The sequence below is a fragment of the Xenopus laevis genome, chromosome 7S, assembly GCF_017654675.1.
Source record: "Xenopus laevis strain J_2021 chromosome 7S, Xenopus_laevis_v10.1, whole genome shotgun sequence".
Taxonomy (NCBI): Eukaryota; Metazoa; Chordata; class Amphibia; order Anura; family Pipidae; genus Xenopus; species Xenopus laevis.
Window position 1 is genome coordinate 74,192,130 of NC_054384.1, and position 144,179 is coordinate 74,336,308.

Genomic DNA, 144,179 nt, shown 5'->3' on the forward strand with positions numbered 1-144,179 from the left:
CTTTGTTGCAAAAAGTGAAAACTTGAATTTATTAGGTTAAACAACCAGGCAACATTTTATCAGGCTTGAAAAAAGGCAAGAGTAAGCCCGAAACATTGCCTGGTTGTTTGACATAATAAATGTAAGTTTTCACTTTTTGCAACAAAGAGGTGCTTCAGCTGTATTTTTTCTTGTATGATAATGTATAGTATCAGGCATGATTGCAGATGTTTTCCATGGTCAGAACTCAGTTTTGACCAATAAAAATAACAGCTTCTCTGAGTAAAACTGCTGCCTTCAGGTGTCCAGAGCTGCAGGCACATGTACCAAGGGTTCCAATCACATTTAGGTCAAGCCAACAAAAATCCTGGGATTCAGCCAGATCTTGAACGTGAATAATGGAAATGGTGCATCCCCATAAATATCATAGAAAGCCAGAAGCAGCCACACTTCATAAAGCAAGGTGTTCAGTCAAATCAATATCTGTATTAAAGAACCATCATTATCTGACATATGCATTAAGTGGAAATATATCCTCTCTAGATGTTCGTTTATCTTCCATTTATTTGCCATTAAACAGAAAGTAGAGGTAAAGGGCAAGGTTTATTGTGTGAATAGAATGTTCCTTCCCTGTATATTCACATAGATATATATGAAGGAAGCGACCAAATTACTTACTACGTCAGAAGAAAGGCTAACAAAACCTTACAGCAACACCACTTAATCTGTATATTATTTATGTTTTTTTTTTTCATCTGTATATGAAGAGTATTATAGGCTGATCAACCAACTGGAAGCTCTGATCAAGAGCCTTTTTTTTTCTTAAATCATATTTGGATCAAAAGACGTCATGTGATTGGTGTTAGTACATTTCTGAAGATAAGGGCTATAATCTAAAAATGTTAATTTGGAGAAAAAAGGATGCCCATGGTAAAAGGGACCCAATTTTTAAAAATGTCCTTTAGTAAGAAAATCATATGTAAGCCTCTCCTTATTTATAGGACAATGCAAAATGACTTGTAAATGCTAAAACAATTATTAAAGGGGTAGTTCACCTTTAAATTAACTTTTAGTATGTTTTAGAATGCCTAATTCTAAGCAACTTTTTAAATTAGCCTTCATGCATTTCTTCTGACTCTTTCCATCCTTCAAATGGAGGGGCACTGACCCCGTCTAAAAACAAATACTTTGCAAGGCTACTTTTTATGATTCATCATTCTGTTCAGGCCCTCCCCTATTTCCAGTCTCTTACTAAAATCAATGAATGGTTGCTTTGGACCCTAACAACTAGATTACTGAAATTTTCACTTAATCCTTAGTGCACCAGATATATATGTAATTGCCCCAGGTGTTAATTCCTTTGGGATGCATCTTATCCTTTCCACTTTTACTTGCATCTGGGGTTATTAGGGATATTCTGGATACAACCTATACTGCAGCAAATAAAAATTACAAATTAACTGAATTTACAGTTGTAGTAAGTGTCTGTTACACATGAAAAAAAGAACATTTTATAGTTGTATACGTTACAATCTACATTAACCAAGAAAAACTACAAAAAAAATAAAATGTATCTCATCCCAAATTAAGTCACAGGGGACAATGGGAGTTGTAGTGAAAAAGGAAGGATGTGTTTTTACTGCTCTGATAATAATGTTTTATTATATTCTGGATGCCTGTAATATAGAAGGAAGATAAAGCTAGATAAATATTTCAGTGTTGCAAAGCATTGGTTTAAGAATGCCATACTTGTATAAATGTTTGGGTTTGAGTAGAGCTCTTAAAACTGTAGCTTTTAGAGCTGTTAGGCTACTTTTCCCAGGATTCCCTCATAGACAGAATAACTGCTGGAAAGCAGTAACTGCTGGTATAAAGTGGCAGTGCAAAACATCAGTAACTGAAGGAACAGTTGCTATAAATAAAGAGCAGGTGGTGTTAAATGATGCTGTGGAATGATCAAGTACAGGTGTATAGAACAATAAGTACAAGTATAAGAAATGTATAGGAGAAGTGAATGAACTCCTAAATAATTAGCAAAAACAGCAAATTATTAAAAAAACTGGTTAAAGAAAATACTGTCATTTAGTCATTTAAAACACGAATGTAGGATCAGTGTGAAAAACAGCATTTTTGTAATAGATTACCTATCTACACCACACATTACACAACAGCTACATTCTACAACTGATTCTCCCCTGTTACTAGCTACTTCATGTGGCTACTTACTCTCTCCCAACTTTGGCCTCTGTCACTCCTTTCAGTGGCTCCCTTTTTCCCTTCCCCTGGCCTCAGTCTATTGTCTTGCTGGCCTCTCTCTATTCTTCTTGCCTCACAGAAAGCACAGTGGAAGAAACCAAGAGAGGGAGTGTGTGTGTGTGGGGGGGGGGGTTTAGAGCAGAAAAAGGGAAATTACCCGCAAAAAAGCAGAAAAAAAGAAAGGTCTAGAGTAGATGGAGGGAGTACCAAACTGAGTAAATATTTTGGAAGAAAACCTGGAGAAGAGTGGGTATACAGTAGCAGAGTACAGAAGAAACATTAGTGGGAACCATAAACAATTATGCTGTTCATTAGCCATAAAGCAAATGGGCAAGTGAAAGACGTCAACTTCTTTTATGGACATAAGGGCTTAGCAAATTGAGGCCCGGGATTATAAAGAAAATGTTAAGGCTATGGCACAAGGGGATATTTGTCATCCGCTGGAAATTGTGCTACCCGCCAATGAAAAATATCCCAAAAATGAACACTTTATATATGGCAATCTGGCATAATAGCTGAAAAATGTACAAGAAGGGAGATTTGTGGCCTGCAGTAGTGCAGATTTCTCGTGGGCAACAAATCTCCTTGAGTGCCTCTGCCCTTAGAGTGGAAAATAAGAAGTTGGGACCCTTAGCAACATCAGAAAATTCACGGATCCACACACACACTATATATCTGCAGTCGGGGACGTGGTCCCTCTTTTTATTAATATTTCACCACAAAGAAACAATGTTTCAGGGCCCATGGCACACAGGAGGACCTCACCTCAATAATGACCAGGGACGCAAGCAGGTTCGGACTGAGAATTAAAATAGGCCCTGGCATTTCAGGTACCCAGAGGCCCAATCAGCCCACACAGAGGCCCACCCAGCCCCCACCAGCCCACTAAATACTGACTTTCTATGGCACCTTATAGCAGCCCATCTGGCATCTGCCAGAACCCACAGCTTGCCAGTCCAGGCCTGTACGCAAGGGCCTGCTGGGATTTCTCCCAATTATGGGACAGCCCAGTCTGACCCTGAATAGAAATATGTATAAATAATATCATGGAGGTTCAGAATACATAACACTTACTTAACAGGATCAAGGGGAAAAAAAGAATAAAAGGGAAAAGGGCAAAGGAATAGAAAAGACAATAGGGAAAGGCAAGCTAAGAACTGCCTAGTCTAGCTCTAGCCTTAGAAAATTCAGCTTTTAAAAATCAACTAAAACAATTGGGCAGAGTGATGTGATTGATTCAACTTTCTCTCTCTGTATAATGCTTCATGAAAATGACTATGAATAGGGCATCCAAGTTTGCCAGCTTTAGATACCATCACTTTCTGCACTGCTGGAAGGGCCAATCTCTGGCAATGACAAGGACACTGATGCATGGAGTACAGGAAAGAGAAGAGTCAAAGATTAACATTGGACAGTATGCAGCTTCATTTTAAAAAGAATTATAAATGATGTTTGGATAGGCAGAGCTATAGTTAGAGCAAGGATATCCAGGTGGAAAAGGAAGAGGAAATAAGTGATTCTGAGACCAGGGAGGTCAGCAGGGGGCTTCATGTATTTTCTAAAACACTTTCGTTTCCTATAGGCTGTCACAAATACATCCAGGGTACATGTATTAATATATAATTTCCTACTGTACCTTGACATGAGCAAGAACCTCCATAGCAAAGTAATTCATAACAGAAGTGTTTAAAGGAACAGTTCAGTGTAAAGATAAAAACAGGGTAAATAGATAGGCTTGGCAAAAAATATAGTTAGCCAAAAATGTAATCTATAAAGGCTGGAGTAACTGCATGTTTAACAGAACAGAACAGAATACAACTTCCTGCTTTGCAGCTCTTTAACTTTGAGTTAGTCACCGACTTTAAGGGGCGTCACATAGAACACAACTGTTCAGTGAGTTTGCAATTGATCCTTAGCATGCGGCCCTGCTGTTTGGTAACCAATCAGTGGAAACCAAGAGAGCTGCAAAGCAGGAAGTAGGGTTCTGTTCTGTTAGACCTCTGGAAACTCCAGCCTGTATAGCTTATATTTATGGCTAACTAACTATATAAATAGAAATATTTTTTAATTTGCACAGCCTATTTACCTAGTTTGTATTACTTTCTGACAAATAACAGTCCTAGCCCAAGCCCAGGCCATCTTATAGAAAGGATTCTAGAAAAAAACATAGAATTACCAAAACTATTTATCAGGATAGTGTAGACCGCTGGTTACACTGTCTTTATTAAAAGGGCATATTCATTTAAGACTGTTATTAGAGGGCTTTGTTGTCTTGATTGTTGGAGGAAAAAGAGCTCTGGCTGTGAAAGAACAAACAAAACACTGAATTTTTAAAATATAAAAAGGAATACCGAACCTCATGAGTGGAAACACAGTTACAGCTAAAAAAAATCAGCTCTGATGGCAATATCCCTTAAGAATTTGTGGATTGATCACTTCTGCTTGTTTAAACATTTTTGCAGTGCGTACTTTATAATTACTTTTCACTAAATTCAGGGTATCTGCTATAATTAAGAGATTATTTTTAGGTTGATTAAAAATAACAGTTTTCTGCTACTGTTCTTAAACAAGTTCTAAGAGTGTATAGGGTTCTATATATCTCATCTAAAGTTCTGAATGGTAGAAAGCCTATCAACCTAGGCTGCTAAATTCCATGATATAACTTAATGCTAAACTGTTACCCAACAGCTCCATATTGAATATAAAGTGTTAAAGATGTAGTTGATATAAGATGCTATAATGTACTGTAGGCTTAACATACCTGGTGGTCTAGGGGGCTGGCGGGATGCCTGCCTCGTGCTTCCTCCTCCGTTGGTTCCTAGGGCTCGCAAGGCGCACACTTCCGTGTTTTACACACCATGCGCGTGACGTCATCACGTCCGTGGTGCGAAATTTAAACTATTTAAAGGGGCTTTGGGCTTGTGATCGTTGCTCGCTGTAAGGTCTAATCTGATTCGTTTCCTGTGTGCGATTTTGTCTGTGAATATCCCGGTTTTGATCCCTGCCTGTCTGACTATCCTGAATTCAGCTAATTCTGACCCTTGCCTGCCTATTCTGAACTCTGCCGATATTGATCCTTGCCTTCCTGACCATTCTTGAATGCTGCCTGTACTGACCCTGGCCTGTCTGACCTTGCTTGAACTCCGCCTGTACTGACCCCGGCCTGCCTGACCACACTTACAGTATTGTCTACTCCTTGAACTGTTGCTGCCTTCTGTCCAACCTTGTTAACATATGTGCCCCTTTGCCAGTTCAGAACATCTGCTTTGCTCCTCTCAAGTTTAAAGGGATCCTGTCATCGGAAAATATGTTTTTTTCAAAACACATCAGTTAATAGTTCTACTCCAGCAGAATTCTGCACTGAAATCCATTTCTCAAAAGAGCAAACAGATTTTTGTATATTCAATTTTGAAATCTGACATGGGGCTAGACATTTTGTCAATTCCCCAGCTGCCCCTGGTCATGTGACTTGTGCCTGCACTTTAGGAGAATAATGCTTTCTGGCAGGCTGCTGTTTTTCCTTCTGAATGTGTCTCAGTGGGACATGGGTTTTTACTATTGAGTGTTGTTCTTAGATCTACCAGGCAGCTGTTATCTTGTGTTAGGGAGCTGCTATCTGGTTACCTTCTGTTGTTAGGCTGCTGGGGGGGTGATATCACTCCAACTTGCAGTACAGCAGTAAAGAGTGATTGAAGTTTATCAGAGCACAAGTCACATGACTTGGGGCAGCTGGGAAATTGACAAAATGTCTAGCCCCATGTCAGATTTCAAAATTGAATATAAAAAAATCTGTTTGCTCTTTTGAGAAATGGATTTCAGTGCAGAATTCTTCTGGAGCAGCACTATTAACTGATTTGTTTTGAAAAAAAATGATTTTCCCATGACAGTATCCCTTTAAGACCTGGCAGCATCTGAGTAGCTGAAGACTCCTCCCGAGGCCAAAGGCGGCTGCTACAGGCAGATGATTGAGCCTTGACCAGGGAGCCTAGCACTTGTTCTGGATTTAGGGAGCCTAGCACTTGTTCTGGATTTAGGGAGCCGTACGTGACAGTAGATGAATTTTCAGTTAACTTTAGTTATACAGGTATGGGACCTCTTTTACAAAATGCTGGGGATCTGAGGTTTTCCGGATAACAGATCTTTATGTAATTTGGATCTTCATACCTTAAGTCTACTAGAAAATCATATAAGCATTAAATAAACCCAATAGGCTGGTTTTGCATCCAATAAGGTTTAATTATATCTTAGTTTGGATTAAGCACAAGGTACTGTTTTATTATAACAGAGAAAAAGAAAATAATTTTTAAAAATGTGTATTATGGGAAATGGCCATTCTGTAAATCAGAACTTTCTGGATAATGGGTTTCCAGATAACGGATCCCATACCTGTCTCATATAGCACATACACATCATGCAAACTGAGTTAGCCTGCCTTTAAAAACAAAACGGATCCAGGTATGTAATAAGTAATCACAAAAGGCAACTCACACTTACAGTAGAAACATATTAAAGAGACACATTTATACAACTAGGGTTTATCTTGATGATATTTTTATTTTAAATAAAACATTACCTGAATAATTTGCCATTGTAATCAGGTACCTAAGCTATTGCAGAACTGCACCTTCTAGTACCGGTCAAGCTTTATAAAAAGCAGAAAAAGAACCTATAATCTGTTTTTATACTGTATAGAACTTTGGGACACCAGATCTATCATAAAATGACTATCCATTATCAACAATGATGTTTTACAATAATATATGAATCAATCAAATGTCAAGGCATCTCTGATAGCAATGAAGCTACAGATTTATAAATGTTTTTTTTTTTTTTTAATAGGCAATATGCAGAAATACGTAAACCTGCCACTATTAGCTCTAAACATCAGTTCTTCAGATCTAGAAGCTGATCAGCATTTCAAATCATGTAGCAGATTTGCACATTATAAGAACGATTGAAATGATCAGCGCTTGGATTTAGCTATAGAACAATAGCCAGCAGGGTAAACAAGTATTTCACAGTACTGGTTTGAAGTGTGAAATATTATTTTAATGAGACGGTGACACATTTGCAGGTGATTATCAATCTGGATTTGCAAATGAGACAAATAAAAGAAATGACTATTTTTAATGTCCTTTTCCAAATAAGCCCATAGGACAAACAGAGCTGCAGACATTGCTATATGGATTGTTGGTGGCCACAAATATTGTACATTTTAGGAAAGGAATAAACAGAATGTGAGTAACAGTGCAGCAAAGCAGTAATTTATTAATACTGCAGCACTTTGTCTTAAAGTCTTTCACATCCAGAAATAGCTTGAATGGAATCTTACACCAAAAGAAAACTAAAAGAAATATACAATCCAAAATATTGTATTAGATTAATTTTATAGCACCTCTTTTTAGAAAGGTTATAACACAATGTTAAAATGTATGCATTGTTTTAAAAGGGTTGTTCACCTTCCAAACACTTTCAGTTGTTTTTAGATTGTTCCCCAGAAATAAAGACTTTATCCAATTACTTTCTATTATTTATTTTTTACTGTTTTTCCAAAATCTAAGTTTAAAGTTGAATGTTCGTATCTCTGGTGTTTTCTGGCAGCTCAGTAATTCAGGTGCAGACTCTGAAATGTTACAATTTTACAACATTGAGTTGATACATTTCTCAGCAGTATTAGCAACTATTGTATCAATTCTAACAGCTGTCTGTAATGAAACCCAGAGATTCTGCTCAGCAGGGACAAAAATAAGAAATGTATCAACTAAATGTATCCATTTAGAACAATTTACAGGGTCGGCGACCCCCAGGGCTGCTTCAGAAGGTGAAAAAAGACACTTGACACTTCAATATTAGAAAAACAGTCACATATAGAAAATAGAAAGTCATTGGAAAAAGTCATTATTTCTGGTGATCTATCTAAAAACAACTAGTTGTTTGAAGGTGAACCACCCCTTTAATGTATGATTCTAATAAGGGATGCGCCGAATCCACTATTTTGGATTCAGTCGAACCCCTGAATCCTTCGCAAAAGATTCGGCCGAATCCTAATTTGCATAAGAAATTAGGGGTGGGAAGGGGAAAACATTTTTTACTCTTTGTTTTGTGACAAAAAGTCACGTGATTTCCCTCCTTGCCCCTAAATTGCATATGCAAATTAGGATTCGGATTAGGTTCAGCCAGGCAGAAGGATTTGGCCAAATCCTGCTGAAAAAGGCCGAATCCTGAACCGAATCCTGAATTCGGTGCATCCCTAACTCCAATGCCCTTCATATTAAATGAAGACCTCACCAACGAGTGAATCTTTACTTGTATGGCCAGCTTTAGTTAACAATCTTCTCTCAACCAAAAACAAGGAACTAATTTCTCCCACATTTCTAACAAGATAAGTTGGAATATTTTAGGCTATGTTCCAATCTGTCATGGCAGTGGCACCCCATTAGGGGCGGATTAATACACAGGCTATAGCCTAGGGTCCAGTATGACTGTTATTTCTCTTTCTGAACATTTACTTATATTTCTTCTTGGGTCCTGTTGCGTGCACCTGGGAGAAGAAAGCAGGCAAGGTACATGGGATTCGGGCACGCATGCACCTGAGCTCTCTACACTTGGCTGGGTTCTGGTCAGAGGGCCTGTTGGAAGTATAGTTTAGACATCTCATTCATCTGTGAATGTACCCCAACTACCAAAGTCTAAACCTGGGCACACCCTAAACAACACCCAATTTCTGGTAAGCCCTATTCCTTTCCAGATCTGCAAATAGGAAATGTCCCTCCTATATCAAAACAAATGTGAGGTATGGGAAAGGGCTGCTAATAACATAAACATTAAGGTCAGATAGGGATCTGACTAGCCAAACCTTCACAGACACTGGATAGACACTGTACAAGCGGCCATACATGTGCAAGTTAACCTGTCATTGTTCCGATCCTTTATCTGTTCCGTTCCTTCATCTGCCAACACTGTAAGCTCATTTTCCTACTCACAGGCCAAGTTCACCTTTAGCCACCTTATCATACCTGTATGAGGGGTTGTTCACCTTCAAACACTTTTTCCAGTTCAGTTGGTTTCAGTTTGTTCACCATAAACAAATACTTTTTCCAATTGCTTTATATTTTCTATTTGTGACCGCTTTTCTAATATTGAAGTGTAAACTTTCATTTTTCACCTTCTAAAGCAGCACTGGGACGGGGGGGGGGCCTTCCACTCTTTAACTGTTCTAAATTGCTACATTTAGTTGATACATTTCTTTAGCCATGCTGAGCAGAATCCTTGAGTTTCATTAAAGGCAGCTGTTAGAACTGATACAATAATAGCTGCTCTTGTTCCACAGATACTACTGAGAAATGTTTCAACTAATTGTATCAACTAAATGTAGCCAATTGTAACCGTTAAAAATCTGCTCCTGGATCACTGACCTGCCAGACTGAAACTCTAGTGACAGGAACATTAATCTTTAAACATAAATTTTGGGAAATCAGTAAAAAATAAAAGATGGAAAGCAATTGTTTATGGTGAAAACAACTGAACTGAAAAAAAGTGTTTAACAACCCCTTTAATGCTGGACTTGGTACTACTACTAAAACTGGCCTATCAGAGATTTAAACTTACCCTTTATATGCAGAGAAGTAAATAATGTTTTCTAACAGGTTACAGAGCATCTACTAACATTTTTCACACAATCCATTCATGGATTCAATCAACTCAGAAGACATTGGACACAAAATATATCACTATGTGGCACACTATAACCAGATCCATAAGTCTTAAATGAATATATACACTCAGTAGTGTGCATGGAGTCATCCAGTAGGTATGACAGTCAGAAAGACTGGCAAAGTCATACTGGATATGAGGGGTAAATAAGTATTTTAAAGCACTAAACACAAATAGCACAAAGCTTTCCATTTAATATGTGATACACTGGGTTATGAATTGCTGTTCCTCTAGATTAGTTACAGTGGGACTTAAGCTGGCCATAGATACAAAGATTATATTATTCGAATCCTCAAACAATCAGATTTCCCCATCTCCCAACTTGCCACTAACCATTCCGATCAAATAAAGTAGAAAAGAACAGATCAGCCAATGTGCTGCCCCTGACAGCAATCGTACAAAAGTTATGTCTGACAAAGCTAGTGACAGTCTCCCTCTGAAAATCCTATGATCGGCAATACACGCAGAGATATTATCGGCAGCCGGCAGAAATCTTTTAACCTGTTCGATCGACCAAACGACCGATCTCCGCCGGACGAAAAATGTCAGGACTCTCCACACACGGTCTGAAAATCATACGATTCCTCGATTCGTACGATTGGATCTTTGCTTCTATGGCCAGCTTTAGCCCATAAAACAAAATTATAAACTGGGGTAAACTTGGGGAAATACACTTCTCACAAACTCAGAATCAGAACTGCTGTCATGACAGGGGAAGAAAAAGCGTAGCACCTAAAGGTCAGATGTGGGTTGATTAAAGAGGGAATGGAAGAAAGAAAGAGAGAAAAACAAGAACTGACATTCTTCTGATCTTTCTGGATTTCCCACTGAATCGTGATTCATGGTCCAGATGAGTTAATCTGGACAGTAATTTCTACAAATTAGAAGACATATGTGGGTGGGGGCTTCCAAGCACCCAGACCCCAAAATTTACAAATTTCTTAACCATTCTCAGTTGGTGATCATGCTCTGCATTTTATTTTTTTTCAACCATACACGCAACGAATATCGGACGAAAATTTGTTTCGTATGATATTATCTGTGCGTCTATGGCCACCTTAAGTCTACTTAAAATAGGATTGTTTTGCCTCCAGTAATGATTAATTGTATTTTAGTTGGGATTAAGTATAATGTACTGTTTTATTATTACAGAGAAAAAGTTTAACATTTAAGTTATTTGATTTAAATAGAGTCTATTGGAGATGGCCTTTCTTTAATTCTGAACTTTCTGGGAAACAGGTTTCCGGATCCCAGATCCCATACCTGTACAACAGAAATTACTTGTTTCTGAATACTTACACACTGGAATAAATATTTTTTGTGAACCAAGCTACATTTTAAATAATACATGTCTCATTGCAGTTGAGATGCATGATGCAAACATCAGTGGTTTCTGTGCAGATACAAGGTTTTTAGCTGCACTAACTGATAATGCATGGTTATTTGCTGCTACGTTTTTGACATTTTGAAAGGCCTAGGGCCTGTTATTTTCACATTTTAAGGGGGAGTAGCATTGCATAATACTTTTTTTCCATCTGGCACAAAAACATTTTCTAAAGTACCAAGTAGCTTCTGGGACAGATGAGTATTTTGGACTGGTAAAAGACTGCCTGTACGCCAGGGAACAACCACTTTGTCGCAAACAAAAGCAGATTGTCTTTTCATCTATCAAAGTACTCCTTTTTATAGCACCTTATTATACAAAGTTTTATAGGAATATATATTTCCAGCAACACTTTAATCTGTAAATTAAAAATTTTGAATGATAGTCTTCATACAAATCCCATTGGTATTGTATTAGGTAATTGTTATATGTTAAATATATTAACATATTGATTATAAGGGTAAAATTAGCCTGCGAAAAATAACAAGAAATAATTTTCAACCAAAAAGCTTAATAGCTGTGTCAATATTTCTCCCAAGGGATGGATAACCAATAGATTTCCCAAAAACCATTGGGGGATGATCAGAGTTGTAGAGCAATATTAGAAGATGCAGGTAGCCTATTGCTGCTTCATACGAATAGATTTTAGATTAAATAGTGCTACAGCCAAGTCACTGAAGTACCCTAGAATTTCCAGACACTCAATGCACATTTCAGCATCCTGAAATCATATCTAGTCTAGCTCACTGATGATTCTTTAACAACTGATATTCATATATGATAACATACACCATACCATCAAAAGGCGAATTATTCTCCAATAATCACAATGCACACCTGCCTTTCCCGGGATCTACACAATTAAAATACAGCTGTGGATATTACAAGAATATAATAAAAATACAGTATATAGCATAAATAAAACTTAGGATTTTCCCTACCAAGTAGCAAACCTAAAAGCATTTTTTGCAGCCCCCTACCCCTTTATCAATATTGTTTACTGCCTCTTTTTGGTCTCCACATATAGGCTTCTGTGTTTTTCTGAGTTTAAGGGGCAGATTTATCGAAGTGTAAAATCAGGGCTCACCACAGAAAAATGCACCCACTTTCTATTCATTCCTATTGGATTTTTAGAAGCAAACGGTGCACTAATTTTCACTTATTAATAAATATTATTTTAAAAATCCCATAGGAACTAATAGAATTTGGGTGAGTTTTTCTGTGATGACCTTTAATCAAACTTTGATAAATCTGGCCCTAAATAGCATCTCTTTATTCCACTGTATAAGAAAACACAGTGAATTCTCAACTGCATAATTCTGAACACACACGGATGCAAAGAAGCAGAATATAATGGAATCAATTAACTGATGCATGTTACTGCACTCAAAACTGCACCTTAAACACAAACCAAATACCTCCATGTGTAGAGGGTCACATTAGTCACATTAGTGCTCTGTTACCTGATCTCTATCAGTCTATGATATGTTCTACCTTACATGAAACTCATTTGGGGAGATGGTAGGCACAAGACTGTTTTTATCTCTCCATGCTGCACTCCCAAAGAGCAATGGTGAAATACTAAATATTAAAAATAAAAAAACAAAACACTGGATCGTCTGTATGCAATTTAAAGGAGTTGTTCACCTTTAAATTAAGGTTTAGTCTGATGTACAGTAGATAGTAATATTCTGAGACAATGTGCAACTGGTTTTTATTTTTCATTATTTGTTTTTTTTAAAAAAATATTTAGCTTTTTATTCAGCAGTTCTCCAGTTTGCAATTTCAGTAATCTGGTTGCTAGGGTCCAAATTGCCCTAACAACCAGGTATAAAAGACTGGAATATGAATAGGAAAAGGGCCGGGATACAAATATGAATAATAATAAAGTAGCAATAACAATACATTTGTAGCCTTGCAGAGCATTTGTTTTTAGATGGGGTCAGTGGCCCCCCATTTGAAAGCTGGAAGAAAACCCCCATTTGAAAGAGTGAGAAGAAAAACAAAAAAAAAAATGAAGGCCAGTTGAAAAGTTACTTAGAATTAGGCATCCTATAACATAGTAAAAGTTAATGTAAAGGTGAAACACCCCTTTAACATAATAGAGTTTGTGTCTGGATATATGCAATTCAAAGTACATTTGGAATAAAATGAATCTATCATTCTAAAGATAACAAAAATATTTTCTTTACAAATATAAGACTATATAATAAAGAGAGCATCAAGCCATGAATCCCATGTCTAAAAATGTACTGTTAACAATGCGACTGTTCTATGAATTCAAAGGAACTAAGCAAACACAACAGCATTTCCAAACTACTTTTGGGGTGCAGACAGAAATATACTGGGGTACAAATAAAGGAACCTCTGTGAGAATTGCTCTAAGAGAAAGGAGAAGTCTTTATTACTGTAGAAAAAGGAACTCAATGTTATTATCCCTACAAACACCAATTAACATTCAGAGGTCAGCACTTAAAGGGTTGTCCATCTTTGAGTTAACTTTTAGTATGATGTAGAGAGTGATAATCTGAGACAATTTGCAATTTGTTTTAATTTTTTTATTATTTGTGGTTGTGAGTTATTTAGCTTTTTATTCAGCAGCTCTTCAATTTGCAATTTCAGCAATCTGGTTTGCTAGGGTCCAAATTACCTTAGCAACTATGCATTGATATGGATGAGCATATGGAATATTAATAGGGGAGTGTCTAAATAGAAAGATAATTAATACAAAGTAGCAATAACAATAAGGGGCATATTTATCAAGGGTCGAATTTTCCCAAAAAAATTTTTTTTCCCCAAAGTCCACCAATTGACTCTAAATAAGTTCTAGGAGGTCCCCCATAGGTCAAAACAGCAATTCGGCAGGTTTTAGATGGCGAATGGTCGAATTCGAATTTTTAAAGAGACAGTACATGATAAATTTCGAAATTCTAACGTTTTGCAAATTCTAATCAAATTTGGACTATTCCCTAGTCGAGGTACACAAAAATTTGAATTTTTTTTTCATTCGAAAATTCACTTCGACCTTTGATAAAGCTGCCCCCTAATGTGTTATTGCTATACAGAGCATTTGTTTTTAGATGGGGGTCAGTGACCCCCATTTGAAAGCTGAAAAGAGTCAGAAGAAGAAGGCGAATAAACTATAAAAAAAATAATGAAGACCAATTGAAAAGTTGCTTAGAATTGGCCATGCTAGGACATGCTGAAAGGTGAACCGCCGCGTTAATGAAAGGAAATAGTAGTGCGAGGTCTCAGACACTGACACAACTCGGCTGTCATTCTCGATTCCATAACTTAATGCCTTTCCGAGAACTATTAAATCGTTTCTCACAAATGAAAACCCACGAATCGCTGTCGCTTCACTCTTCCGAGTACCTGATGCTTCTTTTCCATCCTTTCTATCTTGACTGACTGTGACACCAACCTTCCATGCCTTCCTAAGCCAGGAGTAAGCATGGCGGCTCCGGCATGGGGAGAATGAGTGCATCACGTGCCCCAGGCGCCGGCATGACGTCACCGTTGTGTTGATTTGCTAACCTTAAAGGAGAGAGGAGTTAGTAAGCATGAGAGCGGGCACTGCGAACTGTTTGGGTTAGGCTGCTGCTTTAAACAGCGCATCTCTGCTCACATACATGCCTGCAGCGAGAGCTAGGGAAGGAAGAAGCCCGTCTGAGGTGAGTGCAGCTGGTGATCTTTTTATTCTCACAAAGTGATCTTCTCCCCAAACTTCTCAGGAGGACATTTGTTATTGATAGCGGGGGCTGGGATTTGATTTGAGCTCAGTGATACAATAGGCAGTGTTCTAATAATAGAGGCACATGTCCAACCTGAGACCTTTCTGCTGTTCTTACACTTCCCACTGTATCCCTTTAGCCTGCGCTTGTCTGGCCCCTCTGGGAATGGTAGCTTCCACGCAGGGTAGGTAGCTCCTGAGTGTGTGTGTCTAGCCATGCTTGAGGGCTGTTTGTATTGCACTGGCTGCACTTGCGCTGGCTACAACACGCACTCAGTACATGACGTTGGTTTCCCCTGGTTAAACAACCCCATTCCTGTCCGGGTTTACTTGTGCACATACAGTGTTCTCCCTCCATCACTTTCCCTAGTGATCCCAAGTCAACTTCAGCTGCGTGAGATCGTGCGCTCTGCAGGGCACAAAGCGCTAAAAAAAGTTAATCAGAAATGCCGACATCGCAGCTTATTGTCAGGATAGCGCTGATTGTGTATAGGAGCCCAGTTATGATCAGGACTGTTATTAGGTGCGGATAGAGAGCCGGTGAGGCGCACACTTGCTCACTGAGCTATGGCTTCCGAATACTGATGATAAGGGATGCGCTATTGTGCTCTGCACTTCATCATTTTGGATTGAAGTTCGTACAGATCCACATCAGTTAATATAATACAGATCGCTGTTCAGCGTGGCATCCCTCAGCCGAGCGCTATCCGACAGCCTTAGGCGCAGACTGTTGTCCTAGTGTTTGCACATTCATTATTATCATTATGTCGCACACTGATTGTGCCCCGCCAGTGAACAACTCATTTAGGATTAACTTTGAGCGCTTTGTGCAATGCAGGAAGCCCGGCGCTATTTTACTGTAAGGTGCAGAATTATCCATGCGCTGCGGGGAGACAATATCATTTCATAGAATAAAATTGGGTGCGCTGCAGGGAGACAGGCAGTCCTATTTGGCTGTTATACTGCTGCTCTGAGACATCGTGGCACTTACTCTTATCACTTCTGCTGGTGCGAGGGGGGTTACCTTTTTTTTTCAGAATAGGGGAGACGGGGGGATTCCCTAGGGTAAATTGGGATCTATTGGGTTTTATTTCGAGAAACAATGGAAATTGATCGCTCCTGCATTGTGACATCCATATCGTACCGTTCCCACTGGATCTTGGCATGTCATCTGTTGAATGAAAACCCCGAGATTCGCTCCATTCAGTGTCGAATGTTTGTTATTTTTGTGCATTCGTAGTATTTTTCCTTTATACTAAATCATCATTGCTTCACTCTTTCCCTGTAAAACATCATGTTCTCTTGACCATATCCAGAATTAATTAATGAAACTGACCCGCCCCTGTATCGCTGCTGTGTGCCTATCCGTATAGTGTGTGCACAGTAATAATTGAATCTGTGTATGCGCAAATTCCCTTTTGTACCAATGTCTGAGTCGCAGACCCCCTGAGCGCTCTACTAGGGTCCTTGCGCTAAAGCTCCTTCTTCTTTCTCCATTTATTTTACTGTATGTTGGCTGTTCAGGACCTGTGGGGTAGGGCAGAAGGAGTAAAGCCCTTTTGCAATTGCTGGATGTTATCAGAATATACAATTATTTCAGCCTTCCAGCTGTTGCTCAACTACAACTCTTAACATCCTCAAGTTGTCTATCAGCAGCTGAAGGTACTGCATTTTGGATATCCCCGATTTGTTACCACTCCACCCCAGATTGTCCTGAGCTGCTCTATCAGAGGGTGTTCAGGTTATTAAGTGACATCTTGCCTCTTATTTGACTTGCTTTTTGTTGTCTTCCTCTGCACAAAGGTTAATATCGGTGTGATCTAATCTTCATGTTATTTCTGCTGACCTCTATCATGGGTTTTTCTTCAACATGTGTGATTTCCCAAAACTTGATGTGCCAGGGCTTTAATGGGAGCTGAATCTTGGCAATACACAACTGATAAAGAACTTTTAATAGTTCACTAATTAACCCTTCCAGCTCATCAAAAGCAGCTTTGTTCTGTCACAGAGTGTCTTTCCCACCCACCCCCCCCCCCCAAAGAAAAACAAACCGGAGAATCACAACTGAAACGATGAGATCTGTTTATCCACAAGCTGCTGTCATTGTTTGTCCTAAACCTTCTCCTTTATGGGCATTCGCATGGGCATTAGCTTGGGCAGAGCTCTCGTTGCCCTATTTCTTATATGCAGTACATGAGCCATAACTTGCTGCCCCAAATGCTTTTCTGCCTGTTATTCAAAATCTATGTTTTTTTTTTTTTAACAGAGACTTGGCAGTTTCTTCTATAAAACGCTTACGCATACATACAAGTCTGCAGAAATAGAATTCTTTTATGGATAGAGGTAAACTGTAGCCCATATTTTATAACTTCATAAATTATGTGTAACACTGCTTCCCAATTCCCCCCACCCCCCTTTTTTTGTCTTTAGCTGTTCTTGTAGACAGCTCCCTTTTACAATCCGTGATCAATTAGTGTATGCTATCTTATGCTTGATTGATAAGCCACACAGGTGTTTGCTTTTAGCCCTCTGTCAAGGTATTTTAAAGTGGCAGTGGGACTATTTGCCTTTTTCTGGGTGACATCACAGTTAAGTGTTTTATGGGTCTTTGTGTGGCTCTGTATATATCCCGGTGACCCTCACACTGTATAACTGCCTTCTACTTCCCAACAGACAAAAACATTCCTGCTCTTTGCACACACAATAGCACTAGCCACTATTGTGGGATCTGTTTTCTTAGCTCTCTTATCCTGATTTATTATTTGTTGTGTCCAATATTAATGTGATTCATTTTGTTCCGGTCGTTTTGAAAGCCTATTATGTCACTTTTCACATTCAAGAAGGTCTTTGGCTTTTGATTGTCAACTGCTGTGCACATTTCAATTAACATTTGAAAAAAAAAAATGATTGTAAAATGAAGACTTTTGCTGCCTAGATAACATGGCAGTTCTCATTCTGGCTAATTTGAACTTAAATACTTACTGATGATGAAGCCAGTTATCTCAACCACAGATGATTTCCCCTACTTAGTTCAATATTCCAGATCTCTCAGTGCCATGCTACTATGTGATACTTGTTGGGGGATGTGAAGAAGAACTACATGCGTTTCTGGTACGGTATAGTTTGTTCAAGCGGCTAATTGGAATTAAAAGGTTTAAGGATGCTTAGATTTGATACCTCACAGAGCTAGATACCGTAATACATAGCAAGAGCAGTCCCCTGGGGGAAATCATTTCTGTGCTTAGTATGTAACAAATATGTATAAAACCCAGAATGTTAAACTTCAATTTATCATTGAAGTTTTATCATTTATTTAGTTTATTCGGCCAGTTTATAGTTGAAGGAAAAGTGTGTTCTTTAACTCTTATTTCCCAGTGGGTCACAAGCTGTAAAACCTCCTGAGCGTTACTTATTACTTTATTCTTTTAAATAGGGGGATATATTTCTTATTTGCTGTTCTTCGTGTTCAGCTAACATAGAGGATAGGATTTGCCTTTTTTTTCTTTCTTCTTTTTCTAGGAGTGTAAATAAAATGTGAATTTTATTTCCAGTTTGTTGCATTGCATGTCGCATGTATGCAATGTCGTTTCTGAATTTCAGTGCATCTGGGAGCTATTAGAAAGTGTTAAGTGGGCAATATATGAAGCTCTTTGGGGGAATTCACTAAACTGTTCCTTTTCACACAATGATGTTTAAGTGCCTTTAAATTAATATTCACCGCTAAAAAGAGCTAATGGCAAATTCATGAATGCTCTTAACAACAAAAAATTTGTTTGTGCTTCTGATCTTTAAAGTTGAACTAACAGCTTTCAAGTAACCTTCGTTTGCTTGTTCCCGCAAGATACGTTGTTCCCCAATGACAAAACGCGTACTAAAATTCATTTACACTTTAATGTTCTTTAAGAAATAGAAACATACTTTATAAATGTGGGGTTATTTCCTTTCACTTTATTTCAATCACTGAAAATTCATCTTAGTGACAGAAGTACCTTCATCACAAATGGCAATAAAACATTTTCCTGCAAGCTTTGTGTTTGTTGCAAGCGAAAGCACAACTATAACTTCTAGCTTCCATTATCACTTTAAGCTGTTTGATGGGTGCTGGAACTTGTAGGTCAGTAGCATCTGGATGGTGGTTAAAAGCTTTCCCATCCCTGCCCTAAGCAACCATTGTCCCTGTCTTAAGCAACCATTGTTGAGACTTACATTAGGTCAGCTTTGCTTCACTTTATTTCTAGATTTTTATATTTAAAGCAGGGATAACAAACTGCTAAAACTCCCAGCATTCTCAACTAGATTATATCAATGAGTTGTAGTTTCATTATGCAACTGGAATAGAATTAACTCCTCCAATGTGGATCAAGTGCATACATGACATTTTGAGCATTTTCTCAAGGATTAGTGCAATGTAGGCCATCACCCTATAGATAGAGGGTTGTGGGAGTTGTAGTTGACAGATCTGAAAAGCCACAGGTTTGATGTCTCTAATTTTAGTGTATTGCTTTCCTTGTGTGTAATGAGCTGCAAATTAGGAGTCATTCCAGCCTTCTTATTGACAGGCTGAGCAAATCAATTGGTTTATGCACTAGTGTCACACAGACCTTTCATTGAAAAGGCTTTCATCTTTAAAGCCATGCAGATGTAATAAAACCCTCTTCCAGTTTGGATGTTTCCTTTGTTACATGTTAAAACAAACCAATATCTAAATATGTCTCTGATCTATAAAACTATGTTTTAAACAGAATATGAATACTCGGCCTGCTTTTGAGATTTTATACCTTTATGAAATGCTGTGAAGCTCCTAGGGGTGCGACGAAGGAAGAAGAACAGAAGCTATCGTAAGCTCTCATCCCTCCCAGGGGTCTTTTTAGTGAGTTTCAGAGCAATAAGAGAGAATCACTATCCCAGTTAAGAAGGGGTTAAACATTTATCAGGTTGGTAGGAAAACATGACATTTACAACTGAAATTCCCACTGCATTTGTGTGGCTGGGGAAAAAAAAATACAGCATTTCAATTGCACCCGTCATCAGGTGTGAAAATCTAGATCACTATTCCCCTTGTTCAGAAAGTGGCTTTCACACTGCTGAGCAAGTTATTTGCTGCACTTTCAGAGGCTATAAAATAGTCCCTGTCGTATAAAAAAAACATGGCGTAAAATTACATACACACATCTGCTATCCCTTTGTGTGAACATGTCATCTTTAGACTTTGTTCACCCAGTCAATGTTGCCTTGGATGGCATGTAGGTCCAGAATCTCTCTGCACTCCTTGCATTTTGCTTGCTGTATGTCCGGAAATCATGTGAGGAGCAGGATATGACACTGTTTATAGTCACATGTACAGTTAAGCATAGGTTAGTATTCGTAATGTTGTCCCTACAAATAACCAGTGCTGTGACCCTACAGATAAAGAGGCAGAGTGCTATAAAGTACTGAAAGTTACTGTGGCTCCTTATGGAGATTGAAGTGTGAAGAAATGCCCAAGAAATATAATGTAATGCCTGATGTTTGTTGAAACTTTCTGTAAGCTTAACAGATCATCCCTTTAAGTGGGACTACTTATAAAAAATGCATCCTGTAGCGCAGCAAATATTTTAATCTCTGATCCAGAAGGTTTTGGACCTAAAGGGTCCAAAAAAGCCTAATTGGCTCATCTCACCTTAAGGGCTCTTACTCACGAGCGATTGTAGCTGCGCTCCCCTGTGTTCCGTTTTTCTGCGTTCAGCTGCAGGGGAGCGCAGGAATAGACGCATTACAGTTTTTTCCAATGGGGCTGTACTCACACAGGCGCGTGTAGGCGCTGTACGCAGGAAAGATGCAGCATGTTGTGTCTCAACCTGCGTTCGGTGCCTACATGCGTTTGTGTGAGTACAGCCCCATTGGAAAAAATGTAATGCGTCTATTCCTGCGCTCCCCTGCGGCTGAACGCAGAAAAACGAAACACAGGGGAGCGCAGCTACAACCGCTCGAGAGTAAGAGCCCTTAGTCTACTAAAAACATTTAATAAACTCAAGAGGATTGCTTTGCCATCAGTATGGATTTTTGCAACTTAGTTAGTGTCAAGTAGAAGGTACTGTTTTTATTATTACAGAGAAAACAAGGAAACAATACCATACCGGTATTAATAGATTTGCGGCACTTTATGTTCGGGAAGTGGCTGGCATGGCTGCCTTGTCGTGATATAGTCCTTGGTTCAATATCAGCCAGGGTACAATGTGCAAATTTGTAGGTTCACTTCGTGCTCCCACAAATTTGGAAAATTAATTGACTTCTGATAAAACTGATCCTACTGAGTGTACATGTGATCTAAAACAGGGACTGATAAGTCATGTATAATAACTAAATAGCTCCAGAATATGTCCGTGCTGTATAAATATAGCATAATAGTTATGGCCCATGAAGAAAGAATTGTTTGTGAAGTCCTGTGTGGCAAACTTTACTGAAAGCAAGGGAATGGTTTCATATGCCGCATATATGCATTTATTAAGCATTGAAAAGTTTTAAGACCCAAACCAATTTTTAATGCGCTGCCTGTTTAGCTGTATGCATCCCACAACATTGCAGGAAATGTATCTTGTGCTTCCCTGCAGGTCTGTACCCCTTGAATGAAGAAATATTTGTTCGGTGCTTAATGTTGGACTTGGTCCCTATGGGTACAGAACTGCAGAGAAGCGTAAGATCGGTTAACAAATGCGTTTCCATGCAGTGGAGCACATTGAGCTGTGCTGAACGCCAAACGCATTTAAATACAATCATGGGTATAGAGCCTTGGGGAAAGTTTGTCCTAATTTAACAACTACATATTCTGAACAAATGAAACCATGTTTTTGTCCATTCAAAAAGAGAAACCAAGAATTATAGGAAATAAAAACAAAATGTACATTTGACAATATGAATGAGACTAGAGGATGGAAGAATTCTTTGTATTTTCATTATCTAGTGGTACAGTTGGCTACTGTATAAATAATGCATATGTAGTCTGCCATATGCAGACCTTGAAAACATGGCTTATTATGTGGGGTTGTAAAATTCTCCTCTGACCGCTGTAACAGTGCATTATAATACAATAATACAACTTTAAACTACATGTGACAGTTGGCTTTTAACCTGGCAGAATAGCATGTACCTCAGTTTCTGTGTGCAAACTTCCTGATACAGCCTGTTCCAGGAAACTGTTCTTTGCGTCCCCTACTTTTGCCCTAAATAACAGTACTGTTTAGAAATTGTTCCAGTCAATCAGATACCTACTGATTGTAAAAGTGAAATGTAATTTATTTAAAGTAGGCTATGAAATTATTCTTTTGACCAATTTTTGATTTGCTCATATGCTTGCATCTACCTGTTGGCCTTATTTTTTTTTCTTGTATTGGCAGACTGAACTACAAGCCAGCTTTCATAAAGTGTTGCTTGTAGAAAAATTGGGTTTGCGATGTCATGACAACATTACTTGATTTAATATGCTTAAGTTTTTCCATTGTAAACTGTGGTGTACAAAACAATACCATTTCAGTGCATTTAAATAGATGAGATTTGTTGGACCAGTTCTGTTGTGTTTCCTTTATAGATTTTGTAATAAAGAGAAAGCCAATACCCGAGTATGCAGCAAACGGGGTGGTCCCAAATTTATTCCATGGTGCATCAGGAAGGGCCGTGTGGTCCCGAAACGTTTGATCTTTTGAATTGTGTCAATAGCACCATGGAATAAATTTGGGATCACCCCGTTTGCTGCATACTCGGGTATTGGCTTTCTCTTTATTACAGGATTTATTACTGGCATGTGGCGAGGCCAGTGCTAATACCTCCACCCCCAGACTTTAACTGTGTTTGCCTTTGTAGATTTACCCTTGTGGCTGTGCAGTGAAATACATTTTGTTTTTTGCCTTCTGTCCGATTTCCCCGCAATATGAGGCATGCAACTCGCGACTCTATAATTAGTCATTCATATGATTTATCTCTTAAACATTCTTTCATTTTTACTTTGCATTACCAATTGTAGATTGAATAGACCCAATTGCACATCTTTTGTACAGGTATAGGATCCGTTATCCGGAAACCCGATATCCAGAAAGCTCCCCATAGACACCATTTTATCCAAATAATCCAAATTTTTAAAAAGTGATTTCCTTTTTCTCTGTAATAATAAAACAGTAGCTTGTACTTGATCCCAGCCAATATATAATTAATCCTTATTGGAAGCAAAACCAGCCTATTGGGTTTATTTAATGTTTGAATGAATTTCTAGTAGACTTAAGGCACGAAGACCCAAATTACGGAAAGATCCGTTATCCGGAAAACCCCACGTCCCAAGCATTCTAGATAACAGGTCCCATACCTGTAGTAATTTTAAAAATATAGGAGGCATAACTAATGGGCTTTAAAATTATTTAATATGGAAAATATATTTACATTCCTATGATTTGCACTGAAATCATTTCCTGCATGCGAGACTGCTGTACAATGTTCACAAATATTTTTTTTATTACAGCTATGCTGATATTGCCTTTTTATGTCTTAAGCAGGCATGTGACATATCCTCACATGCATGGCACCTTACCATAAGTTAGCAAGGTTTGAGTCTTTGCAGTTGTTGGGTGTGCTGTTCACAGGATAAATTAAAATGTAGCTGCCTAATTCTTACAAAATGTCCATAAATAATAAAGTTCTAAGCTGGCCACAAATGGTTTTACCTTTTAGGCTTTTCAGAAATGTGAAAAAGTATGCTATGTGCTGTGTTCCTATTTTTTTTTTTTTTTAAATTGTTGCTGTTATTGCATGCCTAATGTCAAATCTGTTACTGATATCTACCTGCTTTTGAAATGTATCCATGTTAATTTATATCCATAGGTCAGCTGGATCCCAGGCTTGGCCCATCATAAAAAGAAGCAATCAGCCTAATGACTGGACTCCAGGAGCATTATGGATTTTACTAATATGGGTATGATACAGTTGCAGAACCCCAACCACCCTACGGGTCTTCTGCTGAAAGCCAACCAAATGAGGCTGGCAGGGACCCTGTGCGATGTAGTGATAATGGTGGACACTCAAGAATTTCATGCCCATAGGACAGTATTGGCTTGTACAAGCAAGATGTTCGAGATCCTCTTCCACCGAAGCAGTCAACAGTACACATTAGACTTTTTGTCACCAAAGACTTTTCAGCAAATTTTAGAATATGCTTACACTGCTACAATGCAGGCTAAAGTAGAAGATTTGGATGACCTCCTGTATGCTGCAGAAATCTTAGAAATAGAGTATCTGGAGGAGCAGTGCTTAAAGATCTTGGAAACCATTCAAGCTTCAGAAGAGAATGATGGCGAACTCTGCACAGGAGACAGGGCTGTGGAAGAAGAAGATGAAAGAAAAGCAAGGTTTATCAAAAACATGTTAAACACAAAGCATTCCAGTGATGAAAGTGGTTACACTAGCACGAGCAACCAGAACCTAGTGGATCAGAGTCCATCAGTGTCAACATCTTATGGACTTTCAGGCATGAGCCCAACCAAGACTGCTGTAGATAGTTTAATGACTATTGGCCAGTCTTTACTTCAAGGAGCACTGCAACAAAATGCGCTAGATTTGCACTCCACAAATAGGCTTCAGAGCCTCTCCGAGATAAAAACAGAAGTCATGCAAGTTGATGAGCCCTCCAACCAAGAAAGCCCAACAGCAGAGTCCAGTGCTTCTAGTGGGGATAAATCTGATAGCAAAAGCAGTCCAGGAACGCCAACTCGCAGTAGTGTAATCACAAGTGCGCGAGACCTGAGTTTTAGTCGTGATGAGACTACACCCGATCAGTCTGTGGAGTTGGGTCAAGGTCTTCATGTTACTCAAGAGCATGCAGTATCCCAAGCAGAGAAACATCTCAGTGTCTATTCTGTACTCCCTAACCACAAAGGTGAATCAATGATCAGCATGCCAACCTCTATGGCAACTGCTCTTCATATGCAGCCATCTCTGGCTGTATCTATGGACTTTAGTGCATATGGAGGACTACTCCCACAAGGTTTTCTCCAGAGAGAGTTGTTCAACAAGCTTGGAGAACTTGCAGCTGGTATGAAGAATGAAGGCAACAGCCTTAATGAGCATTGTAGTGTATGTGGAGCAAATCTTCCTGATAATGACTCAGTGGAACATCACAGGTAAGTCATTTTATAAGGAGTCTTCCCCCATTCCCTTTTCCCCCTCATCTCCCCGCCACCCCCTATAATTATTTAATTTTTGGTTAATGGGGAAAAAAGTTCATATTTGTTGAGTCCATGGTTAAGATATTTTTTATCAAATACAAATTTAAATTGATGTAAGCTTCAAAGCAAATGTTTGCCTATTGAAGAAAAGGCAAGGAGCTTTCCAGTATAAATTAATTAAGGAAGTATATCCTTTATTTTAAACTGTAACTGCATCTGAAATTGGAAATATTTTTTCCTGCACATCTAGTTGCACATCTTGATACAATGTAGCAGAAATTACAAACCGTGCCTTGCAGGTTTGTGCTACATTGTGAAGCACTGCCAACAACACAGCAAGGGACAGATAGATATAGCAATTAAATATACAGTTAACTTTTAAAAGCAATTTTAATTAATGCATTTTAGAAAGTAGCTTAGAATGCATTTAGACAACATTTTTTTGGGTGTACATTCCCTTTTAAGGTGGCCATACACTGTCCAATACTTTCCAATAAAGTAGATCAACTTGTCATTACTTTACTGTTTCTGTTACAATTGAACATGTCGCTATAATATGATATTTCACATGGAAAATTTTTGGATAGCATGCTATCTGCCAGTGATCTCTTTCACATCATTGAGAAGTGCTCTGAGTCACTCTTACTGCACAACTTGTGAGACAAAGTTATGTCCATCGAAAGTAATTCATGGCAGATATCTTACTACAAGTAGGAGCCATGAAAATGAGTAAGCTGATCCCCCCCCCCAAATTAATTACAGGGATGGGATCTGTTGGCTACCTTCACTAAGTAGAAGGTTTTTATATATATATATATATATATATATATATATATATATATATATATATATATATATATATATATATATATATATATATATATATATATATATATATATATATATATATATATATATATATATACACAGTGGTGTGAAAAACTATTTGCCCCCTTCCTGATTTCTTATTCTTTTGCATGTTTGTCACACTTAAATGTTTCTGCTCATCAAAAACCGTTAACTATTAGTCAAAGATAACATAATTGAACACAAAATGCAGTTTTTAAATGAAGGTTTACGTTATTAAGGGAGAAAAAAAACTCCAAATCTACATGGGCCTGTGTGAAAAAGTGATTGCCCCCCCTTGTTAAAAAATAAACTAGTAAAATTAATTGAGATCTATCAGTCTGGTAAAGGTTATAAAGCCATTTCTAAAGCTTTGGGACTCCAGCGAACCACAGTGAGAGCCATTATCCACAAATGGCAAAAACATGGAACAGTGGTGAACCTTCCCAGGAGTGGCCGGCCGACCAAAATGACCCCAAGAGCGCAGAGACAACTCATCCGAGAGGCCACAAAAGACCCCAGGACAACATCTAAAGAACTGCAGGCCTCACTTGCCTCAATTAAGGTCAGTGTTCACGACTCCACCATAAGAAAGAGACTGGGCAAAAACGGCCTGCATGGCACATTTCCAAGGCGCAAACCACTTTTAAGCAAAAAGAACATTAAGGCTCGTCTCAATTTTGCTAAAAAACATCTCAATGATTGCCAAGACTTTTGGGAAAATACCTTGTGGACCGACGAGACAAAAGTTGAACTTTTTGGAAGGTGCGCGTCCCGTTACATCTGGCGTAAAAGTAACACAGCATTTCAGAAAAAGAACATCATACCAACAGTAAAATATGGTGATGGTAGTGTGATGGTCTGGGCTTGTTTTGCTGCTTCAGGACCTGGAAGACTTGCTGTGATAGATGGAACCATGAATTCTACTGTCTACCTAAAAAATCCTGAAGGAGAATGTCCGGCCATCTGTTCGTCAACTCAAGCTGAAGCGATCTTGGGTGCTGCAGCAGGACAATGACCCAAAACACACCAGCAAATCCACCTCTGAATGGCTGAAGAAAAACAAAATGAAGACTTTGGAGTGGCCTAGTCAAAGTCCTGACCTGAATCCTATTGAGATGTTGTGGCATGACCTTAAAAAGGCGGTTCATGCTAGAAAACCCGCAAATAAAGCTGAATTACAACAATTCTGCAAAGATGAGTGGGCCAAAATTCCTCCAGAGCGCTGTAAAAGACTCGTTGCAAGTTATCGCAAACGCTTGATTGCAGTTATTGCTGCTAAGGGTGGCCCAACCAGTTATTAGGTTCAGGGGGCAATTACTTTTTCACACAGGCCCATGTAGATTTGGAGGTTTTTTTCTCCCTTAATAACGTAAACCTTCATTTAAAAACTGCATTTTGTGTTCAATTATGTTATCTTTGACTAATAGTTAACGGTTTTTGATGAGCAGAAACATTTAAGTGTGACAAACATGCAAAAGAATAAGAAATCAGGAAGGGGGCAAATAGTTTTGCACACCACTATATATATATATATATATATATATAATATATATATATATATATATATATATATATAACGGATATAAAGAAATAAAATGGACAACAAATACAAACAATTATTTGTTTTGTGGCACATTTGCTCTGCTGGCTTATATTCATATGCTGAGAGTTATATCTATTTATTCTTTGTAATAACGAAAGCATGTGAATTTAAATTCTTTGTTTTAAAAATAGTTTACAACTCCTTCTCCCACAATTGTGGGATGTATGTATAATTAAAGGGCTGGTTAGGACATTTCTTTCCTGTACAGTACAGACATTTGCATGAACATGTGTACTAGCTATTATGAAATCAAACCTATTAGAAGAAGGACACAATGTTCTTTCTTACTCACTGCAGTTGTATGAAGGTAGCAGCAATGTATGACTGTAACAAGAGGAGCTTAGGTGTGCCTTGAAAGAACACACATTTTAGGCGTGGTGTGTGCTTCTTTGAAACATTATTCTCCACCTATTTTATGGCCTTCCCCAAAAGTACATTATGTTAAACTGACTACCCAGTTATTAACTGTACCCAAGAAGATACATGTTGTACTGTACATACAAATGAGTTACTCTGTTACTCCTTTTACACAACCATTAATAGCAGATAGTAATGAGCAAAATTTCACCACAAAAATGACGCCCATGGATGCCAATAGGTGAAAAAACTCTCGCTCATCAAAAAAAAAAATTTGTTGCCCATCACTGCAGACTCTGATTAGTAACAAACTCCCATGAACTCGAAATTGGACCCTTGATAAATCTGCCCCAATGTGTACTGTATATTTTGAATTGGTTCCTAAGCTCAGTAAGTGACAGCAGAACAGAGCATGTTCAGTGATCAGCAGAAAAGAAGATGGAGGCTACTGGGGCATCTTTAGGGCCAAGGATATTCTCTGCTAAAGGGGCAATGGTTGCCTTGGGCTGGTATAGAAGCCCAAAACATAATGTACAACATTTCTAGCTACTTATCTAGTTCTCATTTAAATATTTTATTCTTAAATTTATCAAATGCTCTAGCAGGTGAGAGATGACACTTTTGTGGCAATTGCCAAACACAAAAAAATGAATCGGGTAGAGATGGTTGATGGCACCGCATCCTGATATTACTCCGTCCTGCATGCTTTTTGGGTAACTGGACAATGTGTATTTTATTCTTGTAACAGCAAGTAATATGTAAATGGCTTCAGCAACCTCCTGTGTCGCTGGTCTCTTACCATCAACTCAATTACATTTGGGAATTGTCCCCCTTTACTAGTGCTGCCTCTGCCATGACCCAGTGATTTATTAGGATAGTAAAGGCTGGCTCTTGTATGCAGTGAAGAAAATACAAGGTGTAGTGGAGCATCTTAGAAAAGTTCTAGTAGAGGATATGTATATGGACAGTAGGCTAAAGGTAGGACTACATGGACGTTTTCGGCGCGATCTGACGCGCTGCGACAAAAACGCCTGTGACAAGTCATATGGGTCAGAAATAAGGTAAGAAATAGAAATGCTGTGTCTGCATCCGACAGTCGTGTCATGTCGGATCAATGCTGCAACTTCATCCGACATTTCTATCTCTTACCTTATTTCTGTCGCAGGGGTTTTGTTACAGCATGTCTGATCGCGCCTAAAATGTCCAAAAAAATCCAATAATTGTATTGTTACTTGTCAGTGTAACTGATATTGAAGGCAGTATCTTTCTGTGTATACAGTATTCTATGCCTGCTGGTCACTTTGCAGGAAGTCACATTGGATAAGTAAGGGGTCACTGTTACAATACCCAGGAGACACACTTCTTTGTATTAAGCATTGTTCTAAATGAGAGCTTTGGAAGCAGCCAGTTGATTTTATGTTCAAATGCTTGTAAAGAGGCCCACACAGTTTTTAAACTGAGCCAGATAGCAAGAATTCCAGTAACCAACATAGCATATTGACTTAAAAGTTTGTTTGGAAAGTAGATATAAGTTTGTTTGGAAAGTAGATATAAGTAGTTTCTTCTCTGAACAGCTTACTGTATATATATGTGTGTGTGTGTGTGTGAACACTGTACTGTGATATTTATTAACATGTATTTATATAGCGCCAACATATTGCGTAGCACTGATATCTTGCTTCTACTAGTAGTTTATTTGAGGCTTTTAATAATAAAATCAAACCAAGTGGTCATATATACTTTATTGTTGTTGTACGTATATCCTCCATAAATCTTTTGTAGCATTGTTGCACAAAAAAAAAAACTGCACATACAAAAGTTCATTAACCATTATTGCTGTGGTAAAATGATATTTTAGAACTTGTGTGTGTTTTATTTTTTTAAATAAGCTAAAAATAGCGGTTTTCTTTAAAAGGTTATATTTAGAGAAAGACTAGAATTTCCCTCTGCAGGTTTAATAGAAGCCCTTACAATTTCACATAACTAACTTATAATTTAGTATTACTCATGCTGCTGTGTTTCAGTGTACTTAGATATGGAATTTATTGCACATGTTGTCATCATACAGTAGCCTACAGTATATCTCTACTGTGAGTCATTTTATTATTTTTTTTCCAAACTGTACTATTGTGGGACAGTTGAACAAGAACTGAAAGCCCTTGGTGGGTGCAGGTGATGATTCTCACTATGGGGCAGAGGAACCCGAATTGGCAGTGGAATGTGCTAGGAATTGACTTGAAGAATCCTGCATTTGGTTCTGTATTTGACAGAAAAAAACCCTAAGATTCAATCTTTTTCAGTTTTTAGAAGTTGTGTATCACTTTAATCCATAACATGGAGATATTATTACTATTATAGTGCTGTTAAATTTTTACTATAAACTTTGCTTTTTGTATTCAGCAATTATTTGTTTTGTAGGAGATGCTGTATAAATTTTTTTTTCTCTAAATGCATTATCCGTGGATTCCCAGACATATAGGGCTAGAATTGCATCCCCCTAGTGTGACAAAAATAAAAGTGCAAGAACATATGTATGTAAAATTCTGTCAAGTATAGATATGTTTATATTAACACTGATTGTTGGTGAAATATTCTTTGGAAAATTTAACCCTCTATTTATCCTTGAGAGATGCGTAACTAATTCCTTCCCCACTCACGTTCACCCACTTTTTTTTCTAATTTTAAAGCAGCAAATGTGGCTACAAAATTAACAGTGTGGGACCTCACCCCGTATGCCAGTGCCCTTAATACTAACCTAGAGGGTTCAAATCAGGAGAAGATAATCTATTTTCTCAAATGCTCTGTTTTCTTAAATCCGTTCTCTTCGCATAATTGTGGTTCAACTTTTTTCATTTGAAGGTAGCTTGCTGTTTCCGATGCTACAAGCATATTGTTAAATAATAAGATAAGAGAGGAAGTAAATTAACCTCTTGGGTCTTGGGTTTTCAAACAGCAGATCTGTCACCGGTATTGAGTAATGTTCGTATGGATCTAGGACACTGATATAAAGGCAAACGGCAATTAAGTTACCTGTAGGTACTAAAACGTGGCTAAGTTGTAGATTTTAAAAAAAATACTTTTTCTTTCTGTTTTCTTAATCTGATTGATCGGCAACTTTGCAATTTAATAATAAAATTGCTGTATATCCTATAGAAAATGAATAAGGGTAAAATACATCTTGGACCATAAACTGTAATAATAATAACACGAATAATATATGTGACCTAAATATATTTTCATACCTGTTTTGTATTTTTCCTGTTGGTTCTGCTCTTAATCAGATGAGTAAATAAGTACATTATTTTTGTAATTTTAATTTAAAATTACTATTTAGAATTTTAGAGGGAACCTGAATGGCTTAAATGAATATAGAGGGTAAACTTTGCAAAGGGCCTAAAACCCATTACACTTTTAAATGTCATGCATTTGTATACAGTATGCCAAGCGCTTTCTCATTTACCCTTTTTTTAATTCACACATTGGCGTCTTGGGTTTTGTTGCTTAGCAGCACCTGATGCCAAAAGTCAATGTAAAAATGAATGTAGGACTAATTGGTCTGCTTCATGTTGGCATTTGGTGGTCTTGCAAGTATCCACCTAAGCAGCTTTATGGCAAATTGGCCTGCTACTAGATTGTTTTTATTCTCTCCAGCATATAGCGGGTATGTTTTCAAAAGTTGAGTTCAATTGTCTTTTGACAGTAATGGGCCAGTGACTACTTGAGTACCATGTAAACAGACTTAAATTAAAATACCTAAATCACGAAATATTAAAACGTAGAAAAATGTTTGTACCAGTATTAAATGTTTCATAAACACCTGTAGGAGTGTGCTGGGTAAAACGAAAACAATGTCCCAACCAATCAATGTAATGATCTCCCATATCAATGCAATCTTACACCATAATGCCGCCTTTTCTACATACTTCTTGCACTGCCTCTGAAAGCACTGAACAGATGGTTGTTATGCTTAGTAGTGGTGAACTGTTCAATGATTAGAAGAGTCTGTTACTTGTTGCACTTATTCTATTGATTAGTCATAATGAAAGGAACAGAGAGGTTAGTATGGGGAAGGCAAAACAAGCCATGCAGAGCATTCCTGTTCTGCTAGGAGTATGCTGATCACACTGTGGGAATATTTCAGAGTAGAGATTGGGGTAAAAGTGTGTGATATATAGATATATATATATATATATATATATAGATAGATAGATAGATAGAGAGAGAGATATATATTCAGTTATTGAATTGAAAATTAGTCATAAGATATTATTATTATTATTATTATTATTTTTTTTTTTTTTTTATCCTTCAACTGTAGAGACCCGTTTCTATAACCTGGTTCTCCAAGTCATAATTCTTCACAAGGTTAATGTTGCACTGTGTTTTTGTATAGTCGAAAACTGATTAATGTCAGTCCTGGAATGACCATTTTTATTAGTGGCACCTGGTATCGAAGTGTTCTAATGGAGCCCAGCTCCCTGGCCCGGGATTCTTTTGTAAAGGAAAGTTCCTGATTAATTTCCATCTCTTTCCCCCTGTCTTTGGCCTGGCTCAGGAAATGAAGGTTCCCCTCCCAGCTGACCTGAGCTTGGTAACCTTTGACAGTGCCCTGTCAGAGACTCCTGGGGTGTGGGGCTGAGCCTCTTGCATAAAAGGTGAACAGTTTATAATAGGCTGAGGTGACTTATTTATAGGGTGTTAGAATGGGGTGACAAACGTTAACTGCTTACAGCCCAGACTGACTGGATGTGTGTGTGTGTGTGTGTGTGTGTGTGTGTGTGTGTGTGTGTGTGTGTGTGTGTGTGTGTATATATATATATATATATATATATATATATATATATATATATTGCTCTACTCTTCTAGATTCATAATTTGCAGTTACCGCCATGTTTTGGTCAATTGTCCACAACATATCATGGCTTACAACGCTGGTCCAACTGTATTTATGGTATGGGCCATTATTAGAAGGGTGTGTGACCTGAAACAGGCATAGGTAGTCCCAGGCTATCTATTACGAATGCTGATTCCAGTCTCTGGAAACACAATAAATGAGACTTGGTGTTAAGACTCTCATCCTGATGATACTGTTGCGTAGGAATGGTTTATCTTGAATCAATCTAGGTGGCAAATCAGACACTGTTTCCTGGAGACTTACACACAACTAATTAGATGTACTATTGCTAATTATTTTCTTTTCTTGACTTTAGCTTGACTAGTTCTGTTAGTCGCTCACATTTCTCGGCAGTGGTGTGCCTGAGGAAGCTAATTTCTTCCTCCTACAAGTGGCAGATTTGGTACTCGGGGTTAAATTTAGTGGCTGCAGGTCACATTAACTGTCTGTAATTGCTTCCAGATCTGGAAGAAGGGGGGATGTCTTTGTATGTGTGTGTTTGTGTGAATGAAGGTGCTGGTAAACCTCTTCCTGCACAACTTGCACTCTGTACAGTCACTTATTCCCTGGTCCTGGATTGTGTCACCTTGTCTTCATTTCATGTTGTTTTCTCCCTCTACTCCCTCTATTTAGTGAAATATATACAACTGCCCAAAATTAATTTTCTTGGTTGTTTTTAGGGTTTAAATGACATCTTTTGGTTGGTAGGAATTGTCTTTGCCAGATTTGTTCTAGGAAATAAGTTTTCAGTATTGAGCAGGCTTAAGTCTTGTTGAAAAGAGTTACAATTTTTGGACTAACTCACTTCTAGTTGTAGGTTAAGGACATTTGTTTTGTCTTTTCTGATATAAACCGTTATTTTTAATTTGCTGTGGCTATATTATTATCTTACATTCAAATAAGTAAAATCAAAATGTATCAAAAATAGTTTGAGACATTTTTTTTAATGACATGGCCAAAAATCTCTACATCATTGTATGCTTTTACCCTGGAGAATTTTTAAAACACACAAAACAACAAAGAAGAATGTATATAATATGTGTGTGTGTATATACTCGCATATGCAGGTCATGGTTGTGGAGGTGTTCAGCTTGTATGGCCTTAAAGGGCACCTGTTGGCTAAAGCCCCAACCAAAAGTTTGGGTTAATAGTGCTCGCACTCCAGTTGAGGGTAATAGTCGTGTTACGTGACAGTAACGGTAAATGCAGCCCCTGTGGTTGAGGAGAACATCAACAAACTGATCGCCCTTGTTGCAGCCACAGATTGTAGGACGGGCCCGGATACAGGCCGATAAGTTGCAGACTCAGTCCAGAAGCTTTTGTTAGCCTGTGTATAGCCAACAGTAATCCGATGAGTCCATGAGATCCCTTATACTCTGGGCCTCAACACATGGGCATATTTTCTCTAAGGCGTATTTTTGCTCCTTAGAATTCATGCTTGTGAATAAGTCTTACAGGCAAACTCTGCTAAACAATAAGGTATCTTCATTTTGTGGCAAGGATATTGACACCCATCTTGAATGCTTTAGTCATTTTAATATGTTCAATAACTTTTAGAATGTTAGTTCTTTTCGGCTCTTTATTGTTTTGGTATGTAATCTTGCATCTTGCATATTCTGTGTACACACCCATTTATTCTACAGTGTTATTGTGTATAGTAGAAGCTTTATACTGGCATATCTCTTTTTTTGCCAAGTCTGCATTTTATAGGATAGGAAAACAGAAAGGTAGTTAGCGATTCACAAAAGAACGTGAAACAAAAATATTGAAATAACAAGGTTTGTTTTAAAGTTGTATCTGTCAATGTTCCTTTCAAGAGTCAGTCTGCCATTTCTATGGAATACTTAGTTGATGAGTTTTGAGTTGCTTAAGTGCAGTGCCACTATTGTCTGAACCCCTGTTGCAATTATTATTTTTTTTTTTTTAATTTTATGCAGAGCAGTACAAATACCTTTTATATATGCTTGTTTTTAGTTTGTTTAGTAACCCTAGGTAATAAGCCATCCCCTCTCCCAGATTCCAAAACAAAGCTCTGTTGTCCAATTTAAAGGCAGGGATGTTGTTAATCTGTAAACAAGAGTCCATGGGTATGCGGCTAATCAGCAGACCCTTTTGTCATCACCTTGGCATACCAGATTAAAATAATTGACACAATATGGATTTATACATTTTTTGTTTGTATTTATTTATATATTCATTCATTTTATGTTCATTTATACAGAAATTATTGTATAGATGTGTTTTTTATGGTTTATGCCTTACCTATTATCAGATGGGGGTCTTAAAAATGGTGTGACCTACTTACAATGGGTGTTTTGGCATGGCCAAAAATATTTTATATAACTTTTTTTTTTTTTGTTTCATATTGGAAGGAATAGATTTTCATGTTTAATCTTTTTTGAATACTCTCGCCCCCTCAAAATATTGCAGTGAAAGGTGGAGCCCATCATTTTCCATACTGTTATTCTGTTGCACATCTGGGAGGGAGTGGCAAAGTAGATTGCATCTTCTCTGGCTTTTTTTTTTTTTTTTCCTCTCTGTGATAATGATGATTTTGTTCTGCCCTATTCCACTGAACGTGATGTTCTGCCAATGACCATCAGCCCCACTCAGGCAATGCCTCTCTAATTAATTTAAAAAAAATGTGTAATCATCCCCCCCAAGTCAGAATTTTAATATAGTTTCTAATTAAAAAATCTGTACAATGTACATGACCAAACAAAAGTTGGTCTCTTCTTATGCAGATGAGTAAAAAATGGGGCAGATTTATTATGTGGGTTAAAAAACGGCAGAATAAAGCTGGCCATAGACGCAAAGATCTGATCATACGAATTGAGGATTCGTATGGGTGGAGCATCCCGTAATTTTTTGTCCAGCGATGATTCGTACGATCGGATCTTTGCGTCTATGGCCAGCTTAATTTGCCACACATGGCCATTAAAAAAAAAAAAAAAACATGGAAAAATGGTGTATTTGTCTTTTTAACCTGCTTTTTCTTTGAGCAACTTCTGCTGGAACTAGGGTTGCCACCCGGCCGGTATTTTACCAGCCTAGCCAGTAAAACACCTGCCAAGGCCGGGGTCGGTATTAAAAATTTACCATACCCTTGATAGAAGCCCTTGGCCCTCTGCTGGAAACGTACCTTTTTCAGTCTTCTGGCCATCGCATGCATGTGGCTATGCCCCTTTTGCATCACGGCCACATCTCCACCCCTTTTTGCATCACGGCCCAGCCATTTGTCACGCCCTGTCCCTTTTTGTTCCCGCCCCCACCACTTGCCAGTAAAAATTTTCTCAAAAGGTGGCAAACATAGCTGGAACTTACTTACAAAGGTCTGAAGCAGTGTAAAATATTGGCACCAAATTTGGCATTTGCATGGCGTAAAATAAAACACACCTTCATAAATTCTTTACAAAGCTTTTTTCACCATTTTTTTTGGTAAATTTTGTTTTAAATAGGCCTATGTATGTCCCAGTAATCCTGCCCTGCAATGACACGCTCTCATTTTCTCATTGGCTGCTTCTCTATCCAGTAGAAAGGACTGCTACACCCCCCAGGAAGAAGATTGGAGCTCCTTCTTTTTTAATATGTGGGGGGGGGGAAGAACAAGGAATTATATTGGTTATTCATTTATTGATATGTTAGAGGTCTGTGGTTCTTCTTAAACAATGTGCCATAAAATATTTTGGTCATGCTGGTCACAAAAGTCTATTTGACTTCCAGTTATTTTTGATGAATGTACAAGTGGTTGCTACAGTCTTGTACTTTGTAACTTACATTGTCCTAATACCACAATTTTGTCATAGGAAAAAAAAATGTAAAAGGTTATTTTAGGGTAGAGCCCTATAGAGCCGTTATATGACAATTTTTTTCAGCTTGATTTATTTTTTTTCGGCCTGTAAAAATAATACATAATCCCAGTGTCATTAATAAAAATGCTGGAATATTTTTCCAAAAAAAGGTGTCAACCCTTAATATGGTGGGTCTTGACTTCCTAAATGAAAGTGCAAGTTTTAGTACAGGTATGGGACCTAATATCCAGACTGCTCAGGACCTCGGGTTTTCCAGATAACGGATCTTTCCATAATTTGGATCTTCATACCTTAAGTCTACTAGAAAATCATGTAAGTATTAAATAAACCCAAAAAGCTTGTTTTGCTTCCAATAAGGATTAATTATATCTTGGTTTGGATCAAGTACAAGCTACTGCTTTATTATTACAGATATAAAGAAAATAATTTTTAAAATTTTGGATTATTTAATTATAATGGAGTCTATGGGAGATGGCTATTCCGTAATTTAGAGCATTCAGGACAACAGGTTTCTGGATAACGTTTTTCATACCTGTATATTTTTTTTATTTCATTACATTTGCACAGTTTATGTTCTGGTTTTGTCACCAAATTTCTAGAGAGCTGAACAGTATGCAAATTGTGTGTTAAATTAAAAGAGTTCTGCCATAAACAAGGGTATGTGACAACTGTTAAACAGAAATATGATTACAAAGTGGCAGTTCTAAATTTTAAACCTGTACAAATGGATGTAGGGAAATTTAACCGCATATACTAGACCCAAGTAATTGTCCACCAGTGTCCAGCACCACCAACAGTGGTGGTTGGTCAGCTTCCTGCTTATGACACAAAAGCAACTGGATGTTCATAAGAGCAGGACTACACGGCCGATTTCGCAGCGATCCGGTGCAAAATCGCAGGCGTCACATCGGATGCGTCGGAAACAAGGTAAGTAATGGCAGTGTCGGATCGTGACGCAATGTGCAGCGTCTGCATCAGACAGTCGCGTTGCATCAACAATGTGACACAATGCGACAATTGAATTACTTACCTTATTTCCGTCGCATCAGACATGACGCCTGCGATTTTACGCAGCGCGTCGGATCGCTGCGAAATCGGCCGTGTAGTCCTGTCCTTTGAATGTTTTTTTTTTTCTATCTCCTTAGAGCAGATACAAGCCAAAAATGAAAGTATTGTTGGTAGCAAGAGTTTATAACACATAATATAGTTCTGTACACTGGGGATGTTTAACATTCAAGCTATTCTACTTCTGGAATAGTCTGTTCTATTGTAAAAAATTGCAGTCTGGTGTTATTCCTGTTACATTTATGTTATGTATTATGGGTATAATATTTCTTACTTGCTCAAAATGTTTTACCGATTAGAATTGAGTCAGACAACGCCAGTGCTTTGTAGGTTCTGCTCTCCCACAGTCTAACGCTTCTAATTTAGTACACGCTATCTTTACATGTGTAACACATCAGAATAGCTGAACTGTATTAATGTTGCAGTCTTTCGGTTGTTAATGAGAGGAGGAGGATGACTCATTAACACGTTCCTTCTAATTTGGCTCATTATAAATAAATATGCATGATGGGTAGGAGAATGAGAGGTTTGCTTGGAATGGATTTAATGCCGTGTGTGTGTATATATAGCAAGTTACCGAAGGATTGTTTTATTTATAATGATTCTTTGTTGAATTAAACATTGTGTTCAGTATAAAAGAGAACTGGCAAACTTGTTGGCTTTCAGCTACAATGTACTCTTACCCCAATATGTAGTAAAATGCATTAAACATTACCATATGTAATAAAAGCCACCCAATTTGCCCAGGTGTAGCAAACAATAAATGCTACCTGCTGATTTGTTGCTTTGTTACGCTCCTGGGCATACTTAGTGGGGCTCATTGATAAACATTAGGCAACTTTGCTATAGGTTATTGCCCAGGTGTAATCTGTCGGTGGTAATTTTTGTTCAGACAGCTGCAAGTTGAACACTGACCGCAATCATCTGATTTGTTGCCATGGCTAACTGCACAGGTGCCAATTTGCCCAGTGTATAATCGCATAACCTTCTAATGTTGCCTGGGCGCAGTAATTGATATCAACCAATAAGCTGTCGAACTATACAAAGTAGAGGGTGTCTATGAAAGGCTCACTGTTTATGATGAGGTTTATCAGTTTAAGAAGTGTTGAGTATACTATGAGGGGGAGGCTTTTAAACAGGTGAGTAGTAAATGCATACCTCCCAACTGTCCCATTTTTAGAGGGACAGTCCCTCTTTTGACCGCTCAACCTGCAGTCCCTCATTTGTACTGGAAAGTCCAGTTTTTCTCTGCATTGAACAGCCTGAAAAAGAAACACAGTTTCTAACTTAATTGGCTTTTGGCAGAGAGCCCAGAACAGCCGCAACGGAAAATAAGATACAATTCAAATGTATCTAGATAAGCAAATAAGTAATATAAATATAAAGTAACAATATAAGATAACGGGTCCCTTGGGAAAATTTAAGCTGGCCATAGACGCAAAGATGATTTTCGGACCGTGTGCGGAGAGTCACGACATTTTTCGTCCGGCGGAGATCGGTCGTTTTGTCGATCGGACAGGTTAGAAAATTTCTGTCGGCTGCCGATAATATCTCAGCGTGTATTGCCGATTGTACATTTTTCAGTGGGAGACTAGCTTTGTTGGACAGGGGCAGAACATTGGCTGGCTGATCTCTTCTTTAACTGCTTTATTTGATCTGACTGGAAATACTTTGATCTGAATGGTTAGTGGCAGGTCTGGAGATGGGGAACTCCGATCGGAACTTTGTATCTATGGCCAGCTTTAGGCTCGACTTAAAGGGCAATTCACTTTCATTAGCAAAACTGTAATAACTGGAAAAAAACACAGAAATATGTTCAAACTTTTATAACCTGCGAAATTTTGTATAATGAACATGGTAATTAGAGGGTGTGGCCACAAAAATGGGCATGGTCAAAAAATTTCACCACGCTACGAGCGCCAACTTGCCAAAATTTTGGGAGGTATGGTAAATGTTTCCTGCTGAGATTACTAGAAACGTTGTACCTTTTATTTCCTTTATATTATGTGGGGGTATGTATTTAGCATCCATGATGGACTTATAGTGAGTAACTATGCAGGAACTTATTTTTTTTTTTTATATATTTGTCATTTATGTTTATAGCAACCTGATTTAAAAATAGAGGTTATATGTTTTACCCCCTGAAAACCTCTAACCTATTAAATCTGTCTTTTGCTGATGGATTATTTTGCCCGCACTTAATCGAGGTTAACTGTCTTGGGCGGTTACACTGAGATAAAGCTGTGGTTGGCGCATATTGCATAGAAGTGTTGAGGGAGTAGTGCGTAGGATAGAGCAAACAGTGTAACGTTGGGTAATATGGGCTATGTGTGTACCAAGCCTCCCCCTCATATCATACTCGACGCTTTTTAAACTGCTAAACCTCAGCGTAAGCCCAGAGTCTTTTGACAGTCACCCCCCTACTATGTATAGTTGTGGTTAAGAGAGGAAACTGGTGAGATGTGCTACAAAGGGAGCAGTAGGAAGTGATATAGTGTAGGAGAAAAGTATCTGTTTCTTCTTCATTTAAAATGCCTTATCTACCTAACGGCTGTAGTTCTTTTCTTGTGGCTTCTAATGTATATTGAGTAATGGGTACCTGTTCTTTCTCAGAAACTTCATGCAAAGTTTTACCTTTCAAAAATTTTTCCTAGAAAAGGTTATCATTAGCAATAGCAAGACCTCATTAGACATATCAGGCTTGTGTCAAACACCACTTCACCACACATCACACACGGCTGCTTAACTGAAGCAATTAACAATTAGTTGCAAGTGCCCCTAACCACAAAAAAAGATTTTATGTATGTTGGCGTGAAGCTGTAGTTGGCTGCCAGTGTTTTTAAGGTATTCTAACAACTATGGTCAGTTTGGATGTATTCTGCTAAAATGGACAAATATCTGCATTCATGTACCCTTATAGCTAGATCACGGCAGTTAATGTATATCTTAACCAGATTATTGTCACCAAAACTTTTTGTCAAGGAACTTTTTGTGTGGTGTCCTTATCTGAACTGGGAGTGGTACCTTGACTACATAAGTGCAACGTGGCCAAGTGCATATCTGAGAAATGTTTGACCATAATAATATAGTACAAAATAATGTGCAATTAGACTTTGCCTTTCTTCTTGAAGTCTGACTGGATGTACATCCGCAGAAACATCTTTACATGTATTCTAATTTAATTGACTCGTGAGCAGATGTTTGTATAGACCTAACTGCAACAGATAAAATGTAAAATAAAGTTTTGGGCTTTTTTTTGCAATTTTCTTTATTGACCGTGTTCTGTTATATTGTGAACACAATAATAACTAATAACTAAATATTTGCCAAACCCTGGGGAATGCCAACCAGGAACTAATTTTATTTATGTATTAAAACTGACCAGCAAACAAAAGCCATGAATGAACAATAGGTGGTACTGCCAGCAAAAGAAAGGGGCTTATAAGGGTCCCCTTTTGGGGGCCAAAGTGGGAGACCAGTCTCTTAATTCAGTCAATCGTTTACATTTTGGACAACATGCTTGTTTGGGAAACCTACTGTATATTGAACCATGAGATCTATTTATGGTTTTGGCAAAGTGCCCTACCTGTTACCCTCAGTGTTGGACTGGCCCACCGGGATACCAGGAAAACTCCCAGTGGGCCATCATGCTGCTAAACATTTGGCCTTTTTTATGGCCTTTCCCTATTTCTATGAGAACAAAGAGGCTAAATAGATGGAATAATAGAATATAGTATTATAGTAGGTAAATAAAAGAGACTAGGAGAATTAGAGGTTGAGTAAAGTGAAGAAGAATAATAGTACTATGGATCCCTGGTCTAAGGTTTTTTGGTGTCCCAGTCTGACACTGGTCACCCTCATCCAATGAGTAAGCACTGTATGGGGAATCCTTAACATGTAACAGCAATTTACTGTTATTGTGTTGGATCACTTCTCATCATAAACAGAAGCAGGACTGCCATCAGAAATCGCAGGGCCCCATACGACAAAATTTCCTGGGCCCCCTGGGCTGCGCCCACCCCAAGCCCCACCTACAGGTCCGCCCCCACCACACAGTAAAAAAACAAAAAAAATATTGGTGGCTAGGGTTCCCACATGTTATTAAAAAATAAAAAGATATTGGTGGTTAGGGCCCCAGGGCCCCCCATAAAAAAATATTTGTGGCCAGGGCCCCCCCATTAAAAAATATTGGTGGCTAGGACCCCACATGAGAAAAAAAAATTGTGGCCAAAATTGGTGGCCAGGCGCCCCCGCACATTATGAGAAAATTGGTGGCATGGGCCCCTTAAACGTCCATGCCTTCCCGAAGTCAGCAGCTCTCAGAAATATGGGGTGCCCGGCTAATCAAGTAAGTGTGGCCGGGCCCCCTACAACTCTCCCCCCTGTTACCCCCTGATGGCTGCCCTGAACAGAAGGAACTACCTCTGAGAGCTGCTGAATAAAAAAAACTAATGATTAAACAAACTGCTAACTGCCTTGTACTAGAAAAGAGATTTGAGTCTTTGGGTGATCTTTATAGGTTGATGAATAAACTGGCAAGGTTGTACTGGGAAGGCAGGACACTGGGAAAAATGATGGCCCAGACCCGCTCCCTGTCCTTGCTGCCCCAACCTCCCTCTCTGGCCCTGTTGGTGGCAAAAGAAGGTACACACATGCGTTGGGGGGGGGGGGGGCTGAAGGGAGGCTGTGGCATAGGCTCATAGGGGGCTTTGTGGCAAAGACAGGGTCTCACCGAGACCGCACCCCCCATGGGCCCCGGGCCACCCAGTCCGATCCTTTATACTGTTAGTGATTTGCAGGAAAGATCCTTGCCTTTGGCTTATGAGCACTTAATCAGATGTATAGCTTATTTGTTTACATTAATATACATTGTAGCTTATAACTTCTGTGTACGGGTAATCATGAACTTTTGCCTTTTTATATTTGATATATTTTTAATATTTGTATTGAATTGTAGCCCTGCTACACCCTCAGTGCACATCAACTTCTTGGGGCTTTTTTCATACATGGACATAGGGTAGCACACACATTCCTTTTTCCATATCCTCATATGTGACCATTTGCCATGTCTGATATTATCCACATGTGATTTACTCCATAGTGAACAATTGGTTTGAATTCTGGCAAATTTTGTCTGCATTTCATTGCTGCTAGGAAGGTTCCCATTACAGCATTAGCCTAAGGGCTGATTCACACCAGTGACTCCTTGTTTCAGCTGACAGATAACAGTCTCCTTCACACTACCAACTTTTGGTCCAGTTGCAGTTAGATTATATATCTGTTGTATGATTTAGTATCCATATACCACTTATTATTTGATCAGACATGATGCAACTTTTGTATGATGGCTTGAGTTGAATTGCATTGGGATAAACCATTGATATTCTGTATGACTGCATTTGGACCAAACTAGAATAGAGGCACCACACTTTGTATGTTAAATAGTTTGTTTTAAAGTAAAAGTGACTGTATATTTCAAAGTGTAAAGTAATTTATTAAGACAAAAAATGGCTTGCTTGTTATGGCAACGTGTTATAACTTTTTACCTGTTTAACAGAAAGCAGTGCCTATTTTATATACTTAAAAACCATATGCTGATTTTAAGGCTAGGGCCACACGGCGCGATTTTGCCGCGATTCTGCGCTGGGCGAGTTGCGAGTCGCTGCGGTTTTTAAGCCGAAATAGCTTTGTTAACTTTGGCGCTGGCGTCAATGCAAATCGCGGCGAAATCGCTGCGCTAATTCACACGCGGCGATTCGTTTTCTATTGTCGCCCGAAGTTGCCTTGCTGGGCGTTTCCGGGCGACAGTAGAAAAAGAATCGCCACGTGTGAATTAGCGCAGCGATTTCGCCGCGATTTGCATTGACGCCAGCGCCAAAGTTAACAAAGCTATTTCGGCTTAAAAACCGCAGCGACTCGCAACTCGCAACTCGCCCAGCGCAGAATCGCGGCAAAATCGCGCCGTGTGGCCCTAGCCTAAAGGTCCATGTGCAACTTAAGCTGTAAAGCATAAAAAATGTATTTGGGAATGTTATGAACTATTGTCACATTGCAGCAATACATACTTGTATCTATTGATTCCTTGAAACAATAGTAAAAGGTCAAGCAAAGCTTCCACACCCCAGTCCTACTATTTACAGTTGGTCTTTAATTGACCACCGTGAAAGGGGCAGCCGATAAGAAGGGCTTTTAGAAAGGACACTGTTTGCTCATTCAGGCCATCATAGGCTGGACTGTGTACAATGCTGGGGAGGGGGCTTTCCACTGGTCCAAAGAAGCGTATTGTGATTTTGTTAGGCTTGACTGAATCTTCAAAAAGTGGACAGGGTAGTATGTTAGAAGGACTTGTGGGGGGAAGGTTTCCTGGGTTATAGCTTTAATTAGAAGCTTAACCCTTTATCTGCAACGGTAACACAATAAAAACAAATGCCTGGAACTGTACATTATATTGGGAGAGCCTTCTCATATAGAAAAAGGTTATTACCATACATACTGCAAATTACAATATGTGTGCATTCACACAGTATAGTGAAATGTTTCAATGGTAGATATTAAGTTGTAATAGTTCAGAAGTACTATACAACCTGTTTCCTGGTGCCCCTGGCAAATTTGAAATCTACTGTAATAAGAGTATTTAAAATTTAAACCTTTCTGTACAACTCTAATAAGGACTCTATGTCACTCTGCCATATGAAAGAGAGGCCAGCCCCATGTACAGTAACTGCCGAGGGTTTAATGATTCTGAAGAAATGGTTACACTGGCGTGTACAACCATATAAAGTTTAGTTAGTAACCAGAAAAAGGACTAACTCTATTGTCTTCTTATCCAGCTCAGTAGATAAATCCCTTTCTGAAAGAAGCCTGTCTTAAATCCTCTAATGTGACCATTGTTTGAAAGTATGGGAAGTATGACATAAGTCTGGTGAGTTAAACAATATTTTCTGTCCAATAACAAGTCCAACTCATTCAAGAGCGGTAGTCATTAGTGATGAGTGAATTTATTCGCCAGCCATGGATTTGTGGCGAAATTCTGAATTTTGTCATGTGCAAATTTTTTGCGACTCTTGTGGAAAAATTTGCCCTTAAGAAAAAACGCCCATTGACTTTAATGCATTAGGAAAAAAAAATCTCCATAAGCAAAAACGGCCTTTGATTTCAATGCATTTGGAGTGAGAAAAATTGTCACGCGTAAAATCGCCCATTGACTTCAATGCGTTTTCGACGAAACTGGACAGATTCGCTCATCACTATTAGTCATGGTTTGATTTGATGGTCTTGAAATCCTTCATGGCTCATAATACATTAGGAATAAATAACTGAAGTGCCTTCCTAACTATGTGGAGCTGTCATAAAGCAAAGGGGTTGTAACCACATAGCTTTTCTGAGTCTGCTTTTGGTCTTTTTAAAAAATATTCTGTAACACTAATCGCAAAAGCCATAGACTGCATCTTGTCAAAACTGAATGGCAAGACTTAAAGTGGACCTGTCACCCAGACACAAAAATCTGTATAATAAAAGTCCTTTTCAAATTAAACATGAAATCAAATTTCTATTTTTCATTAAAGCATTCATAGCTGTTCTAAGCTCATTTAAAAGTCTCAGCTGTCAATCAAATATTGTCTGCCCCTCCTCTATGCCATGGGCATAGAGGCGGGGCAGACAATTACTTTCACTTTCCATTCAGCACTTCTTAGATGTCACTGCTCTCCCCACATTCCCCCAGTTCTCTTCACCATTTAATTGTGTAACCAGGGCATGGGGATGGGCATCAGGTCCCCCATTCTGGTGCACAAACAAGATTCTGAGATGATACAAGGCTTGTCTTAATAACAGTGTCCACAAAATGGCTGCTGCCTGCTTGCTATAATTATGAATTCCCAGACTGAAGGAAACAAGATTCAAATAATTTATATAGTGTAATTAAAGTTCATTTTGCTTGACTGATGTGATAAAAAAAGATTTTGAATAATTCTTTTGGGTGAAGGGTCCCCTTTAAAAGCTGAGAATGTTAATATATTTATGAATAACCATTCATAGTAATAATAGACTTTGAACATCAGCACTCTAGCGTGTCATTCATCATAAAGGGAAGTTTTGTTTCTGCAACACTTTCAAGAAAAGTCTCCGCGACAAATCTTGGCATTTACCTACTGTAACAGATTGAAGAAATGCTTTTAATCTGACATGGGACCTTTTTGTTTTAAGACAAAGACAAATCTAGAGGTGGAAAGGGTTGTACTGTACTACAAAGCATTATATAGAGATAGGCGTGTAAACTTACAGCCATTCAGGAGCCTCCTTTATTTGGGCTAGTGCCTTTGATTTAGTTTAACCTTCCTCAATTGCCATTTATTAGGGGCAATACTATTTTAAAGTGAGAAATGCAGAGAAGCCCTTAAAAGACACATTTTTAACACTGTTGTATCCTGATAAGAGACCAGTTAGCAAACGTGTTCTTTTTTTCTTTCAAAGAAATGAACACCCTTTTCAATTAGTAGGGTCTGTATGTTTTAGGTTTTGGGAGTTTCGTGATGGAATAATTATGTGTTTAAGCAGAACAGTTCCTTTTATAAGAACTTGTCTTTGTCTACATTTACCAAATGCACACTTGCTCATCCTTTGTCCTGGAATATAACGACTGGAATAGGGACTGTCCTTGATCCAACATTAGAATCAAACCTCATTTTTGGCAAGATATCGTTTGGGTAGCTTCGTCAGAGGGCCCCATACATGGGTGGATAAGCTGCCGACACAGTCTGAAGGACTCAAATCAGCACTTTAAATCTGCCCGTGTATAGGCCACCTGGTTTTGTGCCTATTTCAAATTACTTTGCAAAGCACAGAAGGGGGTCATTACAGGGCTCCCTAGCTGTCTGAGTCCCCCAGCTCCCTGGACTTAAATGTTAAAAATTACACAATAGTTAGGACTGTGCCAGGGGAAGTGCCAATAACCTCCTTTCATTTTTGTAGTGGAGCTGAGCTCATGGGCTTGTATTATTTGCAATTCAGGAGCAGAAATATTTTGTGGACTGATGAAATTCATACATTGCAGAATTATATGCAACCCCATGACTTATTGGTTATGAATTTAGTGCCTAGTTCAATTAAAACTTACCACTATTTCCTTGCAGTGTTATTTGCAAATAGTTTTTCTCCCTGCTGTATAGCTGAAGTGCATGTGATTCTGTGTAAGAAATTATGAAAAGATGAAGGTATGACCAAGTAAATGAGTGCAGTTTTATAACGCAGACAAGCATGTTTTGTCTGGAGTGATACAGAATTAAGTGTGAATTTGAAACTTGTTTTGTAGCAAAAGTAAATGCTACTCTCAAGACATTCATGACACGCTAACAGAAATATATTTCCAAAATTGCGTAGCCTACAGCCACGTTCAATTGTTTTATTTTCTGAAACCATTAAACGTCTAATGGACATGCAAACAAGCGCTTTAGAGACATAAAAACATAAAACACAGTGCATATCTTTTAATAGTGTAAACATCTTTCACCTCTTTCCCCTGCAGTGGTTTTATGACCCCATTACACTAGAAAAACATTGAGGTTCTCTGTTTTAGCACCCCTCCAGACAGTGTTGTACTTTGTATCCACACTTAGTAGTGTTATCTAGTTGCATAGTTGGAAGAGAATATTCTACAGGGATTATTTGTATGTATATTTTTATAAAGTTTTGCAGTGTTTCTTTAGATTGCACTTTTTAAAATGTGCTCAAGTGTCCAAACTTCACTGGGGTGAATGCCAGCCATGCAATATTACATTGTATGTTAGGCTTCACCTGCATAATACGTTTTTGATTTCTTTTCTACTACTTGTATGCTTACAGTTAATGAGCAATTCGGAATGTGTCCGTTGCAAGGTTATATCATACAAGTACTTGGCAATATAGATTATATATAAAAATGAAACTGTTGGGATTGATTTCTTGGGCTATTCAAAAAGTGCTTTATGGTTCTACAAATTTAAAAGCGCAAATTATATAATGAAGTTAATGTGACACTTCAGGTACTCTGGGTCTGTTGTGCTGTTTTAATTTTTTTAAAACCACAAGCAGTATTAAAGTTAACCACTTCAGCCTGTGTGCAGCTCCATAGAGTGGAGCCAGAGATTGGCCCAAAAGAAGAACGCTTTCATGTTTTCATGTTTTTCATGTTTAACTCCACTCCATATAGCTGCACTCAGGCTGAAGCTGTTAACTTTAATTAGGCTTGTGGTTTTAGGCTTGTGGTTTTAAAGTTAAAGCAGCAATATAAACCCCTAGTACCGAACGTGTTGCACTAACTTCATTAGTCTGACCTTTGCTAAAATACACAGGCAGAGAGAAGCTGGTAATTCGCTTTGTGTACACTTGCTCTTAGGGCATCCGTGTGGCTTAAATGTGTTTTTAACTAGTTTTGGTGATGACAATCTGCCACTACTCACAATTAAGCCTGAAATAAGTCTCCTTTCCTCTTGGTTGTGAGTTTCCCTATAATAACTACCCATTTCAACCATTGCTATTTATATTTTTATTTCTGTTTGTCAGCAATATACTCTGTTAGGTCTTCACGGTCAGGACAGTGAGGTTGTGGAATGCACTGCCGGGTGATGTTCTGATGGCTGATTCAGTTAATGCCTTTAAGAATGGCTTGGATGATTTTTTGGACAGACATAATATCAAAGGCTATTGTGATACTAAACTCTATAGTTAGTATAGGTATGGGTATATAGAATTTAATTAAAAGTAGGGAGGGGTGTGTGTATGGATGCTGGGTTTTCATTTGGAGGGGTTGAACTTGATGGACTTTGTCTTTTTTCAACCCAATGTAACTATGTAACTATGTAATGCTATAGTGGGACATTTTGAAAATGTAATGTCAGGCAACCAATTCTATTAGTAATGAGGAAATGGGACAAAGAAATGAGAAAATGTTTATTTGCATGCAGGGACCACTTACATACAACACAAGTTGACCCCCTATTTATACCCCTGGAAAAGAGGTTTCCAAAAGTCTCTGTGCCAACCAATCTGTGTCCAGTGTCCTTGTTAACATTTGTCCATGTTCTGTGACATATCCTCTGGATTCTTCCAGGTTGTCTGTTTTTGGATGATAATCTTGTCTGGAATATTTGGGGGGATTTAAGATTTACGGGGAGGCTGAGATTAAGGGGCAAATTTATCAAGGATCAAATTTCAAAGTAAAAAAACGTTGAAATTCGACCATCGAATTTGAGTACTTCGATTGTCGAAGTATTTTTTCCAGTGAAAACGGCCGTATTCGTTCAAAGTATGATCAAAGTAAAATTGAACGATTCGAAGGATTTTTTAAAAAAAAAAACAAAAAACTGACTTTTCAAAACTTGCCCAAAAGCCTCAGGTTCTAGGAGTTCCCCCATAGGCTAAACAGCAATTCGGCAGGACTAAGGTGGTGAAGTGTCGAAGTTTTTTAAAGAGACAGTACTTCGATTTTCGAGTGGTAGAATTCTCTAAGGGTTTTTCAATTCGAATCTAAGTCGGTATTTGGGTACTTCGACCATCAAAGTTTTTTTTTAATTCGAAAATTCACTTAGACCTTTGATAAATCTGCCTTTAAGTATTTAATTTCGATAAGTGACTCCGTAATACACTGCAATCTGAAAACAGCTTTTATATAAAATAAATTCACAGGTTAATGTAAACAACTAGGCTGTATCCTGTCATAATAACATCAAACTGTTCAAATCCAAACCCTAATTTGTATTTAATTAAACTGGCCATAGACGCAAAGATTTTATCGTATGAATCTGTTTCGTACAATTTCGTCCGATTATGAAGTGTTCCAACATTTTTCGTGAGATGACGATCAGTCAGGTTAGAACATTTCTGTCGGCTACCGATAATATCTCTGCATTTATTGCTGATCTGACGATATCAGTGGGAGACTGTCACCAGCTTTTTTCGGACGTAACTTTCATACGATTGCTGTTAAGGGCAGAACATAGTCTGAGCTGTTCTTTTACTACTTTATTTGATCTGAATGGTTAGTGGCAGGTCATGAGATGGCACAGAATAATTAGGATGGTTCAAACTTATCCCCAGAGTAATAAAACTGTCTTGGGCAAGGGAAGTGAACCCACTGTAACTTCTGCTTACTGGAAAGATGAATAGAGCTTTTCCTTTGAGCCTGTCCTGGGTTTGTGGCACATCAAAATAAGGTGAAACGTCACATTACACACTGCTGAGCGACATTTTCTTGTGTTGGGGGAAATGGATGCCTTATAATAAATCATCAGGCAAATATATTCACAGTTCATTTTTTTTTTTTTTTTTAATCCTTAACAATCCTAAACTTTATCATTTGTTTAACATGAAAATCAAATAAAATATTTTCAAATAAAAAAACAAAAAAACAAAAAACAAAAAAACAATCCTAAACAGAATGAGATTAGGACAAGTAATTCATGTTGGCCAGAGTGGCTAGCATTAGAGTGAACTTCAAAAAATTCCAACAAACGTTTTCCCATCAGACGATCACTAATTGGCTGACACATAATCAAACTCCTACCTACCTACTTGATTCATAAACCTAACCCAAACAAAATATTCGGGATTACTAGTTTTTACCGACATTTGCTTCAGTGCTTGGTTCCAGCTGGAGACCTACCCTATAAAATTGCAAAATTGCTGCAAAATAAAATCCAAGTGACTGTGTAGCCGAGCATAAGATATAATAATGATAAAGAATAGTGATGCAGAATAGTTTTTATGTTAGCTGAGGGAGTTCTAAAACAAAAGTCAATACTAAACACTTTAATGAAGAAATTACAAATGAGAAAGTTAAATAGGGGGAGAGGCAGGGCGTGGACCTTGGTAGCTGCACTTCTTAACATATCCGTAGAGGTGTATTTTTTAACCCTACTACACAGGGTGGGTTTATTAAAATATGAAATTGACCAGAAAAGGGGAATTTTGGGTGCTGTACCAAGGTATGTTTATCTGGAAACCGTGTGTGTAATTGTTACATTGCAATGTGTGTGTGCATTGAAAGCTTTAAAACAAATACTTTAATAAATGTATGGAAAATGTTTGAAATTATGGATTGTGATTTAATTAGCCTACAGAGTCCACAAGAAGGGATCTTGTTGATGTGATGTTAAATGTTTAAGCTATTTGTCACTCCTCTGCTGGTGGCTGCAGTTGCAATGGGGTTAACATGATTTTCTGGGCACGAGGCCAGGGTTGTCTCAGTGGGACCCCTGGCAGCTGGAATACCTCGCACTGCATGCTGCAGGAATACTGGCACGTGCCGAGGCCAGCCTCCATAGGAAGCCCCATTTCCTTATGCCCAACTGACTGAGCCCTGCTAAATTTTAATGGAACCCTTTATTTGAAAGACAGCCTTAAAATATATTGCCGATTAATGAAGCCGTGAGAAAGCGAGAACCCCTCTTTTAGCTTTTTTGTGTTTAAGTGTAGAATGTGTTAATGTACTCTGTTTTCTATTTGGGTGGGTTGGGGGGGAAATGTGTTTTAAAGTTGACAGCTCCTGTAACTTTGTTTTGGCATGCTTTGGCCTTCTAATACTGTTAAATCACTAGCCTACCCCCCATAACTATTTTACGCAACTGTAGTGCTGTAAAAAATCTATTTTCAATTATAGAAGTTATTGAATCTCTGTAAACTTTTTTAAGTCTGTAGTTGTATAACGCACCTGAAGATAGTTCTACAACACCTGGATTTTTACAATAGTAATTAGGGATGCACCGAATCCACTTTTTTGGATTCGGCCGAGCCCCCAAATCCTTCATGAAAGAGTTGCCCGAATACCGAATCCGAACCCTAATTTGCATATGCAAATGGGGGATGGGAAGGGGAAAAAATTTTGACATCCTTGTTTTCTGACAAAAAGTCACACAATTTACCTCCCCGCCCCTAATTTGCAAATTAGGAAGGATTTGACCGAATCCTGCTGAAAAAGGCCAAATCCCGAATCAAATCCTGGATTTGGTGCATCCCTAATAGTAATGGCGAGTGAAGCTTCTTCACACCTAATATGGTTGGAAATCGACATTTCAGGGGCCAGGTTCTGGAATTACCCTACAGTAATATGCTGAAGCTTACGTGCAGATCTGTACATATGTACTTCAGAATTGTATGTGCTCAATGGCTGACAGTGAGGGGGATGCTGTTTCTGAGACCACTTTATAAATCTACCTTGTCTCTTTACTCTCACCATTCCTGCTCTATGGTTTTAGTCATTTTCAAACCCTTTTTTGCATTTAATGTCCATTATGTATTTAGTATGACTAAGAATTGTAGACCTGTTAAATGAGTCACAGCTATATTGAGTATTATTTTATTATAATGGAGTCTTATGGGAGACAGCCTTTCCGTAAGTCTTTCTGGATAACAGGTTTCTGGAATACGGATCCCATACCTGTGATGGTATCCGGTATACTAAGATACTTTCCTATGTGTTTTGTTAATTGCAACTCTCATCATCTTCGGTGTCTATATGTCTCTATGTATCTCTGCACTTTGGATTATCTCCAGTTACTACTGCCTCCGGTATGCCAACATTATAGCAGGCAAGTTAGTTGGCTTCTGAAAAAATTTCTCCTTGGGGCAGATTTATCAAGGGTCGAATTTCAAGGTTCATGGGACCCGCAAACTTACAAAATACTAGTATCTCTTGTTAATCTAGCGCTCCACAGAAAAAAACATACATTGGGAATTCACTGGTACTCGTTATTTTTGCCATGTACTGTTTTTTACTTTAAATACAGAAATTTACAAGTGAGAGAATGAAATTATTTCAGTGATAAAGTTAAATCCTGATTTGTTCAGATGGATTATATACTTAGATTTATACATATCTTTATAAATATATATTTATATGTATTTACAATTTACATTACATAGAGGTTTTCATTTTTTCATTTGCAAACACAGTTACCACTTGTTGAGAAAAGGTAAAGTGAGGGTGGATTTAATAAGCCCTTATCTCGTTCTCGCCCCCTTGCCCAATTTTAACAATCCACAATACTTGTCAGGTTGTTAATGGGTATCCTTGGCCTGTTTGTACAATCCTCAACCCAAGGATAAGAGTTACAATGAATGAGATGGAAGGGGGGACTGTTGACATGAGCCTAGAGTCATATAAACTGCACACAGGATGTTTTCAATGCTTATCAGCTCATTTTAAGGAACACGATGAGAGGTAAAGCTGACCTCTCACCTCCGGCCAAATTCCTTTCCATTACATCTACAAAAGTGTTTTACCCCCTTAACCCTCCTCCAAAAATGTGACTAGGTAACCCATTCTTGGCCAGAGAAATTCATCTTTTGACTAGTTTGATATAATTCGGTGCCTTGATTAACAAAAGAAATATAATGGAGGTTGGCTATATACTCGGCTGTTTTTTTTTCTACTTATTGCTCAGTGTAGACAGGCATTTACTCCACTCACAAAATACTGGCAGTTAAATGTGAAAACCTTGTTATAAGATTAAGCTCTGTACCTTTAAAATTCTCATCTCACATTTCCAGCATTTTATTTAGTTAGAAAAAAAGAGAAAACACAGGCTTGACTGTATTTGTTTGTTATTTATGATTTTCCTTCAATTAGTAAATGTCACTTTACGATTCCTACCTCCCCCATCTGAAAGGGATTACTAAACACAATAAACAATTGTTCACCTGAATTCTCTTTGTAATCCAGGTTTGTGTGTGTGATTCTGTTTCATGAATGCACGCATGATGTACAACTGACTTGTCTATAAATAATCTGTGGATATACTGTCTGTGTGTGTGAACATTTATTCCCCGTCTCTGTAATGATGTGTTGTTTGGAAGCTTGCCAAGTACACACAGACCTTTGGAAAATGTAGTGTTTTCTACCAATTCAAGCAAACTAGGGAAACCTGCATTTTAATAGTAGCTAAAGGTCAGCCAAGGCTCCGGGAATTCCCTGCTATTTTATTTACTGCTCTTCTGTATAGCTTATCCCCTCGCTCAAGCAAGCTATTACTGTATATAAGTGTACACACACACACATTTGATTTCTTTTCTGAGTCCGTCACATGCCCAACTTGGTTCTGTGAAAGTTTCTGTTTTTCTTTGTGGGTTTTCGTTGAGAGTTGTAGTGCAACAACATCGATTAGACCACCATGTTCATTTCACTGCTCTGCATCTTCCTCAGTCACTAATTCACAACTTCCTTGCTGTAAAATCCTACCGCTTATTTTTTTTCAATGTTTTTTTTTTTTTCCTTGTTTGCTTACAAACTGGGCCCTAGTGAGATTTTTGTTCCACTGATCGGCGCTTGCCTGCCTCAAAAGGATGGCAAATTCTCCAGCTACTGTTACCCAGGGTATCATAAAAGAGATTTGGACACAAACTCTATTGATATTCTTGCCTGTCCTCTCCACTAATACAAATCTTCACGGGCTCAGCTAGGCAGCACGCTATAGCAGTTTTTCTTCATTTAGCTTTTAATTGCTTTCTTTCTCTTTTATGGATAAAAGACTGTCCATTTAATTAACTCTAGAATGCAATTTCAAAACACTAATGCTTTTACACATGATAGCGTTTAAAATAAAAGTGGTTCTTAAATTTACACAACAGGCTTAAGTGTTTGTGTGTCTTTAACCTTGCTGCCATCGGGGGCAAAAACACAGGCAGCTTGTTACTTGCTGCCGCACACTGGCACTGGCTACATTAGGAAGCATTGAAAGTAGCCCTGCATTGACTGATATTGACTAGAGAGGTTCCACAAATACACTGTGCCCTAAAATAACCCATTTGTTGAGAATGGTGTTCTGCCCAGGAAACCTCTTTAGCATGTCCTCCTTCTTTGTGCTCCCCAAATGGTTAATTATTATATTCTCATATGTTACTTGTTCCCTATAAGATAATACCAGCTGCATTTGGTTTGACTGTACTTGTATGGTTGAAGCTCAATTTCTTTTCATTAGATTGCATACTTCCCAGCATCTGAAAAATGTAAAGAGGGACAAAAATATCACCCGCGCTACATTTTTAACCACTATTTTATGACCACACCCCCTAATTACCATTACCAAAAATTGGCAAGTTATGAAAGTTTGAACACATTTCTGAGAGTTTTAGGGCCATATTTTATGTTTTAACAGTTTTGCTAATGAAGCTGAAATTGCTGTGAATCACAGTTCCCCCAAGAGACTTCCTTATCTTAATTAGTTACAATGGATTCTTTGCTTATCTTAAATTGTTACAAATGTATCAAAGTGCAGCTCCTCAGTGTTCTGGGCTCTCTGCCATTTCAATAAGAAACACAGGACTGCAGGCTGAGCTGTCAAAATCAGGACTGTCCCATAGAAAATGGGACAGTTGGGAGGTATGAATAATATTGGCTGATGTAAAACATGAAATCTGCATCTTCAAGGCACCTCTAGTGGATGCCACAGCTTTGGGTGAATGGCTCAGCGATATACAAGGTATCAGAATGGGGTACAATATCCTAATCTTTGCATATTGCCAGCATATTGTTTAATCAAAGCAAGAAAATGTGGGAATGGCCTACATATATGACTGTTATTATGAAAGCATAGAGAGAGCCAGACAGTTATTTAGAATGTTTGCCAGGTGGTTAATAATATTACGACTTTTTCATGTCTGCAGAAAAAAGTACATGCAGTATAGATAAAATACTTAACTGTAAGTAGGAACTAATGCTTCAAATTAACTTGGAATTTGGTAAAGTACTCTTTTATTCTCATACCGATCCTCTCAGCTAAATATGCTAGAGTGCCCGGTGCATCCACAATATCCCTACCCAGTTTCTCTGGCATTTCCCTCATCTTCCATCTTTTATTTTTTTTACAATTTTCCCAAAATTGAAGTATAAAGTTTAATGTTTTGTGTCTCTGGTCTCTGTTTCAGTCTGGTAACTCGTTGATCCAGGAGCAGATTTTGAACTGGTACAATGTGCTAAATTTAGTTGATACACTTCTCAGCAGTATCTATGGAATATTAGTAACTATTGTATCAATTCTAACAGCTGCCTTTAAGGAAACTCAGGGATTCAGCTCAGTAGGGACAAAGATAAATTAATCAACTAAATGTATCAATTTAAAACCATTAGGGTAAGGCCACACTGGGCGTTTTGGGGAGATTTGGTCGCCTGGTGACTAATCGCCTCGTCAAACGCCTTCCCTCACTCTGCGCTGGCTTAAAATGAAAAATCGCTGGTGATAGCGCAGAGTGAGGGAAGGTGTTTGGGGAGATTGGTCGCTGCAAAGACGAGGCGATTAGTCGCCAGGTGACCAAATCTCCCCAAAATGCCCAGTGTGGCCTTACCCTTAAGAGTCAATGACTCCCCCCCCCCCGAGCTGCTTTAGAAGGTGAAAAATAAAACAATACAATTCAAAATTTAAAAAACAGTCACAACTAGAAAATAGAAAGTAATTTGGAAAAAGTATTTATTGCTGGTGAACTATCTGAAACCAAGTGAACGAAAAAAAGTGTTTGAAGGTGAACAACCCCTTTAACTATAGCCTTTTTTTGCACAAGTATTCTAAATATTACACCGTAGGCAGATGTGTGCATTGATATTTATTTCTAAACTTGCTTTTGGGTCTCTCTAATGGTACAGTTTTAAGTTTTTGCGACCTGCTGTGTTTTAATATTTGACTCCAATAGAGCAAATTGCCTTTTAACAGCACTTTATTTGCGTTCATTAAGAGTATAATTTAAAAGCTGGGTAATTTGCATGGCACCTCATGATTTTTCCCGGGGCGAGAGGTAAAATCATTTGTGACTCACCGGTGCTACTGACAGAATTCAGGGCAACAATAAAAATGTATTCTTAATTCTATTTCAAAGCTATTTGCCATAGAAAATATTATCTAGTAAATTAAAATGCATAAGTAAGGACTAATCTAAGTTACCAATATTTAAAGGTGGACATTCAGTTTTATTGTACTTCAGGCCAACTAAACTGTTCCTTTTTGTGTGTCATAAATAGTAAGGAGGAAGAAAATATACCCATGAAATTGCACTAGCCCATCTGTCTAGTCTGAGGACTCATTTGTAGTGTTAAAACTTAACTTTTAATGTTTTGATAAAACCAAACGTGCAGAATTCATTAATACCAGGGTATAGAACAGAGAGTCGGAATAACTGGAGGCAAGGGGTAATCGGTATGTGATGTGAGTGAACCAAGGTAGAGGAGTAGGACGATTGCTTAATCAATATATTAAATCAAACTTAATGAAATTGCAACCATTAAATATTTACTCAACCTCCACTGTAAGTGTCATTATCAACCTATTCACCCTCATAAGGTCCCCTCCCGGCGATTAAACGTTGGTAGCACATTGCTACTAACTACTTTTGTGTGTGCGCCTGCTTATTGTCTAGGACTCTATATAATATATATATATATATATATATATATATATATATATAATATATATATTTTTTTTTTTTTTTTAATACTCCCTTATAATTACCTGTGAATAACCTTTGGTACGTGCATAAACTACTGAAAAGATTGTTAAAGAATATATGATAAATGCTTTTTTGCTAACCCGCCCTGATTATCAGCATGGTTAGCTTGTCATGGGAGAACAATGTCTCTCTGGTACTTTTTTCCCCTATGCAATGTGAAATATGTACTATGTAGTAGTCCTTTTTTTTTTTTTTTTTTTTTTTTTTTTTTTACTGGGTCATGCTTTTGGCAACTTCAAGTATTCTTATATATGAGAAAGGAGGTACAATATTTTTTAAGATATTTTGTCTTAACACTGTATATAAGAAACACTGTTTACTGGTTGCACACTGCAATTAAAGGGGTTGTTCACCTTTCAAACATTTTTTTTTCAGTTGAGTTCTTCATAATTACTTTTCATCTTTTCTTTTTTTACTGTTTTCCCAAAATTTAAGTTTAAAGTTTAATGTTCCTGTCTCTGGTGTTTGTTTCGCAGCTCAGTGGTCCAGGAGCATCTGAACTGTTCAACAATCTGCTACATTTAGTTGATACATTTCTCAGCAGCATCTGTGGAATATTAACAACTATTGTATCAATTCTGACAGCCGGCTCACAGTTTACAAATTGTGACCCTCCCCCTCCCATAGCTGCTTCAGAAAGACCTAAGAAAGTGACAAATTAAACTTCAATATTAGAGAATAGAAAGTAATTGGAAAAAAGTCATTCTGGTGGACTATCTGAAATCAACGAAATTAAATATAAAGTGTTTGAAGGTGAACAACCCCTTTAAGCCGTAGCCTGTACTAGTCATCATTGTGTGTCAAATTACTGTAACCCATTTGTGGTACGAATACCCTGTATTCCATTTCAAACAATGTGGTTGCAAAAGGTGATTATTCTGCATTTTGTGTGGGATTTCTTGATAGCATTTTATTTTTTGTTTGATTTGCATGTGAAACCAGTGACACATGGCAAAAGCTGTTGCATAGCGATGTGTTTTTTCTTTCTCATTAGCAGGGCAGAGTTCTAGTAATGAGGTTCTTGTCTCATTGACTCACATGAGTCATTTCCTCACTTTATCTTGCAAAACAATGTTCAATTTTTTTTATGGGAGTGTATTAGGTTTATTATACTTTCTCAGTAATGACCATTGTTTGTATCTTTTTTGTATCAGTACTTGGTGTTCAGGAGTATTTCATGTTGCATTTGTTACTGTCAAGTTCATCCTCTCCAAATCAGTCAGTGTATTAGTTTGTATATACAGTTCAATTATAACCTCTGTCCATTATATGACCATAAATTCATGCACTCCATGAAAGTCTGGACCAGCAGTCCCTAACCTTTTTTCATTTGAATGTGGCTCACAGGCACAAAAAAAAGAGTTTGGGAGCAATACAAACATGAAAAAAGTCCCTGGGGATGCCAAATAAGGGTTGTGTTTGATTATTTAGAAGGCTCTATGTTGATTGGCAGACTATAGGTGACCAAACACGGGCAGATAAAGCTGCCAATATCGGTCCTTTAGACCATGTATGGGGTTTCCCGATCAATATGTGGCCACGATATGGATTGGGAAGGTTTAATTAATAAATAGATATATATTTTTTTTACTGAAGTAAAAGGCCTTGGGCAAAAGATATCTTTTGATATAGGAACTTTTTGCATATGATTGCCTGTGAACCGGGGCAAGTCCCTTTTAGCTTAATTAAGGCAGAAATTAGAAGTGGACTCCCGATCAATGAATACTTTAATTTTTTTGGTGACTGACTCGTCTGAGTCCATTGCTCCTCGTTGTAATCTGATTGTTTGGCCCTAGGACCGAAAGTTCGGATTACCCCGATGTAGCCCTGCCATTGGTGAGCATATCGGGGAGAGGAACCACTCATTTGGCGATGTTGCCAGACGAGCGGATCTCTTTGTGTATGGCCAGCTTTAAGGAGTCTCTGGCAGAACACAAGGCTTTTATTACAACTTGCCTCCAAGCCTGGAATTCAAAAATGAGAACCTGCTTTAAGGACACTGAGAGCAACATCCAAGGGGTTGGTGAGTAACCCTGATTTGGGATCTCTAGTCTAGACTGTGTACTGCACCTCCAATCCATGCAATTGGTCATTCAATTACATTTTGTCTCTGAGAGCCATGCAAGTGCATGAAGTTTTCATGTGACACACAAGCTTTTGCAAAATTAATTCTGACTAGCAAGTAATCTGATTTACATCAAACCGATCTGATTTCACATTGTTTGGAAGAATTAAAAAAATCTTACCTGCACTCCTGCCCACTATATAGCCAGAATGAGGAAAAACCATACTAGAGCCAACCAAAGCTCATTTTATCAGGAAGACTATAGGATACCCTATATATGTGTATATGTGTGTGTATGTATATATACACATATACATAAACACATATACATTCAGTTTGGTGCACCACTAGAGTATAATCATTTTTTTCTTCTTAATGTGGGTACACTGATATAAGTGGTATCCCCCCCCATGTCAATTTTGCTGCCAAAATGCAGACTTGAGCATATTTAGCCCAGATGGTTACTCTTTGCTGATGGGGTAAACACAACTGAAGCAGTAGCTGTTACACCTCATTAAGTAATAATTTGTAAAAGCTGTAGTGGGGCCAAAACTGGCTTTGGGGTCTTGGCCACATATGGATCAAAATGCTATGGAGAAGACTGCATGGTACTTTGAATACATGCATCTCCTGGATGGTTTGTAAAGGCCCAGTTGACATAAATCAGCCACCACGTCTTTTAACCCAAATTTTACCATAATGCCATTTACATAAGATAGTTTGAGAACATGAGCGCTTGCTCTAGTTCAGTGGTCCCCAACCAGTGGCTAATGAGCAACATGTTGCTCCCCAAACCCTTAGATGTTTCTCATTTTTTAATTGTTGGTTTGGAGGCAAGTTTTGGTTGCATAAAAACCAGGTATTGCCAAACAGAGCCTCCTGTAGGCTTATCTATTTGTTATGGTCTTCCAACCTGTATGATGCTGCAATTGTGAATGTTGCTTAAAAAAACCCCAAAACATAATGTCCATGTAGTTATTTAATTTTTTTTTTGAGTTGCTACTAGAAGGTTGTTTTCTATTGTAGTAAAGGCAATGTCTGCATCCTAGTGGTCAGCCATGGCAGATCAAATGAAATGGTTGGGTGGAGGGAAGGAATAGGGCCAGGGAAACTATACCATTGTCTACACTCACAGAAGGTCTGGGAGCCTGCAGAAGAATTAAAGAGAATAAGCTCACGTCTGAGTGTTCATCGTGTAAAACTCAAGTATTTCAGCGTAAAGCTGGTGCATGTAATTAGGGGGATGTTGCTGATAAAATTGTTTTTCTCTTCTGGTGCGTAAGTGAAAGGAACTGGTTGAAACCAATAACTGCTGTGTTCTTTCAGTCAGCAATGTTATCCATTAAGCTGCATCAAGATATTAAAGAATTGTGTTGTTTCTTTTTCCTTTGCATGTACTGATAGATTGATGCTTTAGGACATTGTTTTACTGCTTTTTTGTCTTATTCTGTTGTAACAGTTTTAAAAATGTATAAAATGTTACTAATTTAAAAAGGTCTGTACTGTATTTAAATGTGCATTATTCTCCCTCACAAACAATTTTTTATTTTTTTTTGTCAATTATATATTTTTTTTTTTCTTGAGTAGATTTAGTGTGTTTAGTGTTTATGCCATCATATGCTTTTAATAGCAGCCATTAGTGTTATTTCATATACCATTGTATTATCAAGAGGAGAATAAGATTAATCCAGTGGGAGGGGATGACAAAAAGCATTTTTATATCATTTTATATCAAGCACTCATTGGGCTAAGCATCTTAATAGAAACAGGAATACGTTTATAATTCTGCAGGGTAAGTGGTTTGCGGGATAATACTGGTGTTGCCCATAGGAAACCCAAGCAAGCACAAATTCCTTGTAGGTTTTGGCCGTGGCTGGAATCTCAGTGCTAAAAATTCTGCCAACTTGCTGCCCCCTAATGATCGTTGTGATGTTACTTAAGGAGGATTGCATGAGTATATGCGCACAATGCGTCATTAGCTTTATGTGGCCCCTGAAGTTTTTCTCTCTAGGATTGCAAAGCTTGTGTTAATTAAAACATAAATTAACAGAGTTATTTCTGTTTATATTTTTGGGAAGGGTTGGCATTTAATCTTTAGAAGATTCTCTTTATTTGTTTGCATTTTTACTGGACTCATAAATGTGTGTATAGGTGTATGAACAAGCATAAGCTTAGTCCATTGAACTGTTTATGTATTCACTGTGGGCTTGGGTGGCATCTGTCAGGTGCATTTTATCACTTTTAAACCATCTTGGCAATGGGTAAGAATCTAGCTGCCAGATACAAATACTATAATTACTTTCTCTTCCAGCCTGTATATCTGTCTCCTTTTCTGAGTCCCCTCTGGTTCTTTATACTTTCCTATTTGCAGGTAATGCACTGTTGATTTTGGGTGTGTGTGTGTCTGGGGATCCTATGTGCTGAGGTGACCTTGTTGTGCAGTAAATAAGCTGTGGACTCAGTGCGTGCGGATTCTGATAAAATCCTTGCTCCCAGATGAATTGATTTCTCCTATTGATTTGTGGCGGCTTCCTTGGGTGCAGGAAAATACACCTCTGTTATCTGCAGCAAGAGCTTAGGACTGATTTTTTTTCTTTTTTTTTCTTTAGTCCTTGTTTCTTTAATCCCATAGGGAGAAGAATGCTAAAAAGGGCTAGTCACCTAGTGCTGACACTTGTCTTGACATACAGTATAAAGCACAAAGTAGATCTGGTAACCACTAAATGAACATACCCTAACAACATTTCTGAACATACAGGCACATTTAAAAAAGCATTTCTAAAACAATTTAAAAAGAGTTACATTTAAAATGCAAATATGTGATTGTGTGTACATGCATAATATTGAAGCTTGAAATTGCACTATAAGAGGTAGTAAAAAACAGTGAGCTTTGTATTTGTGTTTACTAGGAGAATAGGAATCTATTCATAGTTAACACTTTTTCAGAAAGATCCATATTCTAAAGCTCTGTAAAAAAATCTTTTTTGTTTCAGGGTTATCCAACCATAGGCATGTGTGTTTTATACAGCACTAGAGATGGGCGAATAAATTCGCCAGGCGCGAAATCTAAGAGAATTTCCACATTTCGTTGCCGGCAAATAAGTTTGCCAAAAGTGCAGCGAAAATTCTCTGTTTTTGAGTGTTTGATTTTCTTTTATTTATTTATTTATTTATTTATTTATTTTTACCTTCACCAGATCTCCAATCACAAAGAAAAGTACATTTTAAAGGATATAACAATAGTAAATTAAAACAAACTCTTTACCCATCAGTTATAATCCAGCAGTGTTAGGGTTTTATACATTCTACATATGTGTATTGGTTGATAAGCATCCATATAAACCTTACATTTATAGGCAGGTATAAATAAAAGGAGAAAGATCCAATAAAAGCTTATTATTGCTGCAGTACAAAGTTAGAAATGTTTGAGGTCTCTGTTACTTGGCTCACACACGGGGTAATGAATATTTTATAGGAAAGGAAATACTTACACTGCGAGCCTTTTTATAGTCTGGCCTCTCATAACACCGCTAACCTTCCAGCTCTGCACAGGGAAACAGCACAGTCAAACTCCTACAGATGGCATTCAAACAATCCATACTATGCCACTAAACCTGATGCTACACTTGTGCTTCTTTAAAAAAAAAAAAAAAGAATAATAATTTCAATCAATGAGAATTTGTAATTTTCTGTATTTGAATGAGGGAGCCTGGGGTACAACTAAAGAAGGGAGGTGGCACCTCACCTACAGAACATCTTGTCAAGCAGAAGGTGATTTCTAAAAATTAAATATATATATATATATATATATATATATAACATTGGGCAGGTCCAAATCTAGTAAAAATAAATCTCTGAATTCTGTAGAAGTAATGTATGTGTCAGTGTTAAATAATCACTTTTTTTGGGTGCAAAGCAGTATCAGAATGAAGGGGCATCTTTGTAAAGCTTCGCAGACTACAGTGTTTCTCTTTTTAAAAAATTTTTTTGTGTGTGTTAAATGGTTGTTTGTAGTATAGGTAGCATTGGGTCAGGGTATATCTACCCTCGACCCAATGCCTTTACCTCTACCTAGATATGTGTCAATTAATTTTTGATAAAATATATACAGGCTGTGTGTATATGTGTGAATAAATAAAGATATATATATAGATAGATAGATATAGATATATATATTTATATATATATATATTTTTCTTTCACATTTTAAATCTGTTAACCCTCTTAATACCACTGGAAAATGGGATTCCAGTTAGTTTTTTGGAGCACTTTCCCCCATACCTAGTTAATTTGTGCTGTGTTAAAGAGTTAAACTGTCCTGATTTATATTTCTCTCAATAGCCTCAGCCCTATAATCTGCTTTCATTTCAAACCGAGCTGTGATTTATAGGGTAGCCTGCTGCTTCTGCTTAGAAATGAGCTGTTAAACATATGCTATGTTTGACATAAATTTGGAATTTATCACTGTTGTCAAAAACTGCCTGTTGGACAAAGGTGCTTATTAAGGCAATAAATGACCTTAAATAGGTTTCTGTCAGGCTTAAGCACCAAGCAGGCTGTGTGTTAGAAGGAGAAATTTCACTTAGTAGTAGTTCAGATGGATTTAATCCATGCCTTGGTTGAATAGTATAAGAAAAGGAACAGACAACACCCGTACATGTGCATACATATGCATCTCTCTTCTATTCCCATGCAAACAATGAACATTGCCTCAAAGAGGTGCTTTGTTGCTTGTTTTATACATCTGTATGCGATTATATTTTGTAAATGAACCAGTGCCGAAAAAAAGCTCGGGGATAGACAGAAACATACGTAATAATTTATATTTTATTAGTTCTTATTCTATCATACACTCTTCTTTGGGATCATGCTCATTAGTGGAAGTGTTTTTTTCCTTCACCTGCAAGGTTAGTTTACCCTTTAACCAGTTGTTTAAAGAAAAACTATACCCCCAAAATGAACAATTAAGCAAAAGATAGTTTATTATTATATTAAGTGGCATATTAAAGAATCTTACTAAACTGGTCTATATATTTAAGTAAATCTTGTCCTTTTACATCTCTTGTCTTCAGCCACCATTTTGTGATGGTCTCTGTGCTGCCTCAGAGATCACCTGACCAGAAATACTACAACTCTAACTGTAACGGGAAGAAGTGTGGAAGCAAAAGACACAACTCTGTCTGTTAATTGGCTCATGTGACCAAAGAAGTATAGTTTGTTTGGTTTGTTTGTGTGCACAGTGAATCGTTTGAACCCAGGGGGCGGCCCTTATTTTTTTTAAAATGGCAATTTTCTATTTATGATTGTCCAATGACACACACTACTAGTAAAGTATATTATTATGAAAATGATTTATTTACATGAAGCAGGGTATTATTACAGGTGAGCTGTTTTATGCAATATCTTTTTATAGAGACCTACATTGTTTGGGGGGCATAGTTTTCCTTTAAAAACAGTGACACATCCTAGAGTTTGAGATTGGATACACACAAACGTTTAAAAAAATCGTGTTAGCGTTGATATAAACTTGCTGCACAGTTGCAAACATCAATGGTTCTAGCGAGATGCGCTTATATTAGTGTAAAACCGTTTTAATAAATACGTTTCTTATAAAATTACACTCACGTGTACACTTTGACTGAATACAAATTTTAGTCACTCCGCAGTTTTTCTGCTCCAGATTTCGCTCTGCCAAGTTAATGGTAATAGAAAGCTTTACAAACATGGCGCACGATGCTGGGCTCACTCGGATGACGTCACAGCCGTCGAGTTTTGTCTGACAAGACTTCCTCAAGGCTTCAGAAGCCTTACTGAAGCTTCAAGGAAATCTTGTCAGGTGAAACGCATTGGCTGTGGTACATCAGAACAGACAACTAGAACCGGGAGTGGACCACAGAGTTCCTGGATATCTTTATACATTTACTTCTGTATGTTTTGTGATTCACCTTTGAGTTTGATGAGAATTTGATTTCATTTTGTAGGACACTTAGACTCCTTTAAATTTTGTTAAGAATCCATTGTTTTAGGTCCCCTGCCCATAGTCTGAATTCCTGCAGAATAAAATGTATCCTTGCGTGTCACCTGTCCAAGCTTACAGACTGAAGCATGACTAGATATTGATTAGCACGTTACCTTCTGACCTCCTGTCTTCAGCTGCTGTATCTCACTTGCTTCTGTCATGTTCACCTGCGCAGTCTGCCTAATCTGGAGAGTGAAGAGTTGTCTTGTGCACCTATTCTAGTGATGAAAAATAGCTGTTGCACCATAGAAGAAAGGAAATACAATACTATAAATCAGGGGTGCCCAAACTTTTTGCAACGAGAGCCAGATTTGGTGAGGTGAAAATGTGTGGGGGCCGACCATTCAGCCAGACATTCTTTGAACCATTAACATTAAATTACAGGAATCGAGTAGCAGTAATATTTGGGCACATTAGTGAGATGATCTGCCACTTGGTCTATACTGCTGCCTGTGTGCTGAAGGTGTTAGCGATAGATACGTACTGGAACGTAGTGACGCCATACTTCTTTAGTTTACTGTACTGACGTGCCAGTACAGTAAACTAAAGAAGTCTATTCACACCTCTCTCTACGTGCCAGTACGTATTTATTGCGAACACCTTTAGCATACAGGCAGCAGTATAGACCAAGTGGCAGATCATTTAATATTACTGCTATGGTATTCCTGATCGCATTGTGCTGGGGGCCCTCTTTATTATTAATTTCAGGATGGAGGCTGAGGGCCGGTGTAAATTTGAAAACGGGCCGCACTTTGGACATGCCTGCTATAAATGTGTCAGGTGGCTGGGTATATTTTCAAAGAAAGTCCCTTTTTTTTTTCTGCCAGTCTTAACTTCCGTGCAGCCAATAGTTTTTTGATGCTTACACCTCTTGTGAACATCTGCAGATTGTTTGCAAAGGAACAAGGTCCCTAAAAAGTCTTGCAAATCTCTTATGGCCGTATGAAGAATGCATGCCCATGTGTAATGTATTGTATGTTGGCATGATGCAGTGAATCTCATGTTAAGATTGTCGTAAGGATCAAGCTTGGCAATAGGGTTGGTAAAAAAAATTATACCCTGTATGTAGGGAATTAGTTAATAACGCAAATGTAAAGTTTTACCAAACCCTTTGGGATCTCTTTAGTAATGATGCAAAGCCTTGTGGGTTTTATTTGCCCTTAAACTGTTCGTCTCTGCAAGGAAGCCATTTTTTTTTATTCCTGTCCACTTTGAGGACCACCACCAGAACTTTTGGGGGAATCTTTATTTCAATCATTAAGCCATAGTTCCAAAAACATCTAGGCCAACAAATTGATGACCAAAGGAAAGAAGGCAAAACTATAACTTCATTTAACCAACAATAACTTGTATCCACGACCCCAACGTATGTGTTGTCCCAATGAGTCTTAAAAGTTTAAACATGTGAGAAAAGTTAATCATTGGTCTTTGAAGACCTGTTGTGTCATTTTAGAATTATTCATTGACTGACCTTGTCTAGAAAATGTTTGTGCACCTTGTAGTGAAGGAGTTTGGACTTTATTTGTCTTATCTATTGCCCTTTTTATTGGAGGCTATGAACTCCTGTTTCTTATGATAAGCTTAAAGCAAGCTTTTTTTGGTGTATATCCAAGGTTCTAAAATGATTTTATTTTCCTCCAAATCTAATACGGATTAAAAAGGTGGATGAAAATGTAACAAAATGGTGTGAATTGATTGATCTTTAGTGGCCTTTCTCATTCTGCTAATATTCTTCTGCATGCGTCTTTGCACACGCAGTGCAATTTTTATGTTAAAATGCAACCACAATCGCACATATATTGCACATGTATTTTATGTTCTTGCTAGCCATCAGCTGTTAACCTATATAGCTTATATATCTTAAGCTACCAATTCAAATTGCAGCTCCCAAGTTTTGGAGGCCTGTTTGATGACCCTGCTCTACAGTAATGCTGCTGTATTTTCTGTTTCTCTGTATATCCCCCTTTCACAATTAGTGTTCTCCAATTTTCCCCAGTAGGGTGTTCCAGATCCTAATCCTTGCTTATTATTCATGGCCTTGCAGCCTTTTCAGATAGATCAGTCAAATCTGTCACCATAATCTGTGAGTCTTATCAGTTAATTGAGACGAGTAGATCTCTGCTTACTGTTATTTGTTTCCCTTTATTGTACAGATAATGCACGCCTGTGTGGAAACCCCTTTATAATCTTAAAGGTTTTGGAGGGAAGGCCTACTAAATATTACTCGGAGGCTTCTGCATAGTTTTTGCTTTTTAAGTCACTAGGGCATGCTTTATGAATATGGCTGGTATCTTACAGCCTGTAGTGCATTCATTCTGGGCATAAGGACACAAGCATCTCCCCAGAGATAGTTGTGTCTGTATGCAGTCTTTCATTCTGCATAGGTATCGAATGAGCAGCACCTCCTATTTGTGAGTCCCAAAGTTTTGCTGCTTTAGGTATGGCTGCTGGCAATCATACTCTAGATGTATAAGGACTTGGGAAACTGCAAGTACAAAACACCTTACTGTTTACTTAATAGCAAGGTATATTAATTTCAAAGGTTTCTGTGTATTAAGTTCTAAAACCTATAATCAACCAACAGGAAGTATTCATTGAGGCAAGGTGCCACATTTTGGAGCAGATTAAATGGATGTGGTCCAAACTCAATGCTTTAACTAGACAGAGACCATTCCTGTGGGTACAATAAGCCATAATAAACAACACCTCAAATGGGACATAGCTGCTTCTCTTTATAAATCTGAAATCTTTTGCTATTAGAATATTCTATGAACACAGTCGCTGTGATGGGGCAGGTTTGTACAGGATAGGTTTTCTGAGGGCATTTTAACAGCAGCTACTGAAAATGTGTAACCACAGTTAACAGTTTACCTAAGAAATACAGGACTTAATCGAGGCTAGACTTGCAGTATAGCATGTACCCCCTGTATAGTTTGACTGGTCAGTCTTCAGGAACCTGATCCAGACTGAATTTAGTAATTATCCATAAATCGGTCTTCTACACATTCATAAACTGCAACATGTGACAGAAGTTGTTACCAGTATTGGGGCCATTGCCACTCACATTCCTGCAAAACATACATTTGACCACACCAGTCTTCATAGGGACAAGGGATACATCAAATACACTTTAGTATTCAGCCGGACCCTGCCTTCATAAGAGTGTCTGCCAAATACTGAATCTGAACCCTAGTTCACAACTAGACAAAAAAGCCCTCTTCTACTTTTAGACCCTGTATATAGTTGTGTGCTTGACCACCATTTTTGTTTGCAAGAGTTAGTATTGCAGGAAACTTAAGTAAGTAGGGATTTATACAATTATCAGCCAAGCTTGCCCAACATCTCTTTGAATGGTGAACTAAACAAAGTGTTTGGCCTAACAGATGGTACACGCAGTTTTTCATCTGGTTCACTTGATGGCGCTGCATTGAGATGTACTGTACTTGCTTGATCAGTTGTACTGATGACTCCATTTTTTCATCCAGATAGCCAATGTGGAAGGATGTTGCATAGACCTAGATGACTTTAAATTGCATAAAACAAAAAAATGTGAGCATGATGTTTAGAAATCCCATACCATTAATTGGCAGAACTTAATGACAATCAAAACTGTAGAACCACAAAATTATGTGGAGGAAGTTAAGGTTTATTCCATGATGTTTGCCTTTGTATTGGTAGTTTGTGTGCAAAAACAGCATTCTACTTGGCCTTAGATTTTTCTTGGTCACACAGATATGAAGGAAACCGTTTAGTGTCACACAGGGATGTACATTGGTATCCAGTTTTTAATTCACCTTCTGCTGAAACTCCATAAATGACTGCTATTTGGCTTATTCTTGGATGTAGGGTCTTTGCCAAATCCTAGAGTGGAACAATAGAAAGAACATTAGAATAATGATGATACTAACACTAAGGTAATCTTGTGGAAACAGGATGAAAGAACAATTCCAAAACACAAAGCAATCCTCATGGCTGGGAACATATTACACATACAGTAGGTAGGGTGTGTATTGCACAAGTAAAAAAAAACAGATAATTTCTGCTTGAAAACTTGCTTTGTTGGCCAAAGCTAAAATAATTAAAAAAAATAAATGCAGTGCAATTTTTATTTCATTATTTTACATAGATCATGCTTCACTGCAGTAAGAACTGTTTAAATGATGAATTATGCCAAAGCAGAAGTTTTAGGGACAACTGGGGAATAGATTGCTAAAATGAATGGTTTAATGTTGTGGATGTCTGTTTTCTTATTTGATTATAGCATGGTTTTATTTTATCTTTTAGGAAACTGCACAGTGGTATGAAGACCTATGGGTGTGAGCTCTGCGGAAAAAGATTCCTGGATAGTCTGAGGCTGCGAATGCACTTGTTGGCTCATTCAGGTAAGTCTCGCCTTTTCCTCATTGTCCAGGTCAATAATTTAGCCATCTCTTATTTCTTTGCTTAGTTCCTGTATTGTAGAACACATCGCATAATGCATTTCTTACACTGGGTTTCTATTTTAACAAATTAACTAATTTGAGGCAATTTTTCCTCCCATTCATTCCAAAATACTATTATCTAACACACGAGACATCGCCAAAATTCTCTTGTAGTCTCTCATCATATTGTGAATTCAGTACTGTCAATAAGCCCTCCCCTCCAGAGACTGTCCCTTCTCTAGTCCATAATAAATGCTGCTGCCAGCCTTGTGTACCTTAGCCACTCTACTAGTGTTTACACTGGTTTCTGCTAACCTTCAGAATAAAGCTCAAATGAATGACCTTGACCTTAAAAGCCATTCACAGCTCATCTAAACTTGCCTCCAAGTATTCACCTAACCGCTTGTTGAGTTTTTCCTCTGACCAACTCCTGACTTATTACTCTTCACATACACATATTTTAGACATTACTAGGGCTGCACCATTTCTCTGGAATTCCCTTCCACGTCCAGTCAAACTTTTTCTCTCTCTTTTAAAATACATTTATTTTTAGAAAAGCTTGCCCTCATCTAGCCTAGCATTTTTTCATTATACAGTATATGCTACCACCACCTACTAAAACCCAGAGATACTGTCCTATTGAATGACACAGCCGCAGTACATGTGAAAAATTCTCAAAATACCACTTTTCTAATAAAAATATGTGGGTGTATCACTTGATGCTAGTGCCAGACTAGAAGTTTTGTCTGCCTGCCAGTGTACTCACAGGGATTATTTAGATGTTGAAATCTAAAAGTATGCATTTTTGCACACACCTTGTGTGTGCACAGACAGGCCGATGCCATGTATGTTCAATGCACACAGAACACATGACAACTCTAGTTCTAAGCACTGTAGAAAACACATAGGGGCCTATTTATTAAGCTGTGAAGAACAAAATTTGCTGAAAAAACGGTGTAAAAAGCGGTGTAGAATGAATGATAAATGTATCCAGTTGTGTTTTATTTTATGTTATGCTAACACCTGATTTGCTGCTGTTATTTTACATTACTTCAGACCTTTGCAAGTTAGTTCCGTGCAGAAGTTGCTCAAAGCAAAAGCTTTACATGTTTTTTTCCATGGTGATGCCTGTTGTGTGTGGCAAATTATTCTGTAGTTTTTTAAACAACATAATAAATCTGCCTTTTAGTGGGCAACTAGCCTTATATTTTCTGAAACTCTGATCTGCATGTAGTGAGCTACGGTCGGCGTAGTCACAGGTAACAGCAAAGGTATTTGCATACACATAGCTGTTGTCAACAAATTTGTTCCTTTGACATTGGAAGTAATTTAATAATGTATTAAGGCATGCTTTTCACCATTCTCAGGGGTAAGAATAATACATCTCCCAAAATATTCATCCTTGGGTTATGTTTTTTCAGTTTTCCTCAGTTTTATCTACTGTATGTCTATTGCACTCATATTTACTGTTTAACCTGTTAGCTCATTTCTCTCCCCTGTGTCTCCCTTGCATTGTTCTTTCCATCATTTATTTCTTTATCTATAATTCCTACTGTCCTTTCAATCTCCCTTTCAGTGTTGCTCTGCCACTGTTATCTCCTCTTTCTGGCGGTCTCTGTGTCTCTTTATGTCACTTTGTCTCTGTCTCATTCACGCTCTCTGCTTGGTCTCTTATTTTAATATGTGTCTGTTGTTTTCTTTTTTTTTTACGTTGGTGGTTTGGGTTTGTTATTGTGCTGCTGGCTCTGTGCCTGCCTTGGGATCCTGCCAGAGCTCTGGTACAGTATGTACAGTGCTGAGAGCCAAGTGTATCATCATGCAAGATTACAGATACATGCTTTTTTTATTTTCCTCTTGCTCTAATGTAACCAGGGGGTGGAGTAAAGTAGGAGCTCAACCAGGACAGTGATTTAAAGGGCCCGTTCAGCCTGCTGCTCCTGAGCACAAACTTTCTGTACAAGATAGCTCCGGTATATACCCATGGCATTCCGCGTTATGCTTAACAAATATCTGTTTATTTGTCAACTAGACTCCTAGCTAGGAAATGCCTTCAATAATAAGCTGGGATTTCGTTAGGGCAGGCCAGAAAAAGATTTACGGTGGTACAGGATCGATGACCTTGGGAAATGCAGCATTTTCAACTTATTATAAAAACTAGATATGTGCTATTTTGGTATCCCAAACTTCCAGCTGTTTGTGAGCAACAACTTGCAGAATACACTGAGAAGCAAGTATTTGGTGGTCTCTCCTAATTGACAGGGTCCATCTGCACGTTAGTGATCTCTCCATTAGTTCAGGATCAGAACCTACTTTAGAAAAGGTTGAAACCAATGACGTAGAGGTTCCTTGGGCTCTCGGGGTTGAGGGTATATAGGACAGTAGGGACCAAACATGTGGGTCATTATTAGATGGTGTTGAACAGCAACTCTGACACCCATTTGTGAAAGTTTTCGTTCAGCACTTGGAGGGCAGCAACTTAGCTGTACCCTGCTTTTTGGGTTACTTAAGATATAGCCTGCGGTTTAAGACGCTGTTCTTTCAGGTTACATGGTGTTTATGAGCAGGCGTTCATTACTAATCACTATGCAGCTATGCCACATAGAAAATAGCTCTCTGTTACCGCAGACTCTTCCCCCATGCTTTTTTTTTTTTTTTTACTTGACCACACTCAGTACGTTGTGCTACTCTTCCTTGGCACCCGTTTGCTAACAGGATAATGTACTGATTGTCCCTGTTTTTTCAGCACAGTACTGGGTACATTGTATTCCTATGCGCTGGCCACAAGGACATTACGTGTATGTTTTGTTTGCACGTGGATTCAGTGACAGTCTCTGGTGCTTTAACCCTTCCCCTGATGAGGAAACCTTTTTTTTTTTTTCAGGAGTTAATTTCTAATGGTACAAATATAATGAAATCTTTATGAGGCAAAGAATATCTAGGAACTAGAACTTTTTTTAAGAACATGTGGTTTTCCCAAGGCAATATAATTATCTATCCTCTATCAATCTCATCTGTCAAAAAGATAAATAAATCCTCATTTGCTTAGTATGTTTCTGATTTATCCCTCTTTCCCATGCATATGAAACTAGCAGCAATCAAGCTGTTGCAAACTAAATCTCAATGTATGTACTGGCTTGCAGGGGATGCTGGGAATGGTACTTAACATCTGCTTATGAGTATGAAGAGTATGGTGATAGCCTACTGCTATGGTGTGTGCATGTAGATTCTTCTAGAACCAGGCTCCCTGCATCTGGGTGGTATTGCTCGTCTTATGTATCATCCTTCAAGCTCAGACTTGTTCTTCTTGTCAATGTCAGCTAGAGAGTACATAGACTGGGCCACTGATATATATTTTTCTGTTTTCACATAAGCAAGTTTTTGCCTATTGAGGCATGTAAATATATAGGAAATATTACACACGTGCATAGAGGTGTGTGTTTATATTTATTTTGTTGTTGGTGCGGCACTTGTCATTTGTAAACATCTTATGGCTGGAGCCTGGCTCTTGGCCGGCACCCTCATTCCTTTCCCAGAGTGATGTCATGGGCGCACTGGCAGGTCTGGATGTTCTGCCAGCATTCCACAGCGTTTATGATCACTCGCAGATGTGAATCCAAGAACACACTGTACCCAAAGCCGAAATTAATGCAGGCTTGAGAGCTGTCCAACCCTGATACAGAGGAGGAACTCGCTTAGGGAGGAGGGGATGACAGCGCAAACTATTTAATGCTGTTTATAAATTATACACTGCCTGATGAAAAATACATCCTTCTCCTCCATCGCCTCCTCCTCCCTGCCTTGTATTATTTTATTTGTGCCCTGACAGCCGGAGCAAGGCTCGTGTGGTTTCAGCTCCTGTTCTGGCACAGATCACTCAAGACATATTTTATACACTTATATTGGGGAAGGAGGGCATCTTAACCTGCTGAGAGAAACTGAGACTGGGATCTCTCACTCCCCTATCATTTCCTTGTGTTTTTATGTTTGCTTTTGACAAAAGCTATGATACTTGTTTGATTTTATAAGAATCTTCATATCAAGAAAGCTGAAATCTTTCCCAGCACTAAGATAGGAGCAGAGTGCATAGGTTAATAAACAATCTCTTTTCCTTGTTCTCTGCTCAGTTATTCCTTTATGCTGCTGGCTTTTTCTCTTCCCTTTTTAACTTGCTCCCTTTCTATTTCTTCTTTCCTTCACATCTGCTGCTTCATTAGTTGGCATCATTTTTGACCATTTAAAGAATGGCTTTGAATCCTCTTATAAATAACATTTTTTTTATTAGGAAAATTAATTTAAAGGGGACCCGTCACCCAAAAGAATTATTCATAATCCTATTTTATCACATCAGTCAAGCAAAATTAACTGTAATTACACTATATAAATTATTTGAATCTTGTTTCCTCCAGTCTGGGAATTCATAATTATAGCAAGCAGGCAGGAGCCATTTTGTGGACACTGTTATTAAGGCAAGCCTTGCATCATCTCAGAATCTTGTTTGTGCACCAGAATGGGGGACCTGATGTCCATTCCCATGCCCTGGCTACACAATTAAATGATGAAGAAAACGGGGGAATGTGGGGATAGTAGCGATTTGTAGGAAGTGCTGAATGGAAAGTGAATGTAATTGTCTGCCCCGCCTCTATACCCAGGGCATAGAGGAGTGGCAGACAATATTTGATTGACCACTGAGATGTTTAAATGAGCTTAAAACAGCAATGAATGCTTTGATAAAACATAGAAATTGGATTTAATGTTTAATTTGAAAAGGACTTTTATTATACAGATTTTTGTGTCTGGGTGACAGGTCCATTTTAAGATCCCAGATAATACAGAAACATAAACATTAGACATAGAGCTGTAGATTTATAATATTTATTGTACTTTATTTTAGTAGCAAAAAGTATTAAAGCAGCATGGGCAAAGGTTGTCCGTCAATCGTCATTCATACCAGTCCCTGCCCCACTGAAGCTTACAATTTAATATCCCTATCACTAAATACAACATACTGCAAAGTCAAATTCATTAGGAGCAAGTTAACTTGTCTGTATTTTGTTAATGTGTTGAAAAAAGTCTGGGTGTTCGGAGCTAGCCCTTTGAAGACATTGGAGAACCTGCAGGGTTAGAATTTTACTCCGGAACCTATCATTGCAAGACATCAGTGCAACATTTTTTTAGAAGAATTCTTTTGGAGAAGTGATTATGGCGGGCTTTAAAAGCAATATTGGGCACATACATGGTCACCTGTCAGATCTTTGCTTACTGAGCAGTAGTATACTACCTGTTGATCGGTTGGTTTGGGATGCAGGACTGGGAAAACTTCGGCTCTTTCAGTATATAATGAACACAGGAATAGTTAACATATTATTTACTCATTTGTCCCTTATTTGGAAGTGAAGATCATAGTCTACTAGTAACTATTGAGCTATTGATCAGCAATCCAGCATTGTCCCCAGTTTAATCAGGTAACCCTTTGGGGTTTAATATATATATAACATGACATGGAAAATTGGCATTGTAGGTATAAGATATTACACGTTCTTGTATCCCACTAGGCAGGAATAGTTGGGACTGGAAGTACATTGGCAAGCATATTAAAAAAAAAAAAAAAAATGTAAATAGAAATTGTTTGGAAGTGACAATTAAGCCATAGTCCTACTGTTCAGTGTGTCATAACAAGTTTACGATATGCCAGTACATGATGATGATGATGATGATGACGATGACAATTTGCATTGACTATAAATAACAGTAGTGTTTTCTTTATTCGGATATAGGATTGATAATCCTGAAACCTTTTGCAGGGTTAATGCCTGAGTGGTCTCAGGTATGGTTAAAGCCTCTCCGCTACTAATATTTATCCCATGCAAAACAGGCAGCTCCTTTTAAAGCTCTGTGTTGTTGCTAAGTAGCAGCTCTTTTCCCCCCCATTCTCCTCCCTCCCATACTGTAATGGGCTTATTTTGTATTCCATACAGCTCTGGGTCTTATTTTTGTATGCAAGACAAAGTGTTTTGATGGCGGATGGAAGCAGCCTGTGTCTAGAGGCTGTTTGGAGTTTTTATGCCATGTACAGTACACACTGTGCTTTCTGAGCAGAACACAGGCTGTTCAATCCCGCATTGTTCCTTTCCTCTCCGATGAGAACATCCAGCAGTTAGTGCCTACACTGAGATAGTACAGTACCACTGCTTGTTTTAGATTAAATTATGCAGGTGGGCTACATGTTTGCCTTTAATACTATACAGCTGCTTGTTTTATAATAATATAAACAGTGGGAATTTCATAGCAGGCAGTGGTACAAAGGTAATTTGTTATTTTCAAAATTTCTTTTGAGGGGGTTAAGTAGCGGGGAGTATTAGTCTGGTATATTTTACTTTTAATGGAATCTGTAATGCTGAAATCCAATTTAAAAGTCACAACTTCCAGAAGACAGGGTAGCTCAGATATTGCTTCTATATAAGCATTACGCCTTAGATAGGCTTGTCTATATAGAGGTTGTTTGTTTTTTAACCTCTAGCTCTTGACTCAATGTACTTTGTGAAAATCATTAGGACCCATACAGAATCTCTCAACCAAAATGCTTTGGACCTGGGGTTTTCCAGATAAGGAATCTCTCGTTAATTTTGATCTCTAGGCCTGCTTGAAACAGTACATTTAAATTAGCCCAGTATGGTTGTTTTGCCACCAATATGGACTTGTGTAGCTTGGTGAAGATCAAATACAAGGTACTGTTTTATTATTGCAGAGAAAAAGGAAATCCGTAAAAAAATTTAATATTATTTTCTTAAAATGGATACTATGGAAGGTGACCTTTCTGTAATTCTCTGAGCTTTCTGAATAAAGGATCCCATACCTATATATCATATGTAAGTGTCCTTTGCACACGTTTTACTCTTACTCTCAGGACTATACTGGGCCAATGGTGTGAGTCCTGGCATGGGACACCCATATCACTATTACAATACTATGGAAGAAATATGTTAAATAAAGACATACCAGTAAAGGCTGAGTTTATTGCAATTGCATTAAATTGATATTTGTAGGCCCAGGTCTAAATGATCTAAAATGACCATCTAAATCAAGGTGGCAGGCCTGGTCAGATTGGGTGCAGGTAAGGTCTGGGCTGGTTAGGGTTGACATGGGTTGACTATTATTACTTGCACATCACTACTCCACAGCTCTCATATTTATATAGACCTTTTAGCTTTCTCTTCTACTGTGTACCTTGTTAAATATGCCCCTATATGCTCTTGTAGTAAAGAGTTCTAGTATTTGCACACTGCATTAGCTTAATGATTATCATTCCGTGCAATCTAGTATAACACAAACACAATTCAAAGCTTTTTCAGTCAAATGGAAAAAAGCTCTGTTCAATGTTTTGTTGAAGCTAATATAAAAGCTGCATTTAATCATCAATCATTACAGCACCATCTCTTCATCACTATCATCCTTTCTCTGATCGTACTTGTTGTTGTTGTTTGTCCTTATACTAAAAGCACATTTCAAGAATTGTTAAAGGATCATGAAACCTTAAGTACAATTTGATTCTGTAACTTTCGACAGCATCTGTACAGCATTTTACAAACCTTGACATTTGTGTCTTGACATTGAGTTTAATCTCAACTCAATCTCATTCCAAGCCAATATCTGTTATCAGGCATTTTAGGAGAGGGCCATGTCCAGTAGCACCTTTACTTTTGAGTAAGACTCATTTTTCGGTTGTGAGATTCTGTACTGACTAAATAGGATCCACTGAGGGTCCACTTTCAATCCGTTTTTAAGATATGGCAAATGCAGGGCCTCATTTATAAAAAAGAAAATGGAGCAATGTGCAAAGTGAATAAACCTTAGGCACGAAACTTTGATCTCCTAGTATAGGGCTCAAAATGCTCTGCATACAAGATAGGTGGGAGGTAGGTGGCTCATGGGCATCCCCTGAAATTCCTCCTAGATTGAGTGTCATTAGGAGTGTAAAAGCTGCTCAGCAACATCGGATGGAAAGTACTAAGAAGTACTTTGGAATACTGCAATACTTGGTCTAGCATTCAACACATAACGGATATCAGCGGAAAATTGCATACACATGATCTGTGTGTTGGTTACTGATAGGAAAATCCTGTGTTTGACAGCGAACTCACATAGGTGGTGCAGAAGGCAACGAATCTGCTTTTCTCTGCTGGCGTATATTTGCCAGCAGCAAAAACTTCCCGTTGCCATTGGCTTTAAGGCGGCCAGAGACTCACAGATATTATTGTATGAAACGAAGTATGGCCAAAGATGAGCCAACCGATATCTGCGAAAGACTAGGATATGAGTGGGCTCCTCAGTAGGACAAAGTTTGATTGGGTGGCTTTGAAGGCACCCGAACATGGAGCAGTGTTTACTGCTAAATCGTCGGATACAGGTATAATTTAATTGTTTATACCTGTATATCTGATGATTCAGCTGTAAATGTCTGTACTGAGAACGAATGATAATTTTGATCTTTCCTGCGACCACTGGTCACTGGAACTATTAGCCCCTTTCGGGGTAGGGAATCTTATGTGAATATAAATAATGGCCTCATTCGTCCAGAGCTTATCACACTGCATAGTTTTTATAACCGCTTGAATCTGGCAGTGTTACTATGAGGATTTAAAGAATGATCAACTATCAGTGATTGCCTTTATACATAAGCAGGTTACAGAATTTTGACTAAAGCAGAATGAAAATGTTTACACTGCTTTGTTTGATCTCACACCTGCCAGGGGGCAGTAGTGCTGTATGGCAATAATAAAATTAAATATAGTAAAAACAGACAGGTAGACATTTATTTGGGATGCACTTTGAAAAATCCACGGAGGGATAGGGTGTTTCTGTCCTAAACCCCAAAGAACAAGATAAATGTAAAATTGTAATTGGCTGAGTTCCACAGGCTTGCGGCTCTTTTAATGAGTCATAATAACTTCATTTAAAACCAGCTGAGCAGAAAATAGATTGGAACGAAGCCGGGGGCCATTATGGATTTCCGTGTGTTTGACAGCCTTTGTTGTACAGATGCTCGTGTGTTTGAGAGAGACATATTTTCATAAGTATCAGCCATGCAAGCCGATACACTTGAAAATAAGTAGTATTTTAGAAATGGGAGACTCTTAATATTAATGCGATTGCAGGTATTGGCTTAATACATTGTGTGCTTGGAACTCAAAAAGCCTTGGAAGCAGAAGGGGTGGTGTGCATGGGCCATTGTGACTTGTCTGTGTATAACCAGTGATAGCAACAGATGAGTCCTAAAGCATTCCTTGCTACCTTATTTTCATTTCCAAAGCTAACCTGCTGCACTCTGTCTGCTGAACTAGAAATCCCAGCATTTTCCTCACAGCTGTGCTAGGGATGGTAGTTCCTCAGCAGCTGGCGTGTCACAGGTTAGCCATCACTGAACGAAACTAAATGGGCTGCATCTTAATGCAATATTATTTGTAACCATAAAGCAGACACTTACTTCAAAGAAAAGGATATAGAAAGATTTATTATAAGTGATTCATTACTCAAGTGACATAAAATCTTTGAGATCACTCCTTTCCTTTGTGCTCCAGATGCACACTTAACCAGTCATGTGCTGGATAATGATACCAACAAATAGCAGAGGAAATATTTAATAAGCAGCTCTGGGGTAGATGTACAGTATGATATATATGTAGTGATATACAGGACTGGCAGCTCCCTAAGCTGCTTAAGAGTTCATATATGAACCTGTAATTTTGTCAGACTGGGCATGGTCAGTAAGGGTAAGGGCACACCTGGTGCTTCATATTCCGAAGTCGCCCGAAGTCTCCTCACGAGGAAACTTCGGGCGACTTCGAAATACGAAGTGCCGCGTGTCCCATGCCGCAGGCGACTTTTCATTATAGCTGGCGCAAGACAGAGGGAAGGCATTGAGGGAGATTAGTCACCGCAAAGACGAGACGATAAGTCGCCAGGTGACTAAATCTTCCCGAATCGCCAGGTGTGCCCTTACCCTAAAAGTTGATGAGTGGTAGTAGATGAGCATCAATATCCAAAAGGATTCTGCTTTCCTAGAAAAGCTTATGGCGGCAAATCACTAGGCTTGTTAATGGTTAATTGGTCATCATTTCAGTCTTTAGCTTCAGGAAATCCGTTTAATCACAGTTATTACTAGTTCTGGGACATAGATACAATCTGTACAAAATAAGATGTATTTTGATATTATGACATTTGCTGTCACAATACTCTAAATATGTAAAGCAAAATGAGTGCATTTATGTTCACCCGGTGTGGAAAATAAGCATATGCCTTATATAGCTGACATTTATATCCGAGACCCTCCTCTTCTTATACCCATGCAGCATTTGGTTTAACCCTATGAGCTGTACTACCTGTTTTTTTTTATCTTAGATAATTATTTAATAAATGTTAGATTTTGACTACTCTTCCATCAACTAATCATCTGTGTGAGTGCTCTTCTGTTGTGTTTTTTCCTGTTTTTTTATTTTTTTTTCTGCCCTCTTTAAAGAGTATTTTAGCTTTAACTGTCAGGGCAGGATTTCAACACTTCAGTCTTCTTCATGGGCTGTACCATGTTATGGAAGGCAGGCACACATACTTTGGAAAACAAAAGTATTCTCCACAGTCCATTGAATGAGTATGACTTACTCTAACATCAATTTAGATTGCAACCTTGGTGTGTTAATGGGATCCCGTGTCAAATATTACTAGACTAAGGTTTATTTTAAATGAGCAATTGTAATTGTGTTTTATAAATACACAGTCCTGTTATTCTTAGATTAGATATCAGATTGTTAGTTCTTGTGCAAAGTAGTCAAGAGATTCACTTTCTGCACCGACACGAGCAGACTTCGATGGCGCCATTTATACTCTTTGATAAATGGCCATTGTGGCAGGAACTTCATGTGCATACAGTACATGCACCACACTTTCATCTGATTAAAGCAAAAATAGTACATCTTTAAGAAGTGATACACAAAGTAGCCAATTAAAGGAATAGTAACACCAAAAAAATAAGTGTTTTCAAGTAATTAAAATATAATGCACTGGTGTCTTGCATTGATAAAAGTTATGTGTTGTTTTAGAAATACTACTATATTTTATATAAATAGGCTGCTGTGCAGCCATGGGGCAACCATTTAGAATGGAACATGCTACTTAGCAGATAACAAATAAGCTCTGTAATAGAATACAATGGGATTCTACAAATGCATCAGTTATCTGCTATGTAACCTGTGTCATGAATGGCCACCCCCATGGCTAAATAGCAGCTTATTTATATAAACTATAGTTGTGTTTCTGACTTTCACCACTGCAAGAAAGCACTACATTATAGTTTAATTACTTTAAAGCACTTTCATCTTTTGGTGTGACTGTTCCTTTAACTGTTCAGTTCAGCATGTGTAGAGTACCTGCTATTGATTTAACTTTGCCATTACTGTGTAGACTGGGAAATTTGCCTGTATATCTCCCTAAAGCATATGTAACTACAGTTGTAGGAATGTGCCATTGCTCACATGTTGAGTCCTTGGCAGCCAAGGTACCATATGCTACTCGCCTGCTCCATTACTATTTGTCTAGGTGCGCAGCCAATGCACCTGGAAGTCATTTGCTAATGCGAGTGACAGTTTCTGGCACATTTACATTAGAAAGCTTAGCTCTGTAATGTGCATCTGTAAAGGGAATTCTCCAACAGTTCTAAGGTGGCTGAGATTCCCGCTTATGTATGTAGCATGCAACCAGAGTTGTCGTACTTGAAAGCAGCCTTTTTCATTTTACTCCCGCACTGATGTTGTGCTTCTATATTGAATCTTTTCACACTGCGATCTTCCAGCCAGGCATTCTGTGTAAAATTACCATTTCTTTACCCAGAAAAATGTACTGCCAGGCCCCCTTTATTTCCTGGGCACTTCTGCTTCCTCTATAGTTATGCCCCTGCCCAACTAAAACACTTCTTACAGTTTTTTGTCAAGCTCTCTTCATTAAATATGTGAATAATAATCCATTATGGGGGTAATTAACTTTTAGCATGATATTCACAGTGATATTGAGACAGTTTGCAATTGGTGTTTTTTGTTTTAGAATTTTAATTGTTACCTATTCATGTCCTGTCTAGTGATGGGCCTGGCGTGAATTAGCTGCAAATTTCCATGTTTTGCCGCCGGCGAAGTCCAAAAATTTTGGGACACCCATTGACTTTTAACGCCAGCGTTAATTTTTCGAAGTTTCACAAAATTCGCTGGAAATTTGTGAATATTTTCGATGAACCGAAACAGGAGAAAATCGCCGATCACTAGTTCTGTTCTATTCTTCTTTCAGACTGCCACTGAATGGCTGCTAATTTAAGTGGGTCCTAGCAGCCATAAAACAGCAGATTACTAACTGGATGTAATTCAAAAACGAAGAAGTGGAAGAACATAGCATAATGTCTTACATTTCCACTCTTTACTTCATTCCAAAAGTTAATATTCTAAGGTTCTAATCATTTGTCTCATCATAGAAAAAAATATCACGGACATTAAGGGGCCGATTCACTAAATTCGAGTGAAGGATTCGAAATAAAAAAACTTCGAATTTCGAAGTATTTTTTGGGCTACTTCGACCTACGACTTCGAATTGAGGGATTCGAACTAAAAATCGTTCGACTATTCGACCATTCGATAGTCGAAGTACTGTCTCTTTAAAAAAAACTTCGACCCCCTACTTCGGCAGCTAAAAGCTACCGAAGTCAATGTTAGCCTATGGGGAAGGTCCCCATAGGCTTGCCTAACTTTTTTTGATCGAAGGATATTCCTTCGATCGTTGGATTAAAATCCTTCGAATCGTTCGATTCAAAGGATTTAATCGTTCGATCGAAGGAATAATCCTTCGATCGTACGATCGCAGTATTTGCGCTAAATCCTTCGACTTCGATATTCGAAGTCGAAGGATTTTAATTCCTAGTCGAATATCGAGGGTTAATTAACCCTCGATATTCGACCCTTAGTGAATCAGCCCCTAAATATAAGATTTCTGAGAAGAAAGATTCTTTTAAAACCCAATTCCTTTTAGAAACCTATATGTTGAACCTTTGCTAATGTAGTGTTGAATATGAGTGCAGCACAGCCTAGAATGTGTTTATATCTTGGTTAAGTGGCATTTGTGAAGGGGTTAAACTCTCTTGATTGCTGTGCAGTATTGTGCTGTGCATAATGCTACCACATAAAGCATTTTTATTAACTGCACGTGTAGAAAGGGAGCGACTCTATGGGCATTCACACGTGACGGGTAGGAATGGTGCCAAGGGAGTGTACCAACTAGGCAAAGACATAAGTGCCAGTCACACAGCCCTCTGTCACGTGCTGTCATTATTTTAGAGGTTTCAGTGATACTTTCATGAAAGGCATTCTTTGGTTTACCATAACCTTAGAAGTATCCGTATCACTTTTAATGGAGGGATTGCCAGCCGTAATGTACCAGTCCCTATCACTGTAACCATTAATAGCACATTCTTCTACCTTTAGGAAGAACTGCTAGTGATGGGCGAATAAATTCGCCAGACAGAAATTCGTGTTGTGCGCAAATTAATTTGCAAAACTGCAGCGCCAGTTGACGCACATCAAAATTATTCGGATGCCCATTGGCTTTAATGCATTTGGACCAAATAGTCGCACGTATAAAAGTTGTCGATTGATTCAAAATTGATGCCTGTCAAAATTATTTTGACACCCATTGACTTCAATGCACAGATTCGCCCATCACTTTTAACTGCCTCCTCTAATTATACACATGAGCATATGCAGTATTTTTTCTGGTAGAGGGTGTCTGCACCACAAAGCTTGCAATCTAAAATTGGTTCCTGAGGTACACACAGTTCCTTGACAGAGTGCAAGGATATAGGCAGGACAGTACAGATACTTGCCATTGTATTCTTCGCACGTGATATACATTTTCATTTGCTTTAAATATCCTCTTGCTCTTCCAGAGAATTCCAATACGATTTCTAGCGAATCTAAAACTAAAAAAATAAATAAATGCAGAATTAGAGTGATCTAGCTCTTTAATGGACTAAATTGGTACAGGTATGGGATCTGTTATCCAGACTGCTCAGGACCTGGGGCTTCCGTATCTTTCCGTAATATGGATCTTCATACCTGTAGACATTAAATAAACTCCATAGACTGGTTTTGCTTCCAATAAGGATTAGTTATAGTTTAGTTTGGATCAAGTACAAGGTATTGTTTTATTATTAGAGAGAAAAAGGAAATTGTTTATAGAAATTTGGATTATTTGGATAAAATGCAGTCTATGGGAGACAGCCTTTCTGTGTAATGTAATTCAGAGCTTTCCTGATAACGGGTTTCTGGATAAGGAATCCCATACCTGTACGGTCAAAAGTGAAACTGTCATCTCCTCTCTGCTTATGCCTCTCCGCCTAAAAAAAAAAAAACCCAGAAAGGAATAAATAAAATAACCTTGAACGGTTTCCAGAAACACACACACATCCTCTGCTCTAATTGAAGATTTTTTTTCCTCTCCTGTTTTGTTGACAATGATATAAAAAGAGAGGAGCAGGGAACACACAGTACTAGCTATTTGAATTTGGCAGGCAGGGGCTGTTCCTGTACTGATAAGAAGTACTGTAAATAACACTGTACAAAGAGCCTGCCATAAAGCAAGTGCTGTCTGTACTCATTGTTCTCTCTCCACTGGCATGGTTACTTTGAATGTTTTTATTTTTACTGTTTTTTTAATTCTTTTTTATTTATTTATTTTTTTTGGAAGCGTTGTGTGGGAACACTGTGTCCTTCCCCATCTGACTCAACATACAGAGCTTGTTAGCAGAATGCTTGCGTGTTTATTTTTTAAATCCCCTGGATTTTTATGACATGAATATTGAACTTGTGGCTTGCTTGTAGGAGTTGTAGGAGATTTTTTTTTGCCTTTTAGAGCAAATATAAACATATGATAAATTCCTGAAATCAGGGCTCCTCCCAAATCGGTATTGACTGCAAGTGTGATAAGTGAAAGAACATTTATTGAGTGACACTCGACACCAAACAAGCAGAGCACAACATTTCGGGTATGTTCAGGTAATACTATTTCTTTAATCCAATGGCCGTGGCAAAATAAACTTACAAAGTAAATATTTCCCCAGATCTGAATAGTGTAGCACCCCAAAAGTGAGTACTCTTGTTTCTAAACATATAACAAGAACGCAATGGAGCAGAGCCGGATTTATGGAGCAGGGCCGGGCACCCCTAGGCCTGCTGCCATTTGTCGCCCCTGCACTGAACAGCCAGAAAAAGATACAAAGTTTCTAACTTAATTGGCAAATACGTGGCAGGTGCACTTCGATACATTTACACGGAAATTTGCCACTTATTCACGCCAGGCCCATCACTAGACAGGACATGAATAGGTAACAATTAAAATTCTAAAACAAAAAACACAGACACATTAAATTATGACAATTTAAGATCAGCAGGTCTCTGGGGGGAAACTGTGACATGCAGCTTAAAGGGCAATTCACCTTCATTAGCAAAACTGTAAACACAAACACAGAAATGTGTTCAAACTTTCATAACCTGCCAACTTTTGTAAAAATGGACATTGTTATTAGGGGGTGAGGCTTCAAAATGGGCATGGTCAAAAAAATGTTGCCAAGCTCCGCGCAGCAAATCTTTTTGTTCCTCTTTCTATTTGCAAAATGTTGGGAGGTATGGGTAATGATGGAAAACACATGTCACTTATGTGGGGTACAGGGTTCATTTAAGGCAATTAGAGACTCTGTGAAAGACTCTCCGAGGTTTCTTATAGTTTTACATTTACAGCTTAAAGGATAACTAAACCCTAAAAAAGGAATGTGGCTAAAAATGCCATTTTATATAGAAAACTTATTGCACCAGCCTAAAGTTTCAGCTTGTCAATGGCAACAATGGTCCAGGACTTCAAACTTGTCACAGGGGGTCACCATCTTGGAAAGTATCTGCGACAGCAGCTGTTAAGAAGCTAAGCTTAGGGGTTGTCACTAATTATCAAGCAGAAAATGAGATTTGTCTGTAATATAAGCTGATGCTACAGGGCTGATTATTAAATTCTGATGCTAGTTGCACTGGTTTCTGTGCTGCCATGTTGTAATTATCTGTATTAATTACTAATCAGCCTTAAATTGTTACATTATATTCTATGTGTACTGTATATTGTGAGTGGGTCCATAAGCTCAGTAAGTGACAGCAGCACAGAGCATGTGCAGTGAATTAGCAAAAAAGAAGATAGGGAGCTACTGGGGCATCTTTGGAGACACAGATCTTTACTACTAAAGGGCTGTGGTTGCCTTGGGCTGGTAAAGAAGCACAGAACATCATGTACAACATTTCTACCTATCTTCTTTAGTTAGGCATTAGTTCTCTTTTAAAAATCGTATTGAGATATTATAAAACCTTTACACGTGTGACAAAAACACCAGCATTCATATAGACACACATACAGGAGCCCTCTAACGTAATATTTATAATCGCTAAAACATCCTATAATCTAGGAGGGATACATGAGCATTATCTGCTACCACCCTTGTATGTATAAACTACAAGGGGGGGGGGGGGGGTTACCTCTGCAGAATTTATTTTTTTTCCTACTTTAAAGGCTGGTTTTATTTCTTTTAACATATAACTTACGGTTTGTTGCAAGAAGTAGAAATGCAGTTTGGTAAAGAGAACAATGAATCAATGGCACCAAATCCCACTTTCGGGATTAAACCAGCATGAAATGTTGCATTTTTGCTAATTGAAGTTTTAAAGACCTTGCACTGTGGTACCCAGCACTATCCTAGAGCCTCTTGTGGTCCAATAGCATACTACAAGTCCATAAAACATAGTTTAATAGGCTAAATAAAATAAAATCAATATACTACAGCTATGGGACCTGTTATCCAGAATGCTCAGAACCCGGGGGTTTCAAGATAAGGGGTCTTTCCATGATTTGGATCTCCATACATTAAGGGGGTTATTCCCAATGGTAAAACTTGAAAAATTCAAGTTTTTTTTATTTTTTTTTTCTAAAAAATTCGGATTTTTAATGCGACAATGCGAAAAAGTCAGATTTTGAACGATAAATAAGGGTAAATCGTGTATTCTAGTTTAGTCTGACTTTTTTATTTAAAATATCAGAAAAATTTGGATTCTGATTAATAACCCCCTACGTCTACTCAAAAAAACATTTAAACCGTAAATACAAATTGTTTTGCCTCTAATAAAGATTAGTTACATCTTAGTTGGGATCAGATACAAGATACTGTTTTTGATTACAGAGAAAAGGGAAATACATATTAAAAATTGAAATTTTTTGATTATAATGGAGTCTACGGGAGATGGTCCTGAATTTCTGTGCATTTTGGATAACATGTTTTCGGATAATGGTTCCCATACCTATATAAAATATTTGAATTTCATATTAGTTTATGATCTTGTTACTATGTTTTTATTTGTTATTGCAGCATTATGTATTTTCGAGGAATGTTCTGCTTCCATACTCGATTATGTCTTTATTTGGAAAAACGTTTTTTTGTGTGATGTGTGCCTGTTCATTTTTTTTTTTTAAGCATAATTCACAAAAATAGAGTCTAATTGTGGTTATTGGTGACTGAAAGCAAGCCCAGTTTTTACACAATGCAGAAATAATTTGTTCTTATGTCATACTATTGTGTGTTTAATATAAAGGATTTGTATGACTGGATTTATAGAAAAAAATGTATTTCAGAAATTCTTTTTTTTTTAAATGTATTTATTTTGTATAATGATATGTCTCAATACAACAATTGTACCAGTAAAAGGTGACCGTTTGTGCATGTTAGCCACCTGTCTCTCTGGTAAAGTATACACTGTTGTTTTTTTGGTTCAGGAATAACTGGTATGTCTCTGTCAGCAGCTGGGGCGAAGGCATTTGTGTGTGAGCAGTGTGGAACTCAGTTTTCTAAGGAAGATGCATATGATGCGCACCGGAGGACACACTCAGGTCAGTAGAGCATGACCTTTTGGAATTCAGGAATAACATCATAACACATAACAATGTGTGTTTGTATCATCTGTTAAGCTGGCCATAGACGTGCAGATTTACCTTCATATCGGACAAACGATCGTTTGTTGCCATCTCCCGACCTGCCACTAACCATTCAGATCAAATAAAGTAGTAAAAGAACAGATCAGACGACGATCTGCCCCGTACGAAAGTTATGTCCGACAAAAGCTTGTGACCATCTCCCACTGATATTGTCAGATCAGAAATACATGCAGAGGTATTATCGGTAGCCGACAGAAATTTTCTAACCTGTCCGATCAGCTGAGCGACGATCGCCATCTCACAAAAAATGGCGGGACACTCCACACACGGCCCGAAAATCTTACGAAACGGAGATTCGTACAATCAAATCTTTGCGTCTATGGCCAGCTTTATTCTACAACCACAGTACCAACAATAACTTAATAATTTTGGTTTTCTTCAGTTTGGAATTTATCTGGTTACTACAGTTCCAAGTACCCTAGCAACCTGGCAACAATGTGAATAGCCAACTGGAAGATGAGCAGGGAGGGCCTTAATTAAAGATAATTTCCTATATCCCTACAATTATTATTTTGTAATTCAACTTTTTGTACAGGTATAGGATCTATTAGCTGGAATGCCAAACCTTGTATTTTCCAGATAAACTGGGATCACCATACCTTTGGTAATTTGGAGCTATTTGGTTAAGGGGTTCCAGATCCCATACCTGGATATTTATAAAATGTAACTACTTTTTAAATTGCTATATTTATTAAATTTCAAACTTAATTTCATAGATGAACAGTGGCATAGTCCTTTTCATCAATTTTAAGGCCAATAGCTGCCTAAGCTTGTAGGATCTTTCCCTATTTACACTGTAGATGGCTAGAATTTAGTCACAGGTACATTTCACTAGCTATGACCTTGGATATACTTGTGTCTATAAGAATCTTGCGGCTTCACAGAGGAGCCGGTGGCTTTCTAAAGACATTTCTGAGACTGCCTAAAAATAGGTTGTTGGGTCACAGTATAAAGATCTCTGCTGTGCTGTTTGATTTGCCTGTAAAATCAGCAGGTATCACCAACAGTACACTGACCTACTGTGATCTTTTAGTCCTGAAACTCTAAGGCAAACTCAGCTGGTGATGTTTAGGAATTGCCGTTCTGAGGCTCAGCAGCATATTCTTTACATTTTAATATTTCTAACTCATCCCAAAATGCTGCTTTGGAGTTACCTTGCAAAATAAGTTCTTCTACCTAAATAATTACTTCTTGATACAGGTATGGGATCCCTTATCCAGTGAACACGGTATTCAGAAAGCTCTGAATTACGAGAAGGCCACTTCCCGTAAACTCCATTTTAAACAAATAACTAAAATTAAAAAATATATATATATCTTACTCTGTAACATTAAAACTCGTAACTTCATTTGATCCCAACGAAGCTATAATTAATCATTTTGGAGGCAAAACTATTTTGTTGGGTTATTTAAAGTTTAAATGTTCATCAGACTCAAATTATGGAGATCCAAATTACGGTAAAACCCCTTATCCAGAAAACTCCAGGTTCCCAAGCATTTTGGATTACAGGTCCTGTACTTGTAATCCATAAAAATATCAACAATGCAACATTTTAAAAGAGCTTCATTTAAATTATGTAAAATGATAGGAGCACAATCGCATATATTTGAAAACAGAAAACTTAGACCACTATATGCAGAACCTGCAGCAAGGATAGGTCCAAGTCCGTAAAGAACAGGGGGAAGGAAGGTAGACGCTGTAGAGATTTAGTACTAACTACTGGAAAGGTGCTTCCACCCCAACACATCTGTTTGGTGCTGTTTTCAATGGGCATAGTCTGTCATTGGTCAATCTGACATTGCTTTGCACTTGCCATTCAAAAGGGGGGACTAGATATAGCTCAGTGGCCCTGCTCTATACCAGCTGCAAAAGCACAATGTTAAGGGAAAGGGACTCAAATACAAGGGACCTCCCAGGTGTCTCCAGTCTCTTATTGCTGGCCTAAGCAACTTTGTAAAGAGTATTGCCAAAAGTAAATAGAAAATTCTGCATACCTGTGGCACCAATTCAGTGGCTTCTCAAGGCCATTTACCCTTACTTACAGGTGGATCTCATGAATTAGGATTTAGTCAACTTTTAGTTTCCTATTATTTAAGTTCATGGCATTCCAGTTAAGTGTCTGACCCTAGGAAAACTAGCTATTACATTGCTTGGTAATGGGCCTCAACCATTAGCATCATCCATGGTGGCGAGTCATGCCCAAAGGAAGTCACATGGGCTCTGTGCACAGGCTGACCACCAACATTTTGGATCCTCAAGGATACAGTATAAGCATAGTAGAATTATGAAGGAAGCCAAACATAGAAAGGACATTGCAACCTTTGCACTGAGGGATACCTTACAACTTCAGTTGCAGAAGGTACATTTAGCTCTGTTCTAATAAGAATCTGTAGGTCTTGCTCTTACAGATGCTTTTGTTATAGTGCTTGTGTTGGCTGCAAATAATGCAAAACTTCAACATTCCTAAAGAAGGGAGAGAGCAACAAAATATTGTCTCTGTGTTCCACTTGCCTTGCCTCGTCTCTTTCCCTGTGCCACCCTTTCCATTAAAAACACACCATAGATCTTTCATTGCTACACAACAGAGACCAATGTCCATTAAAGATGCTGCTGGTACTTTTCAGGGAAGTAATACCCTATTTTCTGGAGAAAAATTACATGTTGTGCGGCTATTGCTGCTCATTAAAATAAGGAGACTGCCATTTCTGGGAGTTGCAGCTGTTTCAGCTCAACATGAGAGAACTGTTACTGCAACTAGCAAGGAACCATCTACCAATTCAAAAAGTTTTGAATGAAGCACCTCTTACAAATTGCTCACCGCTCCTTTTAATTGGCTTTACAATACATCAAATTTGTGGGAAGAGAAATTCATTTACTTTTAATAATGCATCTCATTTTTATACACTCACTAATTTGGAGTTGCCATATGCTTCTTTTAGGGACAGGAACATTTCATGGCCTGACCTGAAATCTCTATTTCTTTGTACATTGGGATGAAAGGTGAAATCTCTCACCCATCCCCCTCTTAATCCTCTCTCCTGTTTTTCCCTTGAAAAGCAAAGACTCTGGGGCTAATGTAAGGGGGATCATTTTAACAAAAGTGTTGCTTTGGAATAAAGCTTCATAATGCCCCTTGCTCCATTTAGTTTTTCATAACTTTGGAGGTTGCTGCTTTTTGCACATTGAATGAGAATTTTATTGTAAACGCTCTTTCTATTTATTTGTAAGTATAATCTCCATTTAAAGGCGTATCTCTCTGCCTGTTTATATTCTTTGTATTGCTGGTTCAGACAGACCAAAACTGGTCAGACAGAACTTGAAATCAACGTATTTTGGAAAGCTGCTTAAATGTAATTTTGTTTTGTTTTTATTGCAGCTGGACTGACATGGCATATCATTGGTCTGTCGGCACACACACAAGGCAGATATTGGTGCAGAAGTATATGCATTTTTGCACCAAACCCTGTATGAGCCGACAGCCATATGAAACGCAAATCAAAGCAGCTGCAGCCAGGGATGGGAAAACAGCAGATTGTGTTTTTCACCACTGCACCTGGTCTAAAAGTATTAGGATGAAGACACACAGAACTACTAGTAGCAGCTACTTGTTGTTGCTACAAAATGTAAAAAAAAAGAAAAAAAAAACTGTCATATACAATACTGAGAATTGTCTCTGCTAGTAGTGTCTTTGCAAAAGCCAATTATCACTAGTGTCTATTTTGTAGCTGTGATAAGTAGCTGCTACTAGTAGCTCTATGTGTCTTCACCCTTAGGGTTTGGCCACACGGGCAGATTCGGGGAAATTAGTCGCCAGGTGACAAATCTTCCCCTGCCGAGTGCCTGCCCCCAGGCGATTTTCATTTTAGCTGGTGGAAGATTGGGGAGATTAGTCGCCGCAAAGAAGAGGAGATTTGTCGCCTGGCGACTGATCTCCCCGAATCTGCCCGTTTGACCAGACCCTTAAAATGCTCTGCTCTCTTGCAGGAGAATCATCCAGTCACTGTTGCCTTTCTAGATAACCTGAAGACCTTTGATTTAGTGTAGTTTCTATATTATAAACATGCCCATGTTCTACTATGGATTGCCCCTTTAATCCAATTTGCTGGGAAAGAAGTGGTTAATTCTGTTTATTACAGTAATTTGTGTTCTCTCCTGGTGTCAAAAGCTTTAACTTCTCACAGTCACCAGCTTGAATTCATCCGTCCATTGGGACATCCCCACGAATGTTAGTGGCGGCCCCTCTTGTCACAAACCATAGGGGATGTAGACAATGGGCAGGGGAGGAAGAATAAACCTTGGCATGTCCCTGCTTGAAAAGACTTGGGACAGAGGGGTCAGGGTGAAGGGGTGTGACAAATATGGCCTCTTATTCACTGGGGACAGGTCTTTGTACTTGTGCTGTCCAGATGGCCTCTGGAATAAATTAAATCTGGCAAAAGTCTAGCGCTACGACACTACTTGGGGGGGCGAACAATATGTGTTATTACATCGTTGAAGGTAAAAAGTAACTTTTCATTTACCTTGCTTTGTCATTCTTATCTCTTTCATGCCCTTTGCTACAGTATAATCCTATTATATCACCCAGTATAATATAATACTGTAGTCTCTAGTCAAGGAAATAAATAACTGTGAAATGTGTAAAACTAACATTAATCAGAATTCAAACAAATTTACCAACACCAGATATCCGATTTATAATCTTAACACCAGCTTGTCAGGTTGAAGCTGTATAGAAAAGTGTGGCCACTTCAGTACCCAACAATTGTAGAGCCCAGTATTTTTTGTGTCGTGTAAGGGTTCTGTAGAAAATGTTTCCACATGGCTGTAACTATCCATGTTTTTGTGTTTGGAATGTGTTTGGTGTACACGTACTTCTGTAAAGGCAAAAGAGGTTTGTTTTTTGCTCTAGATTCATCTTTCAAGATTATCCTACAAACTCTGCCCATCTGCTGACACGCTATGCAAATCATGCAGTAGCCCTCATACGTTCCAGCATCTAATGGAAAACACTGACACTGAGATCTATTGCTTTGTCCCACCCCATTACATTTCTTCCATTTTCCCTAAATACTTCCCAGCATGTTGTAATCAAAACAGTTTCCCATATCTAACCACCTGCACTTTTATACACAGTGAACTCTTGGTGCCAGAAAGTCTGAACTCAGATGCCACTTACATGATGGCCAAGTGTTGACACTATTGCCTCCCTGGTATGTTGTCATAGAGAATACTACTAAAAAAACAAGGCACATTCTTTATCTCTTACCTGAATATTTATCTTCCAGTGCATTTCCATCATACCTTTATTTAACTGCAGGCAGTCTGGTCTCCAAGATGTAAAGCTGGGCTTTTATGACCACTTGTTCATGCACAGGGGGCCTGAATTAGCAAATTGTCCCATCAGTCCTTGCAAGAATTACACTTTAGCTCATTAACCAGTAGGGAAGCCATATGGATCATTCCCACTTCAGCCATTCTTTCTATGGTGTCTTGACAAAGACCAGACAACGTGGGGCGACTGTTCTGCTTGTAAGAGGGTGAACCAAATGTTGTAATTGATTTGTGGTTGAAAGTTGATTGAATAATGCGTGTGAGTATGTGTTAAAATTGTTGAGTGTTATTTGGGTAATTGGCCACCAGGTGGTGCTCAAGGGTAAAAAGGTGTAATTTATTCCCCCACCAGAAGAGGGAGCCCAGAGTGCTAGAGGGTATAAAAGGAGGCCACACCCTAGAGTTGATGTCTTTAATGGGAGGATGCTGTCAGAGAAGGAAGCTCTGTCCTGAAGATCTACAGCAGGAAGGAAAGAAAGGTAGAACCTAGCATAGCAGTTTGTAGTTAGCAGGCACTAGGTGTCTGAGATATGAAAGCACGGGTAGTTTCTTGCCCCACCTAGGAGTGTAGTGGAAATTAGTTTTCCGTGGGCATCCCAAAAGTCAGGGACCCAGAATATAGGGAAGACACAGGATAGAGTTAAGCAGTCCTGGGGCAAGAAGAAGGACTATTGGTGATGCTGGTCGAGCCCTGGATTACTGAGACGGGAATGCTTGGCAGAGCGGTAAAGGGGTGCTAATGTGCACCGGATTGCCGAACCAAGCAGAGGAGGAGTCCGGAAGGTAAGAGTTAACCCTCCCTGAGATCTGGGATAGGCCCTAAGGAAACTGTGGTGGAAACTAAGGTCAGCTATGGCAAGAAAGTTAATGTTGCTTGAATGCTGTAAAACCGCAAGTGTGACTGATTTTTGTGATTTTAAATAAACCAGAAATATTTTTATTTAAAATTATTCTGACTCGCTATTGTTCCTGTAAGGGGTTAACAGCTGGAGGGCCCCCTACATGCTCATTCATTCAATTCCTGATCCATTTGATAACTGCATATTTGTCATCTATTCAAAAGGTGAGGATTGCTTTAGGAAGTCGGGCTGCTGCATGTCCTCAAAAAACACTTTTTGGAAAGTAAGCGCTTGGGGTGTCCATTACCTACAGAGACTGACAAATCACATGGCACATCGCCAAACGTTTTTCTCCAAATTCACAAACAAAGCTAATTTGTTTTTATGAACCTATTCTATCCCACTGGCTCTCAGCACAATTTTTAAGGGCTATGGGACATGGGAAGATGTTAAGTGATTTCTTCCTTGGGAGACTGGGAACCTAGAAACCAGTTGTTGGTTTAGATAGAACACTGGAAAACTACAGGGCAGAAAAATGAAGACCTACTTCAGAATGTATAACCGTTCCTCTCTCTCTTCATTCTAAAAGTGACTAAACTTTCTGCATTAACCTGTTCGTACATCTGCCATTCTGATGATTTACAGCATCTGCAGAAATGTAAGCGCAGTTCTAAGTGGCACTTTATTATACTCCTGATATAGGCTTGATATATCCAGCCCTGAAATGTAGGTCAGTGATCCTGATCAAACTGTGTAGAATATGATCATTTAAAAAAAACTGTGATATGCATGCAAAGTATAATTCTGTAGTATGGTGTATGGGCATTTAGACTGAAACCTATTCAATCCCCAGGAACAGTGAGGCATTTGTCCTTTTACTGCTGCTATGCAGTCTATTTGCATGTAATAGAATATTATATACAGTGGACATTAGGGAGCAACACAGATGAGAGCAAATATGGTGCAGCAGTACCTCACCCCATCTTACAACACATTAGCAGACTGAATCATGCGCAAATGAAGGATTTGATGTGTAATTCGCAGAGTTTATTGCATTGGCTAGACCTGTCATGGTGCCTAAATTTTTTAAAAAAAATAAGTTGTATGATCATTTCCACTTCTTTTTCCATCAGTGTTGTCAATTAAAACCTAAAACAAAAATAAATAATGCAAACATAGGTGGCTCCATTCTGACTACCAAGAGAGTAACATTTAACAGGTTGATTTCAGCTGATTAAATGCTTAAATAGTTCTAACCAATTTATTTTGAACATTCACTTCTCAGGGGAGGTTAATAGAAGGTCATACAACCCCTGCTAAACATTTACCATAGATAATCAAAATGTAAAACAACGATTTGCATTGGGGCTCGTGCAATGTACAGTAGTATGGCCCTTTCTGCTTCGTCCTGCTCATTTCAGCCACGATACGGAAACCATTAAAAAACTGAATACATTTGACCGCAAGGTGTAAAATGAACAGTTTGTCTGGTCTCACACTGAGTATGTTATTTTGCTAAACATAAGTTACTTTCCAAGTATCCAGAAATATTTGCTGGTACTTACAAGCAAGGAGTTCCAGAGGCCAAGGACTCTTGGATGGGCCCATCAGGTAGCAGCACCAAACTTGATTATTTTACTAGGTAACATGCATATTCAAGGGATTCTACTATTCTCCCCTTGACGAAATTGTACAAAAAACTTGTCGCCACATTATGCTTTAACAACATATAGGTGGCCTTTTGAAGGAGAATGGCCGCTCAAACTTACCATTTACGGAGGTGTATAGCACTCTTCCCATATGCATTCATATTTGATAGACAATAACTTGCTTGTTCAGATTTAACCCTATTTTACTTCAGTAAACTAAAGCTAAGAAAATTAACCTTTTTGCTAAAAGTTTGGCCCTCTCCCTAATGCAAACTCATAGACTTAAATATATTTAAGCCTTGTTGTTCTGTGGGATTCTGATTATAAGAAACCAGTGATGAGAAAAAAAAAGGGAATTGACATATTCCCTTTTCTCAACTAACATACAGATCTACAGTGGTAGGAGGAGGGTAGAAAGCAAAGACTGCTAAAAAAGAAAAGGTACTCGGCAGAAGTCGGTGTGCCCCCTCCTCCCAACACCACACCACCCATTCCCTCTCCCCTTTTTGGTATGAATCTGCTGTATCTCATTCCAAACACTAATTCCAGTTTAATTGCCACTGGCCCCGAAGCCTCTTCAATAGGAGCTAACAAATGGTTTGCAGCCCGCAAAGCTCCGTCAGGCTGCATTTTAAACGAGGCTCCCTTCGTCCGGCTCGCATGCCAATGAGCTAGCAAAGAAACGCCATGTTTACTAATTACCCACTCTGACTTCACACCCAGACTTCTATCACAGTACATTGGTTCAGCTGGAGACAAGACCCAGCTATAAAATGAAATGTAAATCTTTAGTGTTCAAAAAGTGCGTACTTTTCCCGTTATTAAGGACACAACTTTTTTGTGATAGATGCTTTTTTATAAACTATAAAACAAAATATTTACATAAAGCAAATGAAACATGTTCTATATGAACACTTGCAGACCTACAGCATAATATTCTTACAAGACTCAATAATTATTGATATTTTTCAGCTCCATTTGGTATAGGTACATGAGGCAGCTTTCCTAATGCCTCATGGTGTTGCCCACAATGGGCCTCCCTATATTCAGAGTATGGGTGCTTCTTGCAACCTAATGCAAGCAATAGAATAGCACCCACTGATTTTAGATTGTAAGCTCCAGGGATGGGCAAATTTGACCTGTTTCGTTTTTTGATTTGCGATGCCATTTTTGCAGCAAAACAAGGAGAAAAAATTTGCCTATCCCTAAGCTCCAAAGAGTAGGGTTGACTTCTGTCTTTCATTAGTTTATTTCTTTGTATATTTGTTGTAAACACCCTTCTGTGGTTCAGCACTTCCGAAAATGTTGGGGATTTTAAACACTTGCCCATAGTAATACATGTATGAATAATTATCATATGCATAGGAAGAATATCGCTTCTACTCTAACAGAAAATAAATTCTAAAACATTCTTTAGTTTATTCCAAGTTAAGAAACCACACTGCTTTTCTGCAGTAATCTGAAATATGGCCATTCTACAGTTCCTCAAGCAATTTATTGCTTACAATTGAAGCTTACTATTCAGTAACATATTGAATATTTCCCTAAACCAGTTTGTGAACAAACACATCCCTTTCTATTTGCTTATCACACATTTGTTCTGTGCTAACTAGCATCTTTTATGGCACGGACCGTGTAAATTCTCAGGTCATCCTCTTCATTGTGCAGATGGCTTTTTATATTCTAATTAACTTATTTTCATGTCCTACAAAATTAATGGTATACACTTCTCCATACTTGGTCCCTATTCTTGTGGCCATGTGGCCTATTGTGTGAGTGTACAGTATAGGCCTCTCATACACACACATCTTGGTTACCGTGGAAATGAATAGCAGACGGCTATGGAGGCCTCCCCTTGTCTGTATTTAAATGCTGCTTAATTTGTAATCTTCTTTTAGAAGAGCGAAAAAGACATTAAGTCGTCGGCTCTATGAATAAGCCTGTAGGTTCGTTTGTATGTTTGTTTCATTTATTGAATACTAATTTTGATGTTTTTTTTTAAACTTCCCTTTTAAGGGCTAGGGAAAGCTCCTTGCTGAATTCTTCAAAGATGTACAATTTCAGATAATTTCTTGGGTGATTAATTTGGCCAAACCGTAATTGTCCACCTGCAGCCCCCACCGCTAATGTAATTTTATCTTGTAAAGAAAAACAGCAGTTTTCCAAGGTGAAGCAGGGGAACAGAGCTGGAGAACACATGCAAGCGAGCCCTAGAGCTTTTGCAACCCTTAGTGCTCTCGCTTTACTGTCCAAGGCTGTAGTAAATGACCCTCCCTTATTGCATTCCTTTTAAAATAGCACCTCTTAAGAAATTCATATTTAATTCATGAAATTATAGCTCAATTTCTTTTCTCCTGCTACATTAAATGCTATCTATTGTGTTCCAAAATTCTTCCCTCTATATTTTGCAGCATAGTTTTTTTTTTTTTTTATAGTTACAGGAATGCCACAAATTTGAGGGGTTGATAAACCCTTAGGTATAAATAATAAACACAGAACATTTTATTATTTGTTCTTCCGTTTTGCTGTATTTTAGCATTCTTGCTGCTTAATCTATAATAAAGTAAACGAGGTAGAGTTATCTGTAATAATAAACAGCAGGCTGTGATTATTATTCCCAGACTTGGTGCTACTGTACATATATAAAATTGCAGAGTAGTTTCTTTAATTATTGTGATTCTATTTTAAATCTGATTGCACCATTGTGCCATTTCTTGGCAAACAGAGAAGAATATTATCATACAATAATTGAAAAATGACTTATTGTATAAGTGTTACCAGAGGAACAGCGCTTTTATTTGTCTATTAAATGTGTGTAATTTGTCTTGGACTGCTCTGCATGATGCCCAAATATCTAAAATGTGTTCTTGCGGATATGGCATCCTGTTGCTCTTTTTATTATAATTAAGTGTTATTATCCTCATTATTATTATTATTGTCATTCATTTGAAAATATATGAATTGGACACTTTCTTGCTGCATTATTTTGTCCTATGAGAAGTGTGCCAAAAGGGGATATTATGTGCCAAAGTTCTGTATATGAAGGGCAAAAACCAACAGGTAATAAGCTGAAAAAGAATAAGCTCTTAGTTGGCTCACTAAACACATGAAACAGGCATTTTCGTTCTGACCTCCGCCTTGTGTACCTGCACTCAAGCGGAAGCTGTACTTTTCAATGCAAATGAATGGAGCTAGGGAAGGGAGTGGATCCGGTTCTCTCAGAAAAACTTGTTGAAAAATTAATTTCAGACATTTGCCATAGCAGGCTGTGGGGGGATTTATTTGGCTTGTGTATACAGTACATGATTTTTAGTAGCTAATGTTTGCCATTTCCATAATGGACACAAATACGAATTTATATTATTTATGTATTTTTAACATAATTTGGATCTTCATACTTCAAGTCTACTATAAAATCATGTAAACATTAAATAAACCTAATAGGCTGGTTTTGCTTACAATAAGGATTACTTACACGTATATCTTAGTTTGGATCAAGTACAAGGTACTGTTTTATTATTACAGAGGGAAATCACTTTTAAACATTTGGATTATAAAATGGTCTCTATGGGAGACTGCCTTTCTGTAATTCGAAGCTTTCTAGATAACGGGTTTCTGGATAACTGATCCCATACGTGTATAGCATTTCTTAGTGGGTATTTTACCCTGCAGAGAAATGCCTCATACCCCCACCATGCTTCCTGTCATTCTTATGCATACAGAATATAAACGTATATCAAATGTTTGCTTTGCTTTACTGACCAGAGAGAAGCCTAGTAAGAACTGTCATGCAAAGCTGTTTTAGATGTATAGTTTCTTAATTTAAAACTTGTTTATTTTAAATCTCCCCTGTACTGGTGAACTAAAGCAGAAAAATGTATTTTCCTAAATATTTCAGGCTCGGACATGGCTGTGTTCTGTCTACTTTGTGGAAAGCGCTTTCAGACACAGACTGCCCTGCAGCAGCACATGGAGGTCCATGCAGGAGTGAGAAGCTACATCTGCAGTGAGTGCAACCGGACTTTCCCCAGCCACACAGCACTCAAACGCCACCTACGCTCACACACAGGTAAGCAGGCCCTAAGGATACTAGCACCAAGGATATGTCCTACTCCATGGGTGTAACTACAAAGCAAGCAGACCCTGTGGCTGCAGGGGGCCCAGGAGTTATAATGAGGCCGAAATAATGAGCAATTTCAACATATATTTGCAAAACAGAACAATCAGTAGATATGATGGGGGCCCTAAAATAAATGTGCTGTGGGGCCCAGTAACATCTATTTACTCCACTGGTCTACTCCTGAAAAACCATTTTAACAGTCACTCAAATGTGGCGGATCCTCTACTAAACAACAATATAGCCCTGGTTCTGTTGTGTTAAATACAGTTGTTAGCTTGCCTCACCAAAGGCATGTAGCCCGCACCTTTGTCTTTAAATATTTATATGAATAATGATGCAGCACTGTAAAATATGTTGGTGCTCTAAAAATACATGTTCATAATAATACTGTGCTAGAAAACACAGTAAGTAGTGCTCCAATTTTAATGGTATGTTAAAGCCCCTAAATATGAGTTAAGTTGTTAACAAAGTTGGGTTAATGTTGGTGGGCACAGAGGTGGATGTGCGCCAGATCACCTGGGAACGTGTACTTAGAAATCACTAGGGTGGCAGCTAGGGGTGGCACTAGGGTGGCAGCTAGGGGTGCTGTACATGACAAATGGTAAAATAGGCATGTGCTTAAGTTCTCCTTTATTTATTTTCAGACAATATAATGTAAGTACAATTCCCTTATAAAAAATCTCATCAGTCTAAAATAAAACAGAAGACTATAAAAGTTTTTCCTCCAGGTTATGTTGCCATTTTTACCCCCAATATAATCAGTCATTTTTATGGATTGCAACTACAGCAGATGCCTTATTATGAGTCATAAATAACTGTGTTTTGTGTGCAATCTGTTTTAATATAACCCTACCTGAAGCATGGAGATGGGTCTGCAGGGATCTTTATTATTTTGTGTTCTCAATCTCACCCTCACCCCCTTCAGTTATTAGCTACCAACACAGCACTGATGTTAAATACATGTAAGTTATTCCTGGATCAATCAAACTCTTTTTTTTTAATGTAAATAATCACCATTGGCCAGTGGAGGACACATTAGTCTGGTGAGGATGGTAGGAGGTGTAATAGGAAGACAATTGATCCCCCCTTGTCTTGTGCTGCAGAGCGGCGCGTGCTTTCATTAATAATGCAGAAGGTGTCTTCAGCATGCGTGCCCAGTCTGTGTGCTTAACATCAGCAGCTGTGTTTGATAGCAAAGCCGCTGTCAGCCTCTTGGCATTGATTTAAAGGGGACTCTACGTGTACCATACTCTCAGCTGTTGAATTGGGGTGAGACAGCAGTTAGCCACATGGAAAGTCCCAATATCTGACAATAGAATTGCTGTCTATTCAAAATAATGAAAACTTCAACTAGAAAGATGTGCACATTAAAGGAACAGATTCAAATGTACAGAAATTGAACAGTGGGTAATAAAATATTTTTAACACCACTTCATTGTCTGTGATAGTTTAACAACCCAACAATGAGGGTTTGTGCCCTTGGCCACCCTTTTTGACTTTTGTGTGCCACAAAAGTGTGTTTTGTTTCAATAAAAGAGAAGTTTTAGGGCGATTCCCCTTTTCAAATATTTCCAGCTTTGTCAACTGTTACTCTAGAAAACAAAATGGCTTCTGAAAATCTTTAAAACCCAGATCCAACCTAGCCCACAAAACTTTAACCTGCATGTGACCCTTAGCCAGGAAATGTTGCCATTGTAGGACCCGCACGAAATCTGTACCCGCGTCTTTTCATTCGGTGAGCTACTTCTGTGTACACCTCTGGTTCCAAGACAAGAGGAGTGCTCTTCCCTAGTCGGACCCGCACCCAACCCTAACCTGCAATGGGCACCTAAAATTCAACCTGAACCTGACCAACCGGTGGTAAAACTGTGGGTCTCTGCGGTTTTCTGGTCAACCCACACATAATTAAAACACCACCACTCCACCAGTGGGGACACCCACCCCATGCTGCTTCTGCCTCTGTTCCAGTTCCTCCTATGGCGCGCACTTCCCGGGTTTTACGTGCCGGGTGCGTGACGTTATCAAGTTCATTTGGCGCGAAATTTGAATATTTAAATGAACTTTGCGCCCCATAACTCATTGCCCGTTGTTAGGTCTAATCTGATTAGTTTCCTGGGTGCGATTTGTCTGTGAATATTCTGGTTTTGATCCCTTCCTCTCTGACTATCCTGAACTCTGCCGTTATTGACCCTTGTCTGCCTGACCATTGTTGAACGCTGCCTGTACCGACCCGGTCTGTCTGACCCTGTTTGAACTCTGCCTGTACCGACCCCGGCCTGCCTGACTATGCTTATTGTCTGCTCCTTGAACTGTTGCCTTCTGTCCAACCTTGTTAAACATACGTGCCCCTTCGCTCGTTCAGAACTCTTGCTTTGCTCCTCTCAGGTTAAGGCTTGGCAGCATCTGAGTAGCTGAGGGCTCCTCCCGAGGCCAAAGACAGCTGCTACAGGTGTAACATTGAGCCGTGACCAAGGAGCCAGGCACTTGTTCTGAATTTTGGGAGCCGTACTTGACACGCATGTTGAATATGGATTAGAAGATTGTGTGCAGAACAAGTATGATGTTTGTCAGTTTGTAGGTTCTTTATAATTGTTTTGCTTTCACCATCAACACATTTGCCCCAGGGACATCTCCCCTGGTGAACACTATGGGGCAGATTTATCACAGTGGGAAATTTAGAGCTCACCACAGAAACTCGCCTACTTTCTATATCATCATTATATTATCAAACGGTGAACTTTAACTTTCACCCACTGATTAAATACACTTCTAAAACTCCCATAGGAATGTATCAAAAGTGGGAAAGTTTTTCTGTGGTGAGTGCTATTTAGACACTTTGATAAACCTGTTTACCTATATCTGGAATTATTGGAAAAACACAGTATCTTGGGTAAAAACATGCCAATCTGCAAGCCCAATATTGAACTTCACAAACTCAAGAATGAGCCCTATAGTATCTTAATTGCATGGCTTTCTATAGACACAACTATACAGGGTTACAGGAATGAACTGTCAGTTATGAAATTGAAAATGATACAACCTCATTCAAGGCTGTGCTTTCAAATAAATGTGTTTTGGCATCCTATTGGTTTATGTTGAGTTCTGGCCACTTCTGAGTGCTGGTGTTTGTGGAATAACTGCAATTTTGCCAACTCCCCCTGGAAGCCCAAGGGTTACAGTGACCAGGAAACTCGCTGTGAATTTTATTTTTTTAATCAAGTGTTTATAGTTTGCAGCTGGAAATAAAGAGCCTAATAAAAGAATACAAGTAGATAGAGCGCGTGTAACTAGGAGGACAATTTATGCAGAGGCACAGCCGCGGCCTGACACCAGGATAATGAAAAAACGTAGGTCATTGCGGATGACTTAAAGTCTCCGGGAGTCGGGGAAAATGTATGAAGCGGCGAGAACATTACACGCTTGGCAGGTCGGCCAAGGAAAAAATACAGGCACCCCTGTTCCCCCGCTGTAAATGCGAGGGCCTCCAATCCGCAGCCCGCAGAAAATTGCAATTACAGTGACAAGTGGAATCAGTAATATTTTAAATATTCATGAGCTGGGGCTGCGGTGATCAATCTGCTTTTATTGTCCTTGCTCTGCCTTCTGACATAAATAAGGAGCCACAGGCCTGTCTCCCTCTTTATTATATTTTCTGTCTTGTAGAGTTGGTTGACTGCTGCTGGGAAGGAAGTGTGCCATTTCTATGTCTGTATGAATGTGTATGCACAAACAAACATTTATACAAGAGCTGTATTCTGATATTTAGCACTGTTTTGTTGTGTTATCATTTCTAAGCATTTTACAACACATGTATGTTTATTTTATATGCCAGTTAATTACACTGTGTGGCACTGGTCCTGTTCCTTCCATTTGTATACATCGTTCCCTGTATGAAGCGGTGCATTCAATATGTTTGTGTATATATTGTGGGTAATTGCTCATATCAGCAGGTAGGGCTCAGGTAAACCGTTCTTACAGAGGAGACAGGAGGCTTAGGTTTGCTACAAAACTGAACAGGCTCCTGCCTGGGATTTATTGTTCAAACTGGACAAACTTAAACAGGCACAAGTTCCGTGCTATAACGGTCAATTACAAGTGAAATCCTCACCGATTTGCAGGTTTACAGGACACAGGAAAACAAACTCCTTACTGCTGTCACAAGTCAGTCCCTCTTTGGAGTTTAAGTAGCACACAGGTTGTTCCAAGAACTACACTCTAACTTCCAGTACAACCCCCTTTCACAGCCAGGCTACCTTAAAAAACCCCACCTTTGGACTAATTGGACAGCTTACTGGTTTTTCTTTGCTCCAGTATCCTAGCTTGTTTTACCCTGGAGATTTAAAGGAGCCAATACCTCAGGCTGGGTGCTATATACCTCCCATCATATACAGCCAGCCTACTGGGACAGAGCTCTTTGTCACAATATGTATATTATATCAGGAGCACTTTCATAATGACTGTGTATCTGTATGTCATGCTATAAGGAACCAAACCAGGAAAGTATTTATTTTGTGTTTCAGGTGACCATCCTTACGAGTGTGAGTTCTGTGGCAGCTGCTTTCGGGATGAGAGCACATTAAAGGGACACAAGCGCATCCATACAGGGGAGAAGCCTTATGAGTGCAATGGCTGCGGGAAGAAATTCAGCCTCAAACATCAATTAGAAACGCACTACAGGGTTCACACAGGTAACCTCATTAACCTTCCAGAATATTTGCTTTCAACTATGCAGGTCTTCATCCTTAGATTTCCCAGCATTAGCAGTGGCCACATTGCAGCCTGCAAACTTAAACTGCACTGCAACAGTGATTTTATAAAATTATTTGCAAAATGATGTCCTTTATAGGAGACGTACCTTAAATAAAGTCCCTTTTTCTAGTATCCTAGACTTGACACCTGTATTTCATGCGCTATGTGCGCCCTTACTATGGTTTATAGCAGCAGGTACATGAGCGTGATTGATGACTAGGTACTGTTTTAGAACCCCAAATCCCTTAAAGCATTACAGGACAAAAATCTCCTTTAGAAGGTCTTAAAGGGGAACAAAACTTCCCCCACCATCCAATACTGTCAAAAGTATAACCTTTGTACCTAGTGTTGCCACCTGGCTGGTATTTTACAGGCCTAGCTGGTAAAACACCTGCCAAGACCGGAGCCAGTATTACAAATTTACCAGCAATGTAGCTGCCAGTAAATTTGTAATACTCTTGAGATTAGCCCTTGGCCTACCACCAAGCCACCCAAATTTTACCTTATTTGTATGCAGACCCGGTCCTGAAGCATCCCTCCTGCTGTCACAGCATCATAGTCCCACCTATTTTGCATCATAGTCCCACCCCTTTCGCAACAGCGACCACCCCCCTTTTGTACCCGTCCCTCTCATGTCGGCAAAAAATGTTCATAAAGATGGCAACCCTATTTGTATCTCCTATAAAAATACACAGCAGGTTTGGCAGGTGCCATCTCAAGCTGCTTCAGATCCTCTTTTGTCAGATCGCCAATCTAGAGAATGTGCAATTCAAGCTTCAACTGCGCATGATCCAGCTGGCAAGTTCTGGCAGAAGAGGCTCTGAAGCAGTACAAGATGGCACCTACCAACCCTGTTGTACAACTCAGCATTTTTATTTACAAAAATAAGTACACTTTTGAAAGCCCTCAGCACGGGGAGCGGATAAACCAAAAGACCTATGGAGCAGGCACTCAAAGTGAAGGCATTCTTCCACCAGGCAGTTGTAATAAAGTAAAAAGAGTTTATTAATTCCACAGCTTTATGCGTTTCGTGTTGCAGAAAAACACACAATGCCTAAAGCTGTGGACATAATGATCTTTTCTGCTTGGTTACAACTGCCTGGTGGAAGAGTGCCTTCATTTTGAGTGCCTGCTCCATAGGTCTATCGGTTTATCCGCTCCCTGTGCTGAGGGCTCAGGGCGATGCACCTGGGCCTCTTCCTTTATGTGGTGAGTGATCGCTCTACTTTTTAGAAACCCTTCCTTCATTTACTTTATACTGATGCTCACCACACCACAAAATACATACCAGTTTAATTTAGTGCCCTTCTTTCTTTTTCACCCTACAGGTGAGAAGCCCTTTGAATGCAAACTGTGCCACCAGCGTTCCAGAGACTACTCTGCCATGATCAAACATCTCCGAACCCACAATGGAGCATCTCCTTACCAGTGTACCATCTGCCTGGAGTACTGCCCAAGCTTGTCTGCCATGCAGAAACACATAAAAAGCCACAAGCCTGAAGACATACCTGCTGACTGGAGAATTGAGAAAACCTACCTATACTTATGTTATGTGTAAATGGACAAGCCAAGATTGTGTTGGGGGTGAGGAAGGAGGTGTTTGGAACACTGAGCAATATAAAGAGTTTGAAAAACCCATTGAAGGGCAAAAAAATCAAACACATCCAAAATGTTTGGCCCTTTTATGGAGTACCAAAAGCTACTGTGATGCAGTTGTTCAGAGGAACAATATTTCTCTCATTTATCTTGACAGACAGATATCTCGGTATCACACTAGACAGAGATGATGCACTGCAACCTGTTTCTTGAGAGATGTTAAAAGGATTCTGTGATATTGCTCTAGAAATTCACATTGTTACCTAAATGTGCGCCTCACCCCATGGATGTCAATGGTTTTCCATTTCTTCAGCATTTGAGTATTACAAGTTAGTGGACAGCTTTATTAAGAGTAGGAGAAACACTGGTGCTTCAAATATGAAAGTGTATATTTTGGCAGACTGGATCCAAGACGGCTGTGGGCCCCAATGTCTTGAGAAGCTGGTGTTCGAAACAAGATCATTTAAAGCAAATCCCGATACTATCCTAATGAGAATTCCAGCACAGTATTGACTTTAACTCAGTTTACACTTCATCTCCACAGAAAGGACGCTGAAAAGAAGGTCTGCTGACCCAGATGAATAATTACCGCATAAGGCCATAATCATTAGTTGTACGATACATAAATTTTATATTTGTACATTGATTCAATAATTTCCCTATTTTTGTAGCACTGGAAGGGGGGTTTGAAACCTCGTGAATTGAAATTTACTTTCAATATCCTTTATATCCACTGATAATCATTTATAGTTTTTGTTTTGTACATAAAGCTTCTGTGTGTATGTATATGGTTATCTTTCATCTTTGCCCCCAAGTTTTCCTCTATTTCTTTCTCACCCTGGGTCAATAGGTTCCTGGAGAGTAACATGCTGCCTGCCACTTCTGCTTAAGGGATTTTTTTTTTTATGTTGAAAACATTTTTTGTTCTATTCGAAAATGTCTTCTTCGCTTGTTGAAAAAATAAGGCTGCACCTGCTAAAGCAAGCCTAGAGATCAGAGACACTTGGCACTATAGATAACGACAGCTGATGTAGACCTAGTTAGGGTACAGATGGAAACAGTAGGCCTGATTTAGGCCAGAGTAGTATATGTATAGTTAGGCCACGCTCCCTGCTGTGGCATGCTGTATTTATCGAGGTCTTATCAGTGTGAGACCTAGCCAGTCTATGGTTGATGGTATTTTGTGTATACGGACGTACACATTGGGCTCAAATCTTCCCGAATTTGAGTCCCTTCATGGATGTGTTTGGTTTGTTTGCTTGTCACCCACCCGCACAAACAAATCCCTCTTGTGACGGCATCATCATCTCTTCACAGAGGCCTAGAGTACAATAGGGGGCTGCTTCTTTGTATTATATCATATGTTACTATGTTTAGCACATTGTACTTGAATTCATTTTTTTTATGACCTCATAAGCATATTTTTTTGCCGCTGCCTATTAAATTGCATTTTTTTTGTTGCTGACACATTGGAGGAAAGGAATGTGCCGAATGAAAAAGAGCAAGATTAGACATTGTGCCATGTTTATTAATCTTTTGTACCAAATGTGGTATTTTGTTTTGCGTTGACCTGGCTCATGTGCATTATTGCTAGAGCTGTTTTTTTATTTTGTTTTCCTTTCAATGTTCATAAAAGCTACCTCTAAACCCATTTACTACCAGAGGGGCGTACACCATATTGCAAAGCAATATATAATAGGCTCCTCTGGCAGCGCAAGGGTTACTTAAGATGTTTTCGGTTTTAAAACACAGTTTTGTGTTAATCTTACGTTATGCTTAATATTTTCATCTCATATTTTACATGCAATTTTGTTGTGGTGTCTTTTTTTTTCTTGCAATTAAGCTGCATTTATTGCAAAATATAACAGGTCTAGGGGATACTTTTTGTAGATAACCTTGAAGGGGAAGCTAGAGCCGCAAACTATGCTTATAATGAATGGATCTGCGTTGCAGGCCTTTCTGGCGTTTAACTGGTTAAGAGACGGTTTGCTTCTGCCATTTTAATCCTACACAGTGAACCTGACACGGACATACAGAAACAAAATAGCTCCCCAAATTAGAGAGTTTTTTTTTTTTTTTTATGTAGGTCTGAGGGAAGGGTGGGAGGGCAAGTGAAGGAACTGTGACTGAAACTTGAATTTGTTAATAGAAAGTAAAGGGTTTTTGTTTTGTTTTATTCATAATGTGAAGGCGATAAAAGTATTAAATTTCTCAGTAGATAAAATATATTTTTTTTGTTTCACAGTCCACCCCAATGCAGACTTCTGCATTAAAACATCTAAGCTGGTTAACAAGTTCACAACGAAATCTCAATTTTTTGTTTTTTTCTTGATTGGACGATATCGAACGCACTAGTTTTAGAGATGGAAGAATGTAAATCGGCATTTCCAGAAATGTTTTATTGTTTTTCCTATTCCCAGCCCAGCCTTCTCCCTCTTGATTACTAGGACATTGGAATGGGTAGACAATATATTGGAAGTGAATGAGACAAGATTTTTGCAAAGTTGTGATATTTTTGTAATATTTGTTAGTCTTTTTTTGTCAGTTTGGACCTAAATATGTTTTTCTTTTGTAATGTGAACAGGACTTTGTGTGTGTGTGCACATGTGTGTGCTACGGGGTGTGTGCTTCTTCACACGTATGATCGCACTGTACCTTGCGTGTTCAAGTTTAACAAAACTCATACAGTATTGTGCTTAATTGGAAGAGTCGCTTCTGCCTGGCATTGGAATGAGACGATTGCTGCTGGTTTGGGAGGGGAGTCCAAATTGAGGTCCTGTAATCCTTATCCGTATCAAATGGAGACATTTTAAAAGTACAGGTATGGAACCTGTTCTCTAGAATGCTCAGGACCTGGGGTTTTCTGGATAAAAGGAATCTTTCTGTAATATGGAACCCCCTTGTATAAAATAAAAATCATCATAAGGCTTAATAATATCTTATGGGATCAAATGCAGGCCACTATTTTATTAATACAGAGAAAAAGGAAATGTATTTGTTTAAAATGGAGCCTGGGAGATGGCCTCCATGTAATTTGAAGCTTTTTAGATAACGGATCCTATACCGGTATTATGAACCAACTTTCATATAAATCTTCTATTTCCTAGTTGACAAATTAGACGTGCCATCACAATCTGCTCCAAAAACGATTAAAGCCGTCGAACCCCTCAAACCATAATGCAGTAGATCTCATTCTTGTGCCATACCCACCGTAAATTGTCCCAGAAAAGGCTTGTCAAATCTCTGTGCCTGAATATTTTTTTGTTTTGTTTGTTTTTGTATTAAAATCTACAAAAAAAAAAATGAAAAAAATAAAACAATGCAGGAAAACTGCATCCAGCTACAAAAAGTATGTATACATTTCTGCTGTTTCTCTCACAATGTAACAGAGCAGCGTGCTTTGGATGTATGACCAGGGGTGGACAATACCACAAGTAATTCAATCATTTCACTTCCGTTAATATCCTTATTACACAGAACCAAAAGTTATTAGAAATCCATTCATTTGAGCTGCCCCTTTAATTAGCAACGGTTAAGGTATACATACACTTTAAAGCTGGCCATAGACGCAAAGATCCGACCAATACATGCCGAGAAATTATCGTCAGCCGACAGAAATCGAGGATTTGAATGATCGGATCTTTGCTTCTAGGGCCAGCTTTAGCTTTTCATTAGTGTTGGCTTTAATAGAGCTGAATAAAGTGCTTCTTGATATTAAGTTTTAATTCACTACCTTTCTGTATCTGACCGATGCAAATAGTCTGTTCATAGTTCAACCGGTTGATTTGGCCGAATACTATATACAGTAACTAGTCTTTGCTTGTCTTAAGTCACCCAGATTTTCCACCAATTTCTTAGTACCTAAATGTTTCCTTTGTTAGGAAAATAACACGTTCATCAAGTTGCAATCTATTATTGTAACATTCATTTGATGCCACATCAAGAAAGCAAGGCTTGACCTTAGGGCAATGACACGCTCAGATTCAGGGAGATGTAGTCGCCCAGCGACAAATCTCCTCTTCTTCGGGCAACTAATCCTCTTGAACTGCCTCCTGCTGGCTAGAATGTAAATCGCCGGTGGGATGGCAATCGTGAGCTTCGTCACCTGAAGTTGCCTCACAAGGAAACTTCGGGCGACTTCGGAAAATTAAGCTCTCTGAGTGCCACCCACACGGCGATTTACATTCTAGCCAGCAGGAGGCAGTTCAGGGAGACGAGTCGCCCTGAAGAAGAGTCAATTTATGAGCTGCAAAGGCACATGGATCATAATGTGAAATAGATGTTTTGCCTTTAAACCTGGCTTCTTTCAAAATGTCTTTTTTTTTGAATGGAAAACAAATGCTCTGGTTCCATAGTACTACCAAATTTGCACTGATTACAGATTGTGCATTTTTTTTTTATAAATGACCATCACTGGGATGCAATCCAAAGCAGTCAGTCTGCTCCATAGTCTTAATTGTACTTCTCAAGTAGTGTTATGCATGTGCTCTGAAAGAGACCTGGTTAAACATCATAATCTGTCCTTATATAAGTGTACATATTGTAGCATTGCGGACCAACTGCCCCAAGGGACCTAGCAAAGAATCATTTAATTTACCATTTATTTTCCCTTGTCTCTTTTATTTTTCTTTGTTTTATTTTTGGATATATTTTTTTCTGTTCTTCTCCCCCCCCCCCAGTTTATTCTGCTAGCCTCCATGTCATAACAGCACAAGTGCCATACGCAAACGCTGTCCTAATACGAAGAGATGAATAATAAATAAAGAATATAGTGTTTAATGAATGGATGTTAACCCCTTTTCTGCTGGAGCTTTCAGCAATGCTTTGATGATGACTCCTCCAGCACTTAAGTGGCTACTTTTTAAGTCTACCTCAGCACCCGCCGCCTATGTTAAAAGGGGTGCCCGCTGGCTTTGTTGCCTATTTTTTTTTATATTATTTTTCATTTTGGTCTTTGTTACATTCTTCTTTGATTTTTTTTTCTTCTTTTAATTAAAGCAGCGGCTCATGCAAGCAAATGTTTATTAGTTCAATGTTAGTTCAAATGTGATGCAAATTGCATTGTTCTTGCATACTTTCCTTTATTTGAGATCTGTACATTTTTACATTAGCAGTTCCCAAAACATTGTTCTGAGGGTAGACTTGAGATATCTTTGTCCCGTCATCATTTAGATGACCACCCATTCTTGCATAATTCCTTTTATAAACAAGTTTGGTGATGTGCAAGACCAAAGTGAGAATTTACTTATAGTGAACAGTTAATGGGTTCTCATAGCTTTTTTTTTTTCTTGCAGTTTGGTAACTGTAAATAGACTTCTTTTTATGGTTTCAATGGCTATCTAGATCCAAATATCCCTGGATTCTCAGCTAGATTCTCTGGATTCTCAGCTAGAAGCATCGCAAAGATGTGCTTAAGGGTAAGGTCACACTGGGCGTTTCGGGGAGATTTAGTCGCCTGGCAACTAACCGCCTCTTCTTCCGGACGCTAAGCACACGCGGCAATTCGTTTTCCGAAGTTTCATTGTGAGGCAACTTTGGGCGACTTTGGAAAACGAATCCCCTTGCGTGTGCTTAGCGCTGGCGATTTTTCATTTTAGCCAGAGCGAGGGAAGGCATTCGGGGAGATTGGTTGCCGCAAAGACGAGGCGATTAGTCGCCAGGCGACTAAATCTCCCGAAAACGCCCAGTGTGACCTTAGCCTTAAACCATTTACTGCCCATTCAGTTCTGAATTGCATAACTCTGACCTAGAAGAAATGTATGTTAAGAGCAAATGCTCAAACTACAGAACTGCAAAATATTTTTGTTTTTTTTTACCAAAAAGAGTTTTAATGAAAAAAAAATATAAGTAAATGAGAGCCAGTGCTTCAATGCACAATTTTGCTGCAATGGTATTATCTCTCCTTAATTCTGATGTGATATTTACCTTCATGAGGTCCGCTGCTTTAACTTTTGTTTTGTTGTCCTGTTTGCAAGAGCGCTTCCTTTTCAAATTTTTCTTTTGTCTTTAAAAAAAAAAAAAAAACTAGAAGCGGTAATCTCAAGAGGGCAAAGCTACATTTCTATCCTTCTCTCCTTTCTGTGCCATTCTATGTAGAAAAGCATTTCTTCGTGACTACAGTGTTTCTCATTCTTAATATTTCTTGTGGTTTTTTGTTTTTTTTTCTATTTTCTTTCCCTTTGCCAGAGAAAAAAAATTTGAATAAAATGCTGCAGGATTTTTTTTCTCTCTACATTGTCACTAAGTGAAGTTTGTGCCTTGTATAGCAAAGAAAATATTTTTTACATCCTACTAACAGTAAAAATAAATTTTTTTGTAGTGGACATTTTTTGTATTTTTATTTATAAGTCTCATAAGAAAAAAGAAATAAAAAATAGCAATGTTCGGTTGTATACTTTAAATCTGCAGTTAGAATAAAGTTAATTCCATTGTCATTTTAGTAGTATGGCGTGTTTATTCTTTAAAACAAAACGCTTGGGACCTGCTTTTCCAGAGAACGTGTGAGCTATTTAGGTCCCAAAATCAATCACTTCACAATGGAACAAGGTGAGGAAAGGCCTATTTCACTCTGGGACCTAAGCATGGTGGGTAACTGGGTTTTCCGGATAACAGATCTTTTAGTAATTTGGATCTTCATACCTTAAGTCTACTTGGAAATCATGTAACCATTAAATAAACCCAATAGGCTGTTTTTGCTTCCAATAAGAATTAATTATATCTCAGTTTGGATCAAGTACAAGGTACTGTTTTATTATTACAGAGAAAAAGGAAATCATTTTTAAAAATTTGGATTATTTGAATAAAATGGAGTCTATGGGAGACGTCCTTTCCGTAATTCGGAGCTTTCTGGATAATGGGTTTTCAGATAACGGATCCCATACCTGTAAATATATTCAGATGGTGATTAGGCACTTTTTCTACATAAGCACAATTGAATAAGCTCAGAAATCGGTTATATTTTCACTTCCCTTAAAGTCTACTAAAAACAGACAATTAAAAAGCCCAATCCCATACCTGTAATGGAAAAAAATAGATAAATGTTAGTGCAGAGTATTGGATTGTTTTCACCTCTTACAACATTGCCGAATATATTTTCTAGATACAGTTTCTTCTAAGATATTGGTTTGAGTTCTCTATAGGGAAAATTAATTTTAGTAGTGGTGTTCATCCTAAAGTGTGGAAGCCATAGCTAATCTAACAACTCATGTTAACAAATTAACTATAACAAATGCTGGAATGAAACAATGCCCCCCAGTGGCCAAACTACCATGAAAAAATTGTAGAACATTTTTGCTTGATTTTAGCGCAAGTAACTTAATGCAATGAACTTCTCTCTCAGACGAAGGGAGCCCTTACTTTAGGAGTCCCTTTGAGTATTCCTCACTGTCTTCCACTATACGTTTCTTCTCCCCGCTTATAATATAAATAAATAAAACATATAATATAAACACTTGTTTAGTCAAATATTTGTCGCGTTAGTCTTGGTTTAATTGTGCAATTTCCTGTATTTTTCTATACCCCAAGTCCATAGTATGTGTGTAGATTCAGACAATGCTTTTGGCAGATGTTACATGGGCACCAGATTAATAAAAGCAAATATCTTGGACCTCTTCAACAGATGGTATTCTCAGGAGGCAGTTGCAACTGTAATCTGGGAAAGGATTCATTTTCAGGCATCACTTCAGTAACATTAACATCTGGTAACCCAGCCTAACTTTTTTTCCACCCATAAGTATCATGACCAAATGGAACCTGTTGAACCATTGAGTTACCGTTTAATGAATGTAGAGATCAGCTGCAGAAATTCCTTTGCAATGCTGTGCAGTCTGTCTGCCAACAAAAATCATACCTTGGGCCATTCACAGATGCCGAAAATGAATAGCAGTCATTTAAACACTGAATACATATACTGTTCTACCATAACAAAGCATGTATAGGAGGCCTAACATTCCCCATATCCTTGTCTGTTGAAAGCATAGCTTTTAGATGTCTCTGGACAGAGCAGATATCCATCAGAAGTCATTATAATGAGAGTTAAGAAGCTCTCCACCTGTCTCTTGCTGGTTATTCAGATAGGGACTCACAATTTCAGGTAGGGAAGAAGCTGGGTTGGAAGAGATCAGAGGCTTTCACCAAAGCAAGACAGGTTCTGCCTTTGGATGGGTGTGAAAGGAAAAGGCTTGAAGAGCTAGAAAGGTCATAGTGGGGGATGACCTGCTAATGTATGAAAGGCCTTTGTCAGGAGTCCAGGGGCTTGTATCTGTGCTTGCTCTCTGACCCAGATATAATCTTCTGGATGGGAAGGGGTCTTCTCACAGAGAAGTTCTCAAAGCCAAACAATGCGTCTATGCCCTTTATTATGTTGTATTTAGACAGCATGGGATGTAGAGGGGGATGGTCACGCCATGCAGTTAGGGAAATGTATTCAGACTGGTATCACAAATGTACAAAGTTATTTTTTTTATCTAAAAATTGAAAATGTCCATTTTACACAAGATTTGTTTATTCCTCTTTATATTGCTACATTAGTTAACTGGAAATATATATAATTGAGCTGCTTGATGCATGCAGGAAAATGATATACATTTGTGTATATATACAGTATATAAATATACCCAGGTTATATATTATATGTATTTATATACATACCTGTTAGCCAGAATGCTCAGCACCTGGGGTTTTCTGGATAAGGGATATTTTCATGATTTGGATCATCATAGCTTAAGTCAAGTAATAAAAGAAAAACATACATTAAATAATCCTGGCAGGATTGATTTGACTCCAGTAAAAGAATTCATTGAATCTTAGTTGGGATCAATTGTAAGCTATGGTTTTATTAGTACATAGAAATGATCTGCTTAAAACTGAGTCTATGGGAGATGGCCTTCCTTTAATGTGGAGCTTTCTGGATAACAGATCCTATACCTCTATTTCACTGAAGCTGGTTCACCAAGCTTTATTCCCTGTACTATAAAAAGCAAGCACCACATTAAGAATCTATTGAAAAATATACAGCAGCTGCCTTTGAATCCAAATGGTTGTATCGCTCACCTCAAATAACCTTTGCACATTAGCCTTTTGCAGGTGCTAAAATTACCTTTTTCTTGGCTATGTCATTACCACCTTTACCCAGATAATAAAGTAACTGGCTTAAGCAGTGCACATGACCATTCAGGTGCGATTAGAATGTTATTTAGTAACCTGGAAAAAAATGACCACTTGGCAGTGCCATGACTTTGTCCAGTTTGTGCTGTTAATAGATATTCCCTATTATGTTTATTAAAAAAAAGACATAGAAAATCAAAACTCCACATCTTCTTGTAAGCATGCGCTGACTTCTGAAATTATGTTGCAAACCAACTGATTTTAAAGACCAAGAGGAGCCCTCGCTTCTGTTGAGTTTTAAGAGTCAGACCCAGAAAAGAGAAAGGGATAAACAGCTGCGCAATATGTTGGCGCTATATAAATACATGTTAATAAAAACAGGCACTGCTTTCAATTGCAATTACCCTTACCCTTAAAACTATAAAACCATTTAAAATTTGTAAAGCCTGTACAACTGGAAAAGTTGCTTAGAACGATGTTTGCTTTCATTAAGCAAATATCAGTTCTTTGGTGGAGGACACATCTTTATAAACAATGGGAGCAGGGAATGATATGTGTGCTTGCTTTCTGAATATCTTTAGTTACTAATTCATATAGGACATTGTCTTTGGACACCAGTAAAGTGGATATTGGTTTCATAAAGTATTAGCTAGAAATTCCTTTTACAGATCAACAAACTCTAGCTATGGGTTAAGACTAGAAAGAGTGCTGCATATGGCTGTAAATATTAACTGATTAAATATTTTATAAGCCATAGTAGGAGACACAATGGGAACAGAGATGCAGCAATGTTGACCTACTGTATATGACTGTACAACTATTGCATTCATGCCTTCAGTTTTAAGCTTTGGTGAAATAGCAGAAGGCTGAAAATTCCATCATCTGTTTTGTTTGGATGGCCATGAATGTCTTCTGCAGAAAAGTCATCATCTCCCATTTATTCTGCCCGACAAAGGTGCCTTCATTTGTGTGTATAGACCCTTAGGAATCAATGAACCATGCTGACCCTGTGGGAAATTTCTTGTTGACATGAAAAAAACCCTGCACAGAATGTATTGTGATGTATTCGTTCAGGGGAGTAAAGCAAAACATACAGCTAAAATGGTATCCAAAATGCAAGAACAATTTCACAGGAAAGGCAAGCACTTCACTAGTGATGGGCGCATAAATTCACCTGGCATGAATTTGCAGCGAATTCCCACGTTTTGCCGCCGGCAAATAAATTCGCGAATCTCCCAAGTCAATTTCTGATTTTTACTATTTTTTCGTGAAAACGTTCGAATTGCTCAATTTTTTCGTGAAGAAGTTTGAATTGCTTGATTTTATAGTGAAAACGTTCAAATCGCTCGATTTTTTTTTTTTTGTGAAAACTTTAGAATTTCTCTTTTTTTTCGTGAAAACTTTCGAATTTCTCGATTTTTTCGTGAACTTTCTGATTTCATGATTTTTTGTGAATTTTTCAGAGAGATTCGTCCATCGCTACACTTCACCACTTCTTGCTCTGCAAATAATTCAGGGGGGGGGGGTTGCACCTCCCTGACAGAGTGGTAAAACTGGCTAAAATAAAGGATTATTTGCACAACAAGATGTGGTGAAGTGCTTGCCTTTCCTGTGAAATTTTGCTGAATGTGGACGTGGCTGTAGCACCACTGTATGTAACAATACCTGAGGAGTATAAGTAGTGCTCCCCATATCTCTTATTTGTCATCCAAAATGCAAGACCTTGAAAACAGTTATATGGGATCTTTAATGCCTGAAAGATTTAAGTTTAAATGGCTTGTAACGCTCAAGATTTAGTGTGAGATCACCTGCTGCGGAGCCTTCATTTGTAGCATCCTGGTTGTTGACGGGGCAGGAAGGGGGATTTCGAGTAGAAAAAAAAAATTGTGAGTCTGCACTGATATGTATGGCCAATGTGTAGTGGCATTTATGATAAGCGTCCTCAAGTGATGAGTGAAGACATAGCATTTTGTTTTAAGCATTTTTAGCACTTTAATAGCAAATACAGTACATTTGCCTGCCTTGGAAGCCTACGGTCACACAGCTCTGAGTGTTTATATGCAGGCCGAGAAACAGCCAAACTGCTCATAGCTGTGTAGTCCAGTGTGCCTTTAGCTTAAGAGAACCTCCTTTCTGCTATGCTATAACTCTTCTTCATAGGAATACAGGTTCCTATGTTGCCAATTCCTTCCAAAAACTGCACCTGGACAGCTCATTCATTAGACATAGGGAGGGCTAGGGAGGCCTCCGATCTCATTTCTTAAAAAATACATTGTTTGAGGGGGGCATCTCAACCTACCTTTTCCCAAGCTGCAAACAACTTACTCATGTTGTAAGCCAATGGCACATGTCTACCTGCTCTACCTGGCTGATTCCAACATGGCTATCCCATTTTCAATGCACTCCTGATAAACCGCAGTAGTAAATATGCTGATAGTTGAAACATACAAACAATCCGTTTATATCTCAATACCAAGAGCTGACTATTTTATAAATTTCCTCGTAAGAGGTGGCCATGTCAGAAGGACTCTTCTCATCAGTTACGTACCTTGTCATTAGGGTATAAAGCAGTAACTGTTATGTATGTTTTCTATGATAATATGGCCTCCAGAGGGCACTTTTTTTTAGAACCTATAGCGTAAACATGGCAAATTCCACTCACAGAAATAAACACAATGTGTGCTGCACAACTTATGTTAATATATTTTATTTAGCATTAATATCATCATCATCATCATCATCATCATCATCATTTATTTATATAGCGCTGTCAAGATACGCAGTGCTTTACTGCAGTTATAGCAAACAGGGAATAAATGGTGGATAACAAACAAGGATTACAGAATACAATAGGGTTAGAAGGACCTAGAGATTAGAGTTTACAAACTAAAAGGTTAGGGTACAATTGAGATATTAGGATTGTATAAACACTTTGTCATATGTTAATATGAAAATAAACAGAGCACAAAGCCTTTAGGGACCATTAAAGTCCACAAGTGCAGTGGACAAAGTGCAACTTTAGCACAATTGCCATCGGCTTCCCCAGAATTCCATTGTTATTAAAGGCAAAGGGGATTCTGTCACAATTGTGCTGCACCTGGTTTGACAGAATTAACACAATTGCGTGTGCTCATTGTCACAAATGGACACATCAGCACCTAATATTTTCAAAAGTCTGTGTGACATAATTTACAGTGTTTGGCATGTGAGTGACATTTGAAATGTACCATAGATGCCCTACCAATTATCTATGAAAATACTTGTTGAGCTGATGGAGAGAGCTCGATAAATGTTGAATTTTAAAGGAATAAACCATCACGCAGAAGAGTTCCAGGAACAGACAGAGGAGCTGAAGCAACAAATGACCCAACATAACTGCCTGGATGGAATTCCTACAGATAGATCTGTCCAAGCAAATAGCTGCTTATAAGAATGTTGTGTGGCCCTCTTGCTTAGTTCAACTACCAGAATCCTTCAAGAAAATGTTGCTGTTAGGGCCATACCAGAAGTTATAATTCAGCAACAGCCTGGGCACCATAACTGGGCATCTTGGCCTCAGAATAACCACTGTGTATATAGGAACTTAGTGGTATATCTATTAAAGAGGTCGCCCTTTGATTTAATACATCACGTAAAAATCCAATACAGATAAATAAAGAGCTGTGAAATGGCCTCCTCCTGAACTATTGCGAGCTCTATATTGACTCTTTAATATTTATATTAATCATAATGTCTATATCGTGTTATATCTTGTATCCTAACAAGCCAAATGGTGGGAAAAAACTGGAAGTGCCATGAATCTGCTGCTGCATTACTGGGATCTCACATCCCTTATAAAGAAGCTGCAGTTCGGGGTTGTTTAATTTCTGAGACTGTAATCTCCCCCAGAGAAGCTGAGCTTGCGGCTCTTCCATTCAGAGTGAACTTGCTCATTTAAACCTGAGTACGGAGCACTTTGAACCCCTGCTGTGTTAATTATCCCATAGTTCCAGCTGATTGCAGTACACTAAGTTTAAGGCTTTCGTTATTTATTTACTGACTACATTAACGGAGGCGCCTCCCCTGCTCTCATCTGCCTCACAGACAACATACTGTGCAATGAGAAAGGAAAATGAAGCACACAGTTATTATTTATTATTGTTCTTGTTTATCTTCAAGTGCAAGGCTGATTTTGTACAACCTAAACTCTAATATATCCTACTGTATTTATTTATTTGTTTAAGTACAGTATATACATATTACATGTGTAATACAGTGGTACTGGTTCAGGAAAATTGTATTCTTATTCAACTGAACAACAGCAATACAGAGGCTTGTGCCCCTCTCTGCTCAAGTAATGGAGGTGGGGATATATATTGCCCAGGAAAATATAAGATAAGAATCCAGTCACATACCTCCCGTTTTCTGCAGGACAGTCCTGATTTTCAGCCTGCAGTCTATTGTTACTGATATGTCCCTGAAGCCAAAAAAATACAGTTTGGCAGAGAGCCCTGAACAGCCAGCAGCTGCAATTGGATACATTTGTAACAATTGAAGATAAGCAAAGATACAATTGCAACTATTTAAGATAAGCAATTCTCTTGGGAGAACTGAGACTAGCAACTTAAAGGGCAATTCACTTTCATTAGCAAAACTGTTATAATACATAAAACATTGCATTAAAACTCGCAGAAATTTCAAATTTTATGACCTACCAAATTTTGTAAAATGGTTATTAGGGGCTGTGGCCATAAAATTGGCGTGGCACAGGTTTTTCTCTCTCTTTCAGCCAAATCTGTCATAAAGGATTTGTAATTCAGCCGAATTCCAAAATAATGTTTTCAGTGCATCCTTAGTACTTTCACTTCATCGAAAAATTCTCCAAAAATATGAACATTTTGTGAATTTTCAGCAAAATCCATTGATGTCAATGGATCGCAAAACTTCAAAACCTACTTCACCCCATACTTCAAGTGCAAAAGCATAAGTTAACGGTCTGATCTACAGTATGTGTGCCTCTGAAGCTTACACTCTCTTTATTATGAGCATCTGGCTACTATGCTTAGTTTTATTTTCCCAATTCATTTGTTTAACTCCAATATTATTCAAGAGTTGAATGTTTATTAGTTTGCCCTTTATTTTTTATGCCCATTTTTTATACTGTCTCAACTTACAGATTCGGGGGAATTTAGTCGCCCGACGTTTACTCGTGAGGCAACTTCGGAAATCTAAGCACCGTGAGTGCATTAGCGCAGGTGATTCTTCATTCAAGCAGGCGGATGGCAGACAGAAGTCAGTTTGGGGAGATTGTCGCCCAGCAGAAGATGCAATTAGTCGCCAGTTGTCTAAATCTCCCCGAATCTGCCCGTTTGCCCCAACCCATAGTCTTGTCTGCCCAGATACTAACCTTCTACCTAGCTAGAGATCTTCTTGTGTGATTTCACTAGCGAAAAAGCTCAGCGCTAGAAAACTTTAAAGCCGTTTCACCTGGCAAATTTTTGCACAGGCATACAATCATTAATCCTCAAATTTAGTGCAAACTATCCAAAACATTGCCCTTTTCACCAAAGTCTACTTCGCCTGGTTCTACCTATCAAACTGTTAAAATGAAGTGACATTCTCAGCATTACTATGTTAGTGACATCATATCCAGTATTCAAGAAAAGTCATAAAAATAATGTCGGATTATGTTTAAAAGTTGTAACTGTTAGATATATGTTATTAACACTTTTTTTTAACCATTTGAAGCTTATGCCCTGTTTGTTTTAGGGTAGGCTCATGTCTAGGACAATAGAGGATCTCTTTTGTCTTTATTTTGCTTCCTTGGACATTTTTAATAATAAGTGGCCATTTCCAAAAAATGTTGTAAAGCCCGCTCAAAGGGATACCATACAATTGTGCCAATAGTTTTTTTTTAAAAAATAAAGTGTCCCTTTAAAAGATGTTGAATTGCCCATGTAAGTGCAGTTGCCAATACCAACCAAAGAGATCTTCTCATTTTATAACTTAGTAGTAAAACATTTAAATTGTTGATTAGTTGTCATATATTTACATTTTGTACTGCATCCCCCTTTACAAAGGAGCATGTGGTATAAAATGTGCGAATGATTCTTTAACCCGTTGATCTTTCACCTGAGGCTCTTCAGAAACTGCCAGTTAGTGGGACACTGGTATTGGGTGTTTCACAAGCCCTCAAGCAAGGCTGGTGAGTTGAAAGCAGGAACCTAGAGCACCTACTACCCACAGTGCTGCCTGTAATCTGCACTTTCACTAATGACATTCAATGGCATTCAATGGCATTACATTTAAGGTTAGGCATATACCTTTTTTTTCAACCCTTATACTCAGTCCTACCACCATGCCATTAAAGAAATGTAACAGTCCCCTCTGTTTATATTTCCTTAAAGTGCCAGTAATATTTTCAGGTTTAAAAGCATTTCCTGTTATAGATTTACAATGTGTGACGAAACTCCCTCCTGGTGATGATAAAGGTTATATTTTTGGACACAAGGACTCCCTGAAGCGAGGGCCAGATTGCTGAGATTTACTCCTCTTCAGGCACAAAAGGGTTGTTGTAACACCTCTGCTTTGCCAACAGAACACCCAGTGTCAAAAGACAAAAGAAACAGAGCAGTGTAAAGATAAAAATATACATGGTCCTCCTCCTTCACCCCAGTGGTGCCTTCCCACAGAGCTTGGCATTATATTAAAACATGGTTTAACACTTCATATTAAGTGGCATTAATTAAACTGCTATGAGAGCGGTGTAATTAAGTTTCCTCCAGACTACGGGATTGTCCTCACTTTGTGCTGCTCCCCGTCAGCAGAACAGGCCCATTGCAACACTGCTTAATTGTAGGCCTGGCTTTCATTCAGCTCTCGTAGCTGTTTAGTGTGACTTGGCAAAGTAGAAGACATTTAAAGTGGCACATGTGATTTAATGGGGTTCTGTTACCACACTGTACATCTCTTATTTTACCCACACTTTCTGAAAATAGGTCTGATGAATTGTGTAATGGTGCTTAACTGTGTGACAATGTTATAAGCATTACACAGATCATGTTGTAGACAGAGGACTGGATTTAGGCATTGAAAGGAGCTAATATACAAAAAGGGGGTTTGTATATGGGAAGAAACTAAGCCAAAGCCTGCTGAAGTTCCCTGTGTGATATAAACAGCATGGAGCCCCATGACTGAGCTAATAAAAAAGTCTTCTGGTAGCCCAATGCAGTGTCTTCTGTTTAATGTTGCTAAGTTAAAGGACATGCCTTCTCCCTTACACGATACATACTACAACTCAACGCAAGCAGCTTCTTCTATACACAGTTCTATGGAACATTTTTAAATGAATGTAATACCTATTTTTCTTATACGTCCCTGCATTCAAATGGATATGGAAGCCGCTTGTTTCATAGGAGGAGTGGGAGTTTTGAGAATTTCAAGCATAAATGTTTGCTGACAATGATTTCTGCACCTGATGGAAATCAGAATTTCCTGTGGCTGCTTAAATAGCGTTCTTTGTCTAAATAAGTGAGATATCATCAACATTCTGCTGCTTTTAAACAGAACATTATAAAGAAATTATATTTCCGTTAAATTGTTATCATCATCTTTATTATCGTTATTTTTTATATAGGGCCAGGAAGTTACGCAGTGCTTTACATTCATTTATTACCAACAGGAGACTTGTAACTATTTAACAAACAAGAGTTATGGAATAAAAATAAGATCAAAGGGCAATGCTCACAAGAGCTTACAGTCTAAAGGTGGATCTTTGTGGACCTTCAGTGACTTTCATATAGGTTAAGTGCAATAACTTCTAATAGAAAACCAAGTCAACAGCACTAAGGTAGCCTACACAGAAACACAATGGGGCAAATTCACTAACCTGTGGAGTTGCGCTAGCACAGGCTTCGCCGCACTTCGTCAGGGCGCCGCTAATTCACTAAAATCCGAAGTTGTGCTCAGGGAGACGAAAGGTAGCGAAGTTGCGCTAGCGTTAATTCATCAAGGAAAGCACAGTTACGCTAGTGATGCCTAATTTTTCATACGCGCCAAGTTAAAGTACAATGGACGTACATGTAGCAGCAAATACATTACACTACACAAGCCTGGGAAACCTTCATAAAATAAAATACGCTGACGTCCTGACGCTGGCGCCCGATTCTGACGCCGGCGTCCGTTCCGTCGCCGACGACCAATCCCAGATCGAGAAGGCGCTGATGTCACAGGACAGCGCCCAGCAGGAGCCATGCGGTGGAGCAGAAGGTTGCCATCTTGGACGCCATCTTGGGTGAGTGTTGAAGTTTCCATTACAGCCAGTAATCAGTATTGAGCAGTTACATGCATTCAAATTAGCAAAATTACACTTTTTGTTGAAAGTGGAGTAAATTATTATGAGTGCTGATAGTTTTTCCCAAACTTTTTCATATGACTGTATCTGTATTGGTGGCCAATACATACAGTCAAACCCCAATTTTACAAACCACTGTTTTACATTCCCCTGGATTTTATTTATTTGTTTGTTTTTTTACACTCCATGTTCATTCATGCATTGTAATTGGAGCATTTCCTTGATTGTATGTATGTTTTTTCACATTTTACGTCATACTTTGCCCTATTTTCATTAAAAAACTCCTGTTTTCTCCCATTAATGTGAATTTTCATGCTTTTTGAGTCTTTTTCCTTGTAGTTTAGACCAGTGGAGTAACCAGATGGTATCTGGCTCCATAGCATTTAATTTAGGGCAGCAAAATGTTGGTAAGTTGAGCTATTTCACCTAGATATATTGAAATGTCTCATTAATTAGGGTTCTATACACTTTTGTTCTCTCCTGTATCTGCAAGGTCTGCTTCCTCTGTATTTAAAGGAGAAGGAAAGGCTAAAATTAAGTAAGCTTGGTGAGAAAGGTCTATATAAATAGACCAGTTAACCCTCAAAGTAATGCTACTCTGAGTCCTCTGTCAAAAGAAACACAGCATTTCTTTCCTTTTATTGTATACACATGGGCTTCTGTATCAGACTTCCTGTTTTCAGCATAAACCTCCAGGGCAGGGGTTGAGCATGCTCAGTTTGCTCCTCTTCCTCCTCCCAATCTGAGCTCAGAGCTGTAATTGAGCAGGGAGAGACTCAGGTAGGAAGTGATGTCACGCCAACCTTATATGGCAGCTTCTATCCTAAACAAACAGAGACAATGTCTAGAGCTGTTTACTCAGGTATGGTAAAGCATTCTGCAGAATAAATATAGCGTTCTAGCTTGCACTATTGTGGCTAATCTGTTGCCAATAAACTGTCTTGGAGCTTTCCTTCTCCTTTAAGCCTCTAGTTGACATAGTTTTTACAGAAAAACTCTGATTTTACCTACCCCATTTTACGATTTCATGAATTTTACTTTTTTCTGGTCCCCTGGAAAATGTAAATTCAGGTTTTTAGAATACATACATACACAAGGTGTATGGCCTATGGTTTCAAATTTAGGAGTAAAAAAAGTCACATACATTTCCCTTTTTGTTTTTTCATGTGCCTGACATATGTCACCGGTTTTTATCATAGCAGATGCCTTTGTGTCACACTCTAGTGACCTACTGCCTTCCAATAGGAAAGTATTAAATAATCATTACTAGGAACACTCTCTGCATCTTTCCTATGGTTTACTTTAAAAATACCCTCCCTGTTCAAGGGTTGCTTTTACAGAGAAGTACATCCATTGAATATATCATAAAAATGTCTACTATTCTATGGGTATGGAATCCCTAGGAAAAAATCATATTTTCCTTTCTTGTCCATGGTAAAGATAATCAACTAAAATAATCAATTTCTTGTGTTTGGGGCTCATTTATCCCCAACTTTTTGGAGTGGCATGGAAGCTTGTTTCATATATGAAACTTAAGGGAGGGGGGGATTCTCTTATTTCTTATTAAGACAAATTTTCCAACCAGGCACGGACTGTCAATCTTTGTACAGGCATGGGACCCATTATCCAGAATGCTCTGGGACCTGGGGTTTTCCAGATAAGGGATATTTCTGTAATTTAGATCTCTGTGTCTTAAATCTACTAAAAATCATTTAAACATTAAATAAACCCAATAGGCTGGTTTTGCTTCCAATAAGATGTAATTATATCTTAGTTTGGATCAAGTACAAGCTACTGTTTTATTATTACAGATAAAAAGAAAATCACTTTTTAAATTTAATATTATTTCATTATAATGGAGTCTATGGGATACAGCCATCCCGTAAGTCGGAACTTTCTGGATAACGGGTTTCCGGATAATGGATCCCATACCTGTATTCTAAAAATTCCAGAGGGGCTGCTGTAAGATGCCATAGACATTCACTATTTTGTGGAATGGTGGGGAGTTGTATGGGCTTTGGTGTACTTGAAATGCCAGGGCCTATTTGGAATCCCAGTCCAGACCCTCTTCCAGAACTTGTGGCAGAAGACATTTAAACAGCACTAAGCAGTTTCTTTGACTAAATTCAAATGCAGCTGCTGATTCCTCAGCAGTCACACTCCACTGGCATTTCAGACCTGTAAAGAACATTGCTTTATCATATCACTATTAAAATGTCCTTAATAGTGTAGAGATTCCAGGATGGGTACATAGATATAGACATGCAAGGAGATCAACACCATCTGTATTAGAGTAGAAAGCAACATAATGGAAAGAAACATATTATTTGTATTTTGTCTAGGACTTGATAGTAAGGCTCCATTTCCTATAATTCCAAATAATAATAATATCTTTGGGTTAGGCATGTCACATTTGGCCATTTGCACTTTCTTTTCCAAACATTTCCAAATCCTCTTGCAGAATATACATGGCAAGATAGTTAAAGAGCAAAAACAGACAATACTTGCCCATGTAACAACTATGAGCTATTGGCAAGGATTCCAATCTTTCCATACAGACATACCACGTCTAGAGATTGGAATCTGCTCAGAAAACCGATTGATTATAGGAAGAGTAAAAACTCTGAACAGACTTTCTAAATTTGTTTATGCAAAACAGCATGTCACTGAAAGAATACAGTGTTTGTGCAAAGGTTTCGCTGTAAATAGCATTTTTTTGTCTCCTATACACTTTCTGACACAGTTTGTCCCTTTCCAATGCACTGAGAATAAATCCTCACTTAAATGACTGATAGGAAAGAAATACTTTGAAGTTTATAAACACAATCGTTGTGGTGTCTGTTGCACTTTGAATGGAAATAACACTAGAGGCTTTTTATAATATCATAAACATTCAAATTACATTTCAAATAATGGAAAACAATAATTTGATCTTCCTGATTCCCCATAAGGCTTCATTTAAACTGTTGTGCTGATCTGTGTTGTGTTCTCTCTCTTTCTGAGATGGGGTGAAGTTTATGGGGTCTGTTATCCAATCTCGATTTTTTTATGGGCAGATTCACAGTCACATTCTGCCCCCCACCATTGTGCCCTAGGTACGTGCCTTTTTTGCCTACCCCCAGTTCACAGTTTATGGGCATTGAAAGGTATAGAACAAAGTCACATTTGAGCTGTTCCACCTCAGGGCACATATCCCACATCATTTTTAAAAAGATGAATAGTTGAAAAGCCTTAGTGGTTCTTTAAGTATATATAGGATGCTTTTTCAGCTAGTAAGAAAATATGAGGTTATAGATATTAATACTAGAGCAGTGGTGCAACTATAGAAGAAGCAGACTGTGATGGGAGGGCCTGCTGGAAAAAAAGGGGGGCGTGGGGTCTGCTTCCTTCCTATAGCTTTAAAGAAATCTCCACTCACCAGGGGGAGGCAGGATGGTCATGTGAGATGGAGGGAGGGAGTAAGGGCAAGTGGGTGACCGAGAGGGATGGAGGATGGGTGTGCAGGAGGTGGGCTCAGAGGGAAAGGGAGGGAGGATGGGCGGATGGCCAAGAGGGAGAGATGAATTAATATTGGGTGGGCGGCTGAGAGGGAGGGATGGTGAGCAGTGAGAGGGAGGCCCAGAGGGAGAGGGATGGACTTCCGGCCAAGAAGGAGGGTGGCCAAGTTATGGCCATAAGGTTAAAGTACGCACCGGGCACCTCTGAAGTTCTTTTGCAGGAGGGCCACCACACAGTCTAGATACACCACTGTACTAGAGCAATGTTGATACAGGCATGGGTTCTATTACCCTTTTGGAGTTTGGAATAAATTGAGACAGCTTCAGATCCTTTCCTCTGTTTAAATTAGGTAGAATTTACTTATTCAAAAGCTTGAATTTGACAGAGTTTTATTTTTTTACATTCGACAACTATGTAACTGAATAGCACAAATGGAATGCCCCAATTAATGTTTATGCACTCTGTGCATGAGTGTGTCTAGCATATGCACACAATGTTGCATTGAAGGCAAAGATGCTGGAATTCAAGAAAAAAGCAATGCATTTTGGGTAAAACATGGGCCTATATGTACATTTGTGGACTTTGCGCATTATGTCTCACCAGTTGATCAAGACATACACAATGTATGAAACATTCTACTAACTAAACTACTTTTGTTTGATCTTTTGTTTGTATAACCTGTGTGTTTTGTGTCAAGCCTGGAAGTGGAACTTTATAGGCTAAATTTAATTGCAGGAATGAACAAAATACCACATTTCTGGAAACTCACTACATTTGCCTAACTGTATGGTTATACAACTGAAAAATGTTGGGGAATATGCTATTTTTAACAATTATTTAGAGTAGTTAATCCCCACCTTTAGCTTGTGAGCAACATGTTGCATAAAAAACAGATGTAATGCCAAACAGAGCCTCCTATAGGCTGCCAGTCCACATAGGGGCTAACAAATAGCCAATCACAGCCCTTATTTGGTACCCCCAGGGACTGTTCTCGTGCTTGTGTTGCTCCCCAACTCTTTTTACGTTTGATTGATTCTCACAGCCAAAACATTTGTGGACCTCTGCTTTCGAATAAGAACTGTGCTATCAAATGTAGAGGGCGAGCCTAACATGCAGCTCCATATGAGAGACTGAAATCAAAGGAACTATAAGTAGGAGATATGTAACGATGGGGGTGTAGTGTTTGAGTAGTAGAGATGGTTAAATATATGATAATTTGGTGCAGTTTAGCTGTGATGAACACAGAAAGGAAGAAGCTGTGATGGGACTTTGATGTCTGTACAGAGTCTTCACAGTTGGAGTTTTGGTTCATTTTGATTGAATCTGTTCCACACTGATCCAGTTAAAATCCAGTGCAAATCTACAAGTACTTGATGTCTCAACAGGAGTGTACAGATGCAGCCACTTTGGTTTGTCTGTTTGACACAGAATGGCTAAACACAGATATCCCATTTATCTCATTTAACACAGAAAACTGTGACACGACATCCCATCTAATTAAAGCATTCACCATTGTGAACAATGGTGCTTTGGTATGCTAATGAAAAGGTTAAATGCATTAAATGAGTTAAGATAACTTTAGATAACACAGTTTCTTCAATTAACTCTGAGTCATGACGCATTTAACTCACAAATCCAAGTGGCTTCATCTGTATTATGTGTTTGTTCGTGAATCATCTGTATATATTGAAAGTTTGTTGCTGATGCTTGTGTTCTGATGATAAAGTAATATGTTTACAGAAGGCTGTTGAAGTGTTGAAGAAATGTGTCCTGCACTGGGGAGGGGTGTACATGCAGATGATTGCACATGTGCTTCTAAGTATAGAGAATGGTTTGCTTTAAACCCCTTTGTGCCTTGGACCCCGCAGTACAGGGGTGCATAGATGTTAGCCACTTGAGGTCTATATCTAGTGAAGTTATGACTTTAGGGTTTATCAGTCTTACACTGTCACAAAAATTACAACTTCATCGCATTACAATGGAAAACAGACATTGCTTTAAAAATCAGAATAATATCAAGTACCCTGGAGGGTGGTCGGAAGTAGCTTTTTCTGCACCATGTTGAGCTCCTGGGATCATGTTCTACTGCTAGATCACTATCAACCTATGCCATAGAGCATTGCCTGCAAGAAAAGTGGTGCATGATTTTATTAGGGACGCACCGAATCCTTCGAGAGAGATTCAGCCGAATACCGAACTGAATCTGAATCCTAATTTGCATATGCAAATTAGTGGTGGGAAGGGGACATTTTTTTTACTTCCTTGTTTTGTTACAAAAAGTCATGCGATTTCCCTCCCCGTTCCTAATTTGCATATGCCGGGCAGAAGGATTCGGCCCAATCCTGGCCGAATCCCGAACCAAATCCTGGATTCGGTGCATCCCTAGATTTTATGCCAGTAAAAGGGATAACAGCATATACCCTTATAGCTTGTGATTAGCATTAGAGCAGTAATGGGCATGTGTATAAGTATATGTACAACTTCCTAGCCAGAATACAAGGATTAAGCATTGGACAATGTTCTTAAGTCTTAAGCATATAGCACCACATTTACCCACTGGGTAGAACCATCACAACAGGTCAGATAGTAACCAAAATGGTGACCCTGGCAGCTGTGATAAGTGCAGAATTGGCAGCATTATTGGATGGGCAAGAATTGGGATGAATTTAATGGGGTTATTCACCCTTGGGTTAACTTTTAATATGATGTAGAGAGTTATATTCTGAGACAATTTGCAGTTGGTTTTCTTTTTTTGTGGTTTTTGAGTTATTTAGCATTTTATACAGTAATTCTGGTTGCTAATTACCCTAGCAACCATGGGTTGATTTGAGACTGGACTAAGGAGAGGGCCTGGATAGAAAGATAAGTGATAAATAATAACAATACACTTGAAGCTTTACAGAGCATATGTTTTTTAGATGGGGGCAGTGACCCCCCCCAGACGAAAGCTGGAAAGAGTCAGAAGTAGAAGGCACATAAATTAAAAAAAAAAAACGATAACAAATAAATAATGAAGGCCAATTTAAAAGTTGCTTAGAATTGGCCATTCTATAACATACTAAAAGTTAACCACCCCTTTAAAGTACACAGATTCAGACAATAGTAGGTATGAAAGTCAAGGACTAAAACTAGTCAGGCCACAAAAGAAAAAACTTTGCATGGCGGACTGGAAAAAGAGTCTGGGACTTTATGGGAATTGGTGCAGCAACAGGATTCAAAAATCTGTGTATTACTATGAGCAGGCCCGGATTTGTGGAAAGGCCACCTAGGCCCGGGCCTAGGGCGGCAGGATTTTAGGGGGCAGCATGCTACCCAACCACACCCACATTGGTTCAAAAACACTGGGGATGTGTTGGAGATACAATAATTTTATACATTTCCCATGCGCCAATCCCCATTGTTCGAGTCCAGATGATGAAAATTTGCACAAATAAAGGGGAGGGGACGGCAGTGGGCCTAGGGGCGCCCACTATGTAAATCCGGCCTTGACTATGAGGGACACAACATGTTCTTATACCTGTTTATTAGACGGGCAGTGCTACTGTATATAAAATTGTGGCACTGCTCACACTGCTTTCTATGATGTAAATGACCCCTTTTGTATCTTTGCCTGCTATTAAGGAAAATGAGAGCAATATTTTATTTCAGTGTTTTAGGAAATGTGGGGCATAGGCCTGGGCAGCCTAGTAGCCAATAGAAAGCAATCAGGAGATAGCATGTAATGGTCACATGTTTAAAAATGATTATTTGCATTCGGTTATTAGACCTAATACATTTATGCCTTTCATTACTTGTTTACCCTGAAAGTATCTTACGTTATGTAGCAGTATATACGGCTCATTATAATGCTCTTTATGATCACAAATGGCAGCGCTAGGTGTGAATATCAGTGCAGAATTGCACAAGTCAAAACACAGTTCAATAAAGTGTATTCGTCTGTCACTATGTGCCATTATCTCACGTCTGATTAGCAGGATAGGGGAAGTATATCAGCTCTTATATTTGTATGTGTATTAATGCACATGGGCAGTATACATTCATGTCTTTCTATTTTAGGAAAAGAAATGCAAATTTGTCCTTACATTTGTTTATATAAAGAGGAGGGAAACGGCATGTGATTTTCTGCCTGGGTACTAGGAGATGATGGGCAGCTTGTGCCCTGGTGACTTTGTATTAGATGAGCAGCGTGTGTCCTCATGTCTCCCTGTGCGTTGTTAGTAAGACCTTTGCTTTCATTATATCCCTCACAGACTGATACTTGTTGAAGGACCTGTTGGGCATATTGATTTCTGAGAGATGTGATATGTGAAGAGAAGGTTGATTGGTAGAGTAGCAGTTCCCCAGGGAAGCTGGAATCTCAGTAAAATAGAGAGCACTTCTGACATCTAGTGCCCAGTATCTGTACTACATTTGTTTTCAAGCTTGATGTTAATTCACATATATGCTATTTACCCCTTATTAGCAGCAGAACTGAAGAATGTAGACTGTAATTCAGCACAGGTTCAGTCACTACTAAATGTGATCCCAAGACTTCTCTAAATTCTATTTCTAATTTCTAAAAATGATGTGCCAGTTTCCTGTTTTTCTGTAATCCTGCAGGAGCACCGCTGCTTAAAGGGAATTTAATTTGGACTTTAAAATATAATGCGGACAAGCAAGTTAGTGAGCACCAAAAGGTGCAAGACACAAAAGTGCCCTGTCCTGCACCCCCTGACAATGTGATCTGCACCTTGGGCTGGATTTCGCCCGTAACAAAGTTCAAAGTTCAGCAAGACTAGGGGGAAAATACTTGCAGAATGGGCTCTAAGGGGCATGTTCAGTCCAATGGTTATAAATGATCCCTTAAGTCATCATTTTAGGCATATGGAGACTAGGGTCTAATGCCATTCATGACTCTCTACAGATAACATTTCCTGCGCAGTTGAGTGAAATTTCAAACTTTAACAAAAAATTCAGCCTTTTCACTTTACTGTGCCTGTCCTACAGGGATTTTGAAGAGAGAAGTGGAGGAAGAGGATCAGTCAGTGATGCTCACTGAGAACAACCCCAGGTTGGGCATTTTTCAGCCCAACAGGAGCACCAACCTGGGGTATCAGATGAGGAGTACAATCACTTGGTTGAGCCTAATGTTTGGCAACTCCAAGTGATTTTGGCTTTCCTTTTCATTAATACAGTACAATAAATTAGTAACTCTTTCTCTTGATGCTCTGCTGCTGGTCCCAAGTTTATTATCCACAAATACCCCTAGGTTATTCTCTATAAGGTATTTGCCTAACTTAGTAGCATTAACATTGAACTCCAAAGTGTATAACTCACCAGATGGTCAATTTGTCAACGTACTCCATAATCTTTGAATATCCTGCTCTTCTTAACCCCGTAGCATACATGTGCATGCAATACGTTTGCAGTTTAAAAAAGATTGCAGTCTCCTGCTTCCCCCCCCCCAAAAATGGATCATGGATATTAGGGTAGGTATGGCAGCGTTTCCTAGGATACTAGGAGTACTGGGAGAGTTGCCTTGCTCTACAGTCAGCTTGTGAGTGGAGAAGTGGGGCAGCAACAGGTCTGAATCAGGGGGACCTACCAGTCATAATCTGCCTTAGTCCATCAGATAGTAACCAGAGCCATTAGCTCTTCTTTTCTGAGCCTATTAACAATTATGGGCACAGCAAGTCTGAGCTGAAGTATAACAGAAAGCCATAACAACCATAAATCCGTTTTGGTGTCTCTTGTTGATAAATAATTGCCATTCATTACACAGCAATAAATGAGATTCCACACAGTGAAGAGTTTCTCGGGAGCTAACAAATTGCTGCCTGGGACAGAAAATAATTACCAATATTTTCAAAGTTACATGTACTCTCGTAGAGTATGGTTTGCCTCCGGGGGGAAAATATCCTGGAGAAACCCTGAAAACGACCCATTAAACGGAATAGTGAACCAGTTAGCAACATGGCAATCTTTTACTTTGCTTTATGTTAGAAGTTGAGATATTCTACTGTAAACTGTAATCACCCTAATCCATCTATGCATTTTGGACTTTTACATGCACACACATATATATATATATATATATGTTGCATAATGTGTTATTTCATAAGGTCACTTTATGAAAATACATGTATTTATGCCTATATTTAAAATATAATCTCAGTTTCTACATTCACCTTTCTTCTGTTAATGGCCTACAATTCCCAGCACTCTGCTTCATCCTCGGTCTGCTAAGGGATGCTGGGATTTGTAGTGTATAAGAGCTGTGTATAACAGTTGGGGGTTGTAGTGTAACAGCAGCTGCAGTTATACAGGCGATTCCAGTAACTGCAATGGGTGTAGAAAATGCTGCCATGTTTATGGGGCACCCAAATTAAAAAAAAAGAAAGAAAAAAATCAGGTGCTTTTAATCTTTTATACAGAGAATAAATCTAACGTACAATGTCCCTTGGCTGAATGTGTTATATAGAGTTATATGGCATGTACAGAATAACAACGGTTGCGATCAATCTGCCTATTGGATTTGTCCAGTGAGGCGTTTGATGTTACATGAACGTAACCGATCAGAGAGGTTGTTAATTGCTCATTGTGCTGATCAGCTCTGTAACTCAATTGATTTAACAGGGATCAATGAGCTGATTTACTGTCTTACTAACTCTCGGTCAGGACACCTTATCAATAGCTGGTTACTTAGGGACGATCAGCAAATTAACTGGAGAACAGATGCTAAACATCAAATCTTTACACCTGCTTTGAGACGGAAAGCTTTCCGGCAATGTGGATTGTACAAGTTACTATTCAGAAGTCTTCAGGATGACATTGATACTCAAAGGTTTAAAGAGCCAGCAACATAATAACATATTAAGTTAATTTGAAAAAAAACACACGTCCATCAAGTTCAACTTTTTAACTTTTTTAACCTGCCTAACTGCCAGTTGATCCAGAGGAAGGCAAAAAAACCCATCTGAAGCCTCTCCACTTTGCCTCAAAGGGGGGAAAAAATCCTTTCTGACTCCAAAATGGCAATCGGACTAGTCCCTGGATCAACTTGTACTATGAGCTATTTCCCATAACCCTGTATTCCCTCACTTGCTATAAAGCCATCCAACCCCTTCTTAAAGCTATCTAATGTATCAGCCTGTACAACTGATTCAGGGAGAGAATTCCACATCTTCACAGCTCTCACTGTAAAAAACCCCTTCCGAATATTTAGGCGGAACCTCTTTTCTTCTAATCGGAATGGGTGACCTCGTGTCAGCTGGAAAGACTTACTGGTAAATAAAGCATTAGAGAGATTATTATATGATCTCCTTATATATTTATACATAGTTATCATATCACCCCTTAAGCGCCTCTTCTCCAGCATAAACATCCCCAATTTGCCCAGTCTTTCCTCATAGCTAAGATTTTCAATACCTTTTACCAGCTTAGTTGCCCTTCTCTGAACCCTCTCTAATACAATAATGTCCTGTTTGAGTGATGGAGACCAAAACTGTACGGCATATTCTAGACGGGGCCTTACCAGTGCTCTATAAAGTGGAAGAATGACCCCCTCCTCCCGTGATTCTATGCCCCTTTTAATACAGCTCAAGACCTTATTTGCCCTTGATGCTGCTGACTGGCATTGCTTGCTACAGCCAAGTTTATCATCTACAAGGACTCCAAGGTCCTTTTCCATAATGGATTTGCCTAGTGCAGTCCCATTAAGGGTATAAGTGGCTTGGATATGTTTATATCCCAGGTGCATGACTTTACATTTATCAACATTGAATCTCATTTGCCACTTAGCTGCCCAGATTGCCAGTTTGTCAAGATCATGTTGCAAGGATGCCACATCCTGGATGGAATTAATTGGGCTGGGTAGTTTTGTAGTACATAATACATTTCGAAATTAGAAATTTGATTTTTTTTTTAAACTCAAATCGAATGTGGACTATTTCCTATTTCGAATTACACTAAAATAAATTTGTATTTGAAAATTCAAATTTTCAATTTGACCCTTGATAAATCTGCCCCCAATTGTTGTGCTTTGTACCCTGTGCTGCACTTGTCAAATTACCTCTATAAAGTCTGCCCAGGTGCAGTAACCCATAGCAACCAATAAGCAGGTTTATTTGTAACACCTTATTGGTTGCTATGGGTTACTGCACCTTGGCAAATTCAGTGCCTTTTATTACATATAGAATACAATGGTTTAGTGCTTAAGTGCCGAGAAACAGGGGTAACAGGGGTTACAGTGCAACTCACTCCAGGGAAAACGGGGTAATGTATATTTAGTTCAGCTACAGTTAGAGTGGAACGGCTGGAAATATTTTTTTGAAAAACTATTGTTGTTTTATCATTTATAAGTATAGATAAGCATAGATGTCTAAGCCATCGTAACCTGCAGACCAACAGCCCACTTTATATTGCAAATAAATTGCGTATAAAAGTAAAGGATCTGTTTAGTAGACTGATTAAAGGGTTAGTTCACATTAATTAAACCTTTAGTATGATGTGGACAATGGTGTGACAAGTTGCAGTTGGTCTTCATTTTAAATTTTTTGGTTTTTAATTCTTTAGCTTTTTATTCAGCAGCTCTCCAGATTCAGATAACTGCTGTCTGGCTGGTATTGTCCATTTTACCCTTGCAACCAAGTAGTAAACGAGAGGCTGGAAGATGAAATGTGGAATTGGCCTGAACAGAAAGACGAGTAACCAGGGGCGATCCTTGCTATTATGCCACCTGAGGCGGCCGTCTTTCGCTGCCCCCCACCCCTCCCCACGGCACTAACCTTTACAGCGTCGGAGAGGGCAGGGGCGGTCCGCGATGCATAGTGCAGAGAGCGCAATAGCGCTCTCTGCACTAGAAGAGCCGAATTTCCGGTTTGAAAACCGGAAATTCGGCTCTTAGTTACCAGGAGCGGCATTTTTGCCGCCCCTGGCAACCAGGGGGGCGCTGCCGCCTGAGGCGAGTGTCTCAACTCGCCTCATTGGTGGAGCGCCCCTGCGAGTAACATAAAGTGGAAGGGCAAATCCTTAACAAAGACTGTGAAAAATAGGTTTATTTTATACAAGAGATCCTTGTGCTTGAATGCTGGGGACCTGAGGTTTTCCGGATAAGGGATCTTTCCGTAATTTGGATCATCATGCTTTAAGTCTACCAGAAAATCCGGTAAACATCAAATAAACCCAATAGATTTGTTCTGCTTTCAATAAGGATTAAAGGGTTTTTATCTTCCAAACACTTTTTTTCAGTTCAGTTGTTTTAAGATTGTTCCCCAGAAATAAATACTTTTTTCAATTACTTTCCATTATTTATTTTTTACTGTTTTTTTTCAAAATCTGGCAGCTCAGTAATTCAGGTGCAGAATCTGAACTGTTACAATTTTGCAACATTTAGTTGATACATTTCTCAGCAGCATCTCTGGAGTATTAGCAACTATTGTATCAAGTCTAACAGCTGCCTGTAATGAAACCCAGAGATTCTGCTCAGCAGGGACAAAGATAAGAAATGTATCAACTAAATGTATCCATTTAGAACAGTTTACAGGGTTGGCGACCCCCTCCCTCCCAGAAGGTGAAAAATTACACTTTACACTTCAAAAACGGTGACACACAGAAAATAGAAAGTAATTAAATAAAGTCGTTATTTCTGGTGATCTATCTGAAAACAACTAGTTGTTTGAAGGTGAACAACCCCTTTAATTATATCTAAGTTAGGATCAAGTAGAATGTCATTTTTTAATTATTACAGAGAAAAAGGAAATCATTTTCAAAAATTTTGATTATTCGATTTTAATGGAGTCTATTGGAGACAGCCACTCTGTAATTCGGAGCTTTCTGGATAACGGGTTTCCAGATAACGGATCCATACCTGTGTGTGTGTGTGTGTGTATATATATATATATATATATATATATATATATATATATATATAATATATATATATATATATATGTATATATATATATATATAGTGTCAGAGTTGTATATGTATTTGTATATATGCATATGTGGCTGGTGAAAATATTGGGTTATGTTCAACTAAGCTTGATCTGTAACAGAACATAATGCTCCATGTACTTCATTGGAAAGAACCTCCTAGGTTTGCTATAAACTATACTGAGAAATACTATAGAACTAATCAATGACCTGCACTAACAGTTTACATATAAAGACAAACATTTCACCACAATAGATGCACAGTTACCATTGCTTGTATTTCTTTTTATGATTGTCTGCATACTGTATGTCATTGGATAACACCTAACTGTCCTAATACTGTCCTAACATTGCACCTTTTTCACAATAAAATAAAAATGTGTACATAAAAATGGCAAAATGTCAATCAATTATAAGATAGCTTTTCCCATGAGATCCTTTAAATATTTCAGCTTTAAAATACAGGGAAACAGTTATTAAACAGTTATTAAGCTATATTAAAATGACAGTTAGCAAGAAAAAAAAATGACAAGGCAAATACTCTGCTAATATATTCCCTTGTCTTGGTCATTGCACAGCTGTGGAGGGCCCTTGGAAACTGATTTTCTGGTAGGTGCCCAAGGTTATCACTGCCAAGCTATCCATTTAATGAAAAATTCTGTCAATGTTAAGCACTAGAGAATAAGCTATATGTTCATAGTCAATTAAAAACAGGCAAAAGAAGATTGACTGCTATATATAATCTGGAGACAAATTATACAGGACAGTGACCAAATTGAACAATATCAGGCCTTTTAACATTCTAACAATTTGTAATGTGACTTGTTTGCTATGCCATTTTAATTTCATACCTTTTTAACAGGTGACCTTGTGTAGGAATTTCATCTGTTTTTGCAGAAATTTTCTGGTTTTGTAGCTATTTGACCTAAGGTATTTTCTCTAACCCAAGTCTCTGTAGTCTGATATACAGTTCTAATGGCCAGTAAAGTTATTTATTTTTTCTTGCAGTATTTGTTTTTTTAACCAGCACATGAGTATACAGTTAGCACCACTGCATCATGGTTTCGCATTATACACACATATTCCATTTACTTGACTGCATCTTTATACCAGCTCGGGGATCTCTAGCCTATTTTGTTATTTTGAAACTTGCCCTTTTTTAAATTGCATCCTAAATCGTATCCTAGCCTTCAGTGCTACCTAACACATATAGTATGTAGTATGGCCTAACTTCTTTCCATTTTACTATGGCCACATTTCAGTCTCTAAGATTGTTTCTGCTTCTTACAGGTATATAATGATGCTGTAAGCTTCACAGTTCTAAGAGCCATGGCTGCACATGTGCATACAACTTGACTTTACCACAATACACAAGTGCTGAACAGTCCTCTTTAAATGCCTATTTTACAGAGCTCTACAGCTACCACCAGTGTAGTTTTGAAACAGACAGTTATACGCATAATTTAAGAAAAAAAAAGCATATGTCTGGTTATACTCTCACCAAAGTTTTGCACATAGAGTAAGAGTACATATAGCATTATGGAACATCAGCACCATGGACAGCACCACAGAAAAACAGCACAGCCAGCCTTGGCTATTCATATAGCTTCTTTGTAATAAGAAACATAATAATTCTTCCTCAACAACATCTGCATGTTCATCATTATGATTATCATAAACTTCTAAAGTAAGTGCAGCCTTTACAGCTGTGTGATCTACCTTTAGAAAAATGAGGGCATCATGACAACACCCTAGTGGAAGCCATTCAGAATGGGAAGTAGCCAGAAGGATTTCATGGTTTTATTTGCAACAACAATGAGCTGCTGTGATCTACTGGTAGTTCCCAATCTACTTTTTGAACACCCCTTTTCAGGGGGGCTAATTTGTAGAAATCGGAGGGCGAGGGTTAATCTCCCAGTAAACTGGTTACTTGCTTAAAGGGATACTGTCATGGGAAAAAACATTGTTTTCAAAATTAATCAGTTAATAGTGCTGCTCCAGCAGAATTCTGCACTGAAATCCATTTCTCAAAAGAGCAAACAGATTTTTTATATTCAGTTTTGAAATCTGCCTGGTAGATCTAAGAACAACACTCAATTGTAAAAACCCATGTCTCTTGAGACACATTCAGTTACATTGAGAAGGAAAAACAGCAGCCTGCCAGAAAGCATTTCTCTCCTAAATGCAGGCACAAGTCAAATGACCAGGGGCAGCTGGGAAATTGACAATATGTCTAGCCCCATGTCAGATTTCAAAATTGAATATAAAAGAATCTGTTTGCTCCTTTGAGAAATGGATTTCAGTGCAGAAGTCTGCTGGAGTAGCACTATTAACTGATGTGTTTTGAAAAAAACATGTTTTCTGATGACAGGATCCCTTAAACTTTCACTTTGGATGGGGAAAATGTTTTTTTCCCAGCATTTCCTGATAGATCATTTATAGAAGGTTTTAATGCTGAGACAATTTAACCACAGAAAGCAGGTTAGGAGCCCTAAGAAACAGATTGGACTTTGCTTTGTATTGGGGCTACTTTAAACAAAATCTTTTTCTGGTACCCACAATCTGCCTGCATATTATACCCTTTATATATATATATATATATATATATATATATATATATATATATATATATATATATATATATATATAATGTCAGTACAGTGAGCTCACTCCTCCCAGATTTAGATTGTTGATGGTGGTGCGTTGGTCAAGGCTTTATGATATATTCCAGTAAATGGACCCGCACTCTTTCATTTTGGTGAAATAAATCAATGTGCTTTATTCACAAATTCATCTCCAATGTTTTGGTCCTCTCTGGGACCTTTTTCAAGGGTCCCAGAGAGGACCGAAACGTTGGAGATGAATTTGGGTAATAAAGCACATTGATTTATTTCACCAAAATGAAAGAGTGCGGGTCCATTTACTGGAATATATATATATATATATATATATATATATATATATATATATATATATTGGTATAGAGCCAGTTATCCATAATGTTGTGACCCAGGGTTTTCCAAATGAAGAGGTCTTTCTTAATTTGGATAACCATACTGTAAATCTACTAAAAAATAACTTAAACATAAATGGAAACCCAAAAGGATTGTGTTGCCTTCAATAACAATGTACTGCTCTATTATTATTTTTATTATCGAGAAAAAGAAAATTATTCTAAAGAAAAATAATCAAGTCTACAGTAGATGGACATCCCATAATTTGGAACTTCCTGCATAACAGGTTTATATATAAAGTTAAATATATAAGTTGATATTTTGATAAATCCAGTGTAGACATGAACAAGAAAGAAAACCCCAGCTGCTATCAGAAAACTGTCTCACTATAATAAGAACGCCTGCCTGAAGTCATCAACTGGGCCTTCTAAAAAAAAATGTAAAATATAAAATGCAATACTATATTTTACAGAAGAAAATTTAATCTAAGTTTTTCTGTGCCTTTAATTTACTCCTTTTATAGTTCACTGAATTCTTTCCCCTGTCCCATTGTCTTTTAGTATCAAGGCATAGTGGAATTGAGCTTTAACTTTATTGTACTTAAAATCAATATTTTTGACAAGTGGAGCAGCACCTGTGAAGCCTGAGTGAGCTGTTCATTTTAATGATAATATAGAAGCAGTTCAGACTGAGTCGGCTCACGCACACTGCCTAGGGACCTATTCTAAAGCAATCAGGAGAAGTAATGTTATCTCAGCTCCCAGCATTGTTTGAGAGACGCGACCCTACAAGATGACTGCTTCTTCAGTTTTCTTTTGTTCTTCTGTATCTCCAGACCCTACCATGTTTATAAGTCAATTTAAATTTTATAATATATATAATTAAAAGAAATGGTAGCTAGCAATGGAAATGGGGAGCATTTTTATCTGTTTTCTCCAAACTGAAATTTAAAGTTTAATGTTCTTGTCTCTGGGGTTTCAGTCTGGCAGTTCAGCGATCCATGAAAATCATTCCTCAGAGTGTCAGGTCAGCCAACACTTGCCTCGTTATCTAACATATTGGTATTAATGTAAATTTTTGCTAATTTCTTTAACAGTTTAGACACTTATTGCATAAAACCAAGGCATATGTAAACTGAGCAGCAAGCATTCTCATTGGGGGATATTTATGTATCAGTTGGGTGGATGGCCCCGAAAGAGCAAGGTGACAGACCTATGAATGGTAGGAATGAGTTTTGTTAGAGATGCATAGTAGATATAGTAGATATATACTTTGGAGAGCTTGGAGTGGTGCAAGAGTTAGCTAGTTAGTTAGTTTTAGGAAGGGTTTACATCTGCAAATTGTCCACCAAGGCCAGTAGCACACTTGCGGATCAGATGTATACAATTACATTATCTTCATTTGATCTTCTTCATTTGATATGGTCTTTGAAGGCTCTGAAAACCATAACAGTATAATAAATGGCCTTCTGAAGTTTGATGACATTGTAATATTGGCATGCCAGTGATAGCATAGTAATCTATGTATATAAGATAACGACAAGATGACTGACCATTAGCATCATTATGGATAATTATTACTGTAAAATGCCCCTGCACTGTAAGTTTTGGATACCAATTTTAGAAAGATAAGGGATGCAGATGGCAATGTTTAGGTAAGATTTATAATCCCTTTACCTCTTTCCATAGATTTCCGGCAGGGATATTGAGATCTTACAAAAAGCCAACACGGGGAGTAGTCTAATGCCAAGAAGTATTGACCTGTTGATAAAGTGGAGTGGCTCTTGAACTGAACTGGTATACAACAATCATAGAGTTAGCAATGATATACAATGGCCTGTCTCCTCATAGTTAGTGATGAACGAATCTATCCCATTTTTGCTTCACCAAAAAAATTGAAACTGTTAAAAAATTTGCGAAATAGTGAAACATTTGCAAAAGACATTGAATTCAATAGGTGAGAAAAAAAGTGAATGGGTTTTTTTTTGTGGCAACAGTTTTGCAAAAAATTCACAGATGGCGAAATGCAGAATTTTGCAGCGAATCCATACCTGGCATAAAAATTCTCTCATAATTACTCATTGCCTATACAATAAAATACCCCAAAAAAATGTAGCATAGCTCTGTAAAAAGCACATTCCAGCAATCAGTGCCTTGAAGCTACAAGTGAGTCAGTTCTGAAATGTAAACATCTGCTAATATAAAAATTTAATTTGCATCAACCTCCTACAAAAGACATGTTTTTAAATTTAAAGTTATTTTTGGTACAGATCTGTATAATTTTTCTCCTTTTTGATAATAACCATTGGAAGAATAAATTAGTCCCATTTTGTTGTGGGGGCCAGAACTTTTGCAAATGTAAATATGCAGCTGATAAAATGACTGATTTGTATCAAACTACATTTATAATGAATCACAATGATTTAGCATTTTTTATAGCAATGCTGTCCAACTTCTGTGGTAGGGAGAGAATTTTTCTGGCCTACGAGGTGGAGGGCCACTCCACAGTGTATTGACCAGTCCCTGTTTTTAAACCACACCCATGTTACCACAAGAACGTTTAAGACCATATCCTTATTAATGATGGTAGTGCACCAAAAAAAAAAAAACCAAATGTTTGGTGCCCACTGCACGGATACCACTCATATGTGAAAATGAAAGTCATATTAAAACATACCCTTAAATCCATATGCCTCCTTATCCCCTGTAGATAATACAGCACCCATCCCCAGCACATAATTAAATACCTTAGGGCCCCCTAACAACATTTTTCAAATGTTAAACCCCCAGAATAAACCCTACCAGGTGCATCCCACAGGTAGTGTAGGGCAGGCAGAATTTGGCACACACATGGACAATAGGGCAGACACAGTATGGCACACACAGGGAACATAGGACAGGCAGAGTATGGCACACACAGGGAGCATAGGGAAGGCAGAGTATGGCACACACAGTGAGCATAGGGAAGGCAGAGTATGGCACACACAGTGAGCATAGGGCAGACACAGTATGGCACACACATGGAACATAGGACAGGCAGAGTATGGCACACACAGTGAGCATAGGGCAAGCAGAGTATGGAACACACATGGAGGATAGGACAGACAGAGTATGGCACACACAGGGAGCATAGGGCAGGCAGAGTATGGCACACACATGGAGCATAGGGCAGGCAGAGTATGGCACACACAGGGAGCATAGGTTAGGCAAAGTATGGCACACACATGGAGCATAGTGAAGGCAGAATATGGCACACACAGGGAGCATAGGGTTGACAGCTTTTGTCACAATGTGAACAATGTGGGAATTTACAGTCTCGTTCAGAGGTGTGGACAGTACAGGGCTTTAGGGGGGTGAACAATAGAGGTGGTACAAGTGTAAACACTGTAGGAGCTTTCTGTCTGTATTTGAGGTTTAAACAATGCAGGGGCTAGTTAATCTCAGTACTGATAACTTTCAAATTATACACAAGGTAAACAGACACAGCAGGTAGACTTTCATGTGGGGGGCCACACAAAGGGGGTTGCAGGCCGCCAGTTGGACAGCCATGTTCTATAGAAATCCTGATGGAGTTGAACAACTTATTATAAAATAAATTTCAATACAAACTGCTTGAGATTGGTCCATTTATAGATTTGTGAATTACGTATATAATGCAAGGCCAAATGGAATCAGATCATATTAATACACAAAAATTAACTTCACTTAAAATTATAAGTATTTACCATCAAGGTCCAAATTGTAAATATTATGTGAGCTAAGATGGACACAGATTGAACAGTGGCGCTGAACATTACAGATCTAGATCCTTCATTTTCATACAAAACCTGTTGTATGTCTCCTGCTCATTAAGTAAAATGCATATCATCATTATTCAGATGAGGCTCTTGTTCATTTTCTGTTTGCTTGAACTAGCAGATGTTTTTTTCTTCTTCACTTCTCTTCTCTTCAATGACTTTTATTCCTTTATATTCAGAATGACATTGATATACTGTCCAAATCATTAATCTTTACTGTTTCTCTACATCACAATTGTATTAGGACATTTCTTTATGGGTTGACCATTTTTTTCTGAATTACTGTTTGATGTCATAAAACTCTGATAACTAGCTTTAAAAAAAAAGTAATTATCACTAGTGGCAAAATGGGCTCTGTTAATTAAATGTCTTATTAGTTGTATCCCAATGGCTGT

The 144,179-nt window shown here is 38.4% G+C and overlaps 1 protein-coding gene across 4 annotated transcripts; it reads left to right on the forward strand.

Annotated features, from left to right (window-relative positions):
- The first annotated feature begins 14,848 nt into the window (after positions 1-14,848).
- Positions 14,849-109,533, forward strand: zbtb16.S (zinc finger and BTB domain containing 16 S homeolog). Of its 4 annotated transcripts, none has more exons than XM_018227815.2 (8): positions 14,849-15,006; positions 17,332-17,408; positions 23,910-25,204; positions 69,662-69,759; positions 87,682-87,795; positions 99,618-99,788; positions 104,360-104,527; positions 105,917-109,533. In XM_018227815.2, the coding sequence occupies exons 3-8, from the start codon at positions 23,982-23,984 to the stop codon at positions 106,144-106,146; spliced, it is 2,004 nt and encodes a 667-aa protein (XP_018083304.1). In that variant the 5' UTR covers positions 14,849-15,006; positions 17,332-17,408; positions 23,910-23,981; the 3' UTR covers positions 106,147-109,533. The 4 variants fall into 4 exon arrangements, with proteins under 4 accessions (XP_018083304.1, XP_041427334.1, XP_041427335.1 ...); XM_041571400.1 differs by having other exon boundaries at positions 87,706-87,795; XM_041571401.1 differs by having other exon boundaries at positions 87,709-87,795.
- The last annotated feature ends 34,646 nt before the right edge of the window (positions 109,534-144,179 follow it).

Bases quoted from the DNA above. Each gene is read 5' to 3' on its own strand.
- zbtb16.S (XM_018227815.2), top strand. From the start codon at position 23,982: ATGGATTTTACTAATATGGGTATGATACAGTTGCAGAACCCCAACCAC. The intron at 25,205-69,661 runs GTAAGTCATTTT...TTTATCTTTTAG, and splicing joins GACTCAGTGGAACATCACAG to GAAACTGCACAGTGGTATGA. The intron at 69,760-87,681 runs GTAAGTCTCGCC...TTTTTGGTTCAG, and splicing joins GCACTTGTTGGCTCATTCAG to GAATAACTGGTATGTCTCTG.